General features: G+C 41.9%; 4 protein-coding genes across 5 annotated transcripts in view; 2 read left to right on the top strand and 2 right to left on the bottom strand.

The window, feature by feature from the left end:
• The window catches only part of osbpl6 (oxysterol binding protein-like 6), a 59,651-nt gene extending 31,456 nt beyond the window's left edge, over nt 1-28,195 (bottom strand). Inside the window, exons 1-2 of the mRNA XM_064329810.1 lie at nt 27,945-28,195; nt 8,863-9,089 (exon numbers count right to left, since the gene is read on the bottom strand). Of these exons, the coding sequence (XP_064185880.1) occupies nt 8,863-9,003 (141 nt within the window). The 5' untranslated portion in view covers nt 9,004-9,089; nt 27,945-28,195. The remainder of the gene's footprint in view (nt 1-8,862; nt 9,090-27,944) is intronic.
• A 9,682-nt stretch (nt 28,196-37,877) lies between these two features.
• Nucleotides 37,878-39,863, top strand: LOC135250699 (cytochrome c). The gene is made up of 3 exons (XM_064327286.1): nt 37,878-38,036; nt 38,986-39,159; nt 39,288-39,863. The coding sequence occupies exons 2-3, from the start codon at nt 38,991-38,993 to the stop codon at nt 39,431-39,433; spliced, it is 315 nt and encodes a 104-aa protein (XP_064183356.1). The 5' UTR covers nt 37,878-38,036; nt 38,986-38,990; the 3' UTR covers nt 39,434-39,863.
• Nucleotides 39,864-42,556: 2,693 nt separating this feature from the next.
• pde11a (phosphodiesterase 11a) lies at nt 42,557-129,130 on the top strand. 2 transcript variants are annotated; one of them, XM_064327285.1, is made up of 20 exons: nt 42,557-43,777; nt 47,910-48,068; nt 85,922-86,011; nt 86,731-86,871; nt 87,583-87,647; nt 94,450-94,582; nt 95,072-95,147; nt 97,827-97,894; nt 100,260-100,352; nt 103,006-103,056; nt 109,639-109,785; nt 109,953-110,060; nt 111,048-111,157; nt 112,014-112,104; nt 114,247-114,347; nt 114,850-114,927; nt 115,166-115,229; nt 115,346-115,420; nt 116,639-116,722; nt 126,656-129,130. In XM_064327285.1, exons 1-20 carry the CDS (start codon nt 42,995-42,997, stop codon nt 126,971-126,973), a joined length of 2,835 nt encoding a protein of 944 aa, XP_064183355.1. In that variant the 5' UTR covers nt 42,557-42,994; the 3' UTR covers nt 126,974-129,130. The 2 variants fall into 2 exon arrangements, with proteins under 2 accessions (XP_064183355.1, XP_064183354.1); XM_064327284.1 differs by having other exon boundaries at nt 103,006-103,080.
• A 6,214-nt stretch (nt 129,131-135,344) lies between these two features.
• Nucleotides 135,345-144,179, bottom strand: part of agps (alkylglycerone phosphate synthase) — a 49,968-nt gene continuing 41,133 nt past the window's right edge. The window contains exon 20 of the mRNA XM_064327282.1: nt 135,345-137,647. Within this exon, the coding sequence (XP_064183352.1) occupies nt 137,526-137,647 (122 nt within the window). The 3' untranslated portion in view covers nt 135,345-137,525. The remainder of the gene's footprint in view (nt 137,648-144,179) is intronic.

Here is a 144,179-nt window from a genome sequence, read left to right as displayed (position 1 = left end):
GGCGGGCATAAATCGTAGTACACCTGGAAATGTGCTGAGTAACATTTCCATTATCACGTCCATCTACGGCAGCTCCCTGCAGCTCTGTGTGCAGGTTCCCTGCTCTCCTGTGGCCCACCTGCAGTGCTGGCTGGCGCAGTACATTAGGCCCCCTAATGCTGCAATGAATCACAGCATTACAGGTAATGGCAACAGGACGCGGGGAAAGGACAAATGCTCCACAGAGACACCTCGCCGTAGCGCTCCATCCATAAATATGAATACGGCTCAAACGCCGCTACATGTGATGCACGCGCTTTACAATGGCAGGAAATGAATTCATAGGGGACACGAATAGCATGCAGGAAATGAAAAGATCCACTAACCCTACTCAAGGCTGTTCAGTTTGAGATGAAGATTAATCAGTTGATGTATGACATTAAGTGTATATTTGAATTACTGCTAAAATCAATTTGCACACATTCCCTTGGTGAGTACAGTCGGACTTTGTCAGAATTTGGAAACATTTTCCACCGAAGGTCAGAGCATCAGAAATTTTAATTCAAAGTGATATGGAGACATACACAGTTGTACAAGATAATGCCCTAGCTGCTTTTTAACAGCAAGGGGTTTATACTGCATTTGTGCATTATATTTGTAATCTACACAAGTTGTACTTATTCGTTATTCATTTTCATTAATCATCCAGTGAAAATTAATCAGTAATACTAATTCTCATATATGTACATACATACATACATAGACTATATGGCCAAAAGTATGTGGACACCTGACATTCAACATTATGGGCATTAATAAGAAGTTGGTCCACCCTTTGCTCCTACAACAACCTACACTCTTCTGGGAAGGCTTTCTTATAGATGTTGGAGCATTGCTGCAGGGATTTGCTTCCATTCAGCCAGAAGAGCATTAGTGAGGTTAGGCACTGATTGGGCGATTAGGCTTGGCTCGCAGTTTATTTTTCAATTGATCGCAAACGTGTTGGATGGGGCTGAGGTCAGGGCTCTGTGCAGGCCAGTTAAGGTCTTCCACGCCATTCTCGACAAAACAATTTCTATATGGATCCCGCTGTGTGCCTGGGGGCATTGTCATGCTGAAACAGGAAAGGGCCTTCCCAAAACTGTTGGGGAAGCACAGAATCCTCTAGAATGTGATTGTATGCTGTAGCATTAAAATTAGCCTTCACTGGAACTAAGGGGCCTAGCCCAAACCATGAAATACAACCCACACCAAGGGGTGTCCATATACTTTTGGTCATATATGTGTATATATATATATATATGCATATACATATATATATATATTTATAAACATACATACATACATACATACATATATATATATATGTATATATCCTAGGGTTACTCTATAGTACTAAATAAGGGTTAACTGCGAATTTTCAATGTTGTCCTTTAAATCTGTCTTTGAACAGATTCAAGCATTTCCTGTGCCTGGTTTAAATGAAGTAAAATATATAATAAAATAAAGGAACAAAAAAAAATCAATAGATTTGCAACTTTGGTCTGCTACCAAAATAAAAGAAAACTGTTGCCTTTGTATGACATGGGCTGCTCTTTCATAATTTCCCCAGGTAAGCTCATAAAATGACTGGCTGTGACTGTGCTGCTGTGATCTACTGAGTCCAGTTCTACTCCATATTAAATACATACAACAACATCCGCTACAACCGTACAACATGGAACTACCCATAACTGACACAACTGAAACAGCATTATCGATTTTGTGAAATGTTTGTATTGTTCATATGTATTATAAATAATAAACAAATAAAAATGGTCAAATCCTTTTTTAGGTTATACTCAAGCTGAAACTTTCATACTCATTCCTTCTTCCACACAAAGGTAGCAAACTTCAACAAATCGAAGACTACAAACTGCTTCCATCATCACTGCTTCCACACTGTAATTTGCTGAAGCAAACTTGAACTTTGAGACAGCGCAGCTATCTGCCAATCAAATCCACTGTAATAGCATTAGCGTATGGTGCATAAAGTGATATCACAGGTCGTTGTGCAATCGAGGTGGGTAAAGTGCAGTAACAGTGCTTGAGCTTGATTACTGGGGGTGAAGTGTACAAATAAGAACATCTGCAGTGTTTGAGGGTGCATACAAAAATACATAATCAGTTTCTGAGATGCGTAGCATAAATGCTTAGCTGAGGACCCTCAGGCAATCTACTTAATGAGCGATGCCTTACATTAGGTAACGCAACAAACAAATATCAAGGAAATTGACACTTATACAAATATAATGGAATGCCCGACATGAAGTCTCTTATTTTACAGCAGCTATAATGAATGCTACTGAAAGCTGACAAGATGGCAACTGCATTTTTTGTGTTGTACGCACGCGTGTTTTTACCACTGATCTCAGACCCCCAGCAGCCACAGTAATGAAGCGAGACGTTCACAGAGCGGTGCGTGTCTTCACAGGCAGGGTCTGGAAGGACTTCACATGCGGACCAGGCCGACTCCACAGCCCACTTGACAGAGTGCTCTCCCCTTCCTCTGACACCGCACATTCAGCGATTAGCATGAAGACATGAAGTCTTTGGCTAAGCTTCAGAGTGACTGGAGACGATGGGGACGTCGATTTTCACCTAATAACTCTATCGACAAATGGTGATCCAAAGTGCCGTTCTCAGGTACTGCACACGGGCATCAATCGGGTGCTGTCTGCAGCTGAGATCACACCCGGAAGTGGTGGGAAGCACTGCAGCAGCGGCATACGGAAGAGGTCAGTGCACAGCACACACATGCAGAAGAGGTCAGTGTGCAGCACACACATACAGAAGAGGTCAGTGTGCAGCACACACATGCAGAAGAGGTCAGTGTGCAGCACACACATGCAGAAGAGGTCAGTGTGCAGCACACACATACAGAAGAGGTCAGTGTGCAGCACACACATGTAGAAGAGGTCAGTGTGCAGCACACACATGCAGAAGAGGTCAGTGTGCAGCACACACATACAGAAGAGGTCAGTGTGCAGCACACACATACAGAAGAGGTCAGTGTGCAGCACACACATGCAGAAGAGGTCAGTGTGCAGCACACACAGCAGAGCGTGCGCACATGGAAGAGGTCAGTGTGCAGCACACACATGCAGAAGAGGTCAGTGTGCAGCACACACATGCAGAAGAGGTCAGTGTGCAGCACACACATGCAGAAGAGGTCAGTGTGCAGCACACACATGCAGAAGAGGTCAGTGTGCAGCACACACATGCAGAAGAGGTCAGTGTGCAGCACACACATGTAGAACAGGTCAGTGTGCAGCACACACATGCAGAAGAGGTCAGTGTGCAGCACACACATACAGAAGAGGTCAGTGCACAGCACACACATGCAGAAGAGGTCAGTGTGCAGCACACACATGCAGAAGAGGTCAGTGTGCAGCACACACATACAGAACAGGTCAGTGTGCAGCACCCCACATCGAAGAGGTCAGTGTGCAGCACACACATACAGAAGAGGTCAGTGTGCAGCGCACACATACAGAAGAGGTCAGTGTGCAGCACACACATCAGAACAGGTCAGTGTGCAGCACACACATGCAGAAGAGGTCAGTGTGCAGCACACACATGCAGAAGAGGTCAGTGTGCAGCGCACACATACAGAAGAGGTCAGTGTGCAGCACACACATACAGAAGAGGTCAGTGTGCAGCACACACATGTAGAACAGGTCAGTGTGCAGCACACACTTCCAGCCCCCTCCCCAGCACCACGGGAGTCTCCTACAGCATTCATCACACGAGTTTGACCGTAGATGGCAGCTTTTAATTGCACTGTAGGGCCTCCTGAGAGCCAGCACAGCACCGGAGAGGAGAAGAGGAGCCTGGGATTGATCTGCACAGGGCAGACACCTCATTAGAGCATCCCTGAGCTTTTCACTTGCTCCGGTGTGGCGCACGCACACGCACACAAGCACGACACATCAAACCAGGCACCCATTAACGCCACTCAAATTAAAGAATAATAAAATGAATAATGTATTACATTCACACGCACGGCTCTAATACAGATAGCTCTATTACAGGAGAAGCACATAGCCAATATTGAACCTCAAAAGCGCAGTAATAAATGGCTGTCAAAGTCTTCTACATGTTGTACAATATAAAATGCATAGGCGTTCTCACTCATCTAACTTTCATGAACTGAAAAAGGAAGATCAAAATCCATGGTGAAATCAATTGAGTTCATTATAATTGCTAATTTTTACTACCCAAAGGAAAACATGCTGCTCCCTTTCATCAGTTTTCAGAACTTCAGAAAAAATATCCCTTAAGCTTCAGTGATTATAGGTGGCAACTTCAGCACTACACCTGACAGAAGTAATGACAGATCAAAAGCATCCAACATAAAGGAGGTCCTTAAGACCTCAGTAGCAGTCGCAGATGGCAGAACTAATTATTACAAAACAAATTATTTCATGTGTAGCTTCATAACTGCAAAATGATATACTCAATTTTCATATCTCGTCCTCACATTTTGTTTTTGCTTTTTTATTTTAAAAAGTTATCAACACCCAATGTTGCTGATGTCACTGCCTGCTCTATAATCTGTCTCACCCAAATCAGTTTATTACAGATTTTGGACCATGCTTTGAACGCACAACTGCGATTTAATACCTTGTTACTTAAGGAGGAAGGGAAGAGGGGAAGAGTTCACATCTTTTATTAATAAGGAATAGGAAACCTTGCTTGAAATAAATCAGACCCCAGAGCGCTGCCCTCCTCTCAGTGGGAAAGCAGCGAATGAAGGTTCTGTGCACAAGTTGTTATTAAATATACAAAGAAGTGAAGACAAACGCAAGAACGAAATAAAGCAGCTACAAGAATGAGGCATCGATCAACCGTCAGTCAGCTGCAAAATGGCACACAACACTTAAATTCGCACGGAATGTAGTCACCGTCCGCAAAACAGTGAGCAGCTACGTTAAAACACAGAAGTAATTAGATAAATAATGAGCAAATCAAACGTAAAAACACCAATATAACCTGTATTAGTGAGGCAGAATCCCTTGTGATGCACAGGAACCCACTGAATATTGTTATTGTTACGAAGTGGACAACTTTGGTAGGAAACTCCCTTGTGGAAAATACCCACGATCATAGGATTTCTCACAGAACAGGGAAAGTTCTAAGACCATTTTTCAATCACCCTACTCAAACGATTTTTCAACAATGTTCAATGACGTGGTTCAATATTGAAACTCATTGGTGTGAAGAGGCCTCTAGACACAGAACAGCAGTTTCACTGTGGAACTATGAATTACAACTATAGAAAGGCAAACACTATATTCACCAATCAACATTACACTCCTTAGCGCAAAAAAGTCTTAATAAGAACAAACATGTTTTTAAACCCGTATCTAGACTCGTAACGTTATAAATCCAGCCCATGTGTAATCCTGTAATTCTGACCTAAAATCTGCTGAACGTAAAACACAGAAGCAGCGCAGAAGGAAGAAACGTGTGCGGGATTCACGAGCGTTCCCTTCCTGCCGGACCCCCGCAGCGTACGCTGAGGCTGAAGACGCGCAGGCGGGCCAGACCTCGTCACAGCGGCCAATCCCGAGCGGCGTCTCCCGTCACCGCCAGCCCCTCCCACGGGAGAGCCCCGCCCGGCTCCTTCATCTCCCGGGGGGGCCGACAGCACACCGCCCACGCGGCCGACCCCGTTATCTATGTGCACATCGCAAAAAGCTGTGAAAGCCCGTGACATCACGCCGGCTGCAGCCGTGTCCGGACGCTCACGGGCGCTGCTACTGTATGCTGAAGACGGTATGGCTGCATCTCTGTCTGGCGCATAGACTCAGCATTAGCAGAGCAAGGTTCACATATGCTCCTCAAAGGAGAATTTTACCCACATTATTATTTTTTATGTCCTGGTTCCTCATTATAATACACATGCAACAGCACTGTAGCCACATGTGACATTTCTTGCATATGAGAATTATTCTGACTAAAACATGAATTTACTCTGCGTCCTCTACCTCCTAGACACTGAAGCAATGCAAACCCGTGTTTGCCGCTGGTGTGAATGAGTCAACACCCGTTATCTGACCCAGGTCCGACGGCCCAATACGGTACTCCAAGTCTTATAACTGCTGTGTACCCAACCGTAATTACCTTCATTTTAGCTAGCTAGATTCACAGCTAGCTAGAAGATTCACAGATTCATGCAACAAGAAACAAGTTGTTGCAGGTAAATATGGAATGACAAATAATAAATAACAAATAATATATGTTACTTAAAACATTATTTTACACAGTTTTTACATAAAAGAATTTGCAAGATTTGGAGCACATCATTGGGCTATCGATTCATGAACTGTCCTACTGGGTTAAACCAGATTAGCTAACATAATGGCAAACCACATGGCATTCGCTAGTCAGTTGGTTACTAACCTAGCTGTATCAGCGGAAGAAAATACATCAAGCAAGCTGACTACGCCCGCTTTTAATGACATCGATACGCAACAACCCTATTCAACAGTGATATGTACGGAAGTGAACATGAATGGGTCAAACATGGGAGGAATCAAACAACCAATATTCAGAACAATATTCTGTGTCAACCCTGGGTTTTGTGTGTGAAAGGGGTATTCCTGTGCAGTTCACTAAAACTACAGTCTCACATAATCCATTTCTTTCTCCCTTGCCTGAAACAATGAAAAAACCATTGCAGTCAGGGAAGATGAGACATTGGAAAAGGGATTAAAGGGCTTAAATCGTTCAGTGCCATGAGATCCCACAATGCAAAAACTCAATACAAATGAGTACAAATGAATGAAAATTGAGATAATCATACACTTTCACACCTCTTCCCTTACTTGTTTACTTAAATTACGCAATTTGCGAGAAACAAACACAAATTAGATCACTGCAGAAAAAGATCAATTTCTCATTTCTAGATTGTGAAAAAGACTGACAAAACAATGGTGAGGTCAATGGAGGGTGTCAGAACTCACCGCAACTCACTGAATGAAAGAAATAATGGTGCTTTATTACAGCTCTGAATACATGACAATCATCATCATCATCACCAGTATCACGAATGCCCATGTGATTTTGGTGATTAACTCTTAGAAAGTAACTGCATCTTTTTTACCAATGGTTTTAGTGTTCTGCTTCATTGAGTGATATGCACAGTTCCCCAAGATTCATACAGTGATGTGCATTTAGTCTGGTGTTAAAAACCATGGGTTCCTCTAAACTGTTGTCCAAGGATGTCAGAATCAAGATAGTTCACTTCCACTAACAAGGAGACGGCTATAAAAACTTCTCTCAATGTTTCAAACTACCTATTTCTACGGTTAGAAACATTATCAGAAAATGGAAGATAAATGGAACAGTTGAAGTCAAGGCAAAGTCTGGAAGTCCAAGAAAAATTTCAGACAGAATGGCCAGAAACTTGATGAGAAATGCTCAGCGCAACCCACACATCACTGCAAGAGCTGCAAAAAGAAGTAGAACACACAGGTCTAGTTGTTCACAGGACAACAATACAACCTACTTTAAACAACGAAGACCTACATGGCAGAGTTGCCAGAAAGAAGCCTTTCCTACGACCTCAGCACAAAATTAAGCGTTTTAAGTATGCAAAAGAAAACCTTGAGAAGCCTGAAGCCTTTTGGAAGAATGTGCTTTGGACTGACAAAACTAAAATGGAATTTTTTGGCCACAACCAAAGAAGGTATGTTTGGAGAAGAAAGCGTGAAGCATTTGTAGAGAAGAACACTTTAAGCATGGAGGTGGATCCATTATGCTTTGGGGTTGTGTGGCAGCTGGGAGCACAGGAAATATTTTGTGGGTCGAAGGAAGAATGGATTCCACCAAATATCAAGAAATTCTAGAGGCTAATGTTCGAAAGTCAGTCCAGACATTGAAGCTTTAGAGAGGTTGAGTATTCCAGCAAGACAATGATCCAAAGCATACCTCAAAATCAATAATGAAGTACCTCCAGGAAAGAAGGATGAAGGTTGTGGAATGGCCACCACAGTCCCCAGACTTAAATATTAGTCAAAATCTGTGGAGAGATCTTAAACATGCTGTGCATGCAAGGAAGCCGAAGAATATTTCTGAGCTAGAAGCGTTCTGCCACGAGGAATGGAGAAAAATTCCAAAAGCAAGAATCGGAGGACTCTTAGCAGGCTACAGGAAGCGTTTGCAAGCTATTATAGTTGGATTACATTACATTACATTTATTTGGCAGACACTTTTATCCAAAGCGACGTACAAAAGTGCATTTCATGGTCATGGACAACTATTCAGCTATTTCTAGCCAAGAACACAGTTTGGTTCACACAGTGAACACTATTCTGACCTAACCTCTACTAAGCCAAATAGGCAGAAAAACAAGCTACAATATTAGGACAAATACAAATTACCAAAAAGTTGCCCAAGGAGGAGTTACAAAGTACTAATTAACAGGGTCCCCAAACTTTTGCACCAGGCCTTTTTTATTATTTCGAAACTGTAAAAAATTAAAACAAGACGTAATCTTGCTTTAAAAGAAAGAAGAAATGTGTCACGTTTAACTTTGTACCATTTAGAGATTAGATAAGCTTCTCTTCACTTAGATATTAATTGTAAAAGGCATTTTGACCAGGGGTGCCCAAATTTTTGCACCCCACTGTACCATGTCTTTAAGACCAGAAGCATAACTACACTGAGCATGTGCAGCCCTTAAGGCACAGAACAGGTCTCTCCTTTCAGACGCTGTGCCACCGGTGCTCATGCTCTCTGTGAAGGAGTACCTGACCCGGCCAGTGGAAACAGTGAGCTGCTTCACAGCCAGGCGGCGGGCGGGGCCGGGAAACCGAGCTCCTGGGCTCCCCTCACCTGTCGGCTGTCCCGCTGAGAGGAGGAGGAGGAGGACGCGCTCTTGTGCGTGGCCGTGGAGGCCTTGTGGAGGGGGGTGGAGCTCCTCTCCTCGGCGCCCATGGCCCGGCCCTGGGGGCCCCGCTGGTGGTGGTGCAACATGGCTGCTGGCTCCTCCCTCGATGGCTCCGTGCCTCTCAGTTAAAGGGCATTATCGGACGCACCCTCCTCTCTCTCGCTCTTCTCACCTGCAACACAGGGGGACAGGAAGTGACATCAGCCATCACTGCCTTCGCACTGTCAGAACTGCCCGTTAGCCAGCCTGGGGTCACACAGGACGGACAGGGTGTTTATCAGGGAGCAGAACTAAGGGTTACACATGGGCCGGTATTAATGACAGAATCAGCTGAAACAGAATCTAACGGCGGTTGGGCTATTGTTTCCATCCTGGCTAAAGGAGATCTATTTGGAGCACTTCCAAATGACACACTGCTAAAAGATTCAACAGCCTGAATGTGGTGTACATGCCAGCAGCCATTCATTTCAAGAGGTATTTTTAGAACCAGCGTTTGAGCCCCCGTTTTTCTTTTTCCTTACTACAATGTGTTGGTGAATGGGCCTAAGTGCTGTTAACTCACACCGCACCTCTCCCTCTGCCCGGCCATCTTGCTGATTATATGCGATTTGCTGACGCATGACCAACCGCATTTAGTCACCGCGCTCTTATCCCAAAGACGGGAAGCAGGGGTCCCAATTAACATTTCTCAAAGGCACAGCTTACACATATACATTCAAGCAAACATTTCCCATGCTTTTTATAGACTGCAGCACACCCATGAAGACCACACGAGCGCTGGAAATCATTCACCATCATCTAATCATCGTATATGGACACCAACCTAGACTGGAGTTTTTTTTAAAAAGTAAAAAATCGATACCAGCAAAAGGGCAGAAATGAGCTAAATTGGCTTGTAGAGTCTACAATTGCCTCCGTGTTCAGGGAAATACAGAGCAAAACACACCGCTCTACGAACCTCACTGCTCCTCCATGAATATTGACTATCGCATATGAAAAGTGCTATTTATCAAGCCTTGCACTCAGCACTTGTTCATGATAGAATTCACAGCTGTAATCAGCTCAGGCTAACAGGCTAAGGCTACTGAATGGAAAAACTCAATATCATTTTAATGGATCGTCAAATCTGTATAGAGACAGACCAGTGTTGCTGCTGAAATATGGCTGATGCTTAGGCAAAACCTTCACTTAGGTCAGCTATTCTATGTGCATCCGCACGACTCCTCTGTGTAAACAAAAATTGGTTTGTGTCTCTACTCAGAAACCAGAGGGGCTCAGATGTTTCTATAACTGAGGTGATTTATTTATATGCTCTTGGAAACGGAACCCAACAGTAAAATCTGAATTTCCCCCACATTCAGATCCCTGTCATCAGCTTTTACTGAAGTGAGACTAATTGAATTGTCAGACCGTGTTAGAGGCCTGTTTAAAAAAAAAAAAAAGCATCACCTCCATTTGAGAGGTAGAAATGACTCCACCTGATCAGCAGACCCTGCTCCTACAGGGCCAGTTCTGTGCTGTATCTCCTGTAAACCATGAATAGAGAACATATCTATAGCTGGTCTTTGAGGACAAACGTTTTACACAGGACAAAAGTTATGGTTTCTTTACGCAAGAGAAACAATGCGTGTCCTTTCATGCAACCCTAACAACCTATACACCGTTAAAAATATAATTTCAGTAGCTAAAATTCTGCTTCTCAGGCCTCACTATAATAGCTTGCCATTGGCTGGTTGTGTACTGGGGTAATGCTGAAGTAATGCTGTCCATGTTGAGTCATTGCTTGTTCAACGGACAATGGACGTTCTATCAAAGTTTTTGGGACCAAGATTTTGTTCGCTGGACCTTGCCCTGATAAGGAAATGCATGACGTGTCATCTGAGAATTTCCAAACCGCATACAAGGTGATGACTCCAAGCCACCCCACACGTTACTAAATAAGGAACTGTTTACGCTAAAGCATTGTTATTGCAAAATCGTTTATAGAGGAAGAAGCGTGAGTTTTAAAACGGAATATTATGTGACCAGATTGATAGAAAATTTCACTGTAAAAAAGCGAAATGATTGCAAATAAACCCACTCCAGCCAGTGCAACCTAAGGGGTAATAGACATTTTGTGAGTAATCTCAAAATTTTAATTACCGATTCCCGTACGCTCCAGTAGGTTTCTTGCCTCTTGTTCATTGCACAAGCAGGCAGGCCATTTCTCACATTTATGTGCACGTAATAAGCTGCCATATGCATGTAAGGCCAAGGATAGTGCCCTCCTAAGGGACTAGAAAATCATACTGGATTGTGTTCCTAATTCTTATTTATCACTTCTTTTTCAGTAATGAAGGTCTTCCTTCCAATCATCCCCTTCCTGCACACACTTAAGAAAGCCCTGACGCACAGCACTCAGACACATTCGTTATTCATCCACCATTATCACACCAGCATACAAAAAGTCCCTCCGCTCTTAACAATACAGGTGGGACGATCACAAATTGCCCATACGTACGCTTCCATGTCCCTTAAGTGAGCTTGTGTGTACATGGCAAGAGGGCTTTGGTAAGATTTGCATGCTTGTCAGCTCTTCACAGGAAGAAACTTTGATGGTAAACTGAAGAGAAGTCTGTTGGGGCCTTGTTTATGCAGCCAAAAGGTGTGGCTGTGGTTGGTCCAGCTAACCAGCCCATAAAAACACAGCTCAAAATCAGAAAATACAGTGCAGACAGCGTCACCTGCAAATAAAACTAAATAACACATGAAACTGCATAATAATACTACAAAAACGCATACTGACTGCCATAATCTTTCCATATATTCAAATCATGGAAAAATACTTAATATATTCGATAATCCTAATTCCAATTCATTAATTTCTTTCAGTAACCAATTCATACTGTGTAAGAAACAAAAAAAATGAATAGCATCACCTCAAGATAAACAGAAGGCGCTTAGCAGATAACTGGTATTTGAACCCAAGATAACATGAAAGAAATTTATTCTACATTTTTGTAATGAACTGAAAATCTGCAGACCCTCTCAGGAACAGTACAACTTAACTACTGCTAAACATCCATCCAGTATCAACACCCGCTTATCCTGGTCGGGTCAGGGTCGCAGGGGGTTGCTGGAGCCTATCCCAGCGTGCATTGGGCGCGAGGCAGGATCACACCCTGGACAGGCCGCCAGTCTATCGCTGGGCACACACACCACTCGCTCACACACTCATACCGTAGAGTCTCCTACCTGCAGGCAGATAATACAGCCACTGTTTCCAGAGCCACTCTTCAAAAGCAATGTTCTCAAAAAACATTTTTTTACATTAAATTGGAAAATGATTCTGCATTCTGGAATACCTAGCTAATACACCACTAAAGACATCAACAGGGAAGGGAAACAATCAGTCTTATTCTGAGAACTCAGAGTTCCGAGAAGCTAACATAAAATAGAAACCCTACCAACTGTGACCATGAGCACACTGTGTGTCATTCATATGGGAAGCACTAAAATATAAGATGACGCAACTCATAATGAGTTTCCTCTTAATTTAATACTCGGCTTCTTGTATCGAGTGTGACTGTACAGTATCCATTACCAACATTGTATTTAAATCCATTCACTTCCCATCACCACACCGGCCTCATCAGTTATACAACTTTAAAGATAACATATAATGTAACATTGTCTTTGATAATGAAATTTCTTGAATGAAATGCCTTACTAGAGTGCAAATTCATATAAGGTAAATGACATTGAAATGATCATTTTGACCCATTATTGCATAATCACATGAAACACCATACAGTTCAGGAAATACATCTGAATTATCATTTGAATAAAGCTAAACATAAAGCATGCAAATCTATTTTTAAATGAAATGTCAATACTAGTATATGAAATAGCAAATGCAAATGACATTACTGAATCTGAATTTTCATTTTGAGGCTAAATTTACATATATGAGTGGGGAATTGAATTCAAATATAGGATTAAACTGCCATTTTACATATCACATTTTCACTTGAATTTTGTCAGTGATACTCTTCCATACAAGGGTGCCTAGATAGTTGGACACACAAGCAACTAAATGCAGCACTCCCAACACTGGTTAACCTCCTTTACCACACTACAGACAATGTAATCATTCTCTTTATATTTTCTCAAAAGCTAATCAAAGCTGATGTTGTCTTTTTTAGTATGTCTTAAATTATGTAAACAGGAATCTGTTGTTGCACCTGTAAAGCATAAAAATTTACCAAGCATGTTATTTTTTGCTTGCCCTACATGATAAAACCCATTCTTTCAACCTTGACTGTCTTCCAATTTTAAAACACTTACCAACAGGAGCTTTGAGTTATGGATCAATTAGTCATCAGGATTATTGTGAAAACCTTTTTACTGTGTAGATCTGCTGCTGTGCTGTGGGACACAGGTCCACATCAGAAAAGTGCTACTGCACTTGCATCAGGTGGACACTTCACTACCCTCCCGTTAAATGTAAGACTGAACTATTAAGTAGTTTAGGGCTCATTAGCTGTCCATTCCATCGCCATGGCATCTCAGTAGAACATTAGTGTTTATTCCCCTTTTATTACTGATGAGCTGCACAGCTGGGTGTGTTGCTGGGTAACGGTCTGAAATATCAGGGTGGTGGCAGAGGAGCTGTGGTGTAATGGGAAGGCACACTGCGCTGTACATACTGATACTGCGGGGCTTCCTCTGACAGGAAAGGTGGCATACAGAAGATACAGGACTGCTGCAGAGTTGTGGTGGGAAGGAACGGAGGCATGCGGTATAACTGTGCATATGACCGTTTTAAGCCTTCATTTAAAGAAGGGGGTGGCAGGCCACACTCCACAGCTGAGGAAGTGTTTCCCAAATTACAACAGTCTGCCCACTGAAAAGCAGAGTGCGAGAGCGCTGTCCTCAACATGGCAGGCTACTTCTGCAAACACGGCAAGTGTGTGGCCAATGGAATTAGACTAACTCAGCTTCTAAAAATGCCACACCTGTCCTGCTCCGCAGAGCTGAAGCAGGGTCATCGCCTTGGATAGGCCGCTAGGTGTTATGGAGCTGGTCAAGGTGGACTGCTGGATCGCGCGAGTCAAGTCTTGTTTGTAATGAAACATGACTGGCTGAGAAATAATGGCACTTTTTGTAACAAAAAAAAAAGGACATATTAAAAAGATGCAACTATACGAGTAATATACAAAATTTGTGTTAAAGTTCAACCAAGGAGCTCAGCCTGTGGAAACTGAACAATGGCTACCTGTTACCTCTTCTCTCAGATCAGGCTGACTAACTCTTATTGGAAAAAGTGAATGTACACTCTAGCCTGGGGAAATAAGAAATGTATCTACACTCTCATAAGCAAATAAGGCACACACAGAACACCGATGCTGATGACAACTGACACCACTGCTTGTAGATGCTAAAGACAGGAGCTCAAATCATCCATTCCTACCACTGCACATAAAATGGCACTAAAGCTTGGAATGAAGAATTCAGCATTCTACACATAACTACCTAAGTGAACAAGAGACTCATTCAAAAATGTAAAAAAAACAAAAAAAAAAGTAATTTAACCATATATAGAACCTTGTTGCACCTGGTAGTGGAAGAAGCTGTTGAAACGAGGTTGTGACATGAACGCTTCTACTGTGACCCCAGGGGCAGAGCAGGCCACTCAAAGGCAGCGCTAAGCAAGTGGGGATATTCAGCCAGCCCAACAGCATGCGCCTGTGGAACTGAGCCACAGACCAAGTAGCCCCTTTGGAATGTGCCCTTCTGGAGGAACACTGCACAGCTGCTGACCTCACAGAACATAGCAGCAGGGCGCAACACTGCTTCCAGCTCCGGCTGGACCTAGTGTAATCCACCTGTGCGTGGACTCGATAGGAAGAAGACAATATACAAAACCACTGTACATAATTATACAATTTATGATACATTATCATCAAAAATACAACAAGGCTGCATTATATGTGGAGGTAGTCCAGCTTAAAACAAAGATGAAGAACGTCCTCCAAATCGGCAAGCCTCTTTTTGACTTGCACATGACAGACTTAAATAACTTGACTTCATCTGCAGCAAGCTGGCATTTGTTCACTTGATTGCCTCAACGAGAGCAGCATCATCTTTGTGTGGTTCACATGAAATAGAATGAATTAAAAATGATGATTGAGTTACATTAAATAATTGTGATTATATGAAATGGGCTGGCAATGAAGCCTCGTCTGTTATAATTAAAATTGCCATGTGCACTGCTCAAGGTTAAAGGCAATGCCAACATATTAAATAAAATTAAATATGAAAGCATAAGCTGTGATGGAGTATTAAATGTGGCATACTTTTTAAACACACAAAAGACTCAAAGTGGTTCAGGGATTTAAAGCGTTGACCATATGTTGAAGCTGTCAAGCCTTGACCAATGGCACATTTTTAATAGCCGTTAGTCAAGGCTATTAGCAATTAGCTTATTATTTAGATGCAAGCTGAAATGACAATGTGGCTTCGCACCATTGGTTTTGTAGTATGTCAGTATGTTGTAGCTGGTGCCTTACATTTCTGGGAAGCCATTTAAATGTTTTTTCAGACCTGTGCTCAGAGCGAGAATTCACAGTACTGTGAACAGTCAATGAAAACCACATTCTAGCAGCTATTTTTCCTGTAGTACAACTAGTATACAAAAGTAACAAACAGCCAAGAAGAAAGACAATGGCAACAAGATGCTGTACTGAGGCGAAAATGAACACTGACTGGATAGAAGTTCCACATGAGGTGTTCATTGAGCTGTAGCAAGAGTATGTGTTTATTACGTAAACTGCTGTCAAAACAAAATCGTCAGTATGGTAAATGAAAGGATTTGGTAGGCTCAATTACCTAATGAGCTGAACACACCAATGGCAGTTCACTCAGTGTTAGAGAATGTTAGCTTAAGTAAAATGTTACATATAGGGACACAAGAACAGTCTTTAACTATCATTCATGCGATGTGCATTTCCCAGGGTAAGATAACACAAGATCTAGAGATAAGCAGTTACAATGTCATAAGCACCATCATCAAGACTCAGCCTCAAGACCTACAAGACAAAGAAAAAGAACACGGAGACATCGTCTGAAAAATGAATTTTTAGACGTTTGCAGCTTCCAAACTGATTGGGGAAGCTCATCCCACCATTGATAAATAAGAGAAAGGTCCAAGGTTCTTTAATCCATTTCCAGCTCAAGAGTCTCCATATACAAAACCAACCATACTGTAATTAAACCCTCAGCTCCTTCATGAGGCTCAGGTTATGTAGAGGTTATTCCCGACAAGGCATAAACCTTTTACAGGAGCCACACCAAAGCCGTCAACATTAAATTGTTCTATTAAACCATTAGGTTATAAACTTTATATACCTAACTTTAGGTCCCATAGGTCTACTACCAAGGACAAAATAAACCCAGTGAAAACAAGCCATTGATTTTACGGCATAATTTGCACCCATAAAGGTTCTGGTGATGCCAGTTTACACAAATATCTAGGTAGTCTATTGTGTTGTGTGGGTAACAAAGTGAATTGTTATGCAAAGACTGGACCAAGAGCACTGGCTGTTCCTCAAACTCTCAGTCATCGATTTACTGTAAGAAGAAAAAACCTCTCTCAACCAGTGGTGAATCATCAGCTCTCCACACCTCAAAGGTTAATGAAAGAATAATGTCTGCTGAATGGAGATTTGTCTCAAAACAAACTTGAATAGAATAATACTGCCATCATGAACAGCAATTTCAGCACTGGTTCAGAGTGCCATGTAACTAAAGTGGGAAGAAGACCCAGTGGACAGTTAGAGAGGGTGGGCTTTTTCTGAAGGACAGGAAACCGAGACGTGAACTTCTATTAGCAGGCTACAATAGAAGATGTGAACACTGTGTAAGCAGGAAATTGCTGAAATGAAAGGTATTCTCTAAAATGGCTTGCCCGCAATTTTCTGGGCACTTCACTGAATTTTTACCAGATAAAAATTATGAATACAACTATGGACAGTGGTTGCATGCAATGAAGTACATGTTACATTTTTAATTAATTTTTCACAGCCTGCTTAATAATATTGCTTGCAAAAACAACTAACAATTTATTTTTTTGAGTGTAGATACAAAATAGTGAAAAGTTATATTCAGTTTGCTATATATTTATGCTAGTTTTTTAGCAAACTATGGGCTTGTAATGTCTGGTCCACGTAATTGATGGGAGAAATTTACCGGTAGTTTGTAACAAATTTGAACATTACTAAAGCATGAATGCAAATTACCTATTCTAAACAAGAATCAAACAAAATAAATCCTGAATGCATAGAGAATCCATGACAAGCTCTAAGAAGAAAAACCTAAAACCGTAAAACACCTGTGCAAAAAAATGTTAGGTATGGGGATGAGAGTGAACCAGGATGTAGTTTTGAGGGGTGGGTCCTTAGTTAGTGTTGTACGATGGACAATGATTCCGCTGTCCTGATTACCATGGGATGTTTGTTTCATCACTGAGGGCCAGTACTAACAGGCATCATGATTGGTAGAGACTACGTAGGGAGGGGATAGCCAGTCACCCCGGGATTGCAGAGCAGAAAGATCAGTGGTGTACAGTTTGGAGATTGACTGGCAGCATGGAGGAGCAGTTCAATTAGCTGCCCCGTTGCGTTAGCAACAAGGTTTGAGATTTGATATGACTAGTAACAGGCAGCCAATGAAGTGAGAGGATACTCACACTGCAGTATCATCTTCCTTATTATCAAATGGATCAGTCTCAAATATGTATACAAATCCTCACAGCATTCTTCAGCACAGACTTAAGCCAAGAAAACCTACTAACCTACTAGTCCCTCATTTAAACTAAGAGGCATATTTATAACACAAATTGACAAAGCACAAGTCTTAAATTTAGGTTAACGGCATAGGCCATTACTTCAGCATGGAGCCATGATTACTACTCAGAGGTGTTCAAGGACTCCAATTTCCATGCTAGCTTGCTCAGAAGTTCTGCCAATGCAGTGCACAAAGTATATATATGATATAAGCTTGGTCTTGGAGTACCTTTTTACGGTCTATCGTCCATTGAAGCACAGGTGATACTGATCAATTTCATTTCATAGGCTACCACCTTATTGAACAGTACTTGTATAATTAACTTGAAGCCCACATTTGTCAATGACACAGTTTGTTCATTCTCTGCTAATAATGCAAGACTGGCCAAACTTCTGATTTGGGGAGTCCACTCCCCCTCTAGGTAAGTAACACCAGAATGTCCAAAGCATCTAGGCCTATGTATCAAAATAAATGTTTGCCTAATCTAATCTGTTAAGACTATGCTAACCTTTCTGAATGTGCGTGTATTCCTTTTCCTCAAACTGCAAAACAGCTCTCAAAAATACTGTTCCAAAACTATTTTTTCCTTCAAGAAATTACAAAACCTGATGTTCTCCTCAGTGACCTACTACAATAAGTGGATAACTGTGTTGTTAGAAGCTCTTTAAAGTCTTAAATCGTAAAAACCATTCATGAATGACAGGATGCATACAGTACTTAAAACTTCAGAGAAAACCACCAGCTATTCTCTGAATCTCCCGGAGTTCAGGGCTACTTTCAGACACAAAGCTTTTAAGAATAAGGGGCCAGACATCCACATCAAGTACTATGTCCTGAAATAAATCCTCTTCATAATGAACAACATTGGACATTACTGTATAACAAGCTGACAGCATGACTCGTAATACAGTACAGTGCAATAGCTATATACTGCAAACTCATGACATAAGCACAATTCAGGGGATAACAGCTCTGATGCACTACTGCCGACGTGGTGTGCGCCCAAACCAGGGGTGCACAACTCCGGTCCTGGAGGGCCGATCTGCATGCTGGATTTTGTTCCAACTGATTACCATTTCTTACAGCTCTATAAACTATGCTGCTTCACTGCTGTGCTTGAGCACAGTGAAATCTCTAGGATACACTTGCAGTCTGTGACTCTAGCTGTTGCTTATACACATGTCAGATCAAGATATGACTGGGCCAATTCAAAAAATGTTAGGAAATGTTGGCACAAAATCCTGAAATGGATTTGCCCTTGTTGTGCAGCCCTGGCCCAAACAGATCCCATAGGACAAGGACAGAGGGGCAGAACCCAGGAGTGCCAGCAGATCAGACCTAGCAAATGGCAAGACCACCCAAACCAGGCCCCAGGACCAGGCCCTCAAACCCAGGCTCCCAAGCCCAAAGGTGTCTTTTGAAGAAACAAATACATTTGTGCTTTATAGCCATTTGAGTAGCGGGGTACTTTACAAAACCACTTTAAGTACAGCACATTATAGGCCTAGGCGCTTCTCAAAAATCAAAGTATGGCCCACGTGCACTTGACAAACACACAGAGCAGTGCACACAAAGGCTTCTCAAGGGCTTCACCTCTCAAACAAATACACATGAAATCTCTCAATATGAAGGACATCAGAATATGCTCATTTCATAGTCACACCGTGTCCAAAGCTAAATATACACCGACACAGCCCTTCACACTCAGAATAATGTTCTGCACACAAATTTAAAATAAAGACCTTGTATCAGCCAGCCCAGGGATAAGCATCAGGGCAGAGACACCTTCTCCTTTCTGGTTTTTTCTGTTATATTATTTCAGGTTTGGTGTACGTTTTCAACTGGTCCAGACAATCTTTGTGTGCCCTGAAGATTTTCTAGAGGTTTCTGACAATATGCCAACTTTACAATAGCACATATAGGGGCATTCTGGGGTTTGTGGTCTAAAGCAAGTCAATTCAAGTAATTCCAAAGCAGCTTTTACAGCAACATTATGTACCCAGAGGACGTACATATGCACATAATATTTTTTATAGCATCATTAACAATTATAAACACAAATACCAGTTTTTGTGTTGTGGCGGTACATGTCCTCGAGGGCAGCAGGCTAATGCTACATTTGTCATAGGAAATAGCTCCAACTGAACATAACATTTAATGTTACATTTTTTAAAGAATAATAAATACATACAACTTCAGGAGGGCTAACACCCCCTACAAGCTGTAAAGAAGAGATTCCCAACATGCTTCAAGCCAGCTAAATAAAAGGACTGGACAGATGCTCAACAGCCAGGATGGTCAAACTGGAGTAAAAACTCCTAACCCAGACATTTCACAAGGACTGGTCCAAAATAAGGAACACTGGAGCACACACTGCTCAGGGCAAACGACACTGTTCTAATGATAAACAGGGTGGGACTGACGATTCAACGTCTACAAGTCAAAAAACACACGAGTGCAAGGGCCGTACCGGGGGGGGAAATAAACACCCTCCCATCAATTATACAATGTAAGGTGCGCATGTGTGGAAACTAAAATACGTTGCACAAATGACCACATCCATAGAATAAATCTAGTAACATATTACAATAACCATTGATACAATTAAAAAGGGGGTAAAGAAGAAAACCAACAAATGAAATAGAACCTAAAATATCCTTTATCACACACAGAAAAACTGGGCCAATGAAAAACATATAATAAAACTGAAATGCTGTCCAAAACTGTAGAAAGTTATTTAACCTTTTTTTAGCAGGCTGATGTTATTTTGCTAGCTAACCAGTGATACATCCAGGATAGGAACTGATTTGTGATACCCCTCAACTTAATTTCTCATTTCACACATATCAGACACTTGTGAAACTAATATCTCAGGGAGTGATACACCAGCTAAAGCTACCCCAGAATACTTCTTAAGAAATCTTCTCACCTGTTGTTAATAATGTTCTCTCTGTCAATGTCATGAGAAAACACACGCTCAAGATAGCATTTACATTGAAAAGCTCGAGAACGCGACAATAAATAGGTTCTGTATGTCAATTTCATCAAACAGGGCTCTACAGTGCTCCCATTTTAGGAGCAATTGCTCTTGAAAATGTGTGCTAACTGGAAAAATAATTTAGGAGCACATCAACTAATTGTGACGCATTAGTGTGCTCCTAAATTTTTCAACTATGGAAAAAATGTGTTCCTTGGAAAATATGTTAACATAGAGCCGTCAGCTGAGAGCCCCAGGACAAAACACACATGCAATAGGTCAGGCGCACAGTAAACAGACACACTTCTGATTCTCGCAGCGGCATGGCACCGCTATTGTTTAATGGCACTGGCAAACATGGCAAACTTGACAAACATACAAAACGCCTTTAAACATCGTGAGTCAGCAGAGTGCAGCTTTGTGTGGCCTTTAGACATGCAGGCACCGGATCCAGCTCAATCAGGTTAACCAATACCAACAGTTCCCCGCAGTACAGCCTATACTTACCAGACTAATGTACGTCTCATGTTAATACACATGCAATACCCCGTGACTCAGCAGAAAGCAATTGTGTGGGGCCTTTAAAGATGCAGGTGCTAGCCACCCCCTCCGTTGCTCCCTGCAGGCACTTCTTTCTTGTCGAACCATGTGTACAGAAGAGAGGAAATGAAGGTAGAGGATACTCTGTCCCAAGTCTATTTTGTTCTTACTGGTACAAAAACTGTGTATTCCAGTAGTGTCTGAAGCACAGTTAATTTCAATCTTCTTTTTTTGGCTGGACCACAACAGCAGGGCTAGCCCTACAAACGCGAATGTCTGCGACTGAGTGAACGAGTAACTGAGTGACTGAGTTATGAAGTTACACCATTGGTCAGCCAGATCACGTGTGTTAGGTCCAGCCATATACTAGGTTTTAACGTGGTCTTGTTGTTTTCAATGCTTCTAAAACTGGAACGAGGCATCTTTAGCTTCACCTGAAATTTGCATTCAAAGATTGCGTTTTTCTAAGTAACCAAATCAAGAGTAGCTACATTTACATATCTTCCATTAATATAGAGCCCTCCACAAGCCTCTTGTCACTTGCGTACAAAAATGAATTAAATCGGCACTGGAGCCAGACTCCAGAATAAAGTGTTTCGTTTCAGGCACACTGCCGTTTCTGGGACTGCCCTGTTCTGTAGGTGTTTTCTCACTGGTTGTGTCTAGTGTGTCCAGGTTTGCTCCTTTTCAGAGACGACACCAAATCTCTGGGAGTTACAGGTAAAAATTACAGGTAATTACAGAGTCCATAACAGGTAATTCTTCTCAGAAATTGATTCTGAATGACTGGGATTTTAAATAGCATTATACTGTCAACCTTGTGCTCCCCTATAAAGAGGTTTCATGTTCATATAGAATCATCAAATAAAAATAAACTCAGACAAAAAGTATCATTTAGTAAATTTTTATTTCATTGAGGACTCGAGTTTAAATTTCACCACTGATATCTAAATCTTGCATCCAAAAGTGCTCAGAAACTTATTCCTCCATTAGAATGAGTCAGCATTTTAGCACAGCCACCAAGCATACTGTACTTTCGACATCATACCAAAATCTCACCCCTATCCAATCCCACAGCTGCCAATAAATCCCAAGACCTGGCCCAAATCATTTCTCTCAAATATCAAGAAGGCCCATGCACATGCACGCATCTGCAGTAACATATACAATGTTAAACAGTAAGATCTCTGAGGAAAAACAGATGTCTCCTGTGTCTGAAATAGTGATATCTCTGAAGTTCTCACCTATAATTGTGTTTTCAAACACAGCTGGCCTACTTAGTAGTCTACCTCTGCCCACCAGCTCTGTTATCCCAGTTTACCCATAAAGCACTGAGGCACAGAATACAGCAGTGGCAGCCATTTAATTGTGAGCTAAAGCATGTGAGAAAACCTGATATTTCAAATGCGTTCTGTACATGCAGGTCTCTGGAGAAAGTAATCCGCCTCTCCGCAACAGAACCCTTGAGAAATCTAAATGAGCGAAATCACAATCTGCACTTCAGATAAGGTGTGCTCCTGCACTGAAGTAGACACTGACTGAAAGGGCTTCTCCAAAAGGTTTTAACAGTTTATCTGCAAGGGGGCATGCAGCCCTCTTAAGCCGGCCTTGTCCAAACATATCTACAGAAACGCCTCCACTGAAAATTGAGTTTAGCAAGATAAAAAGATTTTCTGAGATTGTTGTGACTACACCTCTAGTGGTAACCAGCGGATTACCAAAGAAAATATTTGACCAAAATGGAAAAGCCACACCATTATAAATTCAACAGCGTATAAGAAAATGCAAAAAAATGAAAAATATAAAAAGAGAGACATAAGCAATTCTTCCCAGTGAATCCGTGACTACTCTAGGATGGATCATTGCAACTAAACAGCCTGACACCAATTCTATCCCGTTTCTCCCTATGAGAAATAACCCTAATTATATCCACTTGTTCCAAAAAATCAAAGACTGCATTGACTTGGGATCCATCAATCTGTTTTAAACCACTGGCATGAAACAGATCCTGGGAAATCAGAGGTCAGCATTGTAGACCGAAAGTCACGGGTGCCCCATCTGTTGCGGTCCTTTCCAAAGCTCTGTCAGCGTTTCAAAGACGTAGTGGTTTAAAATCCAATTTGCACATGCAAGGAGCCAGGTTTTCTAATTAGTGCAGTAACAAGACACAGCCTTCAAAACAATGACCTCAGTGTACAACCAGGACTCCCCTCCTTCCTTTGTCAGAACTTTAGCAGAGCGCCCATGTTATTACACAACCTTCATAATAAAACAGCTTTACGCTGCCTGAGCTGCTGCAAAAATGAGCAGCTAGCTGGCTGCGGGCACTGAACACAAGAAGACAGTAGTCATGCTCACTCTCCACACCACATTTCCTACCTTTAGGCTAATAAACAATCCGCATTGCATAGTGCATACCTTCTGCAGGAATGCAGAAAGCCAGCTCGGGACATTAGGAACTGTCTGGCATAACTGGTCTGGTGACCCTCATTCCTCCATAAAGGTTCAACTGGCATGTTTCCACTAAACAGTCATGTTGTCAATTTCCAATAGCTTGCAGCTACAGGACCTGTTCAGACTCCATCTGTCAAAAACCCCACATATCAGACCGCTTTCCTTCACTTTGGCTTCCAAATACACTGTAAATCTCAGAGTAAGATGGTCGAAACTGTAAAAAAATGGCAGGTCTCTTAAAAGCCATACTTACTGATTATACGTTTCCCCAGAATTCATGTCACAGAAAAATGACACTACATCTGAAAACTTGCCCAAACATCTGTTACTGTTCCATTTCCACACAATTTAAATGATATAAAAGGGTCATACACTGGATCAGAGTTATTTTACATGCAGAACCCCATCTGATAGGTAGTGTATTAAACCATAAATAATTTGCAGACAGTACCATTTCTCTTTCCTTTTTTGGAAACTGACAGACATCACTTTTAAATCAGCCTCTAGGCTAATTCCACAGAGGGTTATGAGCAGCATAGCTTGAGCCAAACCCAGCAGGCCAATGCACAGAACAGAACCCTATCTTGGACAGGCCATTGGCCTGTCACAAAGCACCAATTCATCTCTTTGGACTATGAGGGAAAACCCAAGAAGTCGGAGAATACCCAAGCAGATACAATAATATGTGAAGCATACAGACATTGCTAGTTTGGACGCAGGGCTGTGGAGGTACCTACTCACAGCCCATACCCGAATAAGGTTTCCTTTTTCTCCTTACTTCACCATAAACATCTCTGAGATCTCTGTCTAGAGCACGATTCTCCTCCTCTCTGAGTAACAGTGAACTCATTTCACATTTTCCGACAATACATTGTACATTATTTTGCCATTTCTCCCTTATACATAAACTGAACTTCATGTCAAGTTGGACAAGTAGGCTAAATCAAATAAAAAGAACGGATCAAAACAAAAAAACTAGCTGGAAAAGCAAATTAACAGAAGCCAAGCAAGCAAATTGTGGCCTGAGATTAGTTTTTTTATTACAAGTTTTCTTAAAACTTAAAAACAAAAAGAAAAAATTACATGAGGCCAACAACAGATAAACTAACACTTTAACAGACTTCACTAGTTACAAACAGCTGTACTGTCCTCCCAGGACAATGTGCCTTGAATTCACAGTAACAAAGATTGAGCTGCAAATGGCAGGGTGAGTGTGTGTGTGTGTGTGTGTGTGTGTGTGTGAGAGAGTGGGGGGGGGGCTTATATGCAATTAGTGAAGCAGTTCAGGTGGAATCAACATAATATTCATTGCTGAACACTGCCAGTGTTGCATTAATGCTGATTACCATTCTGTTGCATAATTAAAATTGGGTCTAACAGCCAAGACTACAGTCTTCAGATCACATTACAAAGAAAAAGTACCACGCCTTTGTTTCCACCAACACACTATGAAATCTTTTGTTAGAGATATACAAGTAATACAGTAAAAATGTGAGACAAAACAAATTGAATTAAAAAATCAGAGATGGAAATGCCATCTTCAACATGTCTGACTGAAATGTGTTCAGCTAAAATTCTCCTTAAGTTTGATTTGATGTAGCCTACATTATGAATAGACTCATCAGACCCCGAAATTACCCTGATTCCTATCTGAACAGTACTGGTTTGGTACCAGGAACAGTCCTTAAAGTTTTGTTCAGCCACAGTTTTGTACATTTCTCAGAAACATAAAGAGCTCCTGAAAATCCACAAGGGGTGACTATGTGCAATTTCCCAAAAACTCCTTTCCTGGTGGGGCCAACGCGATAGACAATTTGCAACCTGCATTTCTGTGGAAACATTACCAAATTGATAAGAGGATGAAAAATACAGGAACACCACTACTTTGTTCAAGTAGTCCTTCAAGAGGACACATTTAAGTGGTAAAAAAGTAAATGAATATACACAGGACCGGACTTCCCCAGTCTAAGTGTGCCATTATGTTTAAATTACACTTCAGTTAGAAATGTATGAACCTTATCAATGCAAGTAGTAAGGTAAAATGAAATCCATCAGCCCTTTGGGCATTGGAGATTTACATACCTAACTAGACTATTGGTGTATGAATTTGCGTTTAATCTTTCTGCCAACAACACTTTACTCTATGCCAGCAATTGTGTCATGGAAATAACGTTTTCAATTGTCTGAAAGATTTGATACAGGGAGCGGGGAAAAGCCCATGTCTCAAAGAACCGGATAGAAATATAGCCTACATATAAACGTATGCTCTCCACAAAAATAAATATGACTTTGAGCATCACCTTCCACCTGGTCATTAGCATAGTATCCAAATTCAAAAGCAATAAACTTTCATTTGTCCCCAACGCCATAATGGATTCCTCAGTGATTTGACTTTTTCATTTGGAGATAATAGTTAAGCTATTCATTATTCCCACTGCCATTTTATTTGGATCATGTACTACACTTTACATAACTGGTTTAACATACCCTTTTTTGAGATTCCTTGGTGAACAGCATACAGGCGTTTCCATATTTTATACATTTCCATGCTGTGAATTTTAACTGGGTGCACTATGAATTTCACATTAAGGACAATAACCACTTGCTTATTTTGTTATTAATGCACATATAATAAAAAAAAACTGTCCAGTGAAAGGGTGATCATCAGTGACTGGAAATTAAGCTAAATAGGCTACGTGAGCTGCAGTGCCTTCAATGTAGAGATGAACCAATCTGCAATATATCCGGCAAATGTAGCAAACGAACTAGCAGCCTAAAGTCCTTTCTCCAGAGAAGCTTCCAGTTTTATTTAATCATATCCCTTCCTCGTGATGCGTGACAGAAACAAAACTGGGCCTACACTTTTCTCTCAATTTCATATCAGACACACTGTAATGCTGTCTAGGTCTATCTCCGACAGGACAACATTCTGCATTGCATATTTCTTCAAGTGGATACCAAATATTTCTTCAAGTGGATACCAACTCTACCCACCAATACATGGCATTTTCAGAAATTATTCAAACAGCGTTCAGCTCACGAACTTAATTTGAATATACACTGCGTGAAACACTACAGCTCAAAATGTATGCCATCCTGCAATGTCATTTTCTGACCTTGGATCGAAAACAGCAACTTACCTTTTAATAACTTCCTAGCTACTCCGCTCTACTAAGAACTAGGTGGCTAGCTTGCTAACGCCACCAAAGTGCTCAAGCCGATGAACGCCGCTTCACTGCTTGGCTGAAGCAATGCCTAATGACTAATAAATATCTCCAGTTCAGCCACTAAGCCAAGCGACCTAAACATTTTACTTTTGCGTGCTGCAGCACACACTCATGTAGCTAGCCCCAACGTAAGCCTTCATCCCCTCTCAGAAGTAAATTAATGTTGGCTAGCTGTATGACACATTGGTGGTAGCTCGAAAAAGCTATTTTCGTTGTAGGAATAGTCATGAAGGTGTATACATAGTTTAAGGTTGCACGTCCACACTTTACATCAGAAAAGCACACTATGCATTATCAAATGTCTCCATCATTATCAAGTCACAACTCAGTGACCAAATATGTCATGATGCACAATCGCCACCAAACTAGCTAGGTTGTTCCCTTTCCCCGAGGCACTGGAACCCACCCGGCTTAGACAGGTAGCTAACGTTGCCGCCATTTATCTAATTACGTTACGGTGGCTACTCAAATTCGTCCTATATAGCAATCAGAAATATACATGAATGTCTGTACGACTGAGTAGCAACATATTTTTCTTTACAATTCAAGATTCAATTCAATATAACCCTATTCAATTCCTACGAATGTCACCATTACCTGTCTCCATTTGACCAGCTCTTCCACTGTTCTGTGCCCAGCCACTTGCTAACTTAGGCTATATCATGGCCACCGAGAAAGCTACTTACAGTAGCTACTTAGCTACAGCTGACTTCCTCACTAAAAACGATGTATCGGAATTCCTTTCATCATCTAATTCTTAATTCATTTATTTTCCATTTTTATTTTTGCTGCACACGATAGTGACTCACTAGTGTCCGTTTAGTTCATGATTTACTATCCGGTAATACAGTATCGCAATCCTCACCTTTAGCTAGCTAGCACAATACTAACGCAAAGCTAACTGAATAAGTAGTTAGCTAGCATGCTAACTAGCAACCTGCTACGGTTTTGGAGTAAAGAATAGTTACCTAAGCAAGAACATCACTGTAGAATACCGGCTTACCAGGGATTTGCTGTGCTGGGCATTCCTTGGTGCAGGAAACAGATGCTCTACCTTTTGACAATAGCTAGACAGATATGACCGTTATTTTGGTCAGTTACTGTACGATGCTGAACAGCTTCCTTTCACGACCATTGCCGCTTTCAAATCATTATGTTGTCACAGAGACGCAAACCCCCAAAAGTGCTGTGTTTGCCTGTTTCTCGGATGCAGTTGGTCGGATGCTCCGCCGCGCTCCTCCCTGCAGCAAGACAAGTTTGGAACGAGCTAAGGCCCGGAGTGGATCCCACACAAGGCTTTCACGGGTTCGAAGGGAAAAGAGGCACGGGAGCATACTCGAAACAGAGGAATTAGTGATTCGAAAATGAGGTGAAATGAGCCAGCTACATTTCAAACTTTATTATTGGCGATTTACACTCATGAAGAGAATGACATGAAAATAACTAATGACGAATTACTGCACTAGGCCGTTTTTCGATAATCTGTATAATTAGTGAGTATGTGTATTTCCTGTTAAGTAGCCCAATAATAACATGACTGCATTAAATTGCAATTGCAAATTTCCAAGTTTTAAAAAAATACTATGACTTTTATTTAATTGTATAATCTTGTGGTATGCAGCGAATACAATGTTATACAATGTTCCTAACCATAACTGGACTGGATGATAAATCATCTTATATCCACCATGAAACACACAGAGCTCTGCTTAAATTAAGCTGTATCCTCAGTTTCAAAAGTACATATCAATAGTATGGGTTGAATATAATATTCATATACACTGACATTTTCACTTTAAGGCACTTCTCCAATGCAAAAGAAACTAAGATGGGACTTTAAAAAAAAATAAAAAGTCCTAGCAACTTAGTTCACCACTGGAAGGTCCAGGAAGACCTGGCCCTCATCCACCATTCAGTGGTTTTGAATGGGAAGGGTGGACATACTTGTTATACAGTAATGTGCAGGGATTTGGTAAATGTCAGTTTAAAAGGTCATTCAATTCAAAGTTTTATTTCATAACAGGAAACTACAGGGAAAAAAACTTCACAAACAGCAGTGTATGTGCATATTTATAAAGAGTTTGCCTGATATAGGCTACAACACACGTTCAGGTTTAATCCAATGTAGTGCAGGTGAGTCAAAAGTGGTGCAACATTAATATATATTTTATTCACCTTTACAGATACGTCATTTTGCATTACTGTTACAGTCCTCTATGAAATAAAGATAACAGCAAAACAATTGTTTAATCAGTTATATAAATCAAGTAAATTCCATGAGCACAAAATGCTCTGCCAATGATTGAGTGGACGAAAAACAACACAAAGTAGAAATCCTGTGTAAATTGCTATTCTTAATGCCAAAACTCAGTGATAGCTGCTGCATTTTGATGTCATTTCAGTTATACTACTGCAATAATTAGTCTGCCATCTAGTGGTTGGAATTTCATCTAGTCTTCAAACTATCTGATATCAGAGGGAGAGGTTAGTAATTCATGTGGTACTCTGACTTAAATGAACACATGTACTGTAGAGGCGGACCTCTTTCTCTCAGTCAAAAATTCACTGCCGCCACCCCTTTTTGACTCAAGATGTTTATATGGACTACGGTGCACATTTCTTTTACCTGATGTAAAAAATTCAAACTTTTCTGCTTTTTTCTGGATACATGTATAGATTGTGATTGAGGCACATTGTAAATTGTTATTTAGCTCATGCAATCATCATCTCTCATTGAACAAGATGAGCAGGTGCCTGGCTGTGATGAGCAGGTGCTTGGTGCAAATGCTTTTAAAATCTCTGCAGTCAAATGTGCATGTCATTCACGGCATATGAATGTGAATACCCACCCCCCCATTTGGTGGATGGTGGTGGGGAGTAGAGGGTTTGGGGAGGGGAAAGCCTGGTCCCTGCTGAACACCACCAGTGCAGCACTCATAGACCATTCCAGATCAACAATGTCATGGCATTCATTCCTGGAATACCAGCAAGGATATATACACATGGAAGTCTAAATTCAACTAGAATTTTACACCACAACAGCAGGAGTACTCTGACCTTCCTCAGCACATTTGAGAGCATACAGGTGATTGCACTTTAAAATAGCTGCTGGGTATTTTACCCATAATTTAGACCTTCATCACTATATGTGATGGCAAATGTGTACAGTTTGCTAAATCATTCAAACTTAATTTAAATAAAAGCAATACAAACAACATAGCTGTTACAACACACTGAATTATTTTATTTTTAAATGAAACATTATATAAGAAGCCACTGAAAGGAGAGCCAAGGCAAAAGTCTGATTTTAATGAAGTGATTCCTCTGAAAATTGCAGCTGAAAATTCCATAGCCAGTTGCTAGGTAACAGGAAACCATTCCAATTGTCCTTGGAGAAAAATGATCTTTATTTTTATCAGTAGTGACTTTCACTAGGATTGTGTTTATTAAATACTGAGGTTGACACATGGTTTATCATTTTAAGATTTTCTACAGGTATAAAATTTAAAACAAGGGTGATTTCATGACGGTGCCAAACCTTGTTTTTTGACAGCAAAAATATATTTCCATTCAAGATTAATTGATCTGGGTAATATTTTAAAAACTAAGCAGGATTCTAGTAGCGTTCTAGTATATTTGAATCCTTGTGTTCTGTTTACACATTTGCACCTGTGAAACTGTTATAAACTATATATATGGTTAATGGTTGCCCTTTTCCTCAGCTAGATCACATTTAACACAGAATTTATTATTTTGAACTGATAATCTGAATTATTTTTCACTTTTTATATTCAAAGAAACCATATATGCAAAAAGACATAAAGGAAATTCAGATGATGAACAACAAATAGAAACACAAAACAAGAACCAAATTTACACTTGTTTCATCACTGATTATGAAATGCATCTCTCTCAGAAATATCATTCTTCTTTTAATAAAAGTCTAAAACTAGACCCAATTTATTTATTTTTTATTTTTTTACCTAAACCAAACACAAGTGAAATAAAGTTGGAAAGTGTAGATCTGTGCAAGGTTTGAAGCCTGTTTTACATATATATGTTTTAACTAATACTTATGAAGAATGGATAATCAAGCAATACAAAACTTAGATAGATATTTCAGCTAGCTCCTTAGATGCATATTACAATTAGCAGGTTAGCATAGACCATTATCCAACTACTATTAATTCAGCTTTCTTTAACATAGATACAGGCTACTGTATAAGTCAGTTAATGTTTTACCAGTACTAAAAAGCTAATTTGGTCAACACTACAGATGGTTGTCTTTCAACTTCGTAAAATATCCAGTGGTGCTATTAAAGAGTCCACCACCTGTATTTTGATGTATTCCATGTAAAGACTTTGTCAGGATTCTGCCTTTTTGTTCTGGTGAATCCTTTTTTTGCCGCCAGATGGAGGCATTTCTCATCTTTGTATTGTGGTTTGTTTGTCTCATTGCTTTCTTCTGTGTTTTATTCAATTATTGTGTTCATTTATTCAATCATTGTTTTCACCTGTGTCTCGTTATCCATCTCGTTGTCCCTCTCCTCTCTGTTGATTGTGCATTATGTATTCCTGTGTCTTGTTAGCCCCCTGTGTATTTAAGTTCTTTGTTTGCCTGAGTTGGGTACTGGATCCTACTGTTTTCTGTCCTTGCTGTTTGTTCCCTGTGTCACAAGTATTTTCGATTTACTCTGCTTTGCAAGGAGTTTTGAGTTCCCTTGCCTGTTTTTTTGTGTTTTGAGGTTTTTGAGTGTGTTGAGTTTCTTTGCTTGTTTTTCTGTTTTAGGAATTTGAGTTTTCTTTTGGAATTGCCCCTTGTGGCCTTTTGTTTGTTCACTGTTTGTTTTGAAAGTAAAGTCTTTATTTGAATCTAACCTTTTGAGCTTTGCGTGTTTTCACTCTGAGCCTGGGTCCTAACCCCCCGAACCCTGAGAGACTTCTAGACAGTAAACTCAGTAGCCGTACCTATTATAAGATTTTCTATTGTTGACTCAAACCCCCTACATCCTTGATTACAAATACAAATGTGCTAACACCAGCTAGTTCCTCTACAGATTAACTATGAAATATTGCTAATCATGAATTTGCTTCATACAAATGTTTCATTGTAGCAATATGGCTTATAATAAAGATAAGGGGAAAATACAAATATACAAATATGTGCAAGTGCTCTGACATGTATAGAGAATTCAGTTCTAAACTGTCACATGTGAATCTGGAAATGAATGTGACATTACACGCGAACACTAAATCTCCTGTTTTGGAGTATTAGTATTTTATTGATGCCATCTGTACTGTCACAGATTTGTTTTTTATTCACGCATAATTGATGACAGTGACTGGATTTGTATTCAGATGGGTAAATCAGGCAACAGATCATGAGATCTAAATAAATGTTTGTATTTGATTCACTCATGATAGCCATGCTTTTGAAGAAGCTAATTTTACTTTAAGATTTAGTAAAAGACTGTTCTACAGTATGGGTTCTTAATTGGACCTTAATTGGATTGAGATATGCTTTAGCATTGCAAGTCCTTGGTTTAAGGTTTAAGGTTAAATTAGCTATACTTTCTAAATTATTTGAGATATTGAGACAATACATTTTGTCTTGTTTAGGAAGATGTGTCCTGCCATTCATAAATATGGTTCGAGCAATCTGGTTCAGTCTGAATGTATAGACACAAAATGGGTCAATTTAAATTGGCTCAAAATTATACCATCTTTTGGATTTTAAAATGGACTTTATAGGGAATGGTCTGAAGTTTATGACACAAAAACTGCATCTGAGACCTATGATTCATAAAGGAAAAGATAAATTTCTTTTTAAAGGGATTCCTTATTTTTTAATATTTCAGTAGTGAATGCTCCTGATTGGCTCAGACAGGCTTTGTGCACAATTAAGTACATTTTAGATGCTTACAGAATTGTCTGAGAAACTGCCAGCTTTACAGTGGTAGATATTTAGGCATTTGATATTTAGGATTGTGGTCTATAGCAAAGAAATGTACTTCAAGTAACCTTACAAAGACCATATGCCTCCAGACGATGTAAATGTATATATTACCTGATTATTCTTCAAAAATTGTTTCATCTTACTTTTGGGTCGTGCAACCTGTGCTTGAAGAAACTGTAGCATAGCGTCATTTCTGCATGGTTCCTTGGGAGTGAAGAGTTTATGCAGCTTGAAAACTGAGAAAGAAAGAAGTACCAAAATATAAACACTGATGTTTTTATATTTATAATTGTGAGTATAAAACAACATAAAATGAATCTGTTCATATAGTATGTACAGCCTCTGAAAAAATATTTTTGCTTAACAAGCTGCTTTGGTTTTACTTGAAGTATATTTTCTTGCTATGGACCCCAAATTCACAAATTCTCTGGTACCTACCATTGTGAAGTGTACAGGTTCTCAGAAACTTATGCAAGTATCTCAAATATCCTTCATTACACAAAAAATTGAAACAGTACTTTAAAAACCCCAGAAAGTTAACTCCCCAGCTAACACAAAATGTTCTCACTATGTTGCTGCAACCCACTGGCAGGGTTATAACATTGACAAAACATTCCAGCAATTAATTTTTTTTGTTGGTGCATCTTTTTTGCACTTTGAGCACCTGCCCCTCAAAGGGTCTCAACATGGCCCTGCTTTTGAGATCCTTGGGGCATGTAGAGTGAGCACCACAACGTTTTGGAAAATATTTTGGCTTCACCATGTTGAAATTACAGGGTTTTTATACATAGTCCCCCCCATTTCAGGGCACCATAACTTTTGGGACACATGGCTTCACATGTGTTTCTAAGAGCTTTCAGTATCTACTCTTGATTCTAGCCTTTTGATTGCCTTTGGAGACTGTAATTGACATTTCTCAACATAAGGACCAGAGCTGTGCTAAAAACAGTCAGAGACATAGGCCAAAGCATAGTCTTACCAAAATCAACTGTTTGTAACATTATTAAGAAGAAAGAGAGCACTGGTGAGTTCATGAATTTCAAAGGGCCTGGTAGGCCAAGGAAGACATCTACAGTTGATGACCAAAGAATTTTCACCGTAATAAATAAAACCCCAAACTCCTGTCCGGAAGATCAGAAACACACTTCAGGAGGCAGACGTCGATGTTTCAGTGCCTACTGTCCACAGAAGACTTCAAAAACAGAATTACAGAGGTTACACTTCAAGATGCAAACCACTGCACACAGGATGGCCAGTATACAGTTTTCTAAGACTTACCTAAAAGAGACTACCGAATTCTGGAAAAAGGTCTTGTGGACAGATGAGACCACTTGTATCAGAGTTCACTTGTATCAGAGTGATGGCAAGAGCGAACTATGGATGCCAAAAAGAACTGTCCAAAATCCCAAGCACCCCCCCCCCCATCTGTGAAACCACCTGTCCACTTGACCCCATCCCATCTACAGTCCTCCAATCCATTTCCAGCGAGATCCTTCCCTACCTGTCCTCCATTGTTAATTCCTCCCTTGCCTCAGGTCATGTTCCCTCTGATTTCAAGATGGCTCATGTTACCCCACTCCTCAAGGAACCCACCTCAGACCCCTCTTATGTAATGAATCATTGACCTGTATCGCTTCTACCTTTTCTATCCAAAACCCTTGAGCGAGCAGTGCTTAAACAACTAACCTCTTTTCTCCACCAGAACGACCTGCTAGACCCTCACCAGTCTGGCTTTCGATCCGGGCACTCAACAGAGACTTCCCTCCTGGCTGTGACGGAGGCACTCACCACTGCAAGAGCCTCATGCCTCTCCTCTGTCCTGACCCTCCTTGACCTGTCTGCAGCATTCAACACGGTCAAACACAAAATACTCCTCTCCACCTTGGCTTGCAGATAGGTCCTACCAGGTCACCTGGATGGGGTCTGCCTCTGCTTCTCATCCCCTTGTTACGGGAGTACCGCAGGGATCTGCACTGGGTCCTCTGCTGTTCTCCATATACACCAAATCTCTTGGTTCAGTTGTTAATTCACACGGCTTCTCCTATCATTGTTATGCAGATGACACGCAACTCTTCTTTTCTTTCCCCCCCCCCTCTGCCTCACAGGTTGATGATAAGATATCTTCCTGCCTGGCTGACATCTCTACCTGGATGGCCAGCCACCACCTGAAGTTCAACCTCAACAAGACTGAGCTGCTGTTCTTCCCATACAAGACCTCCCCACTACGTGAGCTCTCAATAAAGGTTGATGACACCACAGTGACTGCCTCTCACTCTGCAAAGAGCCTGGGGGTGGTCCTGGACGACCAGCTGGACTTCAAGGAGCACATCAAGGCAACATCATGGTCCTGCAGATTCCTTCTGTACAACATCAGAAGGATTCGACCATACCTGACTATGCACTCTACCCAGCTGCTTGTCCAGGCTACAGTGACGTCCCGCCTTGATTACTGCAACTCTCTCCCTGCAAGCCTGCCAGCTTGTGCCATACAGCCACTACAGATGATTCAAAATGCCACTGCCCGACTCATCTACAACCTTCCCAAATTCTCCCACGTCACTCCCCTACTGCGATCACTCTGCTTTATTATGTTTAGGCATATATGGCAGAAACAGATATTGGCTCACTTGTCTTCATTGATGATGTACCTGCTGATTTTCTGGAGAGTACAAAAGCATCTTATCTGCTCAGGTTCAGCCAAATGCCTCCAACCCCATTGGATGGCCCCTCATCCTACAGCAAGCCAATGCTCCCAAACGTACTGCTAAAGCAACAAAGGTGAAGCTAAAAACTGAAATATTGTTGACAGCTCAAGTCAATCACCTGATCTGAATCCAATTGAACATGTGTGTTCTTAATGCTGAAGAGAAAACGTAAGCCAACCAGCCCCCGAAACAGGTTGGAGCTAAAGATGGCTGCAGTACAGACCTGGCAGAGCATCACCAGAGAAGATACTCAGCACCTGGTGATGGCTATGGGTCACAGCCTTCAAGCAGTCATTGTTTGGAAAGGATATGTGACCATGTACTAAACATGACCACTTTCATTTACATAACATTAATATGTCCCACACATTAAGGAGCCCTGAAATGGGGTGATATGTATAAAAAGTGCTGTAATTAATTTCTACATGGTAAAACCAGAGTGTATAAAAATACCCAAAGCAGAGAATATGTACTTTTAACCAAATGTGAATTGTTTGATTACAAACCTAAAATTGTCGAAACAAGACAAATTGGTGTTTTTGTGTATAACTGTGGATTTTATATTCATATTTAGTCCATGGATTTTATATCCATGCAGGAATAGAAATAATAAATACTAAAAATAAATTCAAATGAAGACGGACTTTCAGAGGTGCATACTGTCAGCTTTAATTAGCAGGTATTCACATCCATATCAGGAGAACTATATAGGAATTGCAGTCCTTGTCATATAGCCTCAACATTTCGGGGGACTAAAAGTAGGCTAATCTGTGTGTTGTGGCATCATTGCATGTTCACGCACAAGAACGCTAAAAGAAAATAGATTAAGAGTTGATTCTAGGTGTGGAATATTTGGAGTCTTGCTGTTGTCGCTCAACATGAGGACAAAAGAAATGTTAGTGCAAGTAAAGTAGGCCATCATGATGGGGTGGAAAAATCAGAATATGTCAGAGACATAGCCAAAATACAGGGTGTGTCAAAATCAGATATTTTGCATATTGTTAAGAAACAAAAATGCACTGGTGAGCTCAGCAATAGCAAACAACCTGGTACACCATGGAAGACCACTGTAGTGGATGACTGAATAATACTTTCAATTGTGAAGAAAAATCCCTTTTCAACAGTCAAACAGATCAAAAACACTTACCAGGATGTAAGCATAGTGTGTCAAAGACAAAAATAAAGAGAAGTCAACACCAGCATGACCTCAGAGGGTTTACTGCGAGATGTAAACCACTGGTAAGCCTCAAGAATAAAATGACCAGGTAAGTCATTCTTTAAAAGGATGCGGGGGGCTATGTATAAAAAGAACAGTAATTCCTACATGGATCACCTGATATTGATATAGGTACCCTCAAATTAAAACTGACAGTCTCCACATTAACCTCATACCCATGCTTTATTTAAAATCCACTGTGCTAGAGAACAGTTAAACAACAAAATTGTGTCAGTGTCCCAATATATTTTGCTCTTTAATAGAGTCTTATAACTTCGTGGCAACACATAGCAGAGACATGGATGATGACTGTATTTGAAAGGCACAAGTTGTACCATCAAGTGTAAAGTATCAGACATATGACGTGTTATAGTACACATGAATTCACATAAAAATGTTAAATAAATAAAGCAAAGCACCTTATAATTTACATGTCCTACTGTTTATTTCAGAAAATCCACATCAACTAGTGGCAGAATTCTGGTACACAGATAATCTCCAACAAGTTTCCCATCGCTGGAAAGTATTCCAACCCCTTCACTTTTCCCAAATTTTGTTACGTTACAGCCTTATTATAAAATGGATTAAATTAAGACGGCATTGATTCAGGGGAGTATTGTTGGTAACAATCAATTTCCAGAACATTCCATAACAGTTCCAGGAACCGCAGTTTGCCAACAAAGAATGCCTGCAAACGTGATGCCTCCTCGAAACCGAATATACGCCGATGCAATCCACATTACCGGCTACCTCATATGAACTACGACAGAGAAAGATACATTGGCATTTGGTGACAGTTAGCCAGGTTGCTAGTTCAATTGTTTACAACGTAGCCTACTCTACGTCGTAGTAGGTGTTCCTTGAATACGACACATACGCAATGTCCTTCAATGACCTTTTCTTCACCCTATTCTGAGGACGTTGTCCCAAAGGCAAATATAGCAAAGATAACGGTCTCTGCTGAAGGCGATTAACCTCACCTATCGAACTGATATGACTCCTTTCTACTACTGCATTAGATGTCGTCATCATAGTCGTGATGAAATTTGGCACGTGACTAGGTACCGCCTGATTGTGACGTATTTTACCGGTGCCTGTAAATTGCGTGACCTTCTTATTCGCTGAAGATACGTATTTGTGGCTGCCGAGAGAGGGTATTAGCTGAAGTAGCCGGCTAGTTAAGTTGGTTCAAAAAAGACAATCTCATTTGTTAAAAAGGTAAGATTCATTTTGTATTCCTTTTACCTAAGTTATTTCATTTTTATCAATCAAAACCGTTTATGTAGCCGGTTAGCTAGCATGCTAAGATGATGTGCTTTAGCTAGAATATTCGCCGGTGCTGACTGGACAGTGGCGGCATGTCGTTGTCTAACGTTAAAAGCTAACTTATGGGTGTAGCTAAAGTAAGATAACTAATAACAATGTGACTAGACTGTTTGTAATTGGTTTGGCTGCATGGTCAAGTGTTAGTGGACGGTCTACTTCAAATTATGATGTAACAATACAGTAACGTTATATTCACGGTATTGCTCGCCATCTAGCTAACGAGCTGAAGCTGAACAGCCAGGATTGCGTGAACAATTTCCAAGACGTCTGATCAAACCGATTCAATTCTAGCCTCACTGACTGTCCTGAAAATTTCTGGTTACCATGAAATTCGACTATAATGTTAATTCAATGCCACACACGCTTGCTATCCTGTTAAAGATTCATTTAGACTTTATAATGCAATTAAATATGACATTAATATGGCGTAGAGATATCTTGGGCAGACGGGGCCGCCTTATTAACACGGAAGTCGGGACTGTGTCCTTGCCTGACCTTACTCTGGGAACCGGCATCGCCTCCACTCGTAACGATAGTGACTGCCTAGCTATCTAACTGCTTAGCTAACGTTAGGCATTTTATTATCTAAAAAAAAAGATTTGTTGAAGTGTACTCGAGTGAATGATCCTATTCTGCGAGTTTTACCTAGTGTAAGCAGAATAGCATAGGACTCGTTCGAGCATTCTGTAATTCAGGAAACGAGCGTATTAAGTACGTGCCCACTGCCTGCAGGTTGTACCTTATATAGCTACTTCCAATGAGGAAATGCGTTCCGTTTTGGGGATAAAATTAAGTTGTGTAACTTTGCTTCAGACAGATGATTTGTAATTAACATTTCCAGGAAAAATGGGTGACGTTGCGAAAGGAAAGAAGGTGTTTGTCCAGAAGTGTGCACAGTGTCACACTGTCGAGGAAGGTGGAAAGCACAAGGTTGGTCCAAACCTTTGGGGCCTGTTCGGACGCAAGACGGGCCAGGCTGAAGGCTTTTCGTACACCGACGCCAACAAGAGCAAAGGTAACGGAACTTGCCAATCGAGACATGACGCTAGGTCGAACTCGTTATGTATAGGCTACATTTCATTCACGAAAAAAAAATCAACTGAATAGCACTTAGTTTAAGTTCTTTCTTATTGTTTATTGTAGGTATTGTCTGGGGAGATGCCACGCTTATGGAGTACTTGGAAAACCCCAAAAAATACATTCCTGGAACAAAGATGATCTTTGCCGGCATCAAGAAGAAGGGGGAACGTGCTGACCTAGTTGCATATTTGAAGTCTGCAACATCTTAGATTATGCTAAGATTATTTTAACTTATCTGTAAAGTACACTTATGTGATGTCATTGTAAAATTATTTTAAGAAAAAAAAACTACAAAACTGTTTTGATCATTTAAGAATGTGAAGACTTTAAAAAATGACATGTCACACCTTGCATCTGTCTAAATGAAGAATGTAAACTTCATTTTACGGAATACAGTACTTAATTTGAAACCTGGTTAATTATATTTGGTTGAACAGTTAGGGTGGTTATTGCAGGTCCTGAGTTGTCTTCCATGTTGAATGAGTAAGTGTATCCCCTGGTTTCACAGGTGTATTAAAAATGAAATTGGTCACTGTACTGGCGGTTAAATATTCCAGAAGGCATTTGTTGAAGATTGGTTAAAAACACTGGTTGTTGTGTATTAAGGAATCTTCTCATTAAAACTGATTGAAACTGTAATTTGTTTATTTAATTTTTGTATGTGTTTACATGACTGACTACACAAGCTTGCAATAACCATGTAGTTTCACTGGAATTACATCTGGTTGGTACCTGTGGGAATTAATCGGACTTTAGGACCCTTGCATAAGACAATGAAGTTGAATGCCTTAAAATGGACAGTGTCCCAAGTATCTGCCATGGGAAAATGTGGCGTAACATATTTAATTGCACTTATTAAGATGTATAATTTTCTACTTGTTCCTTCAAGTTTGGGCTATCTAGTTTTGCGCATGCATGTGTGATTATAAACAATTTAAATAGGAAAAATAAGGAATTTATGTCGCTAACACGTTCAGTATATGAATTAGGGCGGCTTGGTAGTGGACGACAGCTGGCTTAATTCGCATTTATTCTATTTAGCCACACGTATCTCCATATATCATGTAGCCGTAACTTCCTTGTTCTTGGTGACTACTATTGCAGGGAATCGCATGACTGAGCTACATAACGAAAGTAAAACAAAAAAAAGACAAGTTTGCTTTCAGTGCATGTAGCATGCTGTGTTCGACATTCACAACGATACACGAATGTGTCTCTTCCATTAGGTTGCCGTCAGTGGGAGTGGGATAAAAATACATGCGTGAGTTGGTTGAGATTAAGTAATGTGTTGCTGCTATTTCATCAGACGAGCATGTATCAACGTGCACTACAATTTTTTTTTTTTTTTTTTTGCGATTTGCCTCAACTTGTCCCCCAATAAACCAAAATCTTCCCGTCGACGACCTTGTTTGAGTGACGTGTTTCTTTTAACTAACTAGAGTCTTCACTGTTTCAAGTTATCATATCACATATCATTTGTAATGTGGCACGCAGCACACGACTTTGTCGAATGCTTTTTTCAAAACGAATATCTTATTAATTGTGGAGAATAGTTCCCCCTAGTGGGAAAATGTAACGCAACTTATTTTTGTAGCAATTGACAAATGGACCTATTTACCAAACATGTACCAGTTGCTTAACTATTTGAAATCTCCAAAACAAAACTATAAAAACATTTTTGAAACAAAATGCAACAATTACATTTATTTTATTTTTTTAAATTATGTCTGGCTAACACCATAGCCCGCACTTAGGCTACAGTGGTCTGGTCTATGCAAAAATCTAAGCGTGAACATACGCTATAGGTTTTTAATTTTAAAATTCATAATTTTGAAAGGCTATGTAGGCAGGCGTTTATGGTGTATTTCACCGATTAAATAACCATTGAAGACATTTTCAAGAACCATTAGCAATTTTTAAATTCCAATGAAAACTTGTTCACAGAACGGTAATAACATTAAGCATATGAATAGAGCATCACAATTCGGTTACACCCAGTCGGATACTATCATTGAACCAAAATCGTTGTTTTCCATTTCCTCTAGAATATGACAACCATGGTTAACTTCTACGCCTATGTAAACCATGGAAGTTTAACCAGAGAAATCCTGTCAGATAATAGTAGTAGGCTAGTAGTAGTAGTAGTAGTAGTAGTAGTAATTTATTTCGGTCCTTATTAACAATTTTCCAAAAAGAATGCACATAGAAAATAATAAATAACAATAAGGCATTAAATTAAAAGGAAAACAAAAATATTGACCGAACAGGTGTAGGCTGAAGCTTTAGCTTATTATACCTACCCTTTTTACATAACATAGGCAACCCTTTCACATATTCTAATAGGCAACCCTTTTAATAGCATAGGTTGCGCGACATTCGTTGATATTTCGGGGGCCAAAGCAGTTTTTATTTTAAAAGGTTAAGGGCTGGAAGCATGTTTGAACCAACAACAGTCGAACAGTTTCTTATTTTGTCTATTCTGGAGACCACCGACAGAGGCCACTACAATCTTCTCACTCAAAGAAAGGCCCAGAGCGGATTATCCGATTTCATGAGTGACACATGATCCAGGATAATTTGCGTTTATATACGAATATACGAACCATGACAACAGATGTATTTATGTAGGCCTAAATATGTGCACGGTGATTAATCTTAATGGTTCTTCTAGTAAACGAATAATGCATAAAAACGTGGTGGTGATGATGCTGTAAACTACTGGAATGTTTCTTGAGGTTATCAACATGGTTCTCCAGGTTTTTAAAGTATATTTAAAACCATGTTACTTTAAAATATACAACACCCCAGAGCTGGTCATGACGACAGATACGAAAAGGTGATGTGGCAAAGAAAAATGCAAATCGCTTGCACAGCTGTTGGTGCACAAGACTGGCATCGTTGGCTACTCAATGTTACCCTGCTGGAAGACGACTATAATTACATCCTACAGCAAACGATGGAACGATTAATTTACTTTCTTTACATTAGCCTACAATTATATCGCACTTGGCCTTACAAACAGTGTACTGGCATAGCTTACATATGTATCCACTTATTCGCAATTCACAATATATAACGCTCGACCTAATAGTTTCTTCTATCATGTGAAAGTAATTTAGTTAAACGAACTGACCGAGCTAAGGTATCTCGTTGCATTATGTAGCCTACGAATTATTCCATCGTCTGGGACTGTCTGTAAAAGCCACTGTAGCCTACAATAAAACCGATTTAGCCCTCCCTTACATAACGCGGATCGCAGCTGCAAATCCAGAATTTCTATAAATGCAGAACTGTTCAGTACGAGGCGAATGAATGTTGAAATGACGAAGGCGAGCGTGTGAAAAGCTAACCTACAGTGACAGCCGACGTCACTAGTGCTCTAGGGAGGACTCACTCTCGCTTCCTCACTGGTCCAGCTCAGCTGCGCAGTAACAGTGGCTACACGAAGAGGCGCAACTTCGAGGTGAGCACGGGACTGTCAATTGCTCATACACTAAAGATTGGATTTGAGAATCTACAAAGTATGTGGAAGAAGATGGAAAATACAATTGCTATGTTGCTTTTCTGTAGAATTACAATATTATTCGCTATATATCTATAATAATTACATGGTTTCGAGATTATGAAGTTATATCTGAATGGATGGTTTTAATGTTTTTCCTTATGAGTCGATTCCAATATTCTGCTATTCTCCTGTTTTCTATTTTAAATGTTCATTTACCGCGCGAGCACAGTAGTTTGGTTCGTTGGGGACCGTCAAAATCGCAGACATGGCAGTTCCAAGTATGGACTTTTCTGATGTAGAAAGTTTTCTTGACAAACATCCTGAACTATTTGAAGACTATCTCAACAGGAAAGGAAAACACAGCATGGTGGAGAAATGGCTCAAGAATCACCAGGCAAACAAAACTCAAGTAAACGCCGCCGCGGATTCGGACAAGTCCCATGGCAGCAAAGATAGCTGGGCGAGTAAGGGCGACGGGTTGCAGAGACGAGCCTCGCAGAAGGAACTGAGGAAAACTTTTGCCAGGTCCAAGGCCATTAACGCGAACAGGACATATGATGAACACGTCAATTCCAGGGCACAAGAGCCTTTGACAAGTATGAGGAGAAGAGCTTTGTTGCGAAAAGCCAGCTCACTTCCTCCAACTACTGCTCACATTTTAAGCGCTCTCCTGGAATCCAGAGTTAACATACCTCAGTACCCATCGACGGCCGTAGATTTCAAATATTATCTTAAAGAACACAATGAAAGGGAATTTTTCCTGGAGCTAGTAAAAGACATATCTAACGATTTGGATTTAACTAGCCTCAGCTACAAAATTCTCGTGTTTGTTTGTATTATGGTGGACGCAGACCGCTGTTCTTTGTTTTTAGTGGAGGGCACCACGAACAAGAAGACTTTGGTGTCAAAATTCTTTGATGTTCACGCGGGCACTACAGTATTGCCTTCTTTCAATAACTCGGATGAGGTACAGGTGCCATGGGGAAAAGGAATTATTGGATACGTTGCTGAACACGGAGAGACTGTTAATATCCCAGATGCTTATCAGGTGTGTTTGGTTATATAACGTTTTGCGCAATAATACAGTGCTGGGACGTACAATTTCCTTTACTACTGCTACCACCTATACATTTTTTGAAAACATCTGCTCATTGTGGTACTACATATACTAATACTAATCCTCCTGACGGCTATGATTATTGTGTTGATGATAATAATAATTTCGAATTTTATTATTATTATTATTATTATTATTATTATTATTATTATCGTTGTTGTTGTTGTTGTTGTTCTCATGTTGATGCGTCTGTTATTATTTTACAGTTAGAAGCACTTGTAAGTAGCTATTATTCTAGTATAGTCTATTATTAATATCGCAAATGAAACCAACCTAAATGTGTTTAAAATGTAGGTAGCCCACAAGTGAGAAAAGTATGTCAGAGTATAGCTACAGCATGTCAAATAGGTTGCTCCCTAAATGAAATTGCACTCTGCAGGTCACTGGTTTCAGTTTACGTTGGGAAATTTTTGTATATACACATAATCATCATTCAGTGTTCTGAGTACGAAAGGGGTGAACGTTTATTATCGTTCAATAGGCTGCCTAATTAGTAAACAACTCAAGCTTTGGAATTCAGTACGGTTGTTAAAGACGAACAGTATTAAAGATACAACAAGGCTCTCATTTTATAGTAAGCTATTCGATGTAATATCATATTAATTCGTGAAAGTTCCTTAGCGTGAAGATGAACACTTAAGGTGTATCGTGTATTGCCAACTAGGTATATGAAGTGTGGTATGTGCGTAAACGCGACTCTCCGCTGCGTTTTTTAATAGCTCACTTCTACTTAGAATAACATTTCTGATTGTTCGATTACCACCCCTGTACATTACACTAGACGTATGCTTATTTGTGTTTTGCACGGCGAGGCGAATATCCATACACGTTCGAATATAAGGTGACTTGTGTAGGCTATTTATTAAGACTTCTTTAGTATAATGCGTCATGTTTCATGGATCATACAGACACGCAACAGATGTTTCTTACAAAATATTGAAAGATTAAATAATGGAACACTTATGAAATGGAATGTTCTGCCTAGATTCAGCCGCAGGTATTTGTGTGGAAGGAATATACACCCATTACTACAGTTCTGATTCTCCCGTTGTTTATATATATATATATATATAATTCCTTCCATCTAACACATATTTATTTAACATGAACTATTTCTATTTTGCATGAAATACTCATTTTACTTCATTTTATTTTTCACTTGTGTTTAATAACTATCAGTCATATAGAATAATTATTTTACTCCTGGCACAACTGTCATTATCAATTTGCTTTAATATGCGCTCCATATGTTCCCTGAAATTTTCCCAGAGACTTGCAGATCCAAAAAACTACCATGTAGCTACTGCAGAGACAACATTTATAGCATTTGAAAATAATTTAGAATTTAAATTTAAAAAAATGAGGGAGCAAACATGGACAATGCATGTGATTAATTATATAAAATAAGATTAAGCAGCATTAACAACAGAAATGGCACACATGAATGCTGAATCTGAGGAATCTCTATAGCGGCCGTCTCATAAAATCTTTTGGGCATGCCCTTAACCTGAAGGGCTGCAAATGTCACCTTTCTGCATTTTGGTTCATTTTGCTTTCACTATCCCTAATGGAATTTATTGAGATGTAATTCACTGCCATTATATAAGAGGCAGACCGTTCCCCAAACTGCCTGGCTCTATGGTGATACAATGGCATTGTGGAATTGTTATTGACCGAGTGAGAAAACCATATTAATCAATTTACTTATGCAAGTGAATGCCTAAATGTTAAACTCAAATAGATATCCACTTTTATACAGGACAAATATATAGCTATCCACATTTTTAATGTTTAGTTAACAGATATCTGATAATGTGCATGACGAATCTTCATATGAAAAATGACTTGTTTTACATAGCATGGTTCACCCAGGAATCTCAACATATCAGGGATGTAACTCACCTCTGCCACTAATGAACAGTGTCTCCACAACCCAAGTTGGACGATGTACAGGAATCATTTGGTGCCATAACACCCCAGCTGCTGCTCTGTTGCTCTGTGTACTATGCAACACAACCTGATAATTAGAAGTCCGGGTTAATATGTTCATCTGAAACCAGGTTTACATCCCCAACTATTTTATTTACACTATAGACATAGCAATGCAGGGTTGTGAACTGGGAAACAATCCAACATTTGACATGCGGTGCCCCTCCCCAACCACTACAACCCCCTCAACCACACCCCCACCCCCAGTCCAGACACACTCACCTGAAATGAGACTTATGCTACAGCAGCACTCCCCAACCCTGTTCCATGAGATCTTCTGTCCTGTAGGTTTTCACTCCAATCCTAAGCGCACCTAATTCAACAGCTAGAGATCTTGTTGAGCTGCTAATCAGCAGTATCAGGAGTACCAAATTATGGTTGAAACAAAAACCTACAAGACAGCAGATCTCCAGAAACATTGTTTGGCAGGCCTGTGGTGCAGCCTCCTGCAGTACAGTGTCACAGTGTACTGGTTTCTACATGAGTACAGGCGCACAATGGCAGTCATACATGATTTCCGTTTTTGCTTATGCTGGCTTACTTTGGAGACTGTGAACATAAATTCAGTTATTCAATTAACACTGTCTTAGCACCATAGAGCCAGTAGCCATACCTGAAAACCCCCTGCTCCAGTCAGATGGCTGAAGCTAGGCAGGTGTGGGCCTTGTTAGTATTTGGATGGGAGATCTGGGAAAGGGGAGTTGTTGTTGGAAGTAATGTTGGTGGGCCAGTAGGGGGTGTCTTTCCTCTGGACCAAATAAAAAAATGCCAGTGATGGGGACACTGTGCTGTAGGAGATGGAAGTTTACTGTACCAAGGTCCTGACTCTCTATGTTCATATAGTTCCCGTGGCACTTTTCACAACGGCAAGGGAGGGTTCCTCAGTGTCCAAGCAAAATTACCAATGTGGCAAGATCAAGTTGGTCATCTGGTCATCCCTGAGTTAAATGGCAAAGTACTTTCCTCTCTCTCGACCTCAGGTATTTCTAGTATTTATAGGAGGGAGGGAGTGCTGCACACTAACACTGATGAGTGAGCTTCTCCCCTTCACTGTAAAGGCATTAAATTTATATTTATTTGGCAGACCCTTTTATCCAAAGTGACCTACAATAAGTGCATACCGAAGGTCATTGGAACAACCACATGCTAACTAAATCACTTTAAGATCATAAATATTCAGTAGAAATGCAGTCAATAATTATTACTAATTTTGCTGGTTGTACAGAATTTTCAGTTATTTTGCCTGCCCTGTTTATTCCATATTTTTTGTTGAGAAATCCAATGTTCACACCATGGTTATTTGTAATGTAAATGACAGGATTTTTCACAGGATTACTAGAGTGTGTCAGGAATAAGTCTCATTTAAAAAAACGACCTCCTACAGCACTATGTTTTAACAACTGTACAGGGACATTTGATTTTACTTAATTAGAATGAGGAGGACCTTCAGCACCACAGAGCAGCATTGTCGCCCTCTTAAAAGATCTCTCATCCAAGCTCAGTGTTGCCTAGCTTTGAAAGAGGAAGCTGCAGAAGGCTATTGCTGTTAGCATAATAGGTAAGAGGCACTTCAGTGAATTAATAGCAGTTTATCTGGCATGTTGAATTATTTGTCCCATAATAATCACTTATGGATTGAGCAACATTGTTGGATGAAGTGCTGCATCGCACAAAACCTGATTTGCTAAAAAACTAATTGTCTCAGTAACACTTATTATGAGCCCTTTGACTTTCACAGTAATCTCAACCTGGGAAGGCTCCATAAAGGCAAAGCTTGTTCTTGCTCAAACAAATTACCTTGGGTTGATTTCCCAAGCTTGATACAAACATCTATTTTCTACAGCATGTTACAATAACATATTTCCAGAGAAGTACAATGGTCAGCTATCACTTACCATTTGTTTAAAATGCAAAAAGAAAATTAAAGGTCCCATAATTCATGACAGGTATTCTTAGGAAACCGAAAGAGGTTTAGGTGAGGGTATTAGGCCTGTGTGCGTGTCCTGTGGATTGTGGGCTGGTGTTGGTCAGCTATGGATGCATCTGCTAGATGTTCTGTCTCGGTTGGTTGCAGGACCGGCGCTTCAGCGATGAGATTGACAAGCTGACCGGCTACAAGACCAAGTCGCTGCTGTGCATGCCCATTCGGAACAGTGATGGGGAGGTCATTGGCGTTGCTCAGGCAATCAACAAAGACCCAGGCGGTGCGCTGTTCACCGAGGATGATGAAAAGGTAAGACCTTAAAGAGAATTTGGCAGGTAAAGACCCCCAAAACGGTGTTATTTAACACGTAACTGTAGTAATTACTCTCAGTTGTGGTGGTGTGGCGTGGTTTGGTGTGACATATCCCAAGGTGAACAATGGCAAGTTCACCACAGGTAGCTAGCAATAATGGCTTAGGAATATTCAGAAATCCATTAATATTGTAAAGGTTTCTTCTTTTTTTAAGTCAACAATGTCAGTCCTTATATGTGTGTAAATGTGTCTAGCTACATGTAATCAAGATGAGCTGTGATTTTAAAATATCAAGCCATTTATTTCAACTAAATGACACAAGTCATTGCTGATACCATATAATCAATATCTATAAAAATTACCCATCTATTACAAGTGGACAGACAGATTAATACCATTTTATTCCACTGAGATAGATACATAAAACAGCTAATTCCATTTTGTATGTGTGTATTTGAATGAATATGCATCTCGTGACATCTTTCTCAGCTGAGTATCCTGTATGTTCCATCTTGCCAGTTGATTGACATAACGAATGAAAACTACACACTACGCATTTGCTTACAACCACATAGCTAGTAGCAGCTCCAACATTAATTAGCAGGACGAACAAGAAGATGTTCCTTTAAATTATGATGGCCAAGGTCCACGCCCATATAAGTTTGAAACAAGACAGCTACTACAACTAGAAGACAATCGAGGAAGAAGAAGAGGTAGAATTGATGGCCACTGGAGAGAAAACCTGCAAAACCTGTTACCTTATTCTTCTGGTCCAAGGGGTCAGCTTTCGGTTCTCAACCTCAGCACCGGATGTAATGTCGCCCGCTAATGATTTTCGCTCAAAAAGCCAGTTTCCCCATTGGGCTCCATTCTTTTTTCACAGCAAAAAGAAAATACTAGCACTAAAATATTGATGTTAAATAAATGTTTTAAGTTGAGTGATATAAATTGAATAATTCTTCAGTTTTAAATCAGTTGCCTAAGCTTCACATTGAGGACGGATTCATTTTATGTCCAATAATATATTAAAAAGATTATGATTAAGCTGAAGATCGCAGAATATTTTGGTGAGCCTTGATAATGAAGATTGAAATTAGGCAGAAAGAAAAACTGCGTTGGATCAATTGCCTTTTTTATGCTGTTTGCTGTCATAATTCCGGTCCTGCCAGATGTTGCCTTTGAGGAACAAACAAACGAATTAATTGTTTAATTAATTTGTCCTGCAGGATTATAAAACCTATAGGCTAAGGCTGAAATGCATTGGCTTCCTTCATGTTTCCCTATGGCATGCTGAAATATTAATAAGAAGCCTTTTAAAACTTAAGAAGAGTGCCTTGGAATAGTTTTTCCTTGATATCAATTAAAATAACAGCCTGTCAAGTGTTCATTTTCCTGTTCTTTCAAAGGCAATATTATTTAATATCCTGATTGGTTAAGAATACTGCTGCATGTCAGCTAACGTTAATCACAGTTATTCCATTAACACTGTTCAGTGTTGGTACATTTGTGATATGCAGACTAAGCCATTTTATCAAAATGCCAGTTTGTGCTGCTTACAACTGTACCCATTGTTCAGGCTCATACTCAGGGATTGGCTACACCTTTTTAGGTAGCTAAATCCAGGACAGCGTGTGAAGCTGGTACTGTTATAAAATTCTCTTAATAGCTCAGCTAAATTGATTCGCAAAATTGTAGTCCTATACTAACATTTCCCATAGTAGCTAGGCCTGACATATTAACATTATGTTTCCTTGTACCGTGAACATTGAATTAGCGCCTTTTATTATTTTGGCCAATTTAATCATAGCCTACACTAACAACATACAGTAAAATATGATTTGCTATCTCTCTCTAATTATTTGTCGGTGTACCTCGCCATGAGCTTGCGATTGTCAGGTTTTTGTGTGATTACTGACTCATAATGGTAAGACTGTCCAACCAAGATCCTATGTGAATAGTTACATAGTTATGTATGCTTTGCGTTGTTTCCAATGAAGGTTGATACGTACAAATGACATCAGTTCCCGTACCGGACCAGAAGTGGAAGGCAACAGGTTTTGCTTGAGGAAATGGATTTTGCATGGGCAACAGATTTTGCACCGGTTTGGCAAGTAATTGAGCTCAAACAAATACATTTACTAGGTAAAACACACACAGACAATTGTCACAGTAATATAGTCAGAAATATAGTCTTCCCATGCTCCATACAAGCAACGGTCTCTTCAAACCACAAAACAGACAGAATTACAGAATACTTTAAATAAAAGTATTATTACCATAAAACATTTCAATAGGCTAACAAAAAAACACAAAATCCTTAGTAGGCCTATACAACAGTTTTGCCAAGTCCAGTGAGAGAAATATAAATATGAGCTACCAATGCTGTCAAAAGAAGCCCAAAACAAGCAACCTTGGATGGATGGGGGGGACTGAATCTGTTATAAAAAATGTATAACGATAACTATGTTGCAGCCTAAAAATTGAACGTTTAGGGGAGTGTGGCTTACTCAGCTAACATGGCTCTGGTAGTCTGCAACATACATTCAGTTCAGTTTTTTATGCTGTTTTTTTATTTTTATATTATTATGGCGAAGTGCCTTTAAAAAACAACCCTGCAGCTTAAATGAGCAATCATTGGGACAATTCTGGGTGGCTCATCCTATTCAGGCACCATTTTGTTGATGAGCCCCACAGTCTGGTATTGAATCTACACGGGAACTATCTTTGACTGTTGTACCTTCCGGCACTATTTATTAATTTCTTTGTGCCCATGGGCGTTTTTATTTTTACACTTTGTCAGTATATGAGCTCAAAAAACGTATTCGTTGAAGACGGAGATTTGCAATGTACAATTAGCAAATCAATTAAAAAATTATTTATGGCTCTACACACATGCAGTGTATTTTCAGCAGTTTTTGACTGTAATATTAGGTTGTACTGAGCATGTGGAATTTATACATCAGTGCCTGTCGGTTTGTACATCAGTGACTGCATGGAAATGAATGTAGGTTTACCGCTTGTCTGGTTTTCACTTGGGCAGAATAGAATTTGTCCAGTTTTTCACCAGAAACATGAAACAAAATCATATTATTTTGGGCATATATGTCAACATCAAGCAATCACTTTAATCTTTTATTGATGAATCCAGTGTCATTGGCACTCCAACATAGGGGGCTCTGTCTTACACTCGGTGCAAAGCGGCACCAAGTGCAACGCAAGTGTCTTTGCTAGTTTCAGACCGACGCAGTTGTCATTTTACCGTCCAGCGCCTACGTTGTTTAAATAGAAAATGTGCTTGCGCCCACCTGAGCACCCATGGGCGTGTTGGTCTTAAAATGAGGTGTGGTCAGGCGCATTGTTGGCACATTGCTATGTTGAGGCAGCGGGAAGCGATTGCGCGATTGACCAACAAAAATCTGGTCTTAAGTCAATGGCGCAGTATTTTACTGTTATTTTAAGGGCGCATTATTAAGATAGTAATATGCGCCTACATAGGCAGGTGCACAATGCGCGATCTATAAAAAAAATACATCCGTTTCCTCTGCAGAGAAGCGTTCTTTCCTACTACTTGGCAAATCCGCCATTATAATAGCAATCCGCCAAGGTGCAAGCGCACCTGGCTTTGAAAGAGAATGGGAGATGACACTTTGATTGGTTTATTTCATTTTACGCCCAAAACACACCTATGATTAATTAAGAGACTAAGTACAACCCCTTTGAACCATGCGCCTTACTTACTTTGCGCTCAGATTATCCGCCGTTAAACTAGCAAAAGTGCATTTGGACATGCCCTAAATGCACTTGCGCCATGCGCTTTAGACCATGCGCTTAGCTTGTTAAAATATAGCCCAAAGTATGCCCAATTTATCCTATTATATTGGCTCTCATAAAATAATCTGTAATCAGAGGCAGTAATATTAAGCTTGTGACAATATCAGTGGTCGATCAAGGTCTGCACTAGCTATCTAACAGCATAATTTATGTGAAAGTCTTTTTTTAAAAACGGTTTCGGTATTGTTGAGGTTTTGTGTGAAATGGCAAAAAAAGCTGATTAAAACTCCTTGTACCACTTTGAAAAATTTGTCTAGTTTTGGCCAGGTGAAAATGTGGTAACTGAATGTTGCTGTACAAGATTTGGATTCTGGCAGAAGAACAGGTTCACTTGGAATAACCATTTACCAGCATGTGATAAGCACTTTATAGTTGAGATTCATAAAATTCAACAATTCATAGAACAGTTAGTATATGCTGGACATGCATTAAGCTTCAAATGGACAGAGAACAGTCTTTATAGTTGTTTCATTTCAACACTTCTAAATCTAATCACGTGAGGGTTCAATGAATGTCCACAAGCAAAACTAATTGGTTTTCCTGTGATTTATCCAGTGGAAGATAAACCCTCAGTTAGGGGACTTGGACTTCCATGCTTTTATTAAAACAAAGACAAATAGTATTTCATTAAACTCCACTGCAAGATAATTTGATGCAGTGGAGTTTAATGATTTTTCATAAAAATCAAGAAGGGACATTCTAGATTGGGTTAATTGTGTTTCTGCCCATGGCAGCTTCCTTTTAATTTTTCCAAATAACTAAATTTACCATATTAATATTGAACAATAGATATTCTTGGGCTCTGATCATGAAGCTTGCACCTTGAACATATTTTCCTCACATCACGTTGTGAATTCTTTAAACTCAAAACACTGCAGAACTGGTCATGTCAAAATAATGTATTGTTTGCAAATAAGATCGGCACTATGACTAAGGAAGCACCCTAAAGGGCTACGCTTGATTGAAACACAATCCCAAAATGCACAAACACCTTTAATAATGAAGCTGAATAGAAACAAACGTGAGCCAACGGCATAGGCTGCTGGAAGTCCTGTTGTGTCTGCTGAAATGAATTTGGAAGAGTGGAGCTGAGTCTATTGGCCGAGACACAACAGCACTTTCAGCAAAAACCAATAAAACGTATCGAAGTCATCAAATCAAATCAATGCTTTCTCTGCTAGTGGCTAGAAGCAGCTGACCTCTGCTTTTCTCCTGTGAAGACTTAGCCAGTATTTGTTTACTAATTGTTCTATAGGTGTTATTAGCAGGGCGCTGTGACATTTGCTACTTCATCAGTAAGTTGCTGAGCTACACAGATAGATCTTAATAGCTTTGTCCCCTGGGTGGAGGAAAGAACGACTCACATCTAAGTAGCTGTCATCTGGGTTCTACCGCTCATCTACCATTGGCTGGGGCTCTGTTTGTATAGACCATGGCCATCTCTGGCTGTTAGCTAGGGAGGGATTCACTACTGGCTCACACATCAACTTCTTCCACATCCATGCAGACCAATCACCTCCTCACATTAAACAACTTCAGATATGATCTTTGCACTGGCAATGCCACTCATAAAAAGTAAGATTATTTCTTGATTCTGAGAATATGTCTTAAACATAGAGAGCAGAGAGATAGAGAGAGAAAAAAGAAAGAAAGAGAGAGCACAAGTTCTCAAAGGCCAAGAGAAGCATACACACTGTCATACTCACATCCTCATGACGTTCCCATATAGGGCACAAGCAATAGATTCCATTGCGGAAAGGCCATCTAAAATAAACATTATTTAACTTTGGTCAAAAACTCTGAAGAGCACTTGAATGATAAAGACTGTTTGAAATTTGTATCATATTGTATGTCACAACCTGACAAAATGGAATAACTTCAAACACAAGCTACAGTATAACACACATTATAAAACTTTATTATTTATTATATTATTATTTTCTTTATTCTAAGGTGTCATGCTGGTCAGAAAATAAAGCATTTTTATTTTTTTTAAACAAAGCTAAACATTAAATGTTGAAGGTTCAAGGGACGTGCACATTGATACTCTTTCAGATCACCCACAGTTCATAAGAGCATATTAAACCCACAGTTTATAAGTGCATGTTATCGTTTCCACATTTGAGTGTCTGCAAATGGATTACCTTGTTGCTGGAGCAACCAGTAAATGTACAGAGGTCATGGTTTAAAGCTGTTATATAGCAGCCTGGGTCCATTTAGTTGTTCAGCCGATGATCTGTTTGCAGCAGCAGCAGCAAAAAAAAAAAAAGAAAAAATATGAGTGAGCGAATGGGCTGCTTTGAAAGAAAATAATAAGACAAACTCTGAGGCAGGAGCCTACGTCTAGTGCTGACCTTGGTGACAGAGCCTGCTGATATGTAATGAGCTATTATTTGGTGCAGTGCCTCATTTAGTTCCCCACACAGCGACAGGAAAACAGAATGAGCTGTGGTGTGCTTACGCACTTCAGACACTCTTCATTCAGGCAGGAACCAGCCTGAGAACACGGACAAAGCAATTTTAAAAACCGTCACTGTCCTCTTCATCGGTCCGTCTTTGTATCCCAGTGGAACACCCGGACCTGCTGCGTGTGACGAAATGTGGTGAAATTCCATGAGATTTCAACAAGGATTGATTTGTATGCTCGCAAATAAAAATGTCAAACGGTTCGCTGCGGCATCTGTGAAATCAGCCAACAGAACCATGTGTGAACAGGTGTTAATGTATATTGGACAGTAACCTATGACTCCAAACTTGTGTCACCCCAGCAAGGAGGTTGCACCAATCAGACCTTTCAGAACTGAATTTTTCCTCACCATTTTCAGTGTCACTGGGATGAGCGCCTTTGTCTATTGCAACCTCAATCCATATTCTTCCCGGTACGACCTAATCGTTAATTTACACTGTGTCCTTTGAATTCTTATGCCTTTTGCAATCTGTCAAAATAATGGACATGACCAAATGCAGTTCTTGACCATGCTTGACAGATGTCCTACCAAGGTCCCTTAATCAGAATGGGTGAAGAATTTCCAGAATCAGTTCAATGCTTGCATTTAGGCTACTGGAAGATAATTTTTTTAGCGCAAGAACTGGTCATCAAGAGCTTAATGAAAGCTGGGTTTCCATGGCTGAGCAGCCGCACACACGCCTAAGATCACTATGCGCAATGCCACACGTCGACTGGAGCGGTATAAAGCGCACTGCCATTGGACTCTGGAGCAGTGGTAACACGTTCTCTGGGGTGATTAATCACACTTAATTCACGCAGTCTGACGGACAAATGTGGGTTTGGCAGAATGCATAGTGCCGATTGTACTGGCCTGAATAGTGGCAACTGTAAAGTTTGGTGGAGGAGGAATAATGGTCTGGAGCTGTTTTTCATGGTTTGGGCTAGTTCCAGTGAAGGGAAATCTTAATGGTACAGCATCCACTAACATTCTAGAGAATTGTGCACTTACAACTTTGTGGCAACAGTGTGGGGAAGACACTTTCCTGTTTCAGCATGACAGTACCAATGTGCACTAAGCAAGGTCCATAAAGCCCTGACCTCTACCCCATCAAACACCATTGAGTGAATTGGAATTCCAACTGCGAGCTAGCCCTTACACTCAACATCAGTGCCCGACCTCACTAATGCTTTTTGACTGAATGGAAGTGAATCCCTGTAGTCGTGTTCCAAAAATCTACTGGAAAGCCTTCCCAGAAGAGTAGAGGCTGTTACAGCAGCAAAGGGGGGTCCAACTCCATATTAATGCCCATGGTTTTGGAATGAGATGTTCAACAAGTACATATGGGTTCGGGTTCGATGTTTAGGTGTCCACATACCTTTGGAAATGTAGTGTATGTGCCTTCAAATCAACTATGTTTGATTGACTGTCTTATGCGTGACAGTATTCTTTTGGTGACATTTAATTTGATCATCAACATCAAGAAATTAAATTTTTGTACGGTTGGATATATCACTGTCATTGTTATTGTTGCTGTTCTCATTAGTAATTCCCTCAAGTTATTCAAGTACTTACTTTAATTTTCTTTGCTGGCTAATGGTAGCTTTGACCAAGTTGAAAAGCAGGTAGGCTAGCTCTGCCATAAATAACATTTGCAGCAGTGTTATCTTACAGTTAGCAAAATAATTATATTGGTTTGAAAGTGGCATCGGAATTCAGTGGATCCAATGCCATTTAAGAGAGAAATGAGTTTGGATAAAAACGTGACACAAACAGTTATGTGAGACTCCCATTCATTTTCTAAACAGACATACACTGCCTGGCCAAAAAAAAGTCGCCGTTTGGATTTTTTTAGGACAGTACCCACTGTACAAGCCTCTGGAGGCAGTGTTATGATCTGGGGTTGCTTCAATTGGTCAGGTCTAGGCTCAGCAACGTTATGCGGCAATAAAATGAAGTCAGCTGAGTACCTGAATGTACTGAATGACCAGGCTATTCCATCAATGGATTTTTTCTTCCCTGACGGCACGGGCATATTCCATGACAACAATGCCAAGATTCATCGGGCTCAAATTGTGAAAGAGTGGTTCTGGGAGCATGAGGAATCATTTCCACACATGAATTTGACACCACATATTCCTGACCTTAACCCCATTGAAAGTCTTTGGGATGTGCTGGAGAAGACTTTACGGAGTGGTTCGACTCTCCCATCGTCAATACAAGAATGCAATTCTGAACGGAAATAAATGTTGTGACTTTGCGTAAGGCTGCCGAAAAAATGCCACGACAAATGCACGCCGTAATCAAAGCTAAAGACGGTCCCACAAAATATTAGAGTGGGCAACTTTTTTTTGGGCCAGGCAGTGATTTTGCTTTGATCTGAAAATTCATATATGGGTGCAGGTTTTGCTCTGCATTACATCAGATTTCTCAGAAACATACAATGCTAAGCATCCATAACTATGTGCTTATTCACATAGGATTCTTACCTGTTATTAGCCTGCTGGCAAAAGCACGGCAAGCTAAGTAGTTAGCTAAAGCAAGGGAACTGTAGAAAGACCTGCATGGTATGATGCTGAAGATGAAGCTGGCAGTGCAGCAATGCTCTGGAATTATAACTAACATTTGAGTGGAAACCGCCCTACATTTCAATGACTACTCAGCTAGCTATGAAGCTAGTTAGCAAGGAAAAATGTGTTTAAGCTACAGCTACTGGAAGTGCGACATTTCCACAGTATGAATTGAACCAAATTTAACATGACTTTATTATTGGCTAGCTGCTAACTTGTGAGATGATAAAGCCAGCTATAGAGCCTTCTAAGCAACCTTCATAGCTAATAAAGCTACATACAAGGCTACAAAGTTAACAAACATACAGTAACTTGTACCATACTAGTTCGAATCAGTGCCCGTGCTACTGCACAGATGGCATCCCCTGCACTCGCTGCATCCTTCCAGTTCCAGGGGTTGACCGGAACCAGAAGGATGCAGCAAGTGCAGAGGATGCCGCCTGTGCAGTTACACTGGCTCTAGCTTGAAGACATATGGTTTAATCTGTGCCGGATAATTTACGGGCACCATTTTAACTTTTAGAGCAGAAGTTGTGTGGGCAGGAGATGGGAGGGGTGCTCCTGTCATTCCTCTTCAGATAACCAAACAAAAAAACCCTGCAACACCCACCTAAAACGTAGGGGCTGTCCTATGTCTTTACACTTGGCTAAGTGCGCTTGGGTAGTTACACACTTTGGTGACGTACTGTGACGTGGAATGTAAATTTGCATATGGTGTGCATACTTATTAAGTGATTAAATGCCCAAGTGTGCTGGGCCTCACTTTTTGTGGTCCCTATTTCAAATAATGAATTGTAGTCACACCCCTATTAATAGCTAGTAATAGCTGTGCAAAGCTTGATGTGGGCTTGCTAACTACAGACAAATTAACTGAGCTGGCTAACGTTATATTCACATTTACAATTATTGCCTCAAAAACCACTGGCTCTACCATGAGGCAGAAACATATTAATAGGACGCCACACCAAGTTAGAATAAACAAGCAAATGAATTTATTTAAAACACAAAAATACTCACAAATGATGAAGCAATAAGAGCAGGGAGGTCTGGCCAAAAAGAACAAAAGGAAGGAGAAGCCTGGGCCAACCACGCAGTGGGCCGTCGGACCCAGGACTTCTCCCTAAACTAACAAAACAGGGAAAAAACTAAACTACACCAATAAAGCCACGATAACTAGACTACCAGACCTCCCTCCCCAAAAGAAAAAGGAAAAATAGGAAACTTAGACAAAAACACTAAAGGGGAAGAGGGACCAAACAAAAAGGAATGTTGCCAGCCAGGAGTCTCGCTCTCTACTCTCCACTGAGCCCTTTTGAAGGGAGGGGCACTACAGGTGCAATCAGCCCCTAATCATAGGCACCTGAGAGATGAGCGAGGGAGAGACAGACAAAGGGGAATAAAAGCAGAACAGGGGGAAGCGCGTAACTATTATGAATAAAGTATAAAGTTAGGCATCTGTGTACTTGGCCAAATCATAGTCCGTACATTGGAACTGGAGAGGGTAGGAGCGGTCAAGCAGTGAAGCCTATGTAGTAACGGGAAACAGCCTCTACTGTGCATGCTGAGTGAAAGAGAGCTTGCTCCCCAATGAATTCAATGTGGAAAAGGTGATTTAACAACCAGAAAACCTCATCAGTCAATTTTTGTGATCATAAATTTCATAATATTTCAGTTTGTGAAACAATGGTCCCAGACGTTTTCGGAAAATATTTATTTAAAATTTACATATTTTATTACACAATTTCACAATCTCCTTTCATATGAAATGTAATGGTCATTAATCGAGTTTCAAAATACGATCGGGGAAGTTTTATTTCGCCCTTCTGATCTTCCCCATTCACTTTAATGGGAGCTCCAATGTTTTCCCTGCAACATGCTAAGTACAGGCTTACTTTCGGGGCTTTGTAAGCTGAAGATGTGCTTTTGGACCAGTCACAGTTATCTCCTTATTCACTCTGCCTACACACTAACACTGATTTTGTGCGTTCATGAGAGTCGCCATCTTGTGCAAGGGCTGTCCCAGAACTGAGTGAGCCAAATTTTAGCAAGGGGGAGTGGCTGTTTGGTTCTCCGACGCTGTGTCCCAGCAGGTATTACATTGCTTAATGTCATTGCAAGAGTCGTTAAAGCATGGCAAAGCTAACCACATTTAAATACAATTTGACTGCCATGTCAGGCCTTTTCAAAAGACAATTATCATGGTCATCACAGTATTTTCACGTATTGTCTCAAATGATGCAAATTTTGTTGATTAATGTGTACTGATAACACCAATCTAAATTGCAGTAATCATTATTTGTAATGCAAATGTGGCAGTTCAAAGTAGTTCACTGTGCCCAACTGTTAAGTGATATTCTTTTAAGTGGTGATGATTTATTGTTGATAATAATTAATTCTTTGAAAATTCCAATCTAAAATTTCTGATTCGTTGGAGCAGACAAATGCGTGCGTCCCACACAAATACTGCTTTTTATGCACCCTGTCGCCTCAATACCTGCCGTGGTTTGTAAGTGGCTCTTACGTAAGTGACACATAATTATGTGTAACTGGAAACAAAGGGGGAGTGATTAGGAGGTGAATTGGGACCAGGGGTTCCTGTCTAGTTTAATATGTTTTAATAGTCTATGGGCCAAATGCCGCTCTGGGGTGGTCTTAACGTAAGTGTGGATAAAGTACACATAAAGCACACTGCGCTTTTGATTTTTCAAGAAATGGGACACACTTGCGCACTTACACTGAGCACTTGAACACACACATCCAAGTGTGCATGTATGATGAAGTGTGCATATTGGGTCAGCCTCTGATACTTGACTCAAACAACAATGAATTTGGCTCCCGATTCGCAACTCCCGATAAAAAAAAAGGCTGTCCTTGAATCGGTTGTGTCACGCGATTATACTGTATACTTTCATGGTCTTCACTTTGCATATATTATAAAAAGCTGTATTATGGAAAGATTGGCTATCCAAGGATCAATTTTTTTCTCCCTAAAATAAAATTTTCTCAATACCCTGTCATTTGCAACAACCCAAACTTTCTATAAACCAATACAGTAATATATGCCAATTGAAAAAGGGGCATTTTGAACATAATTTTATCATCAAAATGTCTTACAGTTTTGTCAGCAGGTCTTGATTTTTTAAAAATATTACTGTAGCATTTTCAAATAGCACCACTCCAAAAAGTATCTGTAAGCCAATAGAGGTGTATTGAAAAAAGTGAATTTTTGGGTTGGAATGTCTTCACAAAATTTCATGTTTTGATAGTTGAAGTTCGATATTTATGACAGAGTAGGTCCTGAAGCAGCTCTGGTATGATTTGGTTGAAATTTTACTGTATCATATTCAAATAATACAACTCCATTAGCTGCTGTATGGCTCATTAGGACGAACCACGTGACCTCTGATCGAATCTGGACCATGCCAGTGCCAACTCGTTAGGGGTCCGCGTTTCATCGCGCTCTGGTGACCCCCACTGATCAGTCAGGGCACCTGTAGACTGCATGTCAAAGCTGTATATGGCCGGACTTCCTCCGACTCCACCCTATGCCAGCATAGCTGTAATCTGTGGTGTGAAAAAAACTTGTAGTGACACTGAGTGTTTCGGATGTCTGTACCCTCCCGAGTTGGCTGTGTGGTTTGCGCATGTTCACAGTTGCATTTGCAGATAATTGTACATTTGTTCCAAATGAGGGTGGGAACTGGATATTTTGCTTACTTGGGCAACATGAGGGCCTACTTTCATAGTCAAAGTGCGATTGTGGAACAATTGCTTTCATCACAGTTGTAAATGAGCTTGTTAAATTATCTATGGGTGTGTTGGAAGTTTGGTTACATTCTGGCTGCTTTGGTTTTTATTTAATATTTGTGTAGACCATAGTGAACTGGGAGATGCATGGTTCCTACATGGACAGATATGGCTCCTCATGCTAATGATTTTGTCAAGTTAGTCTATGGAGGAATATGTAGTGGGCATTAGCAGTTGGTGCATTTTCATCTTAGCCAGATATAAACCTAAAGTACTAATTTATTATCTGCAATTTGTTATTTTGTATTTTACCATGACAGTTTGTAGGCAATTTATGTTACCTTTTTTCCAAAATAAATTTGTGATATTAATTATTTTTAGATGAGAATTGTGTAAATTTAGACACCTACCTCTACCTCATGACATACAGTATTTTATTTATATATCTTTCTTTCTCAATTTTTAAAAAATGTATATATTTTTTTACATTAATTTGTTACGCCGGTGCTCATATTCAGAGTAACTTACTTGGCATTGTTGTTGTTGTGCCAGTGTATAGAATAAAATAGCCAAAGAACTTAAAGGAGTACCATGGTGATTTTCACACTTTCTCGGTTTTATGTGCTATTTGCACAAGAGGCATTGAAGAAACACAATGAGTAAAGTATTAAATATGTCCGTTCTGTATTTTTGGAGAAATATGCGTTATAAATTTATCGTCCTATTTTCAACCGGTTGAGAAAGTTGTCAACTTGGTGCGTCACGAACACAGTAACCACTCCCCTTTCCACGCCCCGTAAACCCATGGATAACTCGAGACCCATAGTTTGCGCCGCTGGCTTACGGGCAAGACAATGCAAATATTTGACTAACGTTAGGTTCACTTAAATTAGAGTGCCTTTTAAAGGACTATTAGATTATTTCTGGTTATATTCATTTAGCTAGCTAATATTAACGTTAGCTAACTAGGTAGTTTGCTTTCATAAGGCAATGTTATCGATAACGTTAGCTAGCTAGTTTGCTTTTATGAGGACGTTATAGTTGTGCTTTTATCTTAACTTGGCTAGCTAGATAGCAAAATTTATAATTGGATATAAGTCAACGTCCTTATCTTAGCTATCTATCGATACTTGATGTACTACTAAGCTAGCTAGATAAGTCTCCCAAAAAGAGCGCTTATCATGGGGGTAGCTATGGTAACGGGGCACGGTCTGTCAATCATAGCTAACTGACAGTTCTCATTACCACGCCCAGACGGTTCGGGTGAACTTTTATAGTGGGAAATTTAGGCTTAGAAAAATACGTTTTAAAGTACATTGAAATGACTGAATAATAAAAAAATTATGCACATTTGTTTTGTTGTTGCCTAAAGACAACTGGGAAGTGTCACGTTCAACCACCATGTTACTCCTTTAAGCTATATATTTGTGTTTTGGCAGTCACTCACATGCAGTTGTGTTTAAATGCTCATTGCCAATCAATGCACCTTTAAAGTTTTACAGTTTTATGATTAGCAATTTGTGTCACCAGAAAAAGTATTTTAGCCCTTCTGGCTGAAAATGCCTTAAAACACAGTCAGTCAGTGTAACCATGAACTATTTTGTTAATTTTTACTGCTAAAATGACTTTTTTGTTCAGGAGAGAAATAACTCAATGAAGTTCTTATTTCCTTGCTATAATTTCCTTGTTATTTACAGAATTTCTGACTATATGTTCTCATAAGCTTACAGCCATCACCTAATGCAGTGCACTTCTATTTAATTACGTAATATATTATGCAGTATGTCTGCATAGTTAAATGTCACTAGTCTTCAAATTGTGTTGTGTTGATTCCCAGTGGGATCATAGCACTTTAGATCGCTTGGCTAATTGTATAATGCAAGTATAATTCCGTTTTGTCATTATCTTTTGGTGAAATTCACAGATTAAATATCACCAATGTAATACAATATGTTGCCATTTCAGATTACTTCTTTCTCCTTTTTATTGAAGTTATATATAGACACACTGCATAGTAAATATATCCATGGAAATGTGATGCTTAAAGTATGCCTCAAAGCTCTGTAAATTATAAAGAAATAGTATTTAAGCCATCATATTTTTATATTTATTATATCACCATATATCATATTATACCTTTAGAGATCCTTGAGATCCTTGTTTTTAAGCTCAGTGTTTTCTGGCACATATGTGTGTTTTTATTATTGTAAGTTATGACTTTTAACTTTGGTGCACAATGAATTACCCATCAGTGACAACAGATGCTCATGTCCATCTAAAGCCAATATCGTCATGAAAATGTATTGTTACACATTTTTTATATGCGGACTGTACATATCTGCACCTCTGTACCAGAAATATTTGCAGGTGGGCGATTGTGGAGCGGAGGGCAGGGGAAGGGAAGATTACGATCGCAAAACGAGAGGGGTGTGGGGGGTGGGTCCTTCCATTTTTGGGTGTACCAATCAAAAACTGGTTGTGCCTAGGACACCCAGTACACAGTTCAGCGGTGCCTGTAATATGCACATTGCATGTTACTGCTAAAGGTCCCTGGCCCAATATGTGACAGACTACTGTTTTATCTAGCTGTTCATAAGCAACTGTAATGAAGATGATATTTACCTTACTTTTCACAAAATGGAATCATTGAACTAATATTCCCCCACAAACACTGCCCTGGGATGTGCTTGTGACAACAGTCCTCAGCCACCTGGCTTGAAAGCTGTTTGGCTGGCTGCAACCTCTATATCAAAATGGAAATGCAGTGCATGTGATTAGTTGGACATGAAAAGCATGTTCCAGGTCCTCAAACTAAATGAAACCGGGTGATGACGGCCTGCTGTGCCCAATAAAATACTTTTCCTTGGGTTTGTTTTTGAGAGAAGAGCTGAAGGTGTTTCAAGCCTGCGTATTTATTTATGTATCGTCCTGGGTTTGGTCCTGTTTCTGTTTCTCAATCAGTACATCAAATTTTATTTATGTAGTGCACTTTCTTTCCATTTTCTCCCCAATTTAGTTGTTATACCAATTCCCCGTGTGAATCACGATCCTGGTCGATGCGCTATCCTCTGTTGGTCTGCGGAGGGTGTAGACTACCACATGCCTCCTCCGATACATGTGGAGTCACCAGCCGATTCTTTTCACCTGACAGCAAGGAGTTTCACTGGGAGAGCGTAACACGTGCGGTAGCGCTATCTCCCCCAGATCCCCTCCCCGCTGAACAGGTGCCCCGACCAACCAGGAGGAGTCGCTAATGCAACGATCAGGACTCATACCCTCACCGGCTTCCCACCCGCGAACACTGCCAATTGTGTTCGTAGGAATGTCTGACCAAGCCGGAAGTACCGTTTACAAAGAGTTTATCACAAAATGCTTTGCACAGAGCCAGAGGTGGCAAGGAAAAACTCCCTGGAGGACATATAGGAAAAACCTTGGAAGGAACCAGTCTCAGTAGAGGGGAACCGGCTCAGGGGTGCCCCATTGGTGAGTGGGAAACAAAGGAAAGAGAGTTAGGGAAGAACTATGGGTAGAAAACCGAAACCGAGAGGAGAGTGGACCGTGTATAACCCCCACCAGGAGTTTAATATGGCAGCATAACTACTAGGACAGAATCTGAGAAACAGCACAGGCATGAGAAAGGCAAGAAACCGTCCCACCCTGTGAACAATGGGTCACAACTGAGAGGCAACAGTAAATAAGTAAGTTTTTGGGACTAATAACCTGCATCTTGAGAACGAAGCAGTCTTGCAGGCTTGTGAGGTTAAAGCATATCTGATAAATATCCTGCTAGTCCATGTAACACTTTGAAGCAAACCCTTAAGGTTTGCCCTGTACTTAACTGTTAGCCAGTGCAGTGTTGCCAAACATTGGGGTATCATTTTCATGCTTGTTTTCTAGTCAAAAAACAAGCTACTGTATTTTGAACCAACTGGAGGTTCTTTAATGATATGTTGGGGCGACATAGCTCAGGAGGTAAGACCGATTGTCTGGCAGTTGGAGGGTTGCCGGTTCAAACTCTGCCCTGGGTGTGTCGAAGTGTCCTTGAGTAAGACACCTAATCCTTAACTGCTCTGGCGAATGAGAGGCATCGATTGTAAAGCGCTATATAAATGCAGTCCATTTACCATTTACCATGTTGGAACAGCCAGATAACAGTGCATTGCAGTAGTCTAGCCATGACAAAAGTGTGCATAAAATTTATCAGCATTCTCTAATGATAAGTAATATTCCTCAAGTTAAAGGAGGCCACTTCAAAAATGTTCTAAATATTTATATCAAACGTGAGCTTATGAACAGGAAGTTAAGTGCCATCCAGGCTTTTGTATCAGCAATACATGCCTCCAACCACGAGAGCTGCAATAGTTCACCACGCTTGAGTGAGGTATAGCTGAGTGTCACCCGCATAGCAATGAAACTCTACACTATTTTTCCAGATGATATTACCAAGAGAGAAGAGAAGTGGTCCCAGCACTGATCCCTGTGGGACACTATAGTTCACCTTTGAGACATCAGAAAATCTTCATTCAGTTGCACAAATTGGGCTCTGCCGCACAAGTATGTTAAAACCAAGTGAATGCCTGTCCACAAAGTACAATTGAATCTCTTGATCAAGAGCGTCAAACGCAGCACTTAGATTAAGACGCACTAGTTCAGAAGCGCCCGTACCACAGGTGGACAGTAGTTGTAGTCTCGTCAGAGGCAGTTCATGAAAATTCGTAAGATTTTTCAGCAATACTCATTTAAGCAACACAAAAGGATCCTTCTTGAGTTCGCTGTTTGGTTTTTTCCTTATGATTCATCATTGAGCTCATTGAAAGTTAGCAGTCTAGATATAGCTAGAGCAGCTGAGACTAACCAACCTAGTGGCGTCACAACCTAGCTTATTCCAAGAGGACGGCAGTCTGCAACTAACTTGTGTTAATTTCATAAATAAAGGCAATTTCTTTAAGCAGCTTATCTTTCTAGTAAAGCAAATGAACGAGTCATATCTGAGTGCTCTCACCATTTTATTATTTGATCAATCGGTTGTTTCTGAAGCAGGTCCAGGAATGCAGCAGATGACTAAGGGAATGAACAAGTGTAAGTCTGTATAACTGAAAATCTGGCTGCTGGCACAGCTCCGCCAGCACGACTGAAAGCAGCAGCCAAAAACTGCCTGGGAACACATTCTCTCTTTTCCACTGTTGCGGTACTTTCCACATCAAATTGAGCTGAAACAAAATTGTAATAACCACTTGCTGACAGGCACCCATTATATCTAGGCACAACTTTTCTGTGTAGCCAGTGATGCATCCTTTTAAAGCAGGATTTGAGCACACAAGCACAATGTTAAACAATTCATTCCAGCTGATGGCCTTCTGACCGTCACAGTGCAGGGACAAAGCAGCAAAGTGTTTGTTGATGACAGCAGGTGATAATATGGTCTGTAGACAAAGAATAAACCCAAAGACCACGTGTACATGCCTCACAAGAACAGAGTCTTCAAATCATGCATCCAACACGGTAAAATTATGAACTGAAATCAAATAACAGGTTTGATCCAAATTGTCTGCTGTCCTGGGGGCTCAAAAAAAGAGGGGAGACATAGATAAAGGCAAAGAAAGGTGAGAGTATTGATACATGTTTACATTTTAGGTTACTGGGAGATTCTGGGAGATTTCAAGTTTCTGTGTCTAACATTGCTTATTTTAAGTGCAAATACAATGCTGTGTTCCTGATATATGGATGCGTAGTGTGCACTGGTATTGGAAATTTTTTTAAACCAAGTACGTATAAGTACAGTAGAGGCTTGGGGACTTGGCTCCCCCTCCACTCTTTCTGTGTAAATACCCTCGGAAAAAGCAGCACAGATAAAGCTTTCACACCTCTTTCAGGGTGTGAAAAGTTTCTTATTTCTAAACTTGTAAGCTGTTCCTCAAAATTGCAATGTTAATAGAGGGGTAGAAAGGGCAGTCCTTTCATCAAGAACATGGACTGTGCTGAGACACCAGCAAATGTGCTCTTCCCTGCATTTCTCCTTCTGCAAGCACTCATTCAAATAGCTTTCTCTCCAAAGAACTACATCTCTTAGTCAATTAGCATAATTGGCTCTCACAGCTGAGGGTTCACTTTGGATACATTAGGCCCCTGAAAAAAAGGCCCATTGCAGATTTTAATTGCAAGGCATCTCTGCGACCAGAGACGTGTCATTACCCACAGGCCCCACAGTGGGGACCGTACCATGCTAGCTGATGCTGATGCTGACACTGTTCTGTCACTTATATAAAAGCTTCTTGGTCCCATCTTTGTGTAAGGTGAAAAGATATATAAGCACACCAATGAAAATGCTGAATTTGGTGTATCCTTGATCTATTGCAATGGTCTGCTCTGTTGTTGTGAAGCTTACCATCACCTGGCCTTGACCTAAGTGAATGAAATCTATATGTGGCAGCTAAAATAATATGTAGTACATTCGTTTTCCTGCCTGACAGCTGTCAGAGTTCAGTGGAGCAGCATGAGCCCAGGCGACAAGCCATCAGCAACATGGTGTGCGAAACACGGTATGCTTCTGGTCTGATTGGCAGCACCAATGTTGAAATGACGTACTGAGACTCTGCACCCAGTGAGCAGACCCTCTGAGACAATTACAGCAATTAGTGCAAATTCAGGCCTGGAGTAATGATGATTATAGAAGGTTCTGGCCATAACCCTGTCGCCAAATTACTATTTTACCTTTGATTTTCATTTTACTTTTCTGTGAAATTTCTGATGGGCTAAGGTTTATTATTTAATGAGGTGTGTCCTCTGCAAGGAATGATGGTAACTGAAGAAATATCAGCATTTTTATTCTTACAAACACGCAGCGAAAATGTGCATTAAGCTTTTAGACAGTATGACTCTGCCTACAGTCATAGGAGTGTATTATTTTTTAAATATAATTGTATAGGATTGGAGAAATATACTCACACAAGGCCAACATGAAATAAAAAATGAAAGTTGTTTTTGGCAACTTTTTGAATAACCATTTTTAAAATTGCCTAATTTGGAATGCTTTGTTATAAGCCTGTTTTTCTGCACCCGCTTCTGTTAATTCAGGAGGGCACAAATTAGAGCATGCATCCTTGAAAATGTGTGCATTGGCGTTCTATGCAGTTCACCAGTTGAGCTGCTTGGTTAATGTGCTGGTGGATTGCATGTCATACACAACTGGTTCCTGCAGATCATAGTCACCCTATCAACAAGAGGAGCTGATATCCTCCTGAGAAATGAAGTGAAAATGTTTCATTTTTATTGAATGCACAGTAGAATATATGGCTCTTGAGGTTAAGACTAGAGACTTATGTTCCCTCTACAGGGGACCAAAATGAATTGGCACGTCTTTGGAGGATATGAACCATGAGAAATGGCGTGTTGTTCTTTCAATTATTACCTCTCTCCCCATTGTACCCTATGGCCAATCATTCATTGCCCCATGGGCCACCAAGTATCATTTTTTTTTAACAGCATAATAAATGTTTTTTATACCTTTATACCTTTATGCGTTTTTAACGTCAGTATTAATTCACACAATTTATATGAAAAGGGTATTCTTACCATGTATTGCTGTTATTTGGTCTCCAGCTAGGAGATTTGTTCAGATATTTGGAAATTGTTTTTTCTCTCTCAACCCCAAAAAGGTAGAAAGTAGAACATCTAATGAATCATTGGAGTTCAAAAGAATATTGGTTTGAGGAAATTTATTGTTGAAATGCTTACTGACTCCATTGTCTTGCTATGTTTTTAAAAGAGTGGGAAAGGAAATAGCATTTAAAAAGGCACTAAAATGTGTTTACATGCCTATGACTCATGGGACAAGACCACAACACAAAATGATTTGTATTTTTAATTTGATGTGTGTACAGAATGGTTTTGCAGAGAAAAGAGCTTTGGAACCAGATGACTTACAGCCACACAGTGCCCTATGTTTCCCCATTGTGTTCATGCAGGTATCATGGTTGGAATACTTCAAATCATTTCTTGGTGGCAGGAGATTGGTAGTTAACTATCTACTAATGATAACTGGCTGACATGGGGAGCACACCGTTAAGTCCTGATGAGGCTGTGTGCTTTTTCATCTGGAAATAATTTGAGTAATCTCTGCTCATTAACCGACTCACAACCAGGTGAACTCTGGCCGCCAGGCTCTGCTCTGCTCTGCCTGTCCTTTTATCTTTCCATTTCAGGCTGGCTGTGGCATGAGTGTGGCGCTTCCTTTTGGCCGATATGGTCTTTCAGCACTTCAGAGGTGGTGCCAGTGTTCTTCCTGTGCAATTGCTAATAAAAGTCCCATCACTCCTCACGATTCATTGTAGATGAGTGTCACATGCAGTCATTTGCTACCCTGGGTCTGCCTCGTCTTTCACCTCCTGTCCTGTGCTAGCGCAGGGTGGCCCTTTCACCTCGTGAGCTGTTTTCTGTGGAAATATGAGCACTTGTACACTTTCTAACTGTTATTTGAAAGTAGGTCGCTCATTCTGCTGTGCTCAAATGCATCTGCTATCAATACAGGCATTGGCCGGCCTACAGAATGCACTCCATACATACGCACTCAGACCATTCATCTCCTGCTCTTCAGAGTAGCAGAATTATTTAGAGGTGAAACTGAATAACAAAGGAGCAGACAGCTTAGTAAAATTTGTCACAGTGTGGATTTCTCCTGTATAAATATTTGATATTGCGCCGCTAAATACACTTCCAACACGCCGCCAACGCCTCCGAAGGAACACTGTTGTTCTCTGGTAGTTGAATCTATTGATCATTATATTAAGGAAAACTACCTAAGGTGACAGTATTATAAGCAATGTTCAAAATATGCAGGTTTATAGACATTGAGAAATTATTTAATGGGACACTCCATGACTAACAATAAATTTTGTTTTTGGTACGTCAAAGAACATATTCAGCTTGAGAAGAAATAAAGCTTCTACAGATCAACACAGGTGATTTTTTGTTAGTAGCTGCAAAAAACAAAGGAACAGCCACTGGTGCTGTAGAACAGCAGCAGAATTGCTGTACATGTGTAGATAGGTAATGTGGTTTCTGAAGTGCTTTGTACACAGTAAAATGTTCAGTGTTAAATTAACTATTACAGTATACTACACGCGGTCCCTATTGCATTCATTTAAACTATTTTAGAGTTCAATTAGCACTGGACATTGTACTGTTTGCTGTAGATAATTTGGAGTAAAGACACATTAGATCAGGTGATAAATGAGAACATTTTAGATTACTAGCTCATGCTAGCTTCTTTTCACCTCAGCTATTAATTCCTCTGTCAGTCACAAATGTCTTTTAAGCCCCAGTCTGGTGTGCTGTAGTTTTACAAGTTAAATTATAAAAGAGGAAGTAGGATAAATATATAAAAGGGGGATGTAGTTTTTTCAATCAGATAGAATTCATTTCTGAACGAAAATATTGCAAAAAGGCAATTGTCTAAGCAGCTTAATAAAACATGCAGAATTCCATATACATAACACCACAGTAAACAACAATAAGAGTTTTAATTGATGACAGATCATCAGGTTTCAATCACAGTTATTCAGACCTTGTTTACTTGTATGCAGAAAATGGAAACAATCTTTAAAAGATTTTCTGTTTAGTTTGTAAAATGTCTTTCCCTTGGACAGAACTATGGCACCTGAAGTTAACATGAAAATTAATTAATATTTCTTGATGGGGGTTGGGGGGGGGGTTCTTAAAATCTAACCATGTTTAGCCGGACACCAGTTAATCTATGTAGGACAGTTTTCCCACTTGCAGTTCATCATCCCTAAGCAGGAGCTTGATAGAGCCTTCTTGTCATTTATCACACTGACCCCAGTAATCTATATCAATTGGCAATATGAAGCACAAACAATGATTGACAGCAGTGTTTCCAAACTGTTACATGCTGCTTTAATTCATGGAACCCCAAACATGCACCAGATATTTTTAGAGTTTAGCAGTTACGTTTTTTTTTTCTTAGATATGGAAATAGGTCTACACATAAAAAGTATAATAACATTACTGCCACAAAAATTCTTAGATAAGCTACAATGCTGCAGACGATTTTACTGTTATGATTACTCTTATGAAAGTAGGCTAAAATCGATGAACTCAAATTAAATAAAAATTCTTAATGCAGACTATGCAGGACTTTATACTTGAAAATACTGTAAAATAACCATGCTAAGGCATATCTATGATGCACTGGCAATCTATGTCTTTACTTAGTTTCACCAAATTACTGTACCATTTACCTGTATTTGTCATTCACATAAAATGTATTCAGAACATTTCTGGGCGTGGCACTATTTTTTGTGTGGGGAGAGGTGAGTGTGGTTACAGAGCCTGTGGTTTGGGATCAGATTCCAGCAAATGCTTGTTGCTTGTTAGCTGCAGCAATGACATATGCTAAGAAGCCTAGATACAGCGAAGCAAAAAGACAAGCTGACAGGACTTTGGCTTGACATTGACATTCCGCCCATGTTACATTCCTTCCTTTATCTGGTGTATTATGGTGTATTGTGGAAACTAATTGTTTTAGGGGGATCACAGCTGACCACTAATTGTATTATTAGTTAGGTGATTGCAACAATCCAATGCCAACAGTGCTTCATGGGGATTTAGATGGTAATGCAAGTTGAAATCATTTTGGCTCACATGCCCTAGGTAAACTGGTGTTCCTAGTCATGAGGCAATGGAGTGTGCAGATATGCACAATGAAATCTCTAACATCAGATTTTCTCTTTGTGTTTTTGCGAAGGTGTAGTTAATAGAATGATTTTCACAGACCTAAAGAGCTGTCTGTTCTACAATATGTACTTGTTCGCTACAACACTACAGAACATGAAATACAACCTTGCTGAAGTGGAATTTATTTTAAACCAACTTCTCTTCTCTGCAACTTCCATAACTGTGTCGTATGTATGCCATATCAGCCTAACTATGGGAGATTTTCTGATACCCACGCTTTCCTATCAAGCTTGGCTTTTGTGTGTTTTAGTTGCTGTGTAATTGTATATTGGTAAAGCTGTGTGCTGTACAGACAACTGTGACAACTCCTGTAATTATGAATAGCCTCTGGTGCTAAAAACATCAAAAGTGAAATTATGTAGAGCTAGCAACAGAGTCTAACTAGAACAGAAGCTTAAATGCTGCTCAGTGCCATTCACCCTCACTCTGGAAAAATGGTTTGGTGCCTTGTATAAATGTAAAAGTAAATGAGCTTCATTAGTCACTCACATTAGACTCACTCCAAAAGTGTGTTGCAGAAATACCAGAAGTGAAACAAAGAGCCTTAACACCAAGACCAATCTGGGTATAATTACACAGAGAAAACAAATCAAGTAAGCTTGATGAATTTGTATTGGTGCATGTGCAAATTGTATAGTTTTCGAAGGGAGAGATCAAGCGCTAACATCTTTTAAAATTATAATAGCATGGCTTTGTTTCACATGTATGCATGTGTGAATAATTAAATATCTCAGATGTAACAGACACATGCCAAAATTTGTGTGTATTGGCCAATTAAAAATGAAAATACAGCTGCAGGGCGGCTGTATAGCAGCAATGAGGGGGGTTCTACTGCAATGCCGAAAAGTTATTCAATTCAATACTATTCAAGTTTCAATACCGATTCATTATCAATAATGAAAAATACTGTAGCGATTTCAGTGACAGACAGACCAGGAAAATCAACTCCGAGCTGTTTTGCTTTTTTATTAACCGTGCAGATTTAAACATGCATGTGGGCTTCCAGGCTGCGTGTGTAATGCTTTTTTATTCCTTAGAGTGCTGTGAAGAAGTATTTGCCCCCTTGCTGATTTCCACCTTTATTGCCTGTGTCAAACTGAATGGAACTTTAGACAAAAGGCTTTTGTGTATTAGATCATTGTTTTGCTGCATAACCCAATTACACTTCAGCTTCAGCTCATGGACAGATGACCAGGATATTGTCCTTAAGAATTTCTGGTACAGAGCACAATTCATGGTTCTTTCAATAATGGCAAGTTGTCCAGGTCCCGAGGCAGCAAAGCATCCGCACACCATCACACTACCACCACAATGTATGTTTGTTGGTATGATGTTCTTATTGTGAAATGCTTTGTTTGGTGTACGCCAGACATGCTGGGACCTGTGTCATCCAAAAAGTTCCACTTTTGACTGGTCTGTCCATAGAACATTATCCCAAAAGTCTTGGGTATCATCCAGGTGCATTTTTTGCAAATATGAGACAAGCATTGATGTTTACCTTGGTTAGCAGTGGTTTCTGCCTTGCTACTCTCCCAGGAATCCCATTTTTACCTAGTCTCATTTCTTACGGAGTCATGAACACAGAACTTAGCTGAGGCAAGAGAGGCCTGTAGTTTTTTAGATTTTTTTAATCTTCTGGGATTTTTTGTAAATTCCTGGATGAGTTGTCGCTGCATACTTGGAGAAACGTTCCAAGTGTTCTCCATTTGGAGATAATTCAGAGTCCCAAAGATTTAGAAAAGCCTATGTAACCTTTTACAGGCTGATGCAATATATTTTTGAAAAAGTTTTGTCCTGTCTCTCCTGGAATTTCCTTTGATCATGGCATAGTGTGCCTGTGGAAACTTGGTGAGTACTTCACTCTGATGGTAAGGTTCAATATGAGTGAGGTTTAGATTCAACAGTCAATCAAGCCTGTGTGTGTTCAATCAGCTGAAACTAATTAACAATTAAATTAGGTTAATTGGTTGATTGAGCAATTGGGCAATTGCTTTTTCACGTGGATGATATGGGTGTTTAATAACTTTTTAAGCTGCTCGTTTGGGAGCAGGTTCAGGCTCGAGGGTGGTCTTTGGCTCTGGAGCAGTCTCAGGCTCAAGGGGAGTTTCCTGTTCTCTTCTCCGATCCTCCCTCCATTCTGCAAGCTCACCGTAGTGGCACTGCCTACTGGCACAGTGATGGCGTGACAGGCTTTCAGTATTGATGTTCTTCTTACCCAGGCAGTGCTCAAGGATGAAGTGGTAGTTTTGTAATAGCTCAATCCAACAAGCTAATTGCCACTCCAGCTCTTTGTACCTCAACAGTAATTGCAGCACAGCATTGCCTACATTACTAGCATAAGTTCCTAAAATGAACAGTTTGTAGGACTGGTAGGACTGGGGCAGTGACCAGGGCAGTCTGGAGACCCTACTGCTGTCCACACAGCTGTTCAGTTGCTTGCTCTGCACACTGTGCCACCACTGTTGTCAGAAGAGGGTTGGGGCAGAGGTCGGCTATTGAGGAAGGCAAACAGCTTGGCTGTCTTAATTATCACCCCAGCAGTGGTCTGTCCATCTAAAGCTAAAATACACAGGTCAGTACCTTCAGCTTGAACACACTCTTGCTCAAATCAGCTCAACAGACTCTTTGGCCTAGGCGCAAGGGTAGCTTACAGCGGGCAAGCATGTTCACTGTATGACCAGTTATTGTCCCTAACTTAATGTCCGTGGCTACCAATGGCATGCTACATGCCAAGAGTTCCGGTTGAATTCAACTAATAGTAGAACCCATGTCAATCAGCAAAGTTGCTGGTGTGCCAGCTGCCTCACAACACACTTTAATGCTATTTTTGTTGCAGCCCAAGTGGCACCCCTTTTGTTCTCAGGGCGTTCCTGCCCACAGACTGACTGCTGCTGCCATTCATTGTCATCCCTCAGCTTCCAGTTACACTCTGTCTTCAGATGGCCTTTCTTGCCACACTGCCAGCACCAGATATTACAATGTATGTCATAGAGTCGTCACTGCCTGGGCCGGAACTGAGGTCACTTCCTGCCCACTCCTTTCTTTTGAGCAGAATGCTCTGCAAATTGTCAGAAGAGTGCTGCTGCTTTACTTGTTGCACCGGATTGCCTCAAAGTCCTCAGTCTGTCCCAGTGTCTCACTCAGGTTGCCTGGACAAGAAATGCGAACCTGCTGCCTCAAAGGACAGGCCGTCTCTCGCCGGGGGGCTGAATTATGGATAGGCTGGCCAGATTAACCGCTGCATGTCTGCAGCATACAGGCCCGCGACTTCTTAGGCCCATTATGCGACAATGGGAGTCACTTAATGGTAGTTAAAGAGTCGACTCCAACGACTCTCAACATTGGAGTCCGAGTCAAATCCAAAAATCCTGGAGTCATAAATCACTATGCACACGTTATGAGTGTACTCCCTCTGTTGGCTGTGCTCATGCACTGCAGAGTAACCCTTCCCTTGCATGGAATATTACAAGAAGCAATTTTTAAAAAATTGAAAATTCTAAATGGTGGCCAATAATTATAGACAGAGCTTATGGGTCCTAGAGGCAATAATGTCAATCATGAGTTGATACACCAATGCACCAAGTTTGACTACTCTTGGAAACAGGGTTGAGAGGGTTTGCCGGACAGGGATAGAAGTGAGGACAGGGAAGCCATGATCAGCTAGCAGAGTGCTTTAACAAGCAGAAAATTGGCTGTGGCATGGAGACATTCTGTGGCATGCAAACCCAGGTTGCTGGGGATGTGCAGTAAGGCCTAGCAGACTGCAGAGAGTGCTGCAGCATGGATCAGCAAGAGGTCAGGAAAGAGAAGAAAGACTGCTCACTTGCCAGAACAGTGGCCATAAAGAAACAAGGCAGCTGGACTCACTCTGGGAGGGTGTGTGGGTAGGACTTCTCACCATTCAGTACTTGCAGAAAAAAAGATAGGAACTAGTTCAAGATAAGTTCTTCTGTGTATGGTGTGCTGCCCACATCAATTAATCTCCACCCATGGGGCATAGCAGAGGGGTCCAGTTGCTCCCATAGTAAACCAGCAAATCATCATCAAGCTGACTATACCAAGGAAAGGAAAGGATTGAAGAGGTGCATAAGCACAAGCTGAAGAATTAGTCTCTCTTGTGTTAAAGCTGAGAAAAGGGTTGGAGAGACTGAAATATGCGACTGGAGGTCAGTTGCAGGGGCTTCACAGCTCAGTCCCAGTGGTGAGTGATGGGGCTCCTTGGCATCAGTTGTAACATGAGGATGAAGCTGGTGCAGGAGGTTGACAGAGAAGTGGAGGATGCATGTTGGATCTGGTTAAAGAGGCAAGAGCATTGGCAGAGACAAGCCACTGAAGCGGGGCCCGGGTACAGCTGAGATGGGATCTATGGGATCTTTTCTATGATGGAAGTCAGACAGTAACTAAATAAAACTGGCCTTTGTTGACAAAAACAAAGATGAACATTACTAACATTATCTTCAACAAAAAAAGAGAATGTCATCAATGGATGATTGGACAGTCAAATGGTATTAAACAAAATAAAACAAAAATTCTGTACAATGCATCATAAAGATATGACAAGAGGAGCCAGTCAGAAAGTATGAAAGCCAAGTTTGGCTCACCATGTGAGTATCTTTCATCCAGTCATTATCATGCATGCTGTGGTGCAGAGTCTAATAGATGTTGGTGCACACATAAGATTGGATAACAGGGAACAGGCACTGAGATCTGGCAGGTAAATATGAATGCATGACTTACCATGTCCCTGCCCGGGCTTGTTTTCGGGAGAAAGAAGAGAAGTGATATAACTTTAGATATGACTCCAAGGGGTGGAAAAAATGCAATGTAAACCACGTGTACTTATATATAGTCTTCGTCTGTCACAAGTGACAATGGATAGTGCACTGAGTGATGGTGTGGGGATCAAAGTACAAGAGAGTGATGTAGAGCAGTATCTGCGGTGACTGAACTGACTAATTCTTGAGTGGCAGTCTTTGTAACAGTCAGCACAGATGAAATTAGTTCGATGTTGTCACTGTTGTTAGCTGCTCTTTTATTTTGATATTTTCACTGCATGGAGGATTGTTCTTTTATTTTCAACATGAAGAATACCTTCCACAGTGTGTTGCAAACATCGACAGTCATTCGCAACTGATTCCCAAGATGTAGTAGGAAATTCTGTGGAAGTACAATCACTTTTGCATACATCCCTGGAGATGTATCATCCCCAAAGATGAGGATGGCTGATGGGATGGGAGTCCTGGAGGCTAATGTCCTGTACAGCAGTGACTTTTGGATGCAAGAGTCATCCATTCTTCTAATATGGCCAATCCAGTGAAGATGCCTTTGGCTAAGAGAGGCACGCATACAGTACTGTGGAGGCCTTATCATTTTAGGTCTAATGTCTCCTTTTGTTGCCAGGAGATGCCCAAGATGTGTTGAAGACAATGCCAATGGAAAATGTTGAGCATTTCTTCATGTCTGGCATGCCATCCAGTTTTCACTGGCATAGAGAAGTGTACTTAGAACACAAGCTTGATAAACTGTCAGCTTAGTGTCACTCAAAAGGTTTTTGTTTTCCCACACCTGCAGCATCGTCAGCATAGCTCTTTGATGGTGAGATGACAGATCTTAGTCTTTGCATGGAGGTGGGCAACACTGAATAAGCCACTGTCTGTTCTTGAGTGCAAGAGGAAAATTCCACCTGAACTAGATCCAAATGCATGATTGAGGCAACTACACATCCCTGCTTCACTCCACTGCTGATTGGAAAGGCGTCAGATGATTCTCCACAGAAGTCCACAGTCCCTTTGGTATTGCTGTACTTCAGCAGCTCCAGAACTCTTCATGAGTTTGAATAACCCACTTCTGCCGACAGTGTCAAAGGCCTTTGTGAGGTCAACAAAGCGATGAAAAGAGTTTTTCTTGTGTTCTGCTTTTTTCCTGAATGGTTGGCCTGACTGTTATCAAGGGTAAACCCGGTTTGCATGGATCTGCAACCTTTGGAGAAGAACTTTTTTGTTTAACCTTTATTTAACCAGGCAGGTCATTTAAATACAGATTCTTAAGAACCAGGCAAGGACTTTATCAGCAATGCTCAGGAGGAATATTCCATGATAAGCATTGCAATCACTGTGATCACCTTTGTTCTTGAATAGGATAACAACCTTTGCGTCCCACATATCCTGTGATATTTTGCCTTCTGGTAGAGGCATAAAAGCTTTTGTGGCCAAGTCATCAGTTGCTTTCTCCAGGTCAAGTAGTGACAGCGAAATGTCAAGTTCATTCATAACAGGGAGATTCGGGATGGTTTTGAGTGCTTCTTCAAATATTACATTCTCAGTGGAGTATCTTGAGATAATGCAGTTGAGATAATGCTCTCTCCAACACTCCAGTTGATCTTTACAGTCAGTTATTATGGCACCTGTCTTTGTTTTAAGGCACTGTCGTGATTGCAGTGGGACCCACTGCTTGTTTGATGCCTTCTTACATATCTGCAGTGTTGCTTATATCAGCGGCCTGTTGAATTTTGCTGGTAAGATCGAGCCAGTATCTGTTAGCCTCCTGGTAGGAAGTACACTGGGCTGTTCTTTGGGCTGTACGAAGATAGCTGAGGGTATCTCTATGGGGATTTGTTCGTAGAGAACCAGTGCTGCTCACTTCGCTTCCATCACAGGTCCTATTTCTTGAAAACTTGCTTCAAACCAGTCCACATAGTTGTTGCTGTGAGACGGGAGGGATATGTGATGTGTTTGTCAGTGCTGAGAGGTTCTTGCTGTTATTTTAAGCAAATTGAGTGTGCCTGCTATCAGTCTTCATCAGGCATGTGAGCATAATGATATTTCTTTGGCCTTAGTGTGGCTTTGCAGGATACCAACAGGTAGTTTGTGTCACAGTCCACATTATAATAGGTCTGTGTAATGCCGACGGAGCTGTGATGTTCCTTTCTTATGATGACTAGATCTAGTTGGTGCCAGGGACCTGATCTAGGTTGCATCCATGATGTTTTATGTTGTTGGGTGGAGAAGACGTTGATGATGCAAAGGTTGTGTTCAAAAGGAGCTCAAGGAGCCTGTCTATTTTTTTCCCAGTAGCATGGGGACCAAGGAGATGGGCTAAGACTTGGAGACTGTCTTAGCCTGTGATGTTTAAGTCACCAAGAATATAATTTGTACTTGTTTTGGGATGTTCAATTCAATTCAATTCAATAGCGAATGGTCACAAAGAAACTTTACAGAGTAGCAAGGCAAGAGCAAAAAAAAGCAAAAAGAGCAAACAGAGCAAACACCAGGCCTGAACGCCCAAATAGCAAGTACATAAGGAAAAAAGCCCCATGTTGTCAAGATAGAATCTAGTTAATTGGGGAAAAGATCTTTGGTATCTGGGTTAGTACTTATTGTTGGAGCACTAAAATGTTAATTGGTCTTATGTAGGTGTTTACGCAGATATTCAGTAGCCTCTCTGAACCGCCTCAAGGAGGTTGCGCCATTGCAAGAAAATTGTTCCTGACTGCAAATCCTACACCATATTCCCACTTTTTGATTTTCCGTGCCAAACGTGTAGTTACTTTCTTTGATGGATCCAGTATCAGCAAGCCATGTTTCCTGAAGTTCAACAATTCACTTTTAACCAGAGGAGTGCAGCATCCATCATACCTGTCTTTCTAGGACATTTTATTTTGTGGATGTTGCTGCGTAATCCATAGTCATCCAGGAGAAAACATTTCAGGTTGTTGGGTGCACTATATGCTTTTTGGTTTTTTATTTGTGGTTGGTTTTATATGATTTTTATTCCGTTTATTTTGTTTGTCAGGTATACATGTTTATGATTTGTAGTTCAGGTAGGTGATCCCTCAGATACTCAGTTTACGAAGGATTAGGGTTGCCAGACCAGGAATGTCCTGTTCTGAAATTATTTGTACAGGTCCAGTTTGGGGTCCAAACCAGAAAATGTAATGTGAATTACAATGTAAAATAAATTGTAATTAATTAGTGTGTCAGTGACTCCCCTGTCCAATAGAATGGTCACCCAGTCCAACATCAGGTCTGAGAGTGACCCCAGCCAAAACTACTTTTAATCAAAATTACAAGTAGCAACTTGTAATTTAGTGGAGCACTAATTGCTTACGATTAGGATAAATATCAAGAATCTCTGACTGATGCGCAGACTTCAAGACTTCAACTGACTGAAATTGATTGATTGATTTAAAATTCAAAAAATATTTAATTTATATTGCATTCATTTTTTGACCAATCACTTATTTTTTTCATAAACTCTGTTCAGACTAACAACACATACCAAATCTGTCATCATTTGGACTTACTGTTCATGAGAGTCTTTTGGTATTTAAAAAAATTCTAATCAGCAACTACAAATTATAGCTGGAGCTTATGGGCCCTAGAGGCAAAGATGTCAAGCATGAGGAGATGCACCGACATACAAAATTTGACAATTCTAGGATGAATGGGATGGCAGGACTGAGGGTTTGACTTTGGGACCTGATAATAGCACCCCCTAATGGTTAACTCATGCCACTTCTTTTGTCCAGGTTGCACGTGGACTGTGCTATATACGTGTCAAAATGCACAAAGTTACCAATGTTTGGTGAAGTTATTGGGCAAAATAGGGGATAAAAATAGTAATAGGAACTTCAGCAAATACAATAAGTTTGCCTTGATTTTTAATTAAAAAAATTTCTTTGTAGTGGAACCCTAAAAAGGTTCATCTAAATACCAGTATGATTTTAAAGGCTGACTGTTTCACCCATGTACCAGTTCACATGAAGTGAATGAAGATAAGGTAAATCGTGTTTCTCACATGTCTTATACGCCTTCTGGCTACTGAGGGAATACAGAACAGAAAATGGAACTGAGAACAAATAGATGCTGAAAGCACAATTGACTGTTGTTGATTACCGAGTGCTTGTGGGTCAGTTAGTTTCATTATTAAACCATTCTTTACTGATCAACCTGCAATAGAGCACTGTGATCCGTGGGCTAATGGCTCTCATTTAAAATATGCTTGTGTAGTGGCCACTCTGACAGAATCCAATTAGAGCAACCGGTGCTTTACACAAATGCCTCCTTTGGCTTTGCCAAGTGATCCATATTGTGTTCCCACTGGGCGTGGTTCAGAATCAATATGATCCTGCTGGGTCCATCAATAGGCAGGAGCCACACTACTTCTGCTGGTACCGCTGAGCACTGCTGGAAGGACCGTGGCATTTCAAAATTGCCAGAAATTGACTGAAAATAGATTTTTACTAAGTCTTTTTAAAATGTATTTTGCTTATTTTGTAAATGGGTGTTTATATATGTGTTGTGTGTGGGTGCATGTGGGTATGCAAATGAGTAAGCACACCATCATGCCTGCAGTTCAATAATGCAAAACACTCTAATTTCAGCATACTTAATTGATATTAGACCTCTCTCATTTTATATTAAAATATGAATATGTGTAGGTAGGGAAATGTGAATGAACGTTTAAAAAAATGAAACAGTTATTTGCTTTTTGTGTAACAAATTGCGTAAATCAAGTGAATGTTCAGTCAAGCTATCTGGCTATGAGAAATCAGCCCTCGCCATCATTTGAACATTTGTCCCAGCAGTAATGAGATGGTTAGCTAAGTAGCTACATGTATAACTACAAAAAAAGAAACAGGATGGAACATGTGCTAAATGGACTGAAAATTATTTTTTTGTTAGCTAAATAATTGCCATGTGATACAGGGTCCCAAGAGTTATTTATATTGATTTCCCTTACTGCCTTCCAGATAGTTACAGACTATTGTATGTCCATTCAGAATGTCCACCGCCATGGCAAACCAGATTTCCTGGTGCTTAATAGTTGGCTCCATCTGGTCTTTACATTGCTTGTCTAACAAAACTTGTCCAATATAGCAACAGATACCATGGCTGTGCGGCCCTATACTAAGATTGTTTGCAGTGACTAGAGATAAATCAGTGGTCACTTTGAGTTCTATGTGGATAATGTGGACACTACCTCAAAGTCATAATGATATACATTGGAATATCTGGAAATTAAGATTTCAATATGGAAAGAACCATAGAGAGCGGTGTTCTCTTGTCAGGTCCATGAGGATTTTTATACAGATAGATTCATAGTCTCTCATGTGTGCTACCCACTGAGAATCTTGATTTCAATTTTTATACAGTTACAAAATAAGAATTGGGATTTAGCATTTGCAATTATACATGGGACAGAACTGTCGTTATGAATTTTTAAAATATTATTTGGAATCAAACATGAATATACCGTGAGCTCCATAATGTTTGGGACAAGGATGTATTTTTCTTGATCTTTGATCTAGCTCTGTGCACCACAATTTTAGAATTATAATCAAACAATTCACATGTTTAAAATGTTCTCAGGTTTAAGGGTATTTTTATACACATTGCTTTCATAATGTAGAAATTACAGCACTTTTTACTCATAGCCCCCTCCCCATTTCAGGGCACCATACTGGGACAAATGGCTTCACAGGTTTTTCACATTAGTCAGATGTGTTCAATTGCTTCCTTACTGCAGGTATAAGGGAGTTTTCAGTATCTAGCCTTGATTTCATTGCCTTTGGAGTCTGTTATTGATGTTTGTCAAGACGATGACCAGAGTTGTTACAGTGAAAGTCAAGGAAGCCATTATGAGGGTTTAGAAATTAGAAGAAGGACAAACCTTAGGCTTTCCAAAATCAACTATTTGGAACATCATTAAGAAGAAAGAGAGCCCTGGTGAGCTCAGTAATTGTAAAGGGCCTGGTAGGCCAAGGAAGACATTTCCAGTTGATGACCAAAGTGTTCTCACCATAATGAAGAAAAATCTGGCAAGAGCAAGTTTGGAGGCCAAAAGCAAACTGCCCAAGATACAAAGCACACACTCTCTTCTGTGAAACATGGTGGTGAGGGCGCTATGGTTTGTACACATATTGGCTCACTTGTCTTCATTGATGATATAACTACTGATAGCAGCATCCAAATAAATTATGCAGTGTACAGAAGCAGCTTATCTGCTCAGGTTCAATGAAATGTCTCCAAACTCATTGGATTGCACTTCATCCTACAGCAAGATAGTGACCCCAATCATACTGCTATAGCAACAAAGGAGTTCGTCAAAGTTAAAAACTGGAAAATTCTTGATTGGCCAAGTCATTCACCCGATCTGAATCTGCTTGAACTTGAACATGCGTTTCATATGTAAACGTAAGGCAACTAGCCCCTGAAACAAGCAGGAGTTGTAGATGGCTGCAGTACAGGCCTGGTAGAGCATCTCCAGAGGAGATACTGAGCACCTGGTGATATTTAGGGGTCACAGACTTTGAGCAGTCCTTGCCTGCAATGGATATATGGCAAAGTACTACACATGATTACTTTCATTCACATAACATTAATATGTCCCAAACATTATGGTGCCTGAAATGGGGGGCTATGTATATAAAGTGCTGTAATTCATTTCTACTTGGTGAAACCAAAGTGTATAAAAATACCCGGAACTGAGAATAAGCACTTTTAACCACATGTCAATTCAGTTCAGAGTTGAATCAAGACAAATGAGTTTTTGAGTATCACTGTGGATTGCATATCCATATTTAATCCATGAACTTTACATCCATGTAGAAAGAAAAAATAAATACTAAAACGTGCTGTCATTTCTACATGGTGCAACCAAAATGTATGAAAAAATACTATTAAATAAAAGCTGAGAATCTGCACTTAAACCACTTGTGAATAGTTTGATTACAAATCTAAAATTGTGGAGTACAGAGCAAAATGAAGAAAAAATATGTCTTTTTCCCAAGCATTATGGAGCTCACTGTATATCTTATGTAAATTTGAAAGATATTTTCCACTTAATCCCCCGACAGAGAGGCACATAGTGAGGAAAACATTTTCTGGCGTGGCCCAGCAGGCATGTAGAAGGGACCCATTTATTTCAGACTGACAGGGTATCTGGGCATTTCCTATCTCCATGCTTCTTCTTGCAAGGGACCGGGCTAGATAGAAAGCAGAGAGGAAAGATCCGGACCAGAGGGAGTAAACAGAAAAGGGACCCACAGGAAGATGCACATTTGAATTGACACAGAATCTCGCGCACCAATCAGTTGTGCCCAGAGGGCGAGCCGGCGGCGTTGCCATCCACGCGTCGTAGATACGCAGCGGGCTCGCCTTCCATCGCCGTATCCTGCGCGCTCTCTGAGGAGTGCAGTAATACATCACTTCAGCGTGCCGCCGCGCTCGCTGCACTTTTATCCGCGTAACGGGGAAAAGCTCGGAGATATTATCTTAGTCTCCTGTAGAATACGTTTTTGTCACGATAATAACAGTTTTAACAGTCACTGTGCTCCCACCCACCCGCTCACATTTCATTTATTTTTTCAACCTACACCTTCCCAGTTCCACAAGAGCTTGAAGCTCTGTTATGCGACACCTTGTTTCCTCCTCTTTCTGCTGTGCACCCCCACAGACTGACACTGTTTAGCAAACTGCAGTTTTGAGGGCCGGACTAGAGACAGGTGTGTGTGTGTGAAAGCCTTTGAATCAGCAGTGGCAAAAATGTCAAAGACAAAATGAATGAGTGAATGAAGGAACGGATTGCATTTATGCAGTGGGATCTCAGAATCTCAAAGTGCACTATACTTAGCCACTACCAAACTAGCGCATTGCTGGGTGATGCACGGCAGACATTTTGAGACGATTAAACAGAGGATGATAGAATGGCCAGATTGAGAACAGTGGGTTGGGAATTAGAGCGGCCTTCATCTATGTGAATAGAGTCATCTTAATCTATGCAAAAAGGACTAAGCTATATTGATTGCTTGGCAAAGGGAATCGTTTAAGTATCTCCCATGCAAAGCAATAGGATCAAAGAGTTTGTCGATGGATTCAAGGTGATGTGTTCATCCAAATCCCCACAGACAACAAAATATACTTTTCAAGCTGAGTTATAACTTTGATTTACTGTGAGGTGTGATTGTTCACACTCTTGAACCTGTTTGAATGTAGTAAATTTACCGTGCTTAAAACAATTGCACAATTTATTCAATACCAGTCTGGTGCCTGAGCACATACTGCAAAATTATTATTAGTATTAGTGGGAGAAATAGTACTGATGAATGTACAGCACTTTATTCCACTGATGGAACAACAGATTATTGGTTGTAACTTGTCCCCGCAGTCTGCATGGCAGGCACATGTACAGACTGATGGTAGATTTTAGACTGTAGTGCCACAATCAGCACTGCCATGGCCAGCATTCAGCCCATAATACACTGATATCCAGTGTCATGCCTTGAGATGCATTTGGAGAAAGGCACTATATAAATCCAGTTAATCATATAAGTCATAGTGTGGGTTAATGGCAATATTTTGATCTTTTGATCTTTTTTTAGAACATATCATACAAAATGGAGGTTGATGGAACCTAGTTTAACCTTATTTTTCATTGAGGATTGTGACAACAATCAGCACAACAGAACCCTCCACCTCCTGCTACTCTAAACAAAGCAAGGAGCATTGCTTGCATGAGAAAATTCCCAACATAATAACACATAGCCATGGCTGTTACATCAAGCGCAATGGAACTATCCAGCAATGTGTCATGACGTTCAAGGTTCCTGACCAATAAATCAATGATTTTCCCAGTAAGTACAGCAATGTCTTTATGGAGAGACCTCGTCTAAAGCATGCCTCCGCAAACACCATTTCAGAGGATAGACAGTCTGCTTTCCAAAACCTACCACAATAGATTGGAGGGATGCGATATGCCTTACAATTAACTTTTGTAGGAAAATAAATAAAAACCAAATTAGGATCTCAAGTTGCTGCCCCAGGGCCTCTGGTTTCACACTTCAGCAAAACAGACACCGGTCGCTGCAGTCAACGATTTAGCAGCTGCACTTTATTGGTATTGACAGACCAGATGTTGACAAGGCTGTTTTCTCTGTAAGAGCCTTTGTAATAGTATATTTACGGGACAGGGTGGCATTGAACACCGGTGCATTAAACGCGGGCCGACTGCCTTCTCTGTGCGTGCGCCAAACCCAGCTTGAGAAAAGACGTCATCATATCCCCCAGAGGAAAGCAGCCTTGAAAAAACAATAAACAGGATAGGAAATGAAACGGCCCCCTCCATGAATATTTGAAAATGGTGACATCAACTGAAACCATAGCAGCACATGTGTGGCTTTGTTGTGTGAGCCTCCTGTACTGGATGCCAAAAAAATCACTGTAAAAAAAAAAGGGGGGGTGGGGGGGTTGGGGGTGGGAAGAACCCTCCGGGGAGAGATGTACCCCAACGAAGGCAATCCTGTCCTTTTAAGCTGCTGTCAGCCCCACATTTAGCCATTGGTCATTTCATAACTATGATGAGCTCTCCCCCTACCTGGTCCTATTAAAATATGGTTATGCTCCCTGAGTTCCATGCGCTGAACTCGGGGAGGTGTTTGTGTAAAGGCGTTGTTCCAGTGCCTATCTCGCCTGCGTCTGACTCAAGCCCCCCTTTTTTTGCTCAGGTGCTGCAGATGTACCTGCCTTTCTGCGGGATCGCCATCTCCAACGCCCTGCTCTTCGCTGCCTCCAGGAAAGAGTACGACAGAAGCAGGGTAAGGTGCTGAAGCCGGTCCATGCAGAGAGACAGGGACAAACTGCCCCCCTCCCCCAACTCGCACCCACCCGCCCACCTCTCTGCTGACAATAGAGTTTAATATCAGCCTCTCATCGCCAAACTCAGCATCTCTGTAGCGGGGGGTGGGGGTGGGGAGTCACGCACACAGGCTGTCTCTACTGGGGAGGGGGGGCAGCGGGGAGTGTGTGATCTGGGGTATAAATCTCACAGGCATTCTCAGAGAGGTTACCGCATTGATCTGTGGAGAGGGGGCGGGAGCGGGGGTGTAGGGATAGAGGACAGGAGGCCATTGAGAGGAACGGTTTACCACTTTCGCCATCTTGCTGCATACTGTAATGGATTTTTTTTTGGACCGGATTAGCGGGCTAACTGACCGCCTTCAAAGTGTAAGGGCTTTTTCTGCAACATAGTGCAGGAGCATTAGACCACATCCTCCTTCAGTAAAGCCACATCTGACCATTTCTGTATTTTAAATTGACTGATCAGTCTTTTTATGGGCTGAATCAATTTTGGGATATTGCACTGGAATGCTGCCATGTTGGGGGGGGGGAGGGGCGGGCGGGGAATGACATTTCCAGAGCACCGCAGAGCAGCTCCTGAGAAGAGCCGAAGATGTGATGGATGTGCTACGACAGATGTGTGGAATGCAGTGTTAGATGCAGGCTGAGAGGGCGCTGTGCTTTTCGCCGTGCTCAGGCCCTGCTGGAAGTGGTGAACGACCTGTTTGAGGAGCAGACAGACCTGGAGAAGATCGTGCGGAAGATTATGCACCGAGCCCAGACTCTGCTGAAGTGTGAGCGCTGCTCAGTGCAACTGCTGGAGGATATTGAGTCACCGGTACACTTTAAATTTAATACCGCACACTCCACACCACACTCCCCACATTCATACCCCACACTCTATATTCATACCCCACTTTTAACTTGCCATAGTCGTACCCTATACTCTATATTCACACCCCACCCTCCACTTTCCATAGTCATACCCTATACTCTATATTCATACCCCACCCTTCACATTCCATAGTCATACCTTATACTCTATATTCATACCCCACCCTTCACTTTCCATAGTCATACCCTATACTCTATATTCATACCCCACCCTTCACTTCCCATAATCATACCCTATACTCTATATTCATACCCCACCCTTCACTTTCCATAGTCATACCCTATACTCTATATTCATACCCCACCCTTCACTTTCCATAGTCATACCCTATACTCTATATTCATACCCCACCCTTCACATTCCATAGTCATACCCTATACTCTATATTCATAGCCCACAACATATTCTCCACATTCGTACTCCACACTCCACTGTCCATAACACACCTCATATCCTGTGGGTCACTCTCCCACAGCTCAGATGTTTCAACCCGACACCTCCAACATATTTGGAGCTGCAGTTTCAGTCAGAAACTAAGAGTGTGTAAATGTTCTGCCATTTATCTCAACAAAACAGTCTCTGCAAAACAGAACTGTAAATGTGGATAAGGTAAAAAAAACAAGACTTAAGATCTTTATTTTCAATGTCTTGCAGGTGGTGAAATTCACGAAGTCCTTTGAACTGTTGTCGCCTAAATGTAGTGCAGACACCGAGAACAGGTAAGGATTTAAATATGTGTACGTGTAGGTGTGAACACATTGGTGTTTCTCCAGATAAGATAGAGTATACCTTTGGTTCATACCCGTGTTGAGTGACAAGCTGCAAGAGTCATCTGCTGAACTGATGACAAAAGCTGCACCAACAACACATTTCAAACGAGCAGTATATGACATTTCCACGTGCCTGTTCAAAGACCACTTATAAATTGAAAGACTTTCAATTACTAGATCATTTGACTAGATCATGCGCTCAATTATGTAACCAATTACTGCTACTAGAGAGGCTGGCATCCATTACTACAGAGCAGAGATGCCTGGTGGTCCTGGCAGTGCTCTAAAATCTAATTTGGACTCTGGGATGCCTACTTTTCAGATTAATATTTCAGGCCCAGACAATTGTTTTTTTAGATAAAATATCACAATAGAATGTGCCATTGCATATTCACTGAGCTGCTTATTCTTATGTTCAAATGATCAGCAACTAAACACAATAAACACCACTTTATCTTCTGGGATAGTAAAACCTAGCAATGGAAAGATTTTTAACCCGTTTTTCAACCCAGACAGGATTTTGTTTCCTCCCAATTTTGGAATGCTCATTTTTATTCATTGGCCTGACTCATTGCCACAATGTCCTCGATCACGGACAACAACACCTTCTCTTTGCTAGTGTTAATTCTGGCTACAGACCAGTTAAAAGATATATAGAAAACAAGAGGGGGTTTTAAAACTGTGATCATAAGTCACTTGTGGGTCTTTTCAGTAAGTCCCACGCGGGTGTAGTCAGCTCAACAGCAGGCATCTGGAAGTGTCCGCAGGAAGAGGAAACGAGTCGTGCTCCTCAGAAGAGCATTTTCACAACCAGTGCTTGTTCCTGACATAACTGCCGAGCCAATCTTTCAGCTTCATTTCTCTGCTCTGTGGCACAGTGGAACCAGTGCTGCTCGTGCTCTTGTGATTACACATAAAAGCTCCGCTGAATTGTGCTCTCTCTCTCTCTCTCTCTCTCTCTCTCTCTCTCTCTCTCTCTCTCTTTCTCTCTCTAAGAAATGACAAGGGTAACAGGACTACCAATAAGAATATATGTTGCCAAATGTTCCAACTCAGTAAATACCATGCTGTTACACACTGTAGGATGCTGGCACTTTCCCTGTCTGTGGGCTTCACATGTGTATGGAAATGGCTCAACCTGATTATGATGCAGGCTGCTCCCACTAAAAACAAATGCCGTAAAAATTAAATATTTATTCAGGTGCAGTCTCGTGGTACAGGCCATTACTGATGGGCCCATTTATGATCCGCAGCAGTAAAAACAAGAGCAATTAAAGAACCATTTTCACAGAATAATTTCGTAATTAGTGAAATATCAGGTGGCACTGTTTGCAAATGCAGCCTTTTCTGAAGAAAATGTAAGCCAGCTCTAAACTGGCAAATCATTTGCACTATGTTTCTCCCTCTCTGAAAAACACCACAGAATACCACAGAAATAAAAACTGAAGTTTAAAAGTTAAAATAAGCTGCTCTGATGATATTCTATCAGGTTGTCTCCAAAAGAGTCGGCAAAAGATGTATGCGTTTCATTAAATGAATATAACTGGAGTCAAATGCCTGGCATGAGATTTTCATTTATAGTACCCAAGAATGGCCTGCCCCTTGGGGAGAATTATATTGAAGTGTACTTCTGTCCTGCCAGCAGCAACACAGCAGCAGTCTGGAGTGAGACTTATACTAACTTACCACACTCATTATACCCCCACACTCATCTGCTGTACCTACTGAGCCACTAAATCGGCAATGTGAGATTTCATTTGACTTATATACTATCATATGCAAATTAAACTTCAATACTGTGGGGTAAAAAAACAATATTGGAATAGACATGTTTAGAGAACTAGAGCGAAGGGATACGGGAGGTGCCAATAAATTGGTTGGCAAAGAATAGAAAACGACACAGAACGCAGAAATCACTAGCAGCAATAACAAGCTTGTGTAGAGTTCAAGCCTGTGAATGACAGTGGCAGACTATTACACAATTAAGCCACCTTTTTACTTGTTTATAATACTCATTGTTATGCGTGAAATAGTCATTAAGCATTGATCGTTTTTAGAGGGGGTGTTATGGCAAGGCTACACCACATGCAGGGGCGTGTGTATGATATGTGTACTAGGGCTGGAGGAACATGTCACTATTTGTATTTGTATTTGTTGAAACAATAAAATTATTTGTATTTGTATTAGGATAAAACCAGAAATAGGCATGGCGTAAACCGGAAGTGGGTGAAGTTTAACAAGGAAGCTGTATAAAATGCCCAAAATCCCATATTTGTGCCATTATAATCACTGACACTTTTATAACACTGAGGTAAACAAACAGTCAAGTTTCAAACATAGCTGAAATGTTTTTATAAATGAAAACATATGTTACTCATCCTTACTCTTAACCGCATAGTATGAATGGCATGAACCCTACCAAATCTGAAAATATGTCGGTGGCGTTATCTCCACGGAGTTCTAAGCCTGTCATTTCTATTATTACAGCATTCACAATTTCATCCCCACTCTAAAGACTTTATCAACTTAATCACACGATTTCAGTGAATGAATTTCATGTGATTATATGTGCAAAATTAATTTCAATAGCGCTTGACTGGGAAATATCGAAGTGGCGTTATTCTGTTGTCAAATACCATACGGGAGTAGACAAGTACATGTTCGCACCTGGGTAAAAGCACCTGTTGTCTAGTGTCTGGTGAATTTTAAAGACGCACTTATTTTAAGGCCAAATATTTAGGAAAGCCTTTGAAGGAGGGGGATATAGCATTTATGGCGTTAGAGTAATTTTAATTATAAAGTCCCCAAAGCATGGCGTCGCTCTGGCCTATCTGTGTGTGTGTGTCTAATTGAGAAACTATGTGCTGACTTCTGAGCAAATCGCCTCAAAGAGATGGGAAAAAAGATCCAAATCCGTATAATATTGGCCAAATTCGGGGGGAGCAAACATTTGGAGAGAACGCATCATTTGAGTGTTGCAGAATATGGTATTCATATTCGGCACCATCTCTACTGTGTACTGCATCTATCAGTGAAGAGTAGCCAAAGTACCGTTATTAAACAGCTATGAATAAGGAGGTGTACAACAGCCGTGAACACCGGCCGTTATTCATCTAACTATTTTTTCAGCTCGCTGCACGGTGTTTATGCGCATACAGTTTCTTTGAAATATTGGGCATATGATCAGGGGTGTGTTCCAGAAAGTGGGATTGGGTAGTTATCCGGATGTATTAAGTCAGTAAAATATAGGAAAATCCTGAATGATCCGTTCCAAATGCTCGGATCTGAGCCACTGTCAGTTACTTACTATGGTAGGTTTCGCTCTGAAACGAACCTGCCACCAGGCAGGTTAACTTGAACTGACCTACCCAGCAGTGTTTGGTGGGATTAATTAGGCAGACGCATCACCTAGTAGGTGAACTTCATCTGATCATTCGCTGTAAAACAATATCTCGTAAGGAAATGGTGTAAAGACTGGCAGCAACGGTGCCAGTGAAAATTGTACTGCCAGTGGAAAAACTGTATGAAATCCTGTTATTTTATGGAGTGGCTGTTAAAAAACAAGTCAGGCCTGCTGTCGTTATTCTACATGACTTGATAGCATTTGGGGGAAAAGTGAAATCCTGTACATTTTTACAAACCTTTTACAGGAAAATACTGTTTTTTATGTTTTGGAGGAGCATGTGGATGTGGGAATTATTCACCAGGGTTTACATCGCAGCAGAATAATTAGACCATGATTAGATGTTCTTGTTCATTCAGACCTAGAGTATCTTCATGAACGTTCTCATTTGCCCTCCGCTCAAGAGACAATTGGGCTTATGATTCAGCATATTATTCACCTTCATGGCCTGCCCCTCGGCCCCTCAGTTCCGCATTGTACATTCAGTATTTTAAAATGCAGCTAAAAATACTGAAGGGCAACCCTTCTCATTTTTGTACTGGCCTGGCAGAAAATAAGCATAAAATCAGGGGCCATATTCAGGAAATCTCTCAGCGTAGGAGTGCTGATGTAGGATCAGTTTCCTGTGGCCCATAGCCTGACCTTATCCATTACTAGTTAAAAGGCGAGACAGCCCAGCAGATTCTGATGGATGATGAAAATGCGCCGATTTTATGAAAGAAGCTTTCCACTCGGCTTTATTGTACTTCAGATCTCTTTGGTGCTCATGTTGAGATGAATTCTTTCATGATAAAAATGCTATCTTTGTAATGATTAAGTTGATCTTATTCCATAACTCATTTTAATTAGTTTACACGAATGAAGAGAATGCTGTTGCAAGAGAATCTTCACAAAATCGGTTACAGATGATGATGATCATGAATATTATTATCATTATTATGAACTATTTTTAATTAAAGATTATTCATGGGTATGTTTATTAGAACAAAGTACATTTTGCATTCATTCCCGAAAACCCACATTCCTACCCCACACCTCCACGGTCCATGGCACAGTTCATTCCCTCTGCCCCAGTCCCCACACTTTACATCCCACACCCCAACCTCCATATTCAAACCCTACATGTTGTGCTATTTCAATTTCATAACATCATTGGTGTTTGTGTTCCAAGATAGAGGTTATGTTAAAATAAACACATGTTGCCCCTTATCACTTCTTCTGTTTTGTTTATTGGCTGCTACACACCCTTTCAGTACCATTGCCCTGAGTTGTCTTCTCACAGTGGAAGAATTGATAGAAACACTGATGGATTTCTTCAAAACTGAAGGAAGAGTGGAGCTTGATTTTTTTCCCTATCTCTCAGGGATAAAATCTTTAAGTACTTTCTTTCTGATGGTGATAGTTTTGGTGGTCTACCAGTTCTTGCACGGTTGTTAGGAAACCCATGTTCTCTGTGTCACTTGTTTTTTCAGTAATATTCCTTTGATATTCACCTTCCGTATACAGTTGAATTATATTATATCTAATTTAATCAGAAATATCTCCTTTAGCCAGTTTAGATGCACATGACAAAGACATCTGCAAGGCAGGCAGGGTATGTGTGGGTAGTTGTTTGTTTGAATGTTAGAGTCACTTTTGAAGGCAAAGGGTTCTAACATAATGTCATTGACACTTTTGGTTTGGTTACACCTTTTATAGAGAGGACATGGCTATAACTTGTTTGTTGCTTGGATGGATGGAAAAATTAAAGTGGTTGTAGAGTACACATAAGAAAGAGTGGACCAGTACTGATAGATTTGATATTATATGTAGTGGTGGATGCTTAGATATGTCTGATCCTTGGTGTTGAAACAAAAAGGTACGGAGCAAAACAGTTCTAAAAGCAAGTGTCACTAAATAATTCTTAATGCTTATTTTTTGAAGGTTTCATGAAACTAATGTTAAGTAGCCCATTGTCACCAACAGTATTGTTATTGCGTGTGGGTTTATTTTTTTAAGGATGAAGTTGAAGTTATATTTTGAAATACAGAGCTGGAGAAAAACTCATGCTTGTTTGGTTTGGTGTCTTTTGTTTTGCGTGAATTGTGTGACATGTTTTCCTGTCGCACAGATGGAAATTAGTCTGCAGCTAAACTGTGTGTGACATTTCATAATTGTAGCCTACACGGTCCCTGATAACATCCATATTACTCAATGACATGTGCTTCAATAAGCTCACTCAGTCAGTTGTTTGAGATAAGGCATTACACTGGGTTAATCTTGGAGCTGTTTCCTATATGACTTGTAATGGAGAATGAGTATGAGAATTTGTGTTCAAAATGTTATGTGTGATGTATCACTTTGCACTAGAATTCAACCTCCTTTAAAAACAGTTGAGTCACAAATTTTGTGTTCAAACTTATTGTGTGAAGACTTTAATTTATGTTGTTTTCACTTTATTTAACAGACAAAAACACATATTTTGTTAGTTAAGAAATGGTCGTGCCATTAATTGGTGTACTCAGTGCCATGACTCATTGTCATTATCACAAGCACAATTACAGCTGGCCAAATTAATGTCAGTTTTCAAGGTTGCTTCCCATGAACTTTGCGGTCTGAGTATTACCTCTGCAAGACATTAATGTCCAGAGAACTAAAAATAGTTGCATGTGCAGGGAAGAGAAGTGAACAGTCCATTTTGGCGCTAGGCCACTGACACATGTGACTGCCCTCAATGTTCTGATCTGAGCAGCTACGCTTCCACAGCACGCTCCATTTTGTGATTGCCCAAGGTGAGATAAAATATTAATGATTTGGGCTAATGCTGCTTTATATATATATAAAGCAGCATTAGCCCAAATCATATATATATGTCATGATTAATAGAAGGCTTTTTTCCACCCTCTGTTAAGATGTAACAGATGCCGGGCACCTCTGGCGCAGAAACACCTACATAAAGAATGTAGGAATGTGGGACTGCATGCAGCGATTATTAAATATTTACTGACGCTGTGAAAACAGCAGGCCGCACGCTGGGAAAAGTAACATTACCCGCTGGACCTGTAGGGCTGGCACACGAGTGTCACGTCGCCATCTTATAGGCATCTGACTCCCCTCTTTATATTTCCCTAATCACATTCTCTGGACTATATATCCAGTGATTAAATAATGCATTTAATATTCAATTTCAGTAATTCAATTTAAACACTGGCCTCTGGTGTTTGTTTCATGCTACTGTTTCCATTTGTAATTAGTTCTTTTTCGAGTGATAAAATAATAAAGGTGTTGTCGAGAAACACTATGGACATCCTATTTGGCATTCCTGTGCAGAAAGTAACCCCCATTTCGTGATTGTATTTTGCATCCCAGTTTCAAAGACAGCTTGGAGAAATCGTCTTATTCTGACTGGCTTATCAACAACAGCATCGCTGAGCTTGTAGCATCTACCGGTCTTCCTGTGAATATCAGCGATGCGTACCAGGACCCACGCTTTGACGCAGAGGTAAGTTGCTTTTATAGGAATCGTGGGAACTTGGAGGTTTCAGATTTCTTCCTAGAACAGATAATGGTCGTTTGGTATATACTGGACATCATTAACACCATCTGCACTATATAAACCTCAGGCTTCACTGCAACCAACCAGTTTATTATGCAAAGATGCACTTGCCCTTTCCCTTTTAACTGGAACATTTTATTGACCTACACACTCATTGCATGGTAATTTTTGCTTTTCAAAAATGTTTTTTTTCCACAAAGACCTTTAAATAGCATACTCCTTATTTTATACATTTGAATCTTTTTCATTTGGCATTTTAATGTGCTAAAAGCACTGATTGAGCCCTGTCATAAATCTTTCAACAAAAAAAAAAAAAAAAAATCACACAGAATGAATAATAGTACCACAAATAATCTTTGGCTTGGTGTAGATCTGAGCAATCAATCGCGAGCCTCTCCAGTACCCAGACCCGGCGTTTCCCCAATCTGCTTGCAGGCTGATCAGTTCTCTGGCTTCCACATCCGCTCTGTGCTTTGTGTGCCCATTTGGAACAGCAACCACCAGATAATTGGTAAGTTTTGCGTCCCTTTTGTCAGTGTCTTTACCGGGCCATTAGCTGCGGCGTCACAGGTCCTGGGGATTATTGCATGTGACAGGTGATAAAATGCAGGTTTTGTCTGCGGCCGCGGGGCGTTTTCGTAATGAGGGAGAAGCACTGAAAGCCCCGTTGTTGTATTTGTGTACGATGTTATGCGAGGAATTCTTCATCCTAAATGCATTCGTGAGAATTCTTTCCACGTCCCCAATCAGGGGGTCCGCGCACGGCGTATCGGCGTCTGCCGCTCCGGTAAAGCGGCGCTGGTGAATAAGTGTGCCGGGTGCACGGAGAGGGCGTGCTGGCCTGCCAGCTCACGCTGACGAGTGGGGGCGTTCGCACCTTCGGCGACATCGCATTCCGTGCCCCTCATCGCACCGTAATGCCGGTAAATCATTCATTGGCTGCCTGGCGCTCGGAGGCCGGTATGGATGCTGCCAGCCGAGATGCTGAGGAGAGGCTGGGCTCCTCTAAGATGGCCTGCTGCAGGCTGTCAGCTCTGTTTGAGCTCTAACATATATAACAGTGTGTGTGTGTGTGTGTGTAATTTAATGTGACAGCAGGAGTACACGTGGTGTATGTATGTGCGCGAATGCCTATGTATGTGTGTGTAAGTGTATGTGAGCATGTTTGTGAACATACTGTACATACATGTATGCGTGAGCACGTACACTCACCGGCCACTTCTTTAGGTACACCTGTTCAACTGCAAACTGCACCCGTTAACGCAAATATCTAATCAGCCAATCACATGGCAGCAACTCAATGCATTTAGGCATGTAGACATGATCAAGACAATCTGCTGAAGTTCAAGCCATGCATCAGAATGGGGAAGAAAGGTGATTTAAGTGACTTTGAACGTGGCATGGTTGTTGGTGCCAGACGGGCTGGCTTGAGTATTTCAGAAACTGCTGATCTACTGGGATTTTCATGCACAACCATCTCTAGAGTTTACAGAGAATGGTCTGAAAAAGAGAAAATATCCAGTGAGCGGAAGTTCTCTGGGCGAAAATGCCTTGTTGATGGCAGAGGTCAGATGAGAATGGCCAGACTGGTTCGAGCTGATAAAAAGGCAACAGTAACTCAAATGACCACTCGTTACAACCAAGGTATGCAGAAGAGTATCTATGAATGCACAACACGTTGAACCTTGAAGCAGATGGGCTACAGCAGCAGAAGACCACACCGGGTGCCACTGCTGTCACCTAATGAAGTGGCCGATGAGTGTATGTGAGTGTGTACACGTATGTGTGAGCGTGTGTGAGTGTGCGTGTATACTGGCATGTGTGAGCACATATGTGAGTGTGTACATGTATGTGTGAGCGTGTGTGAGTGTGCGTGTATACTGGCATGTGTGAGCACATATGTGAGTGTGTACATGTATGTGTGAGCGTGTGTGATTGTGCGTGTATACTGGCATGTGTGAGCACATATGTGAGTGTGTACATGTATGTGTGAGCGTGTGTGATTGTGTGTGTATACTGGCATGTGTGAGCATGTGTTGGGGTCAGTATCCTGCACTGTATCCACACAGCAGGAGCCAGCCTGTGGGGCTCTGCACTGCTTGATGTGTAGAGTACAGTATGAAGGACGTGTTTCCTCCTGCCTGGTTACTGACAGCCCTCGCTGTGAATGCTCCAGGTCTGGTGCGCACCCAGAGTGACTGCATCTCCACACAAACTGTGATTGAAAGAAAAGGCTTTGGGGAGTGCATTGTGTAAGAAAAGGCTTTGGGGAGTGCGCTGTGGGTGTTCTTGAGTTCTTGAGAGTGTTATTCCAAGGTGAATGTTGGAGAAGGGCCACTCCTAACTGATGTTAAATGGGAACTCACTAGCAGCTACCAATTAGGATTACCAACACAGTCCTTGATATTTTTAAACGAGGAAATAGACTGAAGAGGGTAGCCTGCATTGGGCAGTGATCCAGCCGTCACGGAGGCCCTTTGATACTCAAAAGTAAGCGCGCTACAAACGGAGCTCCCGTGTGCCTTCAAAGGCGACCCGATCCTGAGATTACTGAAGGTTAAAGCAGTAATCTGTGCTCTTACCAGGGCGAGAAGTCACCCCTCCTGCATTATCCCTCTGCGTTATGCAGCAGTGCACTTCTGAGACCGATGAAAGCAAGGAGCTGCTCTGGCGGCCTGGAGAGCAGACAAAAGAAGCGCCAGGAGAAAAGCCCTTACGTTTTCATTAGCAAGGCCCGGGGAGCAGCTCCATGCATTGTTTTATCAATGATTTTAATTAATACGTGGGTGGGATCTGGGACTAATTAGGACTCAGAGAGTGGGAATGGAGTGCTCTTACAGCGCAGCAGACAAGTCAAACTCGATAACTGGCTGAAAAAAAAAGAAAAAAATTATGAAGGTACCCTTGGATTGGAAAGTAATTTGATGAGAGGGAGATCAGGGTTCGAATTACGGGGGGGATTGGAGGGGTCTGAATCCCCTAAATTAAGACTTGGACCCTCCCAAAAGAGGTAAAAACAACAGGTTGGGGGTGTCGAAACATTTATATATCCTTCTTACCTGTAATTGTAAATATTACAATATATTTCCCATCAATGGCGTCACTAGGGTTGGTAAATTGTAATATTTAATATTAGGGAGATTATGTATGCAGGGCTCCACATCGTCTTCTCTCTGGGTGTCTTGTACAGGTGTGGCTCAGGTGCTGAACAGACTGGATGGGAAGCCATTTGACGACGCGGACCAGAGGCTCTTTGAGGTGCGAACCCCATAGTGGGTTCACCACTATTCTTACCTGTTGTTCTGAAACAAATGAAGTCCTTTTTAATTACAACATCCAAGCAAATTAGTGAACATGATGACATTTGTACATTACTGTAAGGTGAGCCAGCTGGTTTTCAGAGTGTAATTATACCCACCAACCAATATACTATTTTACCTCTATCTACTATTAGTCAGGGAAGTGAGTATTAAGTGAAATACTTATTTTCTGCATCCAGTGGTTCCAGCAGTCAATGCCCTTGTACAATGTTCAGCACTCTGAATACTGAACACAAGTGGTATTGCATGCTAAAACCCCTCACTTAATCTGCATTTAAAATATTTAGTTTTGTGTGATTCCATTTAACAATTATTATTGGAAATGACAATCATCAGTTAAATTGCCAAATTTGTTTATGGGGTTGTTGAACAGTAACTGGGTGGAATCAGCAAACAAATCAAAACCAACTGTAGTCTATATCTAATTAGATAACATTAAATGAAGAGCAGGTTAGGACATTTAGCATAATGATAATAATGATAAATCATATGTTCATTAATGAATGTAGGTTCACTACTTATAATTTACAAAAAGAAGGAAACCAGACAACCAGAGTTCATTTTAAGTACCAGTAAAGGGAGACACCGATAAGCCAGAACTTGCCAGAGTCCTACCCTCTTCCAGTATTAGCACTACAGGAACAAAAGGAAACAAGCTAGAAAAAACTCAAATGTTGTGAACAAACAACCAATGAACCACCACCGAAAATAAGGCTCCAGAAATAACCTTTTTTTCTGAAAGAGAAATAAAACTTTTTTCCTTCTGCCATCATAAATACTTACCTCGGCACGGATTGCTTCCCCTGATTGGTCGATGCCAAGTTAAAGTGTGGAAGGGGGCTCATTTATGATAAGGACTGGCTTATGTAAAAGCTGGCAAATTTACTTATTAATTAAATTGACTTTAAGTTGTTGAAAGCAGGGCTGAGCACCATAATATTTTTAACGAAAGATTCATGATTTTAGCCTCTTTTTGCCTTAATGACAATCAAACGTGAATATGCTGGGATGTAATTCAGCTCAGCTATTGAATAACTCTGCAAAATGGAAATGGAAATTTTTGCTTGTAACAACAGAGGTGAAGGTTGTAGGCAATAATTGTTCAATTCTGCCAGTAGTGTAATCTGTACCTTTGGGCAAAATATTATCCATGTGACAAGGCCAGTCGTATCACGCTCCACTTGAAGGTGGAGCTGCCTACAAAAATGGAATTCCACACAGGCAGGCCTCAACAGTCTTTACCTACACCGACATCAAGACTTTCAGCTGATGATTTCTATTGAATGTCACAGATTGGCATTCTAGCTTAAAATCAAAAAGGAACCACACTCCTTATGGTATGCTGTGGCCATACTGGGCCCTGAGACCCTCATAAATAGCTTCATGGTCTAATGTCTCTTCAGAGGTAATTACACTCTCCAGGAGTGGAGACGCCATGACCCCCTAGATTTGTTTGCGCAGATAAGGGCCTCAGTGCTGCTTTTAATTGCCTTTAGACATTACCTATGATATCTGTGGAGGGGAGAGAGAGAGAGAAAAATGCAGCATTCTTATGGTATGGTCAACCAGAGCAGACTACTCAATAACAACATAATATTGCATGGACCATGAACAACTTATTTGTCATATCAAGTTATGTTGTCTCTCTCTCAAAAGCTGTGATCTAAGACTTGACACTATGTCCAAGTTGCAGTATGCATACATGTATTCACACTTTGTCTTATGATGAATTCTGGTATGATGTACAATGACTGCCTTTCATACACATTGCATGTGCTTGCTGCTTTAATGGCATAGTGCAATATTTTATTGAATGAAGACATTTAAATTTATTTGTATCTCAAGGGATTCGGTATGGGTGTGTGTGTGTGAGTGTGTGTGTTTGTGTGTGTGTGTAATCCACACAAAACATCAGCTTTTCACTTCTGATGCAGACACTCAGATGCTTGAGTATTACCACTCAAGAAGTAAAAAAAAAAACAGCCCTAAAGCAAGCATTTTACCGCTTTGGATCTGCTTTCACCGAAATGGCAGTTTAAAGAGGTCCATTTTGGCCATAGATACAAATGTATTTTATCTTTTGTGTCACAGCTGAAAACAGGAGAATGCAGAAAGTGCACTTACCCGTTGATTTTATCAGTGCTTTTGGTTTGCGCCAGACAATATTACCTGTCATCTACACAGTAATCTGACTGCAAATCAAATCTTGCGGACGGTCAGATGCAGCGCAGCGTTCCGCTTCTTGTGTGCGTTGGATGTGTCCCCCGGGTCCCACGCAGGCATTGTCTCTCTTTCCTCTCCAGGCCTTTGTCATCTTCTGTGGCCTCGGCATTAACAACACCATCATGTATGACCAAGTGAAGAAGTCGTGGGCGAAGCAGTCTGTGGCTCTGGATGTAAGAACTATATTTTTTCCTATCAGCTACTTATAAATGCATATAAAGGCCTGACTGCACTATAGTGATAACTCTAAATGTAGAGAACTCCCTAAAGTTCAAAGAAAGTATCTGCGCTACAGTGATAACAGACGTTAGCCAGAAAGGTAAGAATTGAAATTGTTCGGATTCCTCTCCTAGCAGCTTTTAGGGCACGTTTCCGGCAGTAGACATGTCTAATCAATCACTGATGCGCACTGCCTGTACCTGCTGATAGTGTGTGGTGTTGATTTACCAGTGTTCATTGATAAAATGTTCTCTGCTGTGGACACGAGGAAACAAGTTAGACTTTACTGTTGTTGTTCCCAGGCAAAAAATCTTAATGAGCAATTGGCCTTATAGTCTTAGCACTGAGGTACAAGTCCAGAACTGCTGTTTTCCTGTAGACACTGTGGTGTACTTGCAACAGTAACGCTGATTGTGGTATCAATGGTAATGCATACACAGTAAAATGTCCAGTGTTAATTCAACTCTAACAGTGTTAATTCAACACATAGGAGATAACATTTGGTCCCACAATCCAGAGTGGGACCAAATATTATCTGGTAACAGTTGAATGAACACTGTTAGAGTTGAATTAACACTGGACACTTTACTGTGTAGCTGTAGTATTTCAGAATGCATAGTATAGTAAATAGTAAAATAAGTGCTAAATGCTAAATGATCCTGAACAGAGCTCCTTCCCCTGCTTCCTTTTGTTAGAGCCCAGTGCCGGTGTCCCATAGACCTTGGCATGTCACGTCTCAAGATAACTCTTGCAAGGTGGTGGTATGAGCTACACAGGAAAAGTTGGTGTCCAAGCGATCGAACCGAGGTTCTCCTTTAAAAATAACACTGTGTATAGGTAAAAAGAAACGCGTGACACTCGTTGTAAGGAAATTCAAATTTACTTAATTAATTATATTTATATGTCATCTGGACTCTGCATCATTGGCTTTTGCACTTTAGGGTTCAGATTGCGGTTTGCCTACTCCCCTTCAAATTGCATGATTGCATTCTCCCAAATTTACAAAGGACACTGCCGCAATGAGGGGCTCTAGAGGCCACCAATACCTCTACAGGGTGTCATTGCTTAAAGATAAAAAAAATATGCACCATACATGTGGAGCTTTTTAACATAATATTTTTTTATGTTGAGTTTTTGACAATTATTTATTATTAATTACTTATTTTTTGGTAGGTGAGGAGAAGGTGACCTCTTCTAGTTATAGGTCGTAACCTGTAACGCCCATGAACATGACACACAAAAGTGACATATTTGTACCCAGCCAAAAACAACAAATGTAAAGACAAATGCCTTTATGAATTACAAGTGTTATATGTGGTGTAGAATTCAGATGTTTGGAAACACATAAAGAGGCTGTTGTTACCACAATTTATATGAACCCCCTACAGAAACATAACCGTGTAGTGTAGCATCATGTCCTAATACCACCAAGGGGGCCCTGTAGAAAGCCTGTGTGTTTGGCAGTAATGGGTCGACATCTTGTGTTTAAATCGGCCTCTCGGTGCGATCAGTGCAGGCCATAGTAAATTACCGTATTTGTCCTGTTTGTGTCATGTAACTAGCGAGTGTGTAAAGTGAAAAGATAGATCCCCATTAAGACTTTCAAGTCAAGAGAAATTATTAATGAGCAGAGAGGGAAAAAAAAAGACCAGAGCTGTTCCTCAATGAAATTGAGAGTGACAATAATGAGGCCCACAATGGTAATGGGGCTCTGTGTCACAGTGCCTCTTTCACTGGTCTAACAGTGAGGAAGTGGCTGACTGGGTCGGAGCGGTGCACAGACACTCTTACGTGTGGGGGCGGTAGGGGGAGGTAGGCCGAATCTGGGGGGAGGGGATGGGGGGGTTGCTTTGAGTGACTGAGCGTGCAAATGCATTGCCCCTGGCAGCACTGAATAAACATGAGCGCATTTGATCAAATAAGGAGCCTGAGACTTAAGTGAGAGTTATTTCTCCACGGATTTGGGAAAAGGGGGTGTGGAAACGGCGACGTGGAACGTCACACGAATCCCAGTCTTGATTTCCCCGCCCGTAGAGAGCGAGGGCGAGCTTGGCGCCACGCTCCAGCCTTCTTTTACCTCATCAGCACCTTTTATTGCACCTGATGTGTTCTGATATTGCTTGCAGAGCCAGTACAATCTGGATTTATGAGGGCCTCCAGACTGTAATACGTTTATGTAATTTACGACTGGAAATAAAGAGACCGGTGAATAATTTTTCCATTTTTCATTAAACCTCAGCAGCATTTCTTGTGAAGGAATGCAGTACGTGAAGGAGTGGAACCCTGTATTACCTCCATTGTGGTGCTCTGAAAGTGCCTCTCATTCTGCTTCACTTTTAGTGACATCACTCTTAAGTGTCTTCACAAACACCTCTGCAGCCAATCGCATTATTGCACTTCATTCATGTGCTTCCGGAAATGCCTTTATGCAAAAAAACTGAAAGACTTGCATATGGCATATTCTGCATCTCTTCTATACTGAATAAGTTTACACATTTGAACTGTATTTTTGGAGTCACAGGTTAAAATTCATGGGCGTGGAAGTTTTGAGATGAAGGTGTTTCGTAAGAGGGGCTTTTGGATTAAAGGTGTCATGTTTTATTTTAGGTCCTGTCATACCATGCCACCTGTTCGAAGACGGAGGTGGACAAATTCAAGGTAAGGACCACCGGCTTGAAGGAGGTAAGTCATCGTACACTGATTTTTTCTGTCTGCACACGCAAAGTCCTCACACTGCCTCAGTTTCATCTGTCTCTTGGTGTCATAGCAAACATGGCTTGTTTCATAACAACACTGCTCACCTGGAAAGAAATAATTGACTCTCATGCCTGAATTAACCCAGAGGGGATGCCATGAAATACATTTTCTCAGAAGTCTATCTAGTAGCTTCTTTGTTTGCTTAAAGTTTGCTTGACTGCTCGGATTTAAAATGGGTACCAGAAATATTTATACTGGAGATTTATACAGGTGGCAGTATCTTATATGAACATATTAAGTGCTACATGGATGATATTTTTGAGCGCCTCACAGAGTCTACATAAACGCTCTCTGCACAGGCAAATAGTATTTACAATGTGTCTTAGGAAAATAAGATTGTTTGCATTGTTACATGAAAGATAAATCTCATGAAAAGAAGTGAATAATTATTTCTTATCTAAGCAATTGTATTGCTGCCTTCAAGTCAGTTATTAGTCTTGATAAAAGGAAATTGACAATTCCCATTCATAATGCTTGGCAATGAAAATCTCAACATTGCCCTAAAGGTTCACAATGCAATTTAACCTGTAACGGTGCCTGGGTATTTTAAGTTAAAAAGTTACTTGGGCAAGAACGTATTATGCCAATCTGGAGAGTATATTAAACAGAAGGAGCATCTCTTAACCCAGATGACAGCATGTGCTCTGTTGTATGTGTGTATGAGGGTGTATTCAATCCTTCTATTCTGTTTGCTTATTAGCATTTGTGAAACTGTTAGCCTGGGTCAAATATATTGGGATTTTAAAGCAACAGAGGAATAAGCTTTATGTAAATATGCTCAGTATATATCATCTTCATCTCTGTTCCAAACAATTTAAACAATATATAAAGTTAAGGGTTGTCTTTTACCTCTGCTAGATCGAATTTAACAATGAAAGTGATTTACATTAAAAATGCTCTACTATATAATAAAGACGTAGTGGGCATAAATCATGTTTATCTATGAAAAATTTCATGCAGTAGCTTTTTATATTTATTGTTTTGTATGCAATTATTTTTCATATTTATCTTATTATATTCAAAAAAACCACACAGGCAAAAAGACATAAAGCAAATACAGGTGATGAACAACAAAAGGAAACACAAAACAAGAGCCACATTTACACTGGTTTAGTCTACGGTCATGAAATACAGTTCTCAAAAGTGTCAAGGCCAGGCAATTTGACCAAGTGCCCTCAAGCAGGGTACCCCTGTGTTTTAAAGGCAGGTTTTCACTGTGTGTCTAGTGCTCAGATCTGGACATTTCTTATGCTCCCCGAACACATAGAGAGATCTCCATAAGACCTCAAACCTAACCCGGTCCCAATGTACTGTACATCACTACTGTACTTTACCCCTTGTTTAGCTGAGGTTATTCTGAAACAGTCCAGGCGAATAGCTTCTGGGAATTTTCATTACCAGTGATCTCAACCTGCTGCAAGCCATACACCCTTGGTCAAATCCACCTTCAGTTAGGCCATGGCACAACTTTGGTGGTGCAACATAAACAAGTCCGGACAAAAAACAATGTCTTAACAGGCTGTGTTAGCTAAGCCAAGAGGCAAGGAAATTGAAATAATATATGAATAACATTGGCGTAGCTCATAATAAAATCACTAGTTTCATATAGTTCTGTGCATTCTAACGTAATCAATGTTCTGCTTTTTTGTGATATGATAGAATGAATAGTGATTTTTGATTTATGAGTAATGAAAATATCACATAATGTGTACTATAACACCTTCAAGGAATTTTGGAATTGTAAAATATCTTTATTAAGCTGTACAATGGTGCATGCAAATGCAGAGTTTTGAAATGCATTTGAATTTACTGAGCAAGAATTAAGAGCAGACTTTTCTGAATAAAAACAGAGCCCTTCAGACCCATCCAGTTTCGGTTTGCATATATGAGAAACACGGGTAATGTACATTATGTATATGTGGTGCATCAGGTGTGCTTTTGCCATTACTGTATGTGGTACTGTTGAAAGAATAATTAAAAAACCTCTAGTCACCGTTCACTTACCACATGCAAAATATTCGAAGTGTGTAATTATTCAGCCGGACTGAAAGTGCAGTCTCCATTCTTGATTTAGAGAACCTAAACTTGGTGTTTTTAATGAAAATGTGAAATCAATACTTAAGGATTTAGATGCATTATTAATACAGCTGTGTGAAAGCACCAGCGCTTTTGCGGAGTATGCTTATTGAGGCTGTCATGACAACATAATGGATCACATAGCTCCTATATGGGTTGCAGGGCTGGAAAATGAACACATTAATGAATGCTTAGCTGTGCTCTCAGTAGTATTCCCTATGGACACCCCTGTCCACAAGCACAACGCTTCAGCCCAAACTGTCAGATCTCTGAACGTGCCGTACCCCCCCCCCCCCCCCAAACTATGTCTGCTCAGAGCGCTCTTTAGAGCTGCAAATGGAATTCCTAAGAAAAAGCTTTTCCAAAGAAAAATGTCACCAGTAGACAGCTTCCACAGTCGATCTGCAGTTATAACCAGGGGCACAGAATTGGTCTGTGTACTTACCAAACTGAAAGTCAGACAGTCTGAAAAAATAAGACACTGGTGAATTTTTCTGCTTTCAGTGGCCATGTTGCGCATTACTCTAACTGTGCAAAAGAGAGAGGGGTGAGAACATATTCAGCCTTTAATGTTTCTCTCAAAGTGAGGCGTGCTTGGTCTGTGCTGACCGGGTGGGGGGCGGTGCACGTTTGGCCGTAGCAGAGAGCGTCACCCAGGGAGGCTGGGTATCACTCGAAGGCTTGTCCCTCCTTCATTACGCGAGAGCGAACGCTCTGACCTGCATTGAGCCGCCAGCTGAACGTGCACGTAACCGCACGGCTCGGCCTTCAGACCGCGGAACCGTAAAGAGGAGGAGCTGACAGCGTGTGGTTCAGAGGAGGGCTCCCGCCATTCCGCGCCCTCACAAAGTGATGGGGCAGGTGTGATAGCGATGTGTCAGGCCAGAGAGTACAACTGGGCATTGCGAACTGAGCAAACCCTATACAAAATGAGTGCACATTGAATCCACTCCAGTAAATGTGCTGGAAGGGTAGACAAAGACATTCTCCTCTGCGCAATGTGTTTGTGTGACCTGATCTCTAAGCAGTAATGTGCCATGTAGGTTTGGATTGTCTGAACAAGAGTTAGAGTTATCAGGTGACTGATAAATATGATTTGTGGCATGTATTTCCTCTGTAGCACCCTCTCAGTCACTGGTGCTTAGCCTTCAGTTTAAGGGTAGGTTTGCTGGCACGTCATTCTGTTTAGTTATTTGCTGAGTCTCTGCCACTGCGGTGCCCAGATTGCTGTCACATTTAGAGATTAGCACTGCGCTAAGCGGTGCTCTCAGTGGTACCAGTGTACACTGTTTGAATTTGAAGAAGCATTTTCTAAGGCAGCTGACAAACATTTCGGCCAATCATGAGGATTTAACACAGAAATATGGTCTAATACTTCCAATTAGATTGAGATCACATTAATGCCGAAAGCTGGCAGTTGTCGTTTAAATATTGAAAAATAATGTCCTTTTCATCCTGGTGTCCTGTTTTCATGTGCACAGTATACAGATCATTTAAAAGTATCTGGGCCAGGTTTCGTTGGTTAATGATGCTGTTAGAGTGTGTTTCTAATTTTAAAGAATTAAAGGGGGAAGTTGTTGATGACGACGATCGCAATTTATCAATGGGAGGATGGAACATAAACAACACTTTAATTCCTCTGCCAGTTACCCTCTCATTAATTAAGCATCCTTCTTTGAATTTCTTCTATATTTAGAGTCTTTCATTAGCGAGTTCTTCAGAGGAGGAGTGTCATTTTCAGATATTTCCAGGTCTTCTGGGAGGGTAGTTAATTTGGAAAAGATTCTGGAACTCAAAATGCTTATTCTGTGGAGCTAAGGATTCAAAGATTGAGCCAAAATACAAGATTAGTTATTTACAAAAAGAACCATACTGTAGAACCACTTTCTCACACTTTTGGTGAGAACAGTAATGCGAATGGTCCCAGGCGGAATTGCTAATTTTGTCTGCTGCAAATGGAATATTTTTTTGCCACTGCCAGTTTGGCATTTGCATCAACATTGGTTGGATGGTGCAACAGGAGGTATTTCAGTACAGACATCCTGCTATATTTGTGCTTCTACCAATGCACACCTTCACATTTCTCAAATTGTGTGACATATGCATTTTTTATATACTGAGGATACCTAAGATACAAAAAAATCTGAATTAATTTTGCATGGTATTGACATTTAAAATCACTTTTAAAAAGTGTGCATGTTTACGGAATTATTTTTCTCCATTTACTTTCTGAACATATATATCCTTTTCAGTGATTTAAAGACATATTGGCTACAGAGCATTACAAATACATCAACAAAATGTAACTGCAGTGGAACAGTAGCACAGTCCATAAGTTTTCTTTATACAAATTATAATAAAAGAAAAAATGCCCAAAGAATTAAGCACTATTTTAGGCTTATATCCAGCTAAGATGAAAATGACCGAAACCAAGCTTCTTCTCATTCTCAGGGTGTCATGACAATAATTTGGTTGAGGAGTCTAGTTTGATAAATGTGCATGTGGCAATTCTTCATCTAACAGGTTTCATTATGTGCTGTTTAATGCCATAGGAAATTGGCAATTTTGTCCTATCTGACAAAACAGCACATAATGAAACCGAAGCCCCACCACACCCACCAGTAAGTTCGTAAACCAACATCTTTTGCAACTGATCTGCAGGAGCATACCATGTCTCGTGATGAGATTGCCTAGCTATAAATTCTATCTAAGACCACTTTAAGATCATCTTAGAAATGTTGCAGGTTGAGCTGGTTTTAGCTGGTGTACTGACCTGATCGAGCTGGGCTGAACTGATGTACCAGCCTGGTTCAGCTGGGCTGAGCTGGTGTACCAGCCTGGTCAAGCTGGCCTTAAAAAATTTAAATTCACATTAAATTTATATTCTAGGGTTCTTTCCCTTGGTTGGTTTCAAACATGCAGTGTAAAGTTTTTGAATTAGAAGTATATTCAGTTACAAAAAAATATGTAGATATGATATGTTAGGCTTTGTACTGCAATTGTATTGCCAGATGCTGATGAATGCAATAAAAAAGAACATTTATTGGTACTTGTGATCTAGCTGGTCGCTGGTCACCAGCTACCATGTTTCACAAACCTAATTCTAGCAGGTCACCAGCTACTAACTACCAGCTACCATGCTTCACAAACCTAGTTCTGGCGGGTCACCAGCTACCAACAACCAGCTACCATGTTTAGCAAAACTAGTTCTAACGGGTCACCAGGTACCAGCTCTAGCTGGTCACGAACTACCAACTACCAGCTACCATGCTTCACAAACCTAGCTCTAGCAGGTAATGCTGATTACCAGCTACCAGCATAAGCTGTTTCTTTTCACCATGATCCTGAAATTGAGTTGGACGTGCCTTAATTTGTAAACGCCCTGAATTACCGATTGATTTACAATTGCATCTTCAAGTTCATTTTACAGTAAATGGTTGCCAGCTAATTACTGTGGATTTAGTGGACATTTACTGTTACCAAATTTTAGGGGATATTACTGTATTTTGTGGTAAATTAGTTACAGTAATATCCTGTGTCTCTACTGTGAAAACCATTTTACTGTAAATCTAACACAAAAAAATTTGTTTCTCCTCAACAATAATCATGTCGGAGTCCTTTTCTCCAGATGCAAAACAGTAATGTACTGTGAAAAGAGCCTTCAAACACTGAGCGGTATCATAAGGTCTTTTACAGTGGCAGTCACACGTAGAGTCATTATGGAGAACCAGTGACATATAAATAGTTTTACTGCAGAACCACAGACCCATACTGTCGCACTTGACTGTAAAGTGGGCAGTAGTTGCATGAGAGACTGAGTGCCAGAGCCAACCTGTGTGGATTAACTGATAACAGTAATGTATTTAGTGTTTTCTCAAAGATGCCCACACAGTGAATGTATATATAGAATATATAAAAATAATTAAAAAAAAATAATTTTTATATATTTGTTTTCGGATAAAATAGAAAAAATATAAGTGCACACACAAGAAATGGGAAACAAAATAACATTAATACACCGCACAGAAAAGATGTGTTTTTAAGAATTCTTTAAAAGTACTGATTGTGTCCTTGATGTGTTGAGCAAGGGCATCCCAAACTTAGGGCTCCCCTAGTGAAGATCTTGTTGCCAAATACTGTATGCGTTGCTGGGAGGGCAGCTGAGGAGGGCCTTCACTGCCTGGATGTTTGGTAGGGTATTGGGAGTCAGAAAGATAAGAAGGAGGGAACACCACAAAGTGACTTGTAGTGCAAGAGGAGTGGTTTTAAGTTGACTTGGGCTTTAAACAGTAACCTGTGAAATTCTTTCAAGACAGGAGTGATGTGATTTCGTGATGACTTCAGAGTTGAATTTTCTCAGTATATTTGTGTCCATTTCTTTCTCTCTCCCTCCATATTCATTTTCAGGCTGCAAACATCCCCCTTGTTTGTGAACTTGGCATCGATAAGTTATCCTTCGATGACTTCTCCCTCGATGTAGACGCCATGATAACTGCTGCCCTGCGCATGTTTATGGAGCTGGGCATGGTGCAGAAATTCAAGATCGACTACGAGGTGAGGCTCACAGCCACATCGAGTGCTGCCGCCTGAGAGCAGAGCAGAGCAGCCCTGGGAACAGGTGCCCTGCGGACTCTCTCTCTCTCTCTCTCTCTCTCTCTCACACTCTCTCTCTGTCCCTCTCTCTCTCTCACACTCTCTCTCTGTCTCTGCTCCCTGTGCAGACGCTGTGTAGGTGGCTGCTGACGGTGAGGAAGAACTACCGCATGGTGCCGTATCACAACTGGCGGCACGCCTTCAACGTCTGCCAGTGCATGTTCTCCATGCTGACTGTAAGTACGGCCCCAACACAGGCCCGCGAGGGTTCTGATGGCCCCGGCAAGCAAACACAAACGATTCACTCGCTCACAAAACACGCTCGCCGAGTGGCTCCTCTATGAGAAAGTTCACCTGCTTGTGGTTTGGCGCTGGCCACACCTGAGGAACCACGCTAGTACCCTGCAACTTTCACTCAACACAACCCATCCAAAACGGGGCCGACACGTCCCACAGAGTGGTGTGGCAGGCCTGAGCGGATTCAACCGCAGCAGTTCACTCCATCACCCCATTTGGCCAGGGCTCCCTTGAAAAAGAGAAAGACATCTCAATGGGACTCACCTGTTTAAAATGAAGGAGAAACAAAATAATCACCTGCGTGTCAGGGAAAATCACTTCCTGTGCATGTACGGCATAATGAAACACAGTAAGCTATCATAATGACTTATTAACGGTGGAGAAGAATGTGGTGTTGTGTAGGCGTGTTATTAGTACAGCATTGTCCTGCAGTGTGTTTTAATGAGTGCCATGCTACTTTCCACCCCATACTTCCCTTGTTTTTACAAACATTATTTTATTTTAGTTGCAAGTATATTATAAGGACATACAAATGTCATCAATACTTTCATGTGTATAGTATAAAGAATGCAATTAAAAGAGTGAATGGGGGAGGTGTCACAACAGTAATTAACCACTGTTGATTCTTACGAGTACGTAAGTCACAACATAGCGTGTTTCCTAGGCTTTATTTGTAATTTAAATTGCTTTTGAAATTCCAAGGTGAAATAGACTTTTGTTTTTAAAGAAAGTATTGACACTGAAATTCTCACCCTAAAGATAATTTAACCCTGACCAGAATTTCACAGATAGCATTCTTCTTCCTTTTTCCACTGATAACTTTTCTGTGTGTGAATGCACAGTGAAAGGAAGTGGCAGCTTTGAATGAATGCATTAAGAGAATGACTGACTGGCTGACTGACATCTCGTCTGTCTGTGTCACCCAGACTGCAGGATTCCAGGAGACCCTGACTGAAGTGGAGATTCTGGCTCTGATCGTGGGCTGCATCTGCCATGACCTGGACCACCGCGGCACCAACAACGCTTTCCAGGCCAAGTGAGTGGCTGCCTTTCGGACTGGGCTCCCCGTTTCAACACAGATCACTCCCAATGCCATGCAATTTGACAGAGCAAGACGAGTACGTAAAGAATAATGTCCATGACTGCACGGATGGATTGTGGCTTTAACAGCCGCTGCGTGGCATACTGTGTCGCTCCGTATTGGGTGTGTTCATGTACAGACCGTGGGCCTCAGTTACTAAGACCTACATGTACATGCAAAACCAGGGACATGATCCATGATTGGTCATTGTACTGTATTTTTCTCACACCAATCATCAGTTGTGTTATTAGTTTTGCCTGTACAAAAGGTTTTGCACATGCTAAAGGTCTTAGTAAATCAGGCCCCATATGTGTCGTTGAAAGACCAGTAGCAGGGTGGCCACCTTGTGCAACCAAAATATAATTTTTTAATAGCTATATTATATATAAAATCTATGATACACATGCTGTGCCATTAAGCTTATCCTATTCAAATGAAATTTTACCCTAATTTTTTATTTTGAAAGCAACAAATTTCCTGTTTTCCACTACAGGGGGATCTGATATTTGTCATCGGTGACCATATTTATTACTAAATGAACGCAACGGTCTACATTTTAACCAATCAGTGATTTAGTGGGTAGCCAATCAGAAGGGAACTATGTCTTTATCTTGTGGTGCAATGAGCACTTTAAATGCATGCAGCATGGCATAGATTATGTCAGTTTTAATTCCTGGACAAGCAGTAAATGATCCTGATCTTGTGGGCAGACAGTTAGAGGGCCTTGGAGGGAAATTGTTTTTGGTTAGTTTGGTGAAGATGTGACCAGGTAGGAGATGCTGACTGTATTCTTTCTTTGTGACTCCCACAGAACGGGCTCGGCCCTGTCTCTGCTGTATGGGACATCAGCCACCCTGGAACACCACCACTTCAACCATGCTGTCATGATACTGCAAAGCGAGGTACTGTTCACCTCTCCCAAAACATAATACACCACAACAAGCGCACGCTGTCGCAATACACAGTACAGCCAAAATGATGGAGTCATCGGTTGCTTTGCAAAGTGGCACAAAGATATGAACGGCACAACAAGAAGCAGGCAACCCATACTCTGCGAAACAGGTGAAGTGTCAGTTTATTCTAGAGCGGAGCTAGCATGACATAGAACTGTGTGATGAGCGCTCTATTCAGGTAGACTGTGAAAAATCAACTGCAGCTATAGCTACTTTCACTCAGCCATCTGCAAATCTGACCAATCCTTTCTTCTTCAGGCAGCAAAGAAGACCAAATTGGCCTGCTACTCGCAGTTTACAATCTACCTTATTTCATATTCTGTTCTGTCACACTATACAGTACAACACAGTGAAAAAAACCAAAGCAATTGGTTTTATTCTAAAGACGCCAACAACCTGAATATGATTTTAAGTCTAAGTATATACAGGTCTCATGCACTGGGACTGGTAACAGCTAATCAAAATTCGACAATTCCTTCTAATTCAATGCTGTCACGTCATGTATTTATCTGTGAATATGTACATGCTGTAAAGTATGGTGGTTGGAAGGATTCGTGTAAGCATGCTGTGCTTTTTCCAGTATGTTCACTCTCTCCAGAGGGTTAAGGTGCATCTCCTGCCCCCTTGTGGATGTAATTGTGTCCTGTAGCACTATTGATGGAATATGGCTTCACCAGCAGATGCGCATGCACCTTTATTACATATGACCGTTATGACTATTATATGTAATGCATCCTGTGTAAAGTGGCAGAAGAATTCCCTTTCGTTTCATTATGGCAAAATAGAATACACTATCTGTTTATCTACAGTATAAATAGCTCTAGTGCAATGCTTGGCTCAGGATTTGACTTATCCACATTGATAGATAGAGTCAAGTGTTTTTTCCCACAAAAATAAACAAATACATTTGTGGAAACCCATACAGTCTAATTCGTTGCTAGAGATGTTTATTCGTGGAGCAAGTTGAGGTAAGTACATAATGAAATAAATTGCAGGGTTGTGGTGGGACACGGTTTTGGCAGGCCTGGCTCCATTAAGTTCATTATGCTGTCTGCAACGACACTGCAAGGTGACAAATGTTTGCTTGGAATATAATAATGGCTTCTGATGATATGGAGAATGAATTACGGCCTGCGTCATTAGCATATAAATGAGTTATGTTTGGTTCATTTTGATTCATGCGGGGTGGGGGGGAGGCTCACGGATTCACTCCACCAACCAGCAGGAACAATTAATTAAAACTTTACTTTTTAACGTGCTTGAGCGTGGTATCTTTCTTTCTCTCGCTCTCTTTCTCTCGCCTTGCCTCCCACTTGTTCTTTCTTTCCTCCCCCTCCCCTCTCCCCCCTCCTCTCTCCTCCCTCCCCCCCTCACCTTCTCACTTTTCTTTCTCCCTCGCTCCCATGCTTTTCCCCTCTCCCCCTCCCTCTCTCCCTCTCTCCCTCTCGTGATGGAAGGCTCAGATTCGGGGAGCTCTGTCTCCGCTGCGATAGCGCTCTGTGTTTCGCGGTAGCCGGCGGGCTGACGGGGAGGTTCCTCGTACGCAGCGGACGCAGATCTCTCGGAGTCTCCCGCTCGCTCCAGCGCTGCACTTCCCGCCGCGCTGCTCACCACCCCCCCGCTTGGCGCGGCGCTATGTAGGGCAGTATTATAGCATATTTAACGGCGCTTGTTTAATTATTGAAGGTTCAGCGTGTGTATCAGCCCGACGCAGCTCTCTGTGAAGCGCTGCTCTGGGCGGAGCCTGACGCCACGCGTCTGATCTCCGGGGAGCTGTGTCTCCACCATCCTGAGGAATCTCCCTGCTTTCTGCGCTTCGCTCGTGACTGTTGTCAGAGCCGACAGCGCTGATGCTCACTGATCCACTTCCTCAGTTCTAAGAGGGAGCGTTTTTGCCCCTCGGATTATGATCTAATTATGATGTGTGGGCGGATTCATATTTTGAATCAGACCCAGATTGAATCAAAAGGTATCCGCACAAACAAACTCATCCAGTATAACAAAAGCAGTTTAAAGAGGGTAGACGTAGTAAAGCTGCTGTTATTTCTGAGCATTGAGTTAGCAATGATGTTTTTTCTTTTCTGTCCGCAGGGTCACAACATCTTTTCCAACTTGTCCTCCAAAGAGTATAGTGACCTCATGCAGCTGCTGAAACAGTCCATCCTGGCCACTGACCTCACCCTCTACTTTGAGTATGTACTTCATGCAAATAGCCATTGGCTTCAGACATCACCAGTCAATCGCAGATCAGACATTCCTATGGACCTTCCCTGTCTATCATATGTACTTCATATGCACTATTACTGGCCTGAGATACTACTCATTTGCTAAAGCTCAAATGTCCACACAGACCACAGACCACATTCTTTTGTGAGGCTGTTCGCTGTTACTTGCCTCAGAAGAATCTTATAATGAGAAGGGGAATGCGCTCAGACAAAAGAATAAAATATATAGATTGGAGTGTTTAATAGTACAGGTGGGGTATTGTGTTCTGCTCAGTTTTAATGATTGGGCTGTGAGCATAATTACCGAGCGTTTTACCATAAATTATTCAGCCAAACATAAATAAATTCACCCGTAACGCTGCTCTCAGTTGAATATTGAAATTTGAGGACTAACACTGCTCTCTGGTGGATGATGTGTGTCCCTGCATCTGACCAGGCTGAATAAAGAAATGTCTGCCTCCTTTGCTAGGAACCGGAAAGCTTTCTTTGAGATGGTCAGTAAAGGGGAATACAACTGGAATGTGAAGACCCACAGGGATATGTGCAGGTAAATTCCAGTCCGCCTGGAGTGACATCACATGGGGGCCATTTCACACACACCCTCCTGTTGTACTATGTTTGCCTTAAAATAAATGGTTCTATATCAGTCCCGTCTTTCCAGCGAGTGACATTAGTTAAGAAACAGACCATGTTTTTTGTGGAAATGATCAAAGTCATGGCTTGCTTGTAAAGGTGTTGGCTATCGGGGGTCAGGGGCATTTATGTGTCACGTCTCCTTGCTACAGGTCAATGCTGATGACTGCATGTGACCTTGGAGCTGTGACCAAACCCTGGGAAATATCCAGAAAGGCAAGTCTGACATGGAATGAACTTTTTTTCTTTGTGTGGGGATGGGGAGGAGCCAATTGTTCTGTCAATGGAGTGCAACAGCCAATGGGACTTCACACCTGCTTTCCATCTGTTAGGTGGCGGAGCTGGTGACCAGCGAGTTCTTCGAACAGGGCGACAGAGAGCGGTCAGAACTGAAGCTCACCCCTTCTGTGAGTTTCCCCCGTCACCCTTTTACACGTCCTCTCTCTCAGCATTTCTCATGGTTTCCCGGTTCTACCGTCTGAACAGAAAAGGTTTCTTTCTTCAAATGACACAAAGGGGGTTGTTCTCACAGGAGTGGAGCTGGTTGGCTTGGCCAGCTTCCTGGCGCCAGGGAGAGGCCCTCAGTGCCAGTCTGTGCCCGTCTGTACCCGGGCCTCTTTGTGTGCCCCGCTCTCAGCCTGGAGCTACCAGAGAACCAGACCACAGGAAGGCCCTGACCCAGGACCACACGCTTCACCCTCTCCCTGTGCACAAGTCTATTCAATTACCCGCCGCAAAACGCCAACTTTCGCCAGTGGCACTCCCATCTGCCCAAGCCAGATACAATGTGATTGCTTAGACTGCCTCGGAAGGTTTGTCCTTTAGGCTATGGATAACAGGAACTCAATACGATTTCATTTAATCTCGTTTTGCGCCTGTTCCTTCAGCGACTTGCATAGCGTAACCCGATAATGGGGCGATTAAACCATCTACTCGTGTTTTTTTCCACTGGTGAAGTCGGACTTGAGTCAGAATGATATTTTTTGCCATTCGCGCGTAATTTTTTCACCCCACCTTCGCAGCTGGGTAATACAAGTACGGAAATGAAACACGGGACAAAGGTTGCCGTCCCAGCAGTTGCTTTGAAGACCAAATGGCGGTCAGAGCAAAAAGAGGCACGCGGTCTGGGAGCGCGCGCGCTCAGCTGATTGGGCAGCCGCATTGCTGCGGCGGTGGCCTCGGGTTTCTAAGGCTGCGTGTCAGACTCATTACCAACCGGCACGTGGGCGTTATGAATTATGCATTCATAATCCAGACCCATTGCCCAGTAGCTATCTCTGAAGCACAGCCCTTCTGAAGCGTCACAGGTCTACAATGCAGGAGGCGAAGACAGAATGGGAAATAAGAGGAAGGTAATTACCGGTGTGTCTTCAAGGCAAAGGCTATTTCCTCCACCCACACACCCCTCCCCTCCCAGGCTTTTGAGAAACAAAAAATGTTCAGAGTATAGGTCTGCTTAGCAGTAGGTCCAAAAAAATCCCCTGAGGGTGAAGTGCTGGAATGTTATGTGTCAACAGCTTTTTCTCCCATACACCATTGCAGTGTGTTCCTCCAGACAGGGGTAGGCGCTGTGTGCAGGCTGTGTTCCAGATGTAATGGAAGGCTTGCTGCTGTTTGTGTTCCAGGCCATCTTTGACCGGAACCGGAAGGATGAGCTCCCTGGCCTGCAGCTGGAATGGATTGATGGGATATGCGCCCCTCTATATGAGGTATGGACATGAGCTCTGCAGACACGCCCCCTTCCCCCACCTCACCCCCATTAGTGCGCTGTGCAGAGACGCCTCCTCTCCCTCCCCCACCCTCACCACACCCACATAAGTGCGCTGTGCAGACACACCCCATCTCCCATCTCGCCCTCACCCCCTACCACACCCCATCAGTGTGCTGTGTGGACACACCCCCTACCCCACCACGCCCTCACCCCCTACCCCATCAGTGCGCTGTGTGGACATACCCCCACCCCCACCACACCCCCATCAGTGCACTGTGTGGACACACCCCCACCACACCCCATCAGTGCGCCGTGTGGACACACCCTACCCCACCCCATCAGTGCGCTATGTGGACACACCCTCCCCCACCACACCCCATCAGTGCGCTGTGTGGACACACCCCTCCCCACCACACCCCCATCAGTGCGCTGTGTGGACACACCCCTCCCACACCACACCCCCACCACACCCAATTAGAGTGCTAAGACAAACACCACGCCCCCTCCCCCTCCCGAGGTGCAAGATGATGCATGTGCTGTCTTTCCTCTGGGAGACTCCTCCTCCTCAGATATTTCCACGCTCACCAGCTGGTGGGATCAGCAGCATAGAGGGGAGGTGACACGAATGCAGGCAGCTGGGAACCCGACTATATATCAAACATTTCACATGCACACCCACGTCAAAAAAAAGTATTAGCACTGCGGCTTTTCGTGAGCAAAAATCGATGTTCTTAGCTCTGTTCTGAAATTCTGAGCTTTCTGAGCGCAGATATTGCAGCCTTTCACACAGCCTGTCTCAAGCACCTTCCTGCGGAGTAAAAGCGGCATTCAGACTGAGGCCATTCACGTGAGGAGGAAGAGCCCATTCTTCCGTTTAGCTTCAGAGAATGGCGCAGACGCGGCTGTGCAGCTCGGAGCGAACGCGGCTTCACATCCTAATCTTGGCGTGGGGGAGGCGGCTGTGTGAATGGCCTGAGCGGCGCGAGCTGCGCGCGGCCGACTTTGAGCACGCTGTGGAGGAACGTTCGCGCCCCCGCGAAAGGGACGGCCATGACGCCGGTCCTCACCGGCTCGCTACAGACCCCCTCTGCGTCTGGACACGCGCTGAACGCCACGAGCAAATTGAGTTTCAGATTCACTTCATCGTTACCCAGGTTAATAATAATAAGGCGTTAACATATTTCAGAAGGAAATTAATATGTACAAATTCTGAAAGAGTATGAAAATCCAACAGTCCCATCCATGTTTTGAATAAAGAACATGAAAAGTGAAAAGTGTATGGCATGAGAGAGAAGTATAAGTGCAGAGGGAGAGTCTTAAAAATATATTTTTTAAAAATATATTTATTGAGCATTTTACAGTATAGTATGCAGGAATTTGATAACCTTTTAACCCTCCCATTCCAGCCCTAACAACATCTATGATATAAATTGAGGAGAATACATTGTAAATGCAGGACAGAAACAAAAAGAAGGGAAAAAGCAAATACAAGTTTTTTTTAAAAAAAGTGTTCACACAAATGTACATACAGTGCTGCAAGCAGTTTAGTTACAGTTGTCATAGTTACATAAATACTTGATACATTACATATTCAGTCATCATCTGGAGAAACTGTCTGACTGTGTCTTTACATAGCCAAGTAAAGGTCATCAAGCATTCTCAAGTTTGGCATGAGAGAAAACCTATTTTTTTCAAGTGTAAAACATCTTTAATCCAACCTATGGTACTGTGGTATTGTGGCATGCTTCATTAAAAAAATTATTTAAAGGCAAAAACAGATACTTGACCTTTCTTTGTAACCTAAAATTGACGTAACACATATTGCTAACACGTTCACTTTGAAACTCCACTGTTCACGTTACTTATCACAGAAAACTGATTCAGTTGTCTCTACACAATTGCCATGCCTCATTCTTATGCTGTTAGTGAATGGTGAAATGGTAGTAGCCATATCCACGGAAATGGAAACTGCTTCATTCATTTCTTTTGAGGAAAGATCACAGATTTTGGCCCTGTGATGTGAGGCTGGACTCCAATACTCTTGTTTGGGAAACAGCCATTTCTATGCGGTCACTACAGTGGCAATTAAAGTGAAACAGGCGGGGGTGGGGGGAGGGGCACGGCGAGTTCAGAGACTGGTGGGTTATGTACGTGGGCGGAAGAGGATCCTACATCATCAGTCAACTTCTCCCAGCGGTTCATTCCTGAATAGAATATTAATCCGAAGTTATGTAACCGCCCGTCTTCAAAGGACCCCCCCCCCCCTCCCCCAGTAGCGCGTCTTCGTCTGAATACTGATAAGGTGGGGAGAGAGGTCTGCACAGACATGGCAGAGGCGATTCTGACCAACGGATCAAGCCTGTCCAAAATTTTAAAAAGTTCACACCAACCCCCCAACAGGGAGCACCATGGTAGCTTCCTCCATTCCTTAGCTTTATCTAACCTCCCTCTCGGCACGCTAATGCGCCCATTGGGCTTACTGTGCCAGTGGCGGCTGCGGCCGGTGACGCCGCAGGGTAGTGCCTAGCCGCCCGCGGCGCTGGCTGTGGGGGAGGGGAGCTCCCTCCTCCTCATACGAGCTCAGCTCCCCCAGCCCAGGAGAGACCGGCAGCCTGACTGTCACACCTGTGTGAGAAGCATGCGGTGTGACATGCACGATTTGGAATTCCAGACTAGGAGAACAGATACAAAATGGGGGGGGGGGGGAAGCTGTGGTTTGCGCACATTTCTAAAGTTTCATTTTTAATGAGCTAAGGCAGAAAGGAGGTCTGTTGCACATCTCATGTAAAGAACAGCATCCCCTACAGGCAGGCATCTGTAACAGCTCCATGGCATCAGTCTCTACTGCTGTAAGCCTTCAATATTTGTGAAGCATATAATATAATGAAGAAGAACACCTGTCCGACAGATCAGAAACACTCCTCAGGAGGCAGGTGTGGATGTGTCAGTGACTTCTGTCAGCAGAAGACTTTATGAACTGAACAACAGAGGCTACACTGCGAGATGCAAACCACTAGTTCACCGCAAAACAGAATGACCAGGTTACAACTTGCTAAGGTCTACCTAAAAGAGCTTGCAGAGTACTGGAAGAAGGTCTTGTGGACAGATGAGATCAAGATTCACTTGTACCTGAGGGATGGCCAGAGCAAGTGTCCAAAGCACCACCTTCATCTGTGAAACATGGCGGTGGGAGTGTTTGCTCTGGGCATGTATGGCTGCCACAGGTACTGGCTCACTTGACTTCATTAATGATGTAACTGTTCATAGCAGCAGCAGAATGAATCCTGAAGTGTACAGAATCATCTTTTGTGGTCAATTTCAACAAAATGCCTCCAAACTCATTGGACGACACTTCATCCTACAGCAAGACAATGATCTCAGACATACACTGCTAAAGCAACAAAGGAGTTAAAAGTCAAAACTGGAACATTTTTGACTGGCTAAGTCATTCACCTGATCTAAATCCAATTGAACATGTGCTTCATATGCCGAAGAGAAAGCTTATGGCAACTTGCCCCCAAAACAAGCAAGAGCTTAAGATGGCTGCGGTACAGGCCTGGCAGAGCATCACCAGAGAAAACACTCAGCACCTGGTGGGGCACAGATTTCAAACAATCATTGTATGCAGAGGATATGCAACAGAGTACTAAACATGACTGCTTCCATTTGCATAACATTAATATGTCTCAAACATTATGGTGCCTGAAATAGGGTTACCATAAGAAGTGCTACTATTTCTACTTGGTGAAACCAAGGTATATAAACGTATCATTAAAGAAAAACTGAGCTTGAAAAACTGAAAAAATATCAAATGTGCACTTTCACCACATTTGAATTGTTTGATTACGTATCTAAAATAGTGGAGTATTGCACCAAATCAAGAAGAAGAAAAAAGGCTTTGTCCCAAACATTATGGAGCTTACTGTATGTGTGACACCTCTGTGACAGACCTTGTTTAGATTAGCCTTTTTTATCAGGCACAAGTAGACTTGACTGTGTTTGAACAGAAACCGCTTTTCATAAATACTACAGGACCCCACTGAAGGATTAAATCACGTGTAAGCATGCATCGTGAATTTGAAATACATTAAAATTTCAGTGCATCTTTTGTGCAGGGATTTTTGGAACCCACTCTAAACCTAAAAGAAGCTGTTCAATCAATGAACTGCATTCCAAAATTAAAAAAGGTAACATAATTTAACCTTGACTGATTGACAAAATTTCTGAAATGTGAAGTACTTACTACTGGGAAAGAAGGCACAGATTTTCTGACAGACTGCCTGTATCAGCTTGCCTATGAACTGAGACATAGACGCACACAACTCCTCCAACCCTAAAATGGTGCTTACTGTCTGAGCTAGGAGAGTTGTCTAAAAAAATGCAATGAAAGTCCTCCCAAGGGGGCAGAGTACCTGTAGCTTTGTCTCTCCATAAGCAGAGCTTGAGGGAGATTTACTGCAGTGACTGCAAACAACAGGCTTCTCTCTCTCTCTCTCTCTCTCTCTCTCTGCTGAATTACCATTTCTGAGGCAAATGCAAGACAGAGAGGACTAATAGCCAGAGCATAATAAGCACTAAAGTTCAAAAGATGTACTGTAATGTCAGATAAAGAGGGCGTGTTGGTGAGACCCATAATCTTTCTGTCTGAGAGATTTCCTAAATGGCATATTAGGTTAAATGTACAATGGGAGCATTCACGCTGTGCAAGGTGACTGCCAATCACGTGGCCGAATGCATTTAAACTGAACAGTGTCGGCCAGGCTATGAAATTGAGCCCTGTCGTTTGGAAGGGAGAGGTGAATGACTCTAGCGGAGATGGAGCCGTGGGGCTCTCTGGAGCGTACGCAATGACATTCGTACTCTTCTGCAGTCTGACTCATTGCAGCGCACACTCTAGTGACCATTAACCTTTGACCTTTGTGTGGACTTGTGTGGAATAAGTGGTGCTGCGCTTACATTAGCCTTTAGCCTCATTTACCAGTCATATGTCGGGTCAGCTTCGATTGGCCAGACCTACATGCTTTTAACACCGATGCGTGTGAAAAATTGTGTATATAATGTTTCCTACACTGTCACCATGCTAGTTTTTCTTTTCCAAGCTTGATGCACAGTATCAAATGATATCCGTTGCCAAACTGAGTCAATTTTACAATTAGAACATGTTATGGTTTGGGGTAAAGGTACCTGTATCAATTTGGCTGGAATGACATAGCTAGTATTGGAAATTTCACAGTCTTCAGTGCAGATAACTAACACAGGTAAAGACATGTCGCTTTGGAAAAGCTTTTATATGCTTTCATAAAGCAGTGTGTATATTTACGAGTAATTGAAAATGAACCAACAAATTCCCCTGAATTTATCAAACATGCGTAGACACAACTTTTTTCATATCCACTTTCGTATGTTGATAAATACAAATCAATTGTAAGTGAAAAGCGTATTCGCAGAACTTGCAGCATAAATTGACGCCCCTAAAATATCATAGAACGAGCTTGGAATTTTACTGTAGGTAATTTAAAGGAAGGACAGAGAAAAGTCTAATTAAAAAAACATCTCTTAAGTGGAGACTGATATACTGTTAATAGAAGTACATACCAAAAAAACATATTTTATTGAGTGTAGCAGTGGAGTGTCAGGGCCAAGGAAGACTAAAGCATGGCAAGATAAAAGGAGAGTCGGTATAAATGTAACGCATCACAGATGTAACATGGTCAATAGGTTTTTGTACTCAGCTGCTACAGCAGCCATGTCAGGTTTGTACACACGCAATTCAGCCCTTTACCAAGTGCCAGAAGAACAGAGCAATTTAACAACCTTCATGGGAAATATTTCTAAACAATTGCTGTTTTTGAGCAATGTAAGTAAAAATCTGTTCCAGAAGTAATTTTTGGACATAAGACATTATTTTTCTTTACAATAAGTCAAATCATACATAATTTTGAGCATTCATCTGTACTTGAAACATTGTGTGGTTTTCTGAGTCAATTTTAGAAGAAATTTTTTGTTAGGTCACCTAAGCTGTTACAATTATGTCGCCTCTGAGTTATTATAACAAACAATTGGAGACTAGGGACACTAGGTGGTGACTAGGGACACACATTGATGAGAACCATTAATTTCTTAATAAATATTAAACACCATTTAAATTGCCTAAGGTCTCCCCAAAAGAACACTACATGTAGATGGTTTACAACACCATCTAGTGTCCTTATTCTCAAAATCTGAAGCCCTCTCCATGGCCTTCCTGAGTACCAACCATCTCATCTTCTCTTTAGATGGGATTTTGTAAACATATAACACCAAAAAAAGCATGTTGTTTGTTATTGTAACTTAGAGGCGGCACAACTGTAACAGCTGTTACATTTGTACAGACGTGGACATGATGTTTTTTTGGTCATCTAAAAAAATCCCACGAGAATTGACTTAGACAACCATACTAACTGTTCAAGGATGGATAACTGCTAAAAATGATGTATGATTTAATTGATTGTAAATAAAAATGCCTTATACCCGAACGTCTCAAAAACTAAAAAAAAATAAAAAATTTCCCAGGAAGGTTGTTGAATTGCTCCGTTATTTTGGAAGACAGTAGAGGACTGAATTGCGTATATACAAACCTGAAATGGCTACAGTAGCAGCAGTGTCAAAAACTTATTGACGTATATATCATATCGTGTTACATTTATGATGCGTTACATTTCTCAACTACGTCACCACAACTCGCTTCATGGTAAATTACGTGAAGCCCCATGCTTCATAATCTGGGGATGTGGTTGGTCTCACGTTACCATTGCAAATGTGTTTCCTTGATTAATATTAGCATGTATAGAAAAAACCTCATGCGCACCACATGCACATTATAGGACATTATCATTTACTGTTAAAATTATTCTGCCCCTCTGTTACGTATGCATGTAACATTGGGCTGCTTGTATTTTGGTCTAGATTGTTTCTGACTTGATTAAGTTGTGAATGTAATTGAAGCAATTAATGACTACTGACCATGTCAAAGCTGTTTGAAGTAAAAATTAATAGTGCTAGGCTAAATATTTTCAGAGTAAATTAACAAAATCCAAGAACTGTAACATTTATACTTTCCCCTAGCTGTTGTTGTAAACTGTCTCAAGTTTCACATACTATGTAACAGGTGAAATGACTTGACTTGAAACTGGAGGCAAAGAAGAAAATCTAATTAAGTTTTTTCTAATTTATAATTTCTCTAATTTCTATTAAAGCTTCCAATAAAGGGAGGTCAGGTGTAGCAATGGAGGCATAAGCTGCAGTATGACTTATGTGCCCTATTTATCGCAAACTTCGTATTACATGTTTTATGGAATTTATATTTAATGCATTAGGCCTAATTAATCAGGATTGCCAGATCAAGCATCACACGTTTTAATGTTGAATCCAATTGTGATTTTATTTTTTTTATTTAATAATCAGAACAATTATAATATATATTCCAATTGATTTATAAATTATATAAACATGCAATGCAAATTTTGCAACCATTTTTTAAAAATAATACAAACAGTTTAGACGCTTTGTGAAATTTGTTAGATTCCAACGAACAAACTGACGTAGGCCTACTAAAAATGTGATAAATACCACATTGTTTGCATAAATGCATTGACGAACGATTTATGATCAAATTCATTCGACTCACGTTTGATAAATGAGGTTCAATGTGCCTGGTCTTCAGGTTAATGTCAGACAGAGTCACGGTGGATAATTAGCATGTACACAGATGGAAGTGTTCCGTGCTCCTGCCTACGTCTCAATGCCAATCAAATGAATGGTTTTCAGACTCTATCATGTGGATGTCTGGTGGACTGCAAAAGAAAGACATGCTTTTTAGAGGACATTCATTTTACTAGTCTGTACCCTCCTGAACAGAGGGCGAAAGGATGGCTCAACTGTAATTTCGTATTATGAACAAAAAATGATAATTGGGGATAAAAGTTGTCAACAGACTTGTGTGCTACTATTCCCAGAGCATTTAGCCCTGTTTACATCTCTCTTTTCAACTTTAATGTAACCAGTTTGTGCTCATTATGATATCACTGGGGATGCAAAGTGTGCTGTATGGGAAAGACAAAACCGTGCAATTTAAAATGACTTGCGCCTCAGTTCAGACGTAGCGAAGCAGCTGCTCAGTGGAGAAGATAATTCCGCATGCCCTTTGTTCCTATGCAGAAGACTGGCCTTCGGTGAGACGCAGAGGAGAGACGAGCAGACCACGTTCAGTAGAACTGTGGAGAACTAGGACGGTTCAGTGGAAAGCCCCTGGGGAGTTCTTGTTCTGTCTCCTTATTGGCCAGCGCCTTCCTGCGAGAGAGTAGGCGAGTGAAGCGGCAGGCAGAGAGGATCCAGGCTCGTTAATGAGGTTCCCCTCCCCCTTGCGGTCTGCTGGGAGTGAGCGAGGGAGATTAAACTTTGCCTCTTCCTGCTCGTTTGCGCGTTTGTGGTCAGACGATTCTACGTGACACGCGCCTGCCTCGCACGGAGCCGACGCTCCTACACGTCGCAAGTGCGAAGCGTGATTTGAGGGCGGCCACATTCGCCGGCGCCCTAGACGATCCGAGGAGACGCAGGCTTCCGTAAAACACAGACCGCGCGATGAGTCTCCCTACTTTGATGCACTCCACTTCTTATTGCAGAATTTTGCCAGACTGGTTTATGGGTGTCATATACAAGTCCTCCTCGATGCACACAACCCTTATAGTTAAAGCGAAACACTATTGCTATCTACAGTCTGATGTGCTGCCATAAAAACGTGTCCCGGTAAATGAAATGGCTGTCGGCCGCTGTAATGACATGCGTTTCGGCGCGGCGTGCCGCTCCGCTGTCGGTTCCTTGCGGGGGTGGTGTGCGTCGTCATGTTTAAGAGTACAGGAGCAGGGGAGAATAATGAATCCTACCCCGCTGGGTGCTGCTTTCGGCTGTGCAGACGCACGGCGTCTTGGATGCTTTCATCAGAGACGGCAGCCCGTAGGTTGTGCACCAGAGACGGCCTTTGTGTCTTTTTCTCCTGTTGTGGGAATCGCATCCTAATGAGCCAGTGCTGGTAAAATGTGGGTTAATTAGCAAGAATTACAAAAGCAGCGGGTTGACACGGCACTTAAAACTGCAGCCAGCTTGGGTAACCACAAAAAATACATTCCTTCTGAGACCATTTTGTCACAGGATTTTTGAAAGAACATGTATCACTGTGATTAAACTGGAGTAGGAACAAACAAAACAGATGAAATGACAATGCTAACTATGTCTCATTAAATTTTTAATACTGCTTGTTGTCCTTAATTCTTAATGTAGTATGAATGCTGCGGTATATAAATATTTTTAACATACAAGAAGTACCCAAGATAAAATGACCTTTATGTTCAGCTTACTGAAACTACTATATCCAATAATGCTATACTGCTATATGCTATAATGCAGTAATTTTGTTGTCTCTAGCTGGTACCATTCAGACATGCATTGTAGTCTGGTAAGGGGAGGTAGTTGTAAAGGGCAATAATGAATCAGTGTTGATCTTGTGTATTAAGTAATATCAAACTCTGTTTTTATGTCATGGAAATGTCAATGGCTTATTGCTGTATGTCCAAGACAACGGTGCACATATGGCCCAACACCACCCCATTGTGCTTAGGAGGCAATGTAGAAAACCCATTGAAATCCCTGTCTGGAATTTGAAAGAAGTTATCATTCAGTTCATCCCCCTCTCCTCAAGATCCAGTTTTTTTGCTTTTATTTTCAGTTAACACTTAAATTTTATTATTTCACATATCTACTCCTGTTTTTTTTATGAACGAATGCATATTCATTATTGCTGCTCTTGGACACTACCCATGAGTTATAATTATTTTTCCCTCTCTCTTTGTCTTTCTCTTTCTCTCTCTTTTTCTCTCTCTGCTTTGCTCCCTGCAAGACTCTGGTGAAACTGAACCCAAAACTGCAGCCAATGGTAGACCTGATCCAGGAGAACCGGGCGAAGTGGGAGGAGCTAAACAGGGAGCGGCAGCGCAGCCAGGAGTCGACCGCGCCTGCCAGCAGCGGTGCCAGGAAAGCCGTGGCAGACCCCAGCAGCGCTGCCAGGAAAGCCGTGGCAGACCCCAGCAGCGGTGCCAGGAAAGCCGTGGCAGACCCCAGCAGCGGTGCCAGGAAAGCCGCGGCAGACCCCAGCAGCGGCGCAGAGAGCCACGGCGGGGCTCCCTGTGATAGCGGTCCCCCCGAAAACACCAGCTAGCTCCCGCCAGTCCTTCGCGGGGCTCCGCAAGCTGCCCCTTAGCTTCTGTCCACTAACACGTGGCCTGCAGCGACAGGCTGAGCAGTGCATGCAGGGCTTCTGTGCTCTGCTTTAGCTTTCGATACCCGCGGCCGAGAATTTTCTGCTGGATCGCGCGTTTAGATGGACGCCAAGGTCGAAGTTTTTGTGTTCCTCTCATGCCCCCTCCACTCCCCACCCCCCACTCATTGGGAGTCTGGGCCTAGCGCCGCTGGGTTAGCTTGCACACCTGCTTTGTGCATTTAGTTATCAGGTAAAAGTTAGAATCTCGGAGCTGGTATTTATAGGGAAAACAAAAACACGAGAACCACAGTCTCCTGGCTTTTTTCCCGAAATGCGTTTGTGTGAGGAGAGTGCCACCTCACTATAAGAGAAGGGGGATAGTAAAGAGCAGCTGGAATCGTAGGCCACTCTTTGTCCATGCTAACTCCCCACAAGTTTGGGGCTGTAGTCACGTGACCCTCTTCGTGTTGCTTTGAGTAACCTATTTGTCGCAGGAATGTTACAGGGACTCTTGTTAATTTTGTAGTGTACATATCTATTTTTACACAAATGGAATATGCAAGTGCCATTTCATATCAGTTTTAGCTTGTTGGCTTTGGTTACCCGTGGTTAATGAAGTGTTTCTTTGGCTCGGTTGGCTTGTGTCAGTGCTGTGGGGATCAGGGGTTGTGGGGTGGACTTGTTACCAGGCGTTTCTTGTGCTGAAAATCGAGAGCCCCCTGTTTGTGGATCCTTATGCATGAAACTTTTCACCACGAATCATTATCCTGACATTCTTCACTAAACCGATGAGAGATAGCAGTTGGACATCAGCATGGTGTCCTAGGTTACATTCCCTTTTTGAAATCTGTTTTTGTTCACCCCTGTGTAAACCCTATTGTGATGCCTTTTACACATTAACGCTTGATTCATGTGACCAAGAATGCGAGTGTATAGACAAAGACAGTAATCTGTGCTCTTGCATAATTCAAAGAGATGGTACCATAAAACAACACCCTCAGGACTACGGGCTGACTACCGAGTAACGACGGTGTCTCTTCTGCCCCGTAATGACAAGGACCGCCCCATACTCCCAAATGACTGCCGGCTCCTCCCACATGCAGCGATAACTCATTTTGGGTTCAGAACGATATTGATTTCCTCTCGGCGGAGGCCGGGGACCCCGAGCCTGATTATATTACTGCTGAACGGCAGCGGTTATCAGGGTGTAAATTAAAGCGAGGCCTGCTGTCAGTGCAGATGCTGGAGGAATTTCAGCAGCTATTATGCGATCCGTAGTTCCCTAATTCAGCGATTTAGCCGCGTTAAACGTTATTCCCGAATGAACTCGCTGCTGACGCTTAGCCGATTTTAAAGAAGCAAACAAGTAAAAAAATAGTAATAATAATTGATGCAAATTTCTTGTAAAACAAAATCTGACTCAAAGATATGAAGTCTCCAAGATCATTCACATCATCCACATCCACGTTTAGTTGCGATATATTTCCCTCTTTTTAAAAACAAGCCTTTTTGATTGGGCAATCTACTGTTATGACTCAACAGCATGCGTATTTGTTTGCACATTTTGATCTAGTTTTCATAATCATGTTGTCACAGCAGAAATTGGAAGTAATTTGGTCACTGTGGTCGTCGTGTGGCATGAATCTTTGTTCTCTTGGGGGTCAAAATTAAAGCCTGACTGACCACCAGAAGATTTCGATTGCATGGGGTGTGAGGTTAAACCAACTACTGTTAAGTATAAAGACCAACAATGAGCAGCACCAGTAAACCAAATGGTTTGTTATCTGCAGCTTCATCTCCATGAAAACATTCCTCAGTCAGTTTACCTTGGAATGGAACTGCATGGTATATTAATGCATTGTAATGGATGGAGTATTAATGCAAAGAATTAATTATGTTTTCCCGTTATGTTTCAAATTTGTGACTTAATACATATTCTTTTGCATTGTACGACTACTGAGTCTGTACGTGTAATCATCATTTCTTCTCAATGCCATGACTTACTGTAGGTTGTTCATTTGTCACAGAGGTGAAACAAACGGGTCTTTAGAGGCATGTTATCTGGAAATCTACAATGTTTTGTTAAGTTGAATAAAATCTGTGCTTAAAATTGTACCTGATGCCTGCATTTCTCAGACTTCATTGGTAAATCATTGTGCTTTCCATGTGCTCCTGTAGTACAACACTGCCCCCATGTGGACACATGCATGCATTGCTATCCTGGATTTGGGGGCATTTGTTCTGGAATCTGGATGTATTACAACTGCACAACGGCCTTGTTTACATTACACAAAGCAACGATCACATACCGTAATGATAAACTCACATAATACACAATGATAGTTTGCCCTTATGAATGTACAGCTTGTCTTTTAGAATTATTCTACTATTGGATATGATGCACAATGAGTGACTACTATCAAAGATTACCATAGAAACGGTTACTTAAGCAGCATGGACCTCTGTCAGAATACACAGCACATTATTGTCCACCTTTATAAGTTGTTCCACTTGGTCTGTAGTCTGTCCTTGCAATACAGTTGATTCACCATGTTGTTCGCCACTCTGGGCCATTGTATCATCCTCATTGCTGATCGGAGGGCCAGTTTAAAGCATCCAAGAGATCAATTCAGGAAGTTCACATATGTTTTAAAGGCCCAGGACTTGGGAATGAACCAAGGAGGTTGCACTTGTAACCCAGCAGATAATGAATACTTCTGTGCCCCTAAGTGTATTTGATCTGAATAATCTCAGTAAATCTCTGGCTGTCCACATTATTAGGTACAGCTGCTCATTAATGCAAATAGCCTGCTCCTCCAAGCAAATCATATGGCTGCAACTCAGCGTATATAAAGCGTGCAGATATGGTGAAGCGGTTTAGTTGTTATAATGGGCAAGAAGTGTGATCTAAGTGACTTTGATTGTGATATGATTGTTAGTGCCAGACATGGTGGTTCCAGCATCTCAGAAACATCTGCCCTCCTGGGAGTGTCATGCACTACATGCTAGAGTTTAGAGACAATGGTACAATAAATAAAAAACATCCAGTGAGCGGCAATTATGTGGACGAACACACAGCGTTAATGAAAGATGCCATAGGAGAATGGACAGACTTGTTTAAGCAGGCAGAAAGGGCACAAATGCTCAAATAACTGCTGTTTTCAAAAGCGGTGTGCAGAAGGGCATCTCTGAATGCACAACGTGTTGAACCTCGAAGCGGACGGGCTACAGCAGCAGAGGGTCCACACCTGTCAGCTAAGAGCAGGAAGATGAGGCTACAGTAGTAAACAGCATGAATCAATAGATCCATCCTGCCTTGTGTGTACAGTGCAGGCTGGTGGTGGTGGTGTACTGGTGTGGGGAAGGTTTTCTTGGCACACATTAGGCCCCTTAGCACCAATTGTGCACCGTCTGAGTGCCACAGCATGCCTAAGCATTGCTGCCATCCGTGCGCATCGTATATCACAGTCTACTCTTATTGTCCAGCATGCTGGATGAACGTGGTAGTGATAAGATGAATTTTTGAGGCCATATTTGAGGACAGTTAAAATAGATAAAGGTCAGGTCTAGGTTTAAACTGCAGTTTCAAAGCAGTTCAACAATTGCAGGGGGCAGTATTAGTCAAGCTCTAGACACAAAAAGGAAAAGAGAAAGCAGGACAGCATTCTTGGGCATGTCCTGCTCTGTAAATTCAGGCAAGGGCATGGCCTGCAGCAAGGCAAAATGATCTACAAGTTGACTTTAAAATTTCTATAAAATTCTGAATCTAAAATCCCACTTTTGGTTGTGCGCACAATGCTAACCCAACAGCAGCAGAGAGTTCTCAATGGAACCCCACGTGAGACCTGACTGATGTTTGCCCCCGAAAGCCACATCCATTGCAGAAAGCCGGAAGTGCTGGACACCAGGGGGAAATATACAGGATACATAGCGCCACTGTGTCATACACACAGTCTTCCTGATCCAAGGTCACTTTGATGAAGATCTTTCAGTCGAGCCGGGCGACGTGCGCGAGCCGAGCCGTGGCTGCCAGCTGGGATTGGCTCTTACCCTGCCGAGCGGCGAGCGCTGCAGTCAGTGGGTGGATTGCGTGGGCAGAAATGAATGCCGGGGGGAACCTTTTCGAAATGGCTCCAGCAGGAAACGTCAGAGGGGACTTGCGTAAATCCCTCCGTTGTAGTTCACTTTAGCTGCGCCCGGACAAAGTCGGCGCGTGTCAGAGCGCGAGGAGAGTGGGCGGCTCAACAATCCCGCCGCTCCCGAGCCGCTCGCTTGGACGGACTGGGTGACGCGCAGACAGAAGCAGGAGCGAGAGCACGAATGTCTAATGACGGTTGGGAGGCGGAGTCGGCATTCACCCATTCAGTCCATAGCTCATTCTCCCTGGGCCAAGGACAGACAGCGCTCCCTCCTACGCGCTACCTTTTTATCTGACAATTCAAAGAGCCTTTTCATCAACATGAACATTTTTATTTCCTGAGAGTGTGAATGTGGACTCATTCAAGTCCTGAGACTTGAAGGCTTATGCAAACTGTACAGAAGATTGGACGCGGCTAATGAACAATCTGCTTAAATCCACTTTTTTATTTGGCTAGTCTTATTGTCGAACTTTTACATTTCTTCTCTGTTAAACAGATGCATGCATCCCCTGGGAATGTTCAAATGCTCACGGTGTTGCATTTTACAGGTCCTATAACTCATCGCTGGAGCTGAACGGAAAGAGTGACATTTGACGCAAACAGCAGCTGTGCCTGGACCAGGAATCAGATATTACATCCCTCAGGTCCAGAGCCGCGGTCTGAACTGCTGCTTCGCACAGCTGCCTAATTGCAGGCAAATGAATCGCAGGCATACGCTGGGCATTAAACAAACAGTAACCACAGCAGCAATGACGCAAACCCCGAACGCCTGCTGCTGGTACACACTCCTGCACCCACAATTCCTGTCAGCAGCATTTTTAAAGCAGAGGGCTAAACTGACACGAGGAGACCTTCAGGGAGGGCCCTAGGACAACGAACAGGGTGTCAGCTAATTAAGATCCCATAACCCAAAGGCAAACACGCTGCTACCAATGTGCTTAGGGCAGGCTGGTGTATTCACCCTATGTTTTCAGCAACTAAGCCACTAAATACTCTACTTTCATCACGAGCGATAAAAAGCTGCTAGTTGTCGTACTAGCTGCAGTATACTGTAACACCAAAGAGATAAGAGCCCAGGTGATCTTTCACATCTGACCCTGACTGTTACTCTAACTAAGACTGCTTCAAGTACACCATCTCAGCAGACAGAAGAGATCGGCCACAGTTGAGAGGGTGGTTCATCCCACTGAATTATAAGCCTGGTGAAAGACAAAGAGGCCAAAGAAATGAACAAAGCACACCCATTAAAAGGAACAACACCTTTGTGCCTTTTTACTTGTGTTTCATTCAATTAAAAATTTTCATTGTTGGTTTGGCCAATTTGATGTAAAAAATGAGTTAATGAAAATCAGTTTCAATCAAATAAATGATTTCTCTATTGAAGTAAACCAGGATAGTCTATCCTGTAACACATGAAGCACATGCTACACTAATTTTTCAGTATGCCCTGGACAAGGAATTTTAGTCATTGCCAGCTGTGCAAAATACCTTCAAAATACCTAACTTCAAAGATTATTAAACAATTAAAAATCCACTGAGCCATAAAAATTATAAATGCATTTAATGCATTTCTACATTATTTCAGCTTTTTCTTGAAGGACTGTTGTTTTCTATTTCATTATTATTCTCTGAATTGAAGTTAACTAGCAAGTGTGTTGAGTAAAAATCTCAGAACACCGGCAATTTTTAAGATCATTATATATAAAATAAGTATGTGTATCAGGTAAACTGGTGTGTATCAGGTAAATAGATGTGTATCAAGTAAATTGATGCAGGTACAAGAGAAATTGATCATTTTGAATGCTCCAGATGGCAGGCTACTTATTTAGCCTGTCCTCTAACAAACTGAGGGCACAAAAGGGTTATCTTGAGAACAGAACCATATGGCTTCATTTCTGTTTTCTTTTTGATTCTGTACGAAGCTTTGGTTTAATCACCTCGTCACCCCTTTACAACGACTTCCTCCACTAATGAGGTGGTGTACACTCGGTGGCCAATTCATTAGGTATGCCTAGAACTGGGTAGGACCCCTCCTTTGCCTCCGGAACAGTGAGTTGCTCACGGCATGGATCGAACAAGGTGCTGGAAACATACCTTAGGGATTTTGGATTGAGATTTGGGGAATGTGTAGAACACTGGAGCACACTGAAGGCACGATCACGTTCATGGAACAAGCGTGAGATGATGTGTACATCGTGACATGGCGCATTACCTTGCCGGTAGTCTTGGGATGCATATTGTCAGCAACAATGCTCAGATTATGCTCAATTGGTACAGTATTAAGAGGCCTACTATATGCTTAATGTGTGCCAAGAAAACGTTCCCCACACAATTACACCAACACCACCAGGCTTGACAAACAGCAGGATGGATCCACGGATTTAGGCTGTCTACGCCAAATTCTGACCATCTACATCTTGAAAAGAAATCGAGATTCGTCAGAAAAGGCAACATTTTTTCAATCATCAGTCTTCCAGTTTTGGTGATCACATGCTCATAGTAGCTTCATCTTCCTGTTCTTAGCTGCCAGGAGTGGAACCTGGAGTGGTCTTCTGCTACTGTAGCCCATCTGCTTCAAGGATTTACAAGCTGTGCATTCAGAGATGCCCTTCGGCACACCAGTGTAGTACACAGCTGTCATTTCAGCAGTTGTGGGCTTTCTGTTAGCTTGAATGAGTCTGCCCGTTCTGCTCTGACCTCTCTCATTTATAAGGTGTTTTTGCCCACAGAACTGCCACTTACTGGATGCTTTTTGTTTAATGCACCATTCTCTGTAAACCCTGGAGACCGTAGTACATAAAAACCACAGGAGGGAAGTTGTTTCTTACATTCTGGAGCCATCACGTCTAGCACCAACATTTTATACCATGGGTAAAGTGCCACAGATCCCACGTCCTGCCCATTCAAATTTTTGAACAAACAAGTAAACCTCTTCACCATGTTGGCATGCTTTATATACTGAGTTGCAGACACATGATTGGCTGTTAGGAGGAGCAGGCATTAAGGAGTAGGTGCACATAATGAAGTGGCCACTGAGTGCATTTCCTATGATACAGTTATTCAAGCATAGCACAGTCATTAATGGTCATTTACCAAACCGAAAGCAAAACCATTTAATCAATATCTAATAAGCATTTACAATTAATTTATCATTTACAAATCTTAGAAATGACAGTTAAAATAATTTTTTACAATGATGGTATTTTTCATTGTATGTAGTAAAGCAATTGGTGCATATACTAAACACTATTATGTGAATATATGGGATATCTTATCAAGATACATACTGTACTGGAAACAGAGACCTTTGCAGTGAAAGACCCGGTTTGCTGGGTGTTCTCCACTGCACTGTGAAGGTAAAATGATGAGCTTACATTGCATTCTCATCATCAAACTTCCTTGTTTGCTGTTGTTAAGGAGTGAAGAAACCCCTTTTGAATAGCATTCAAAGAAAGAGGACAGTCCAGAAAAGCCGCTACAAAACAACTGAGTTGAGGTCAAGAAAACGCTTAATTTCTCCTGCAGTGTATGATCATTTCTGTCTCCCGACTTTGACTGGGGTGAGCATTTTTCATATTCATACAGTACATAGGCATTTACTGAATGATGTAAACACAAATTTGAAACTACACAAATACACTTCTGCCACTTCGGCGTGTCAAACTATGAAAGCTGCACAAACGCAAATTTCCCGTCCACAATGTGATGCAATGTGATGCAGTGGTCTTCTTCATTTTCTTTGGTGGGAAAGCGCACATTTACCCCTTGGGGAGTGCCTCCAGTAGCATGTGCCCAAAGTAGAACAGATGACCATTGACCCCATGACCTCGGAATGCTTGAGGCCGAGTGCCGTAGTTACCACACGTACTCAATTCACCTTAATTCACAAAGGGCAGATGGCAAGTGTGCCAAGTCTTCCATGTTTGCCGCAACACTTGCTGTTCAGCATGGCTTCACAAGAACAAAAGGATATATGATGAGGAGTACTGGCCATTCAGCTCTTCTTGGATTGAGAAGTTAGTGGAGCATTAAAGTTAGATCAGCCACTGCAGGAACACTGAACATCAGCAGGAATTGAAGGAGACAGTTCCCTTACTTCAGCTTGCTGAATCTATGCCATCTATGTCAATCTACACCTCATTTCTCCAAGCATCAGCAGAGAAAACACACAAAAGACAATACCATCCAGATTTAATCAAGTCATTTATTGCACCAATGTTATTGACAAAAATGTACTGCAATGTTAATACATTATCACAACAATTGGAAAAATAACAAAATAACAAACCAAAAAAACTTTGATAACATTCTGATTTCAAGCTCTCAAATTAGTATGTATGTAATTCCAAACTGGATTCAGAAGCAAAAGTAGGAAACGTTAGAAAATGGCTTTTTAAGTTGGCTTCAGGCCAAACACTTCCTTCATCGGAGCTTCACTGGGACAATTTACAAGAATTCAGACAAGTGACGGACATCTGTGGACAGATGGACGCAAAAGAGGGGATACTATCCACTGTACATAACCATAAGGCAACCTAGTCAAGCATAACACAGGAAGAGTGCAGTAAAAGGTACTAAATCTATTAACATCAGCGCACATGTTGCATCTTATTCTAGCACCTTCCATCAGGATTACTGGTTTTTGGGTTTGCGGTTGTGGCCAATATATGAATACAAATAATGTATACTAAAAGAAATCATCTGCATATTCATTGGTTGGTACAGGCAAAAATGACATTTCAGTAAAAGATAAAATGGCTGCAGTTTGAGTAAAAATTCACATCAACAGAGCATCATAATCAGGCCGGCTCACAAAGACACATATGGAGAAAAAGGATCAACTCAAAGGCATAGCCAGAAATGGACATACTGGGCTTTAAGAAAGAATGTGTAATATGAAAATGACTGACAGGTATGTGTAGTAATTACAATAACAGTCACAATTATCAATACATTTTACTTTATAAAGATCTTTTTTAAAGATCAATCATTCTAGTCTAGCTTCTTGCATATATATATATGTATATATATATATGGTGTTCACATCTTCATGTATAATGTAGATACTGTACAGCACATACAAACATATACATATGATAAAATTTGTGAGGGACTGTAGATAGTGGTGCATCTGAATGTCTTTGGTACAAACATGTGTACTGTGACACTAATTCAGGTGAGTTCTCTGCAAACATGTTCACACTAAAGTAAATACAATGCAAGAAGACTCCTGGCCTCATCTCAAAACTCTGCCTGCTGCCTGACAGGCAAGGATCATGTACTTAAACAGCCATCGAGAGCTAGACAAACAAAGTCCTACCCGTCGGGGGGGGGGGAGAAAAAAAAAGAAATCAACCCAGTCGACAGCAGCGGCTGCTTCAGTCGGTTGGCAGTAGTCAGAGTGACACCAAATATACGTGTGCATGAATCGGGTTGAGAACTTAAAAGTCAAAGGTACGGGCTAAAGTTGGGGGGAAACCTTGAAGTAAACCGAACGCTTTCGGGCGAAAGTTTTCTTGGAAGCGGTCGAAAGAAAACGCGGTCACGTGGAGCGGTGGCGGCTACGAGGCTTCGGCCGCAGGAGGCCTGGCGTCACTCGCCTCAAAGTTCTGAGGGATTCCGTAACGGCGCAGGCGCCGCTCGGGCCCGAGACGCCGCGCAGGAATGATTCGGGGAAGAGTTTGGGCGCGACGCACAAACACGGCGAGTAAACACTTCACATGGCGTGTGGGAGGAAAGGCAGAGATCTTAAAGGCACAGTACTTTAGAAAAAGATTTTTTTTTTTCAGTAACCTAACGCTATAATGGCGAGCACAGGTGATTCGGGAACATTACAGTGGAAAAGGCATACAAAACGAATGAAAAAAGACGCAGAAATTATGGAGACGTATAAATATCTTCATCGGGGATAAGCATAATGAACTGGTACTGACCACGTGCACCACACATTCCAAACTACTCATTTAGCACATCGCAGCTTTGAGATGCCGTGGAAATGAACACAGTTTAATGTTTCACGCCTTAATTTTCCGTCAGGTGACTAGACAAAGAATGAGGGGAGTGTACATTAGTACAGATTCAGAAGAGACTACACGTGACTTTTAAAGCCACACTTTTCCCCTGGAGACACAGTAGCCTGCAGTAGGAAAAGGTTTCTATTCAGGTTCATGTCAAGCAGAATGTGCAGAATTAGGGAGGAGTCGTAATATTGTGGTGGACAGCAATGCTGCCCAGTACAAACATGGCCGTCCTTTTCAACAGCAAAAGGGCTACGGACACCTCTTTAATCGATTAACCACTCGTCATTTGTTATTTCCAATGCCACCGGATATTGTAAAAACCACATACATTTTGGTGGTGAGAACGGAGGATTACAGGAGATTCCTGTTGCCGAAGATGTTATCCGGGTCCACGAAGTCCTTGACGGATCTGAGCATCCCCAAACCCACGTTAGAGATGGACTCCTTCATCCACTGCTTCCGTAGCTTTCCCACTGAAAGATGACAGGAGGGGGGGGGGGGGGGTGAGGGGGGGAGCATGAAACAAAAACAGAAAAAAAAAAACAAACTGGAAGTGCCTGAGTGTTCAGCGGGCTGCTGGGAGCCGATCAATCTTGCGAGAGTGAGTGAGTAAACAGTGGGTGATAAATGCTCTTATTCAGAACGGAGAAATGTTTTGCATGCCATGATTTATGGAGCCCAGCAGACTATCAAACTCATTAGGCTCTGTGCGTTCCCAGTGGAGCGGCCGGCCGCCGCGTGCCGTGTCCCACCCCCCCCCCCCCCCCCCCCGGAGTGAGGGGGAGGGGGGCTGTGGGGGGGGTGGGGACACACGAACGGAGACGGGACCGCGCGGCTGACAGCGACCGTCCTGGGGCAGGCTGAACCGGGCTGCGCCGTGCGGCCCGCTTTCTCCCCCCGCTCGGGGGAACGGGCGGACGTCGCCGCGCCCGGTTCCCCGCGACGGGTGAAAAATGAGGACGGCGGGACGCGGCGGCCACCTGGCGCAGCGCTGGACAGGTGCCACCGCTCCTCCGTTCACTCTGGTGCCCAGCGCTGTGCCAGCTGTCCGGTCCCCGCTCTCTCCAGCTAAGGCGTATCGTCTCTGCCAAACGCACGTATCCCTGGCTACGGACGCAAGCCAACTGCTTCCCCGGGCAACCGCTCTACAGCTGAAACCGGTTCAGCGGAAAGCGCTGGAAAAATCCTCCTCTTTCCCTTTCCAAGGCCCTTCAGTAGAGCCCGGCTCCGCCAGCCCTTTCCGCTCTCCTCTCAGCGGGTTTCCCACAATCCCCTGCCACAGCCACTGCGCCGCGAAAAGGACACGAGATGTGACACGTTCTTCCTCTGCGTAAGATTCCCGGAAAAACCGTAATTATTACGAGTGGCAGTTTGGAAACGATTGTTTCAAATGCGTGCAATTTGGAAGCTACAGGCAGCCGAAAAATGATGAACCTCCTGCACATTCATTTTCCAGCTCCGGCTGAAATAAGAGACCATTAAGACTAATCAGCACTCCATGCTACCATTCTAACTATATAATAACCACGAGGACAAATGTAGCCACATGAGTAAATTCATCATTCAGACCAAAAAAAAAAAGGAAAATAAAACATTCACATTCTTTTCCAGGACTTTTCTCATGAGCTCCCTCTGCTGTCCAGAGCAAACGCGTCGACATTAAAAGCTTAAAATAACCGCTAATTAACGGGGACTCAAGCAGGATACACCAGTCTCGTGAATAAATGGAGAACCATTAATGTTTTTTTTTCCTTGGCCAGCTTCTGAACCAAAGTGAAATAGCACCGATGTCGCAAGACCGAAACCAGCCGAACGTTCTCCATTAGTCATAGAGGGAGAACGGCGCTAATGGTGCGGAGGCGGGTTCTGAGCACGCTCGGTCTCGTGGGTAAACGCAACTTGCAGATTCATCCTGTAAAATGCACAGTGTAAAACAGAAACATTTAAGGACTCACTCCACCTCATAACCAACAGTTCATGCACTTGCTTTTAAAAGGGTTCCTATGCATCTCCACATGGCTTTCGTTACCATTTCACTAATTAAATATGTGGTGGTTCCAGCAGGACAGCGGTCACACTGACAAGGTCTCACTACTAAGCTGGGTGCTTGTTTGCTGTGATCCCTTGGCCTCTGATATTTTGTTCTTATGTGGATTAACATCATAGATGTGCACGTGTGGTATGCAAATTTGGCAGCACATACACTATACGGCCAAAAGTATGTGGACACCTGACATTTAACATCTCATGCAAGATTATGGGCATTAATATGGAGTTGGTCCAACCTTTGCTGCTATAACAACCTGCACTCTTCTGGGAAGGCTTTATGCTGAATGTTGGAGCATTGCTGCAGGGTTTGCTTCCATTCAGCCAGAACAGCATTAGTCAGTTTGGGCACTGATTGGACGATTAGGCCTGGCTTGCCAATTAATCCCAATGGCATTGAATAGGGTTGAGGTTGTGCAGGCCAATCGAGTTCTTCCACACGATATGGACCTCAGTGTGTCAGGCCAAAACAGGAAAAGGCCTTCCCCAAACTGCTGGAGAAGCACAGCATCATCTAGAATGCGTTTGTATGCTGTAGCATTAAGATGTGCCTTCACTATAGGTCATATAGAGTATTTTGCACTGAAAAGTGTTTTCATTGAGCTTTTCAAAATCAATCCATACAGCACTCTATTGCAAGCTGGCCATCTTTTCAACTGACGGTAAGTGAAGTGGAAAAACAACAAGCCCCGCTCACCTCATCTATTACCTATATAGAGCAGTATCCAAGGTAACATTTGGTTCTCTTTCATTTTGAACGGTTGGAGAATAACGAAGTGAAATTTTTCCAATTATTTAATTTAACAGTCGACATGCACGCTCGCAACAATCAACAAATCAACAAACTGTTCACATCCCTAATCAATACACTCCCCCCCAACCCCCTGACACACACGCACGCCCGCCCGCGCGCACACACACCCACACACACCCGCTTGCGCACACACACACACACACACACACACATGCACACACACGCACACACACACACCCACACACACCCACACGCACGCCCGCCTGCGCACCCACACACACACGCACACAAGCACGCACACAAACAAACACGCACACACACGCTGATCCCAGGGCTGATAGGCGATCCTGGGGAATCGTGCTCTGGTTGCCCGGCGAGCGAAGACGAGGCCTCAGAAAACGCCATGCGGATCTCCCGCAGGCTCCGCCCCCATCTCGCTGATGCGAGCCGACAGAAGCGGAGCGCTGTAACGCACCCTCCTGCGCCCTCCTGCCGACAGCCAAGCGCGCGCCACGCACCGCGGCGACCTGGCTCGCCCCTTCCTACTCCGCGGCGACCTGGCTCGCCGCTTCCGACTCCGCGGCGACCTGGCCCGCCCCTTCCTACTCCGCGGCGACCTGGCCCGCCCCTTCCTACTCCGCGGCGACCTGGCCCGCCCCTTCCTACTCCGCGGCGACCTGGCTCGCCCCTTCCTACTCCGCGGCGACCTGGCTCGCCCCTTCCTACTCCGCGGCGATCTGGCTCGCCCCTTCCCTTCTGCGCCACCTCTCCATTTGTGCCGAAGGAAAGGAAATGGACTGCCCAGCGTGCAGGGAGGGGTTGTGTGTCACACGCAGCTCTGCATGGGGGCGGCGTGTCACAAATTCGGTGGAAGCATCACATTCAGTTACAAAGAGGGCCTGTAAACTTTATTAATGCCAATGAATTACACGGCATGTTAATGCAACATGTGAGCATCTGCTAAGTTAGCAGGAAACAAACCCGAGTCTAAGATCTGAGGATACTGTAAATGCTACAAAATAAGCCCGTTTGTTGCTGGGCAGCCTAAAATGACAGTTACAGGCATCTCCTCACTCTCCTGTAGATCTGGAGGGTCTACACCTGAGAGCTCACTGATGTATCAGTGTGTCAGAGGATTCAGGCTCAAATATGAGTCAGCATATTACCGTAAGAGAGGAGCTCTGACTGCAGGGCACGGGGTCATCCGCGAGGCCCCGCCCCCGAGCCAGTCACGGGGCTGTGAGGCCCGCTTCCCGCATCGCGCCCGGATGGCGCACCCGCGCTGATGCCAGCAGGCCAGCAGAGGGGAGGGCGGGGACGGGCCAAGCACACGCCCGCTTGATCCGTCTGTAACCCCGGGAAACGCCCCACGCGGGCTCTCGCATGGCCCCAAACCGGGCGAACAGCCCCCAGCCTCCTCCCGTAATTGGGCGAGAGGAAGAGGGGAGGGGCTAAGCGGAGCCGTTGCCGCCGTCGCCGAACGCGCGCTCCCAGCCTGCCGGGGCGATCGACAGGGCTGCCGCGGGGCCGGGCCAGGCGCCCCTTACACGACGGGACAGATGAGGGGTTCCGCACGGGCTGGCTTGTGTCAACCCGCCCCCCTCCCCCCCTCCAGGCCCGCCAAACCCCGCCCCTCCCCGCCTCTCGGACGCCCAGATGGGACCGGAGGGACGGCACGGGCCCGCCACCCAATCAGCACCTTCCAAATGTTTAACTAAGTGGCCTGTTCCCCCCTGCTGCCCGCCCCCACCCCTTCCTCTGCGGAGAAGGGGGGGGGAACAGAAGGTGCTGGGAGTGCATCATTACCTCTGTCACTGCGATAATTTACACATCTATCTTGTCACATTTTCCCCACTTTCCCTGCTACTGCAATAAATCTACCAGGGCTTCTGACCAGGCAGACGAAACCGTCGACAAGGCGTCCAGCTCCACTTTTTGCACCACTAAGAGAAACTTTTTCCTCTACAAGGTAATTACAAGGAAGGATAATCGATGACGGACACAGTAAACATGAAAGCTCGCAAGAAACTGAAAGCCCACCGTTTGCAAAGGGAAATTCGGTAATGAGCCATACAGCATAATTTACTGAGTGGAGACCCCTGGTTAAGCTGTTGTTTTGATACGATTCTACAACTGCACACGGAAGAACCACTCTTCAAATAAATAAATACATTTTGCCCTTCAAATTTGATGCATCAAGCTCAATCAGTTTTATAAAGATTTGGGACTTGATGCGCTGGTTCTACTCAACAAAATGACCGGTGTAATTTTCTCCCATTCAATATTCTAAATGTGTACTAGTCCAGAGCATCACCTGCACTTTTCTTTTTAGAATTCAGCACCAGGGGCATCATAACAGAAAAAAAGAAATGTCAATCCAAGCCTAATTTCCCACTTTATAGGAAACAGGCCATTGAGACCTTTCAGGAAAAAAAAACTAAAACAAATATCAATCCAAGCCTAATTACACGTACGGGGTAGACAGAATTATTTCCCCCCCTTCCTAGAAAACAGCCCGATGAGACCTTCCCCGCAAAGGTTTTTGTCAATCCAAGCCTAATTACACGTACAAGTCAGACGGCTTGTTTTTCCTTAGCAGAACACAGCCCTGAGAGACCTGTAAGGCAGCTGAGCACGCGTGCGGAGCAGAAGCGACGATAAGTGCGGCGGCGCGCTCTACCAAACGCGGACCGGGGGACCCCCCCCTCCGGAGCGGAGCGGGGCGCGGGCCTCCTGTCCGTCTGATAGGACGAGACAAGTATCAAAGTTAAAAAGGGCAGCGAGGCGCGCGCTCCGGTCCGACCGCCGGCCGCGATAAAAACCCGCTTTCGCCGTGATGAATGAGCCGCAGGCTTTCCGCGGCACCCCCGCCCGCCTCACAAAGCGCCGCGTCTCCTCGGAGACGGGCCGCGCCGCCGCCCCGGCTGACGGCCGCCCCTCCGCCGCGGCGCGCGTGACGCGGTGAACCGCGGAGAGAGCCCCGCGCTTATTTAGCGCCTTTTTACGACCGCATGGGAATCGCCCGAATGAATAACTGACTGAACGGATCTCCTACATTAGAGCCCCTCCACGCGGTGACTGCCGCGCCCCTCCAAATCCCCCTCTTTCACATTTTCACATTCAGAGCCATTCAAATGCTAACACTGAAGAGAGCCACAGCTTAAACGCCAGCACCAAGCCGAGACATCGATAACGCTTTCACGCATCTCCGTAATTCTTCCATGATTGTTATGAGGTACAACAGCATCACAAATACATTTGTACACCTAGCGTCCGAAGGTCTGATTTTCTTTCGGCAGAAAAATCACCCCATCAATTACTCGGCAGCGTCTGCCGAACGCCTGACCGGTGGGCGGTTTCTCCAATTTCCGAGACACAAAAAAGTCAGTAAATCATTTGCTGAGTAAATATTTAGGCGCTGTCTGTCCTCGTGAAGCGAGCGCTGCGTCAGGAGCGTCGCGGGGCGAGGGGGGGGGCGAGGGGGGGCGCGGGCTCACACGGCGGCGGCGGCGGCGGCGCTCGCACAGCCTGGCGTAAACCCAGGTTCAGAATAATTTATATTTCCTGCGGTGCCCTCCCACCTCGCCTTCCCCGGCTACATCTGTTTTCCTCGATACACAAAACCCGGAGAAACCGGCTCCATTTGTCACGGCGTGATTGTGGGCAGACAAACCGGTCTGTCCGCACCCAGATAGCAGCGCCCGCCATTATTAATCACAATTACAGAGTGCGCCCACAAAGGGGGCCCCGCATCAATACCCCCCCCCCCCCCCCCCACCTTCCTCCCTCCCTCCCTCTCCCTCCTCCTCTCTCTCCCCCTGACACTTCCCCTCTTTCCCGCTAAGCGCAGCGGTGGCCCCGCTCGGGGACGGGAACGCGGGCTGATCGTTCACGTCCGTCCGTCCGCTCCTCTCTTTTTCTATTCATTCGTTTTTTTATTAACAGCCTTTTAATTTTTAACCCACTCTGCCTCTGATACGAATGAAAAAAAGGGGGGGAAATAAAGATGGCGGTTTAATATCCCAGCTGATCCGCCGCGCGGTCGGCGGCGACGGCGGTGATTTATGGCCAGAGGCGACGCGTGAAAACAGCGCGGCGGATGGCAATATAGATAAGGCGGCCATTTCATTTAGACCCGATAGGGCAAAGGGGGAGGCCTCCTCTTTTCTCTCTCCCCCTTCACGTTTCATTTTGTCTGTGTCCGA

This window comes from Anguilla rostrata, chromosome 3 (genome assembly GCF_018555375.3).
Source record: "Anguilla rostrata isolate EN2019 chromosome 3, ASM1855537v3, whole genome shotgun sequence".
Lineage (NCBI taxonomy): Eukaryota > Metazoa > Chordata > Actinopteri > Anguilliformes > Anguillidae > Anguilla > Anguilla rostrata.
Note: the sequence above shows the minus strand (reverse complement) of the source record. Positions and strands in the feature narration are given on the sequence as shown.

What these genes read in the sequence shown, in the direction of transcription:
- pde11a (XM_064327284.1), top strand. Translation starts at nt 42,995, where the DNA reads ATGGCAGTTCCAAGTATGGACTTTTCTGATGTAGAAAGTTTTCTTGAC. An exon ending in AATTCAAGATCGACTACGAG is followed by an intron (nt 109,786 to 109,952) that starts GTGAGGCTCACA and finishes CTCCCTGTGCAG; the next exon opens with ACGCTGTGTAGGTGGCTGCT. An exon ending in AACAACGCTTTCCAGGCCAA is followed by an intron (nt 111,158 to 112,013) that starts GTGAGTGGCTGC and finishes TGACTCCCACAG; the next exon opens with AACGGGCTCGGCCCTGTCTC.
- LOC135250699 (XM_064327286.1), top strand. Translation starts at nt 38,991, where the DNA reads ATGGGTGACGTTGCGAAAGGAAAGAAGGTGTTTGTCCAGAAGTGTGCA. An exon ending in CGACGCCAACAAGAGCAAAG is followed by an intron (nt 39,160 to 39,287) that starts GTAACGGAACTT and finishes TGTTTATTGTAG; the next exon opens with GTATTGTCTGGGGAGATGCC.